General features: G+C 37.5%; 2 protein-coding genes and 2 pseudogenes across 7 annotated transcripts; 2 read left to right on the top strand and 2 right to left on the bottom strand.

Moving 5' to 3' along the window:
* Window positions 1-75,717: 75,717 nt before the first annotated feature.
* On the top strand, window positions 75,718-122,326 carry TICRR (TOPBP1 interacting checkpoint and replication regulator). 2 transcript variants are annotated; one of them, XM_074234103.1, is made up of 22 exons: window positions 75,719-76,875; window positions 84,556-84,847; window positions 85,995-86,233; window positions 86,764-86,995; window positions 89,638-89,767; window positions 92,977-93,116; window positions 95,648-95,866; window positions 97,562-97,713; window positions 98,658-98,758; window positions 99,060-99,153; window positions 99,254-99,333; window positions 99,534-99,761; window positions 100,202-100,298; window positions 102,112-102,169; window positions 108,369-108,512; window positions 110,616-110,706; window positions 111,096-111,157; window positions 112,101-112,235; window positions 112,797-112,957; window positions 117,613-119,830; window positions 120,054-120,176; window positions 121,358-122,326. In XM_074234103.1, the coding sequence occupies exons 1-22, from the start codon at window positions 76,216-76,218 to the stop codon at window positions 121,471-121,473; spliced, it is 5,772 nt and encodes a 1,923-aa protein (XP_074090204.1). In that variant the 5' UTR covers window positions 75,719-76,215; the 3' UTR covers window positions 121,474-122,326. The 2 variants fall into 2 exon arrangements, with proteins under 2 accessions (XP_074090205.1, XP_074090204.1); XM_074234104.1 differs by lacking the exon at window positions 121,358-122,326 and having other exon boundaries at window positions 75,718-76,875; window positions 119,992-120,143.
* On the bottom strand, window positions 81,180-89,475 carry LOC141521487 (UDP-N-acetylglucosamine transporter pseudogene; annotated as a pseudogene).
* LOC141521486 (Y-box-binding protein 3 pseudogene) lies at window positions 89,774-92,964 on the top strand (annotated as a pseudogene).
* Window positions 120,049-143,919, bottom strand: KIF7 (kinesin family member 7). Of its 5 annotated transcripts, none has more exons than XM_074234105.1 (19): window positions 143,767-143,919; window positions 141,892-142,241; window positions 139,917-140,117; window positions 138,999-139,404; window positions 138,056-138,596; window positions 137,028-137,162; window positions 136,102-136,326; window positions 135,259-135,380; window positions 134,247-134,371; window positions 132,745-132,897; window positions 132,252-132,454; window positions 129,840-130,037; window positions 129,419-129,544; window positions 129,045-129,221; window positions 125,801-126,016; window positions 124,537-124,743; window positions 123,975-124,173; window positions 123,721-123,867; window positions 120,049-123,326 (listed from the first exon to the last, which is right to left on the bottom strand). In XM_074234105.1, exons 2-19 carry the CDS (start codon window positions 142,217-142,219, stop codon window positions 122,950-122,952), a joined length of 4,086 nt encoding a protein of 1,361 aa, XP_074090206.1. In that variant the 5' UTR covers window positions 142,220-142,241; window positions 143,767-143,919; the 3' UTR covers window positions 120,049-122,949. The 5 variants fall into 5 exon arrangements, 4 of the variants coding, with proteins under 4 accessions (XP_074090206.1, XP_074090208.1, XP_074090209.1 ...); XR_012477951.1 differs by lacking the exon at window positions 143,767-143,919 and adding an exon at window positions 123,502-123,592 and having other exon boundaries at window positions 123,239-123,398; window positions 141,892-143,615; XM_074234107.1 differs by lacking the exon at window positions 143,767-143,919 and having other exon boundaries at window positions 132,745-132,894; window positions 141,892-143,614.
* Window positions 143,920-144,179: the final 260 nt, after the last annotated feature.

Genomic DNA, 144,179 nt, shown 5'->3' with positions numbered 1-144,179 from the left:
ATTATGATTTTTTGTGTTGTGTTTTATAACTTTAGGCCCCACCCAATTCAGATAATAAACAGTCCCCAATCCCAAAATGTAACCCAAAATCATCCAACCAAGAAAATAGTCCACTCCTGCTGCCTCTTTTATTACTAAGGACCAAGTCACCATGACCAAATAGAAAATCTTATACATTTCCATTATTGAACAGCACAAATTGTCAGCAAATTCTTCTTAATAATGAGTTCAGATCTCTTCCAATTCCATTGATTAGACGGGATGTCTTCTTCCTTTCAAATTCTAAGCTAGAATCTCTGTCATTAACTAGCCTTGTGGTCTTGGACAAACCTCTGGGTCTCAGGTTCTCTAAAGTCCCTTCCAGGTCAAATACCCCATAATTCCCAGAAGCCTGATTTCCCAATACCCCCCCTCATCTTTATCCCTTAGAGTTTCACTTCAGTTCAAATCGTCCTCTTCTGAGTAATAGAAGAAACCTCATACTTCCAACCTTCCCTCTCCCATGATCTGGGCTGCTTCTAAAGTAGCCTGAAATCAGTTCAGCTAATATTTATGAAGCACCTGCTGTGGAGAGAGCTCTGTGTGAAACTCTGGGAGAGATGAAAAATTTAGCTAAGATTCAATCTTTTTCTTTATGAAATTTACTATCTTATAGTTATGATTTTATAACTAACATTTGTATTGTGCATCACAGTTTTTGTTTGTTTAATTTTTGGACAATCAGCAGTTTCACTGATACAGGAAATTCCAAATTAAATCTCCCTACTACTGCAGAGGGTACTTATCTTGTAGAGTTGCCTGGAGGCACCAAGGGTTTAAGTGACTTGAAAGTCACTTAGTCTTCTAGATCATTCTAGTCAAGTTTAAACTTTCCTTAGGCTTTTGAAACTTTTCCATTGCAGTTCCTCAATCTCATTTTTGGAGACTATTGATAGTCTTGATTCTAACTAAGCTCCCAGTTATTTCCCTTGTAGTAAATAATAAACCATATTATTAAACATCTACTAAATGCCTCTCACTATTCTAGAATCTTTGGAAAATTCAAAGAAGTATAAGATATGGCCCCTACTGTGGAAAGAGCTCACAGTCTATCAGAGATTACCATCTTGGTTCAAACCTTTACCATCTGGACCATTATAATATAAGAGCCTCCAAATCGACCTCCTTGTCCCAAGTCTCTCCAAACAATTGCATCCTCTAAGCTAAGGTATGAGACTTCAGAAGATGCCAGTTCTTTAGGAAACTCTGCTGCTCTGATTTGTTTAACTAATTAAAGGTTTGTTGGAAGTCTTCAGCTTCTACTTCCTGCTCATTTGCTTCAAGTCTGTGATATCACTGTGGCTGAATAAATTGGACAGATGCCTGTTTATAGCAAGCAGAGAAACAAGGCAAGGCTTGTGGTTTGGCAACTTAGAGGTAGGGTTGTGAGTAGGTAGAAAATTGATCTATAGATGAATCAAACCAGGAATTGTTCACCTTTCCTGCTACCAGCACTGTGGCTGTGAAACTCGGTTTCCCCCAAACCAGCAGTCATTGCACTATTGACCCTGAGACAATCACTCTCTTCCTTCACTTTATTCTCTCTGCCTACTTCTCCAATCTACACAGTCAGAGCTAGTAAAATATGGTAAAGAGAAAGTTCACCTGACAAAGAATTCTGGGTCCTAGGGTCCCAAGTGTATTTTCTGGCTCTTTCATCTCTAAATTCCAGCAACTTAAATGAAAGTATATATGGGGATACCAACCAGACATCTCATATTTTCCAGGACAATCAAAATTTCAAGAAAAGAGATGAAGTTTTACAAATTTCAGACCATAGTTTCAGTTTTAAATTTGGTAATACAGACACCATTATTATGGAACTAAAACTTCATCCTGGGAGGGCTTCTCTTTTCCCTTTATATAATTTCCTTTGATTATTTCATCACTACCCATGGATTCAATTATCATCTCTAATCTTATGATTATCAAATCTACTTATTTAGCCCTGACTTCTCTCCCAACTATCTTCAACTGCCAGTTGAACATATTGAACTGGATGTCTCAAGCATTGTAAACTCAAGATGTCTAAAACTGAACTTAACTTTTCTCCAAATCCTCCCATCCTTCTTATTTCCCATTACTATTCTATCCCCCTCCTATCTTTCCAGTCTTCATATACTTTATTCATTTCCCCCACACTCTGAAATCCAATTAAATTGCCTCCTTGTTGTTCTCCAACTAGACATGCCCCTTCCCGCCCCCCTCAGTGTATTTCCTCTGGAAGTCTATCATGCCTGGAATTCTCTCTCTCATCACCTTTACCTCTTGGTTTTCCAGCTAAAGTCCTTCTTTCTACTAGAACCTTTTTCCTGATCTTCCTTAATGCCTGACATTATCTCTCTGACATTATCTGACATTATCTCCAGTTTATCCTATATGTATTTGGTTTCATACAAAGTTGTTTGCACACTGTCTTCCCCATTAAACTATGAGTTCCTTGAAAGCAGGATCTGTCTTTTGCTTTTCTTCATATTTCCATCCCTTAGCACATTGCCTTGGACATAATAAATGCTTATTGACTGACTGGAATTCCTGAAAAGGGACTGGTTACCTTAGTGTATCTCCCATCATTCTGGTGTTTATCTCCCAGGTAGCCTCCTCCCCTACCCCAAAGCTGATCTTACTGTAACTGTGGAGTTTATCACCCAGCCTAGCTTTAGGCTGTTATGGACTCAAAGATGGCATAAGAGGGATAAAGGAAAAGAATTAGGATATGCCTATAGCTCCTTCTCCCCAAAGTGGAATTTGGGATGGACTAAGATGGAGTTTCCTAAATAATTACTTGAAATAGAGGTCAAAGGTATATTCATTCCTATCTAACATATAAATATTGTAGGTAATACTACAATATGTTTGGCAAGATGGTGGTGTGTAATAAATGCTGAATATGTATTATAAGTGAAGAAGTAAAATATGTATGACCAATAAAATATACATAAAAACTTCTATGATAGAATTTAGCATTAGAAGGGATTTTAGACATCATTTTTTTAATGAGCAAACTGAGACCAATAGAGAAAAAGTGATGTATTCAAAAAAATAAATAGCAGAGCTAGGATCTGGACCTAGGTCTTGTGACTTCCAAACTGGGGCTTTTTCTACTATACTCTACATAATGAGATTTCATCATTTCTGCTCTTGCTGTCTTCCTTTTAACATTCAGTAGGCTGCTTATTATTCCAAAGAAAAGAAGGACAAAAATCAAGATGTGAGTTCTTGGTACTGCTCAGTCACTGTAGAACCCCCAGCAAATCATTCAGTGGACATTGTGCCTTGGTCATTTTTCCAGTCTATGAAATGGTAACACTTGTATCTACTGTCAAGGAATCCCCAAAGAATTATTAACATTGCCATTTCCTTTTGCTATCTCTTCTAAGCTCCCTGAGATCTTCAATAGCAAAGAAATTTAAGCTCTTCTTATTTTTCTTTGTCCTAACCTTCAATCTTAAAGTTTATTTTCTCCCATTTGATTTATGAGTCCAATGCTTTGGAAACACTTAACCAGTACCTCATTTGTATGCATTGAAATGGATGACAGGATGTATATATAAAAGTTAAAAGTTATCCAAAAAAGTTAGCAATCTTGTCTGGTTCTGGATGCGTCCTCCTAAGAAAATAACCTGAAGAAATGACTTCAGGGATTCAAACTTCCTCGTTATGGCACTCAGATCCTTCCCCCTGGCCTGGGTGAAAAGTCAAAGGAGTATAAACCAATGAAAAATGGGAACTACAGTCAGGAAAACATATGTTTCTTGGGTTTGAATTATATTCTTCAGATCAACTCTATTTCCAGGAGATAAAGATAGCACTTAGCATTCAAAAAATGAATTACAATAGTTGTCACACCCTTCTGAAAGGAAGAATATGTTCATAAATTTATAGCAAGGGATTAAAATTAATAGAGTACTGCTACTTTGGGTTTTTCAAGTTTCTCTTAATTATCTATATGGTTAGCACTTAATGCTTGTTGATTTTACTGACTCATTTCCCTTCCATCTGAGACTCTGCCCCCTTGGAATAACCTTGATCGTTCATCTTTTTTTGACCTTGCCCAGAACCAGGCTTCCATAACTCTTGAGCCATTTCCAAACCAAGCCTATCAGATAGTACAACTGAAACTCTGGGGCATTGGATTCTCTAGAGTGTGTTTACTTCCCTCCATTATAAAGTAAATTAAGGGTAGAGATTGTCGTGTTTTCTTGTATTTAGATCCTTGTATTTAGCATGTAGAACTGTGCCTGACAGACTGTAAGCACTTTTCTTTGTCCTGCTGACTGCAGTCTTTCGAATGTTGATATTTTAGCACTAGGATGAGATTGAGAAATCCTGGGGCACTTAAGTCCTTAATCATCTGAGAAGGAGCCTACATCTGTGTGTGGAAAGAGTCAGGACCAAGCCTCCCTCAAAGAGTAAAGAATGAATAATACTAAAAAGATATTACTCAGTTGATATATCCCCAAACTCCGCTTAATATAACTTTCCCTTATATCATGCGCGCACACACACACACACACACACACACACACACACACACACATCACTTCATTTTGCTGGTTTCCCTGACCTCAAATAAGGAATTTTAGAAGTAGAGTAACAGAGGCAAGATTGATCTTTATCAGGAATTCATAACCTAGGATCACAAATGGGGAAAAAATGGGCATCTTTATTTTCACTGACCCCTAATTGAAATTTAGTATTTCCTTCAGTAATGACTATAAATAACGAAACATTTTGAGATTCCTAGGCCTTGTCAAACTGGTAAAGCTGTTCATGACAAAAAAAAAGGTTAAAAATGCTGGTCCAGATTATGTAGGTCTCAAAAACCACAGTAGACAAGGATTAAAATTAAGCAAGTAAAGAAAGGTATAGGAAGAGTGAGCCTCAGGAAAAAAGAAAAAAAGGGAAAGAGGGAAAATAGCAAAGTGGTTACATTAACACTACAACAGTCACTAAAGTCAAAGAAATCTGGCAAGTATTGGGTTGCTAAGGAGTCACTGCCCCCGTGACTCAGGGAGCAGGCAACCCTGAAAAGCTGGGCTGCTTTGCTTAATTTCCACCTATGGGTGTGTATGTGTAAATAGAGGCCCCATTTGGGTCAAAAGCACCTTGGGGGTAGAGGGAGGAGGGGGACAAAAAAATCTTTTCCAGTTGCAGCAGGCTCCCTTCTGGGTTATACCTGCTGACCTAAACCTCTTCCCACTGACCAACTTTGAGCATGGAACACTATTATGGGATCACAAGGATCATCTAAGAGAATTCTCTGGGCTGGCAGCCCCATCAGCACTGGCTAGGCTGGTGTTACTGGTGAAGGGTTCACCTGTCCTAACCTGCAGAAAATTCTATCCTTCCTCATCTGGTTCACAGCCTCTACCCTTTCAATCTTTCAGTCTGATACCACCAACTTCCAGCGTTCTCCTCCTATGGTCCTGGGGGACTTCCTTTCTAGCTCTACTGATGTTCCCTAGTCCTGTCCTTCAGCCACTATCTCATACTTCTTTCCCTTCAGTGTCTAAAGGGCAGGAAAACAAAATGTGAATGCTAGACTTTTCACCCTACCTCCAGGAAGTCATGAGTTTTCTAAGAAATATACTTCCATGTATCTCAGGAACCAAATTCTCACTGGACCAGAGGGGAATCTCTATTCTGACTCTGAGAGGATAAAAAGGGAAGGAAATAAGCATATTATGTGCCAGTTATCTCACTAATAGTTGTGGGAAGTAGATGCTATTATTATCATCTTAAAATTGAGGATACTGAAGCAAATGAAAGGTCTCACAGCTAGTAAGAGAATAAGTGACTGAAGCTGGACTTGAATTCAAGTCTTCCTGACTCTCTTTACCATACCATCTAGCAACACCTAAGAATAAGGTTGATGACTGTCTCAGTAAGTCAATAGGCATTTATTAAACACTTGCTATTCATCTTGCACTGTGCTAACTCTAGGGACAGAAAATCATAACTAATGAGGAAGTATGCTTTTTACCTCCTGACAAAGGGAGCTCAGAGCTCAGAATGAGACATGTTTTTAGAATATGGCCAGTATAGTTGTTTTAACTTTTTTCCTTGACAATGTATATTTGTTACAAGCCTCCCACCCCCCACCCCCGAACCACTGGAGTGGAAGGAGGCAACATAGGAGAGAGAAAAATATATATTTTTTTTATTTCTTGAGAAAAATAAATGTAAAAGAAAGGCAAATATATGATCCCTGCTCCTAAGGAGCTCTCATTCTAATAAGGGAGCAAGATGCAAATTACTATATATATATATATATATATATATATATTATATATATGAATATGATATATTACAGATAAATGGGAGGTTATCTCCAAGAGATGTCTAGTTCATGCTTTCATAGGTCCTAGCCACTTTCTCAGCAACCTGCTTTACCAACCCACAATGGGACCTCCAACAAGGGACTGAAAACAAGGATCATAACTTTCCTTCTGGGTGGATAGTCTCAGCTCATTGCACTTGCCACCCCCTAACCTGTTCCAACCTTATCTTGGACTGATCAGAATCTCTCCAGCCAGGCTTTCTGTACAAGGTCACCTACATGTTCCAGTGATTTCTCTTAGCCTTGGCCTTTATTCTACCCTCTGCCCAGGAATGGAAAAAAAAGTATTTTAAAGATTCAGCTTTACTTATTTTGTCTTCCCTAACTGAAGACAGAACAGGAAAATCAAAGAATCAGACAATATCAAAGCTAAAAGATACCTAGAAATCATTGGGCCCATCCTATACCTGAACCAGAATTTCCTCTACATCCTATTTGAATGAGTGGTCATGCAGGCTTTTCCTGAAGACCTTCAGTGAAGTCAACCCCTCTGGACCTGAAGCAGGGTAGTGCTTGTGTGAATGAAGAAGACAAAAGGATTAGTACAGAAGGTATGGGAAGGTATGGTAGAAAATTTAAGACTTGACAACAGATTAGATATGTGGGGGTGAATGCAAATGAGGAGTAAAAAATAACTCTAAAGGTTTCAAGACTGGGTGACTGGGAGAATAGTGGTATCCTTGACAGTAAATTTAGAAAGAGGGAAAGGTTTGAGGAGAAAGATATTTTTGTTTTGGACATGTTGAGGTGTCTCCAGTATATCTAGTTTAATATGTCCAAGATGCAATGGGTAATATAAGACTAGAGTTCATTATTTCAGACTTTATTAATCTGTAATTTGAAATTAGATAATTTCAACTTAATCAGGGATAATCAGTTGGAGTTTTTCTTACTCTTATCTATTTTCAAATAAGTTTTCCTAAGAAAGAATAATAGAATGGCCAAACTTTGACTCTAACCTCCTGCTTCCCCTCTTGACAGGAAATAAAGCCTTCCTTAGAAGGAAAGGGATAGAAAGAGAAGGGGAAGCTAGAGATATTAATTCTGACTCCCTTCAAGTCACACAACACCCCTTTGCAACTTTTGATAAGACAACCATCACTATAGGCCCCAAATAGATGGCCTTATTCACTGAAGGAATTGTTGGAAGAATTTCCAACCCAGATAGTTTCCTCATTTGTAAAAGGGATAATATCAAGTTATCCTGAGGTCACAAATCCCTATAAGGAAAGCTCCATGTAGCTTGGAAAGCCTAGTGTGAACTGGAACTGAATTTGAGATGAGAACTATGCTAAAATAAATATTGTGTGTGTGTGTGTGTGTGTGTGTGTGTGTGTGTGTGTGTGTACACACACATGTACCCCTGCCTATTTGCCCTGGAAGAAAAATTTCAAACAAGGGGAAATATGTAATCCAGGGTTCTATCTAGATTTCCTAAAATAGAGGTATAGATCCCCTTCCACAGAGATAGGGGCAGCCTTCTTTGATTGGCAGCTTATACCTTTTAAACTTTTGAGACTAAGTCATTCTGCCTTTCGGGGTTGCTTTTTTCCCCGCCATGCTTTCTGTTACACCCAGGATGGATGCTACACCCAGGATGGATGCTATGCACTAAACTGGTGAAGGAGGAAGGACTTCCCCATCCTTACTCCCCCTCTTTTATCCTGCATACAAAGGGCCCAAGGGTGTTTGTTCCTATCCTATGTTGTTTGTACTCAGTTTCAGATGCAGGAGATCAACACCAAGGACTCAGGAGACCAAGCCAGGGTGGTTTTGGAGACAAATTGCAGATAGAGTTGTACAATCAACCAGTTCCACATAGAAGTTCTAAGAAGTCAGAGTGCCTGGGACATTAGACCTGGGGGTACTTTGAACTTGGAACTGGGATTGGGAACTTGGGAACCAAGATGAGTTATGAATCAAATCCCCTTCCCTTCCCCAGAGACTAAAGAAGTGGAGGAAAGTGGGGGAGGCAGATCCCCCAAATACTAGAGAAATAATTGGGTATATTTGTAATTATATCTTCTGAAGTAAATATTTCTGTAAAAGCTAATCTGATTGTTCATGGCTAAATGGAACTAGGGTGCAGGTGCCTTCTACAGTTGAGATGGAGCACCATCAATGGAGGCTAGAGTCAATGTCAGAAAATCTAATCTCCCCTCCCACCTCTTCAAACCTTCCCCCCAACCTCCCACCCCACCCCACCCCCACCATCACCAGTCATCTTGATTTGTTTACCACTGGACTCCAATGACTGTGGAGGAGAGAATGAGACTGATGACTTTGCACAGATCTGCCTCACTTAAATCCAATTGCAGCATAAGTTAAGACATCTTCCTTGTGCTATCGTTGGTCCTCTTCAAGAAGAAAGAACAGTAAAAGCAACCACAACACACATACACATACACAATCACACATAAGTACCTTCCCCTTAAGAGTGTTAGAGAAGGGAAAACACATGTGACTTTTCAGCGGTGAAAGCCAGAATAGTCAGTATTACAAAAATATCCAATTAGAGTACATCAGGTCGACCTAGGGTAAGAGAATGGACAAATAGCAAAATGGATGGATTTCAGAGGTATATTCATTCACCATAACAACTTTTTTTCTTCAAAGAATCCTTTGGATGGCTTTGTAGAATCCCAGGTTTCTATGGAGCACATATAAAAACTATTGTTCCAGATCATGAAAAGAAAGACTTAAATAGATTCAAGTTTTCCTAATGAAGCACATGTTTCAGAAATCCTGAACCCATTTGAATAAAATGCTGAATCTGATAAAAGCATCATTTCTCATATATATATATATATATATACACACACACATATATATACAGAGAGCTGAGTCAAATGTATGAGAAAATAAGACATTTCCCAATTGATAAATATTGAAAAGATATGAATATGATGAAGAAATCAGTTATCTACAGTCATATGAAAAAAGTCTAAATCACTATTGATTAAGGAAATACAAATTAAAAGAATTCTAAGTAACCATCTTATACCTATAAGCTTGGCTAATATGACAGAAAAGGAAAATTTAAAAAAATGTTAGAAAGATGTGAGAAAAGTGGCACACCAATACACTGTTGATGTTGAACTGATCCAACCATTCTGGAGAGCTACTTGGAACTGTGCCCAAGAGATAAAAATCTGTGCTTACCCTTTGATACAGCAATACACCAATAGGTTTGTATCTCAAAGAGATCAGAAAAGGGGGAAAGGACCTACATGTACAAAAATATTAACAGCAGCTGTTTTTATGTTGGCAAAGAATTGAAAATTGAGAATGTCCATCAGTTGGGGAATGGTTAAACAAGTTGTAGTATAAGAATGTGATGGAATACTATTGTGCTATAAGAAATGATTAGGCAGATTTCAGAAAAACCTGAAGACTTACATGAACTGATGCTGCATGAAGTGAATGGTATCAGGAGAACATTGAACACATTTACAGCAACATAATGGAATGATCAGCCATGATAGACTTAGCTCTTCTCAGCAATTCACTGATGCAAGACAATTCCAAAAGACTCATGATGGAAAATACAAAGCACATCCAGAGAAAGAATTACGGAGAATGAGTGAAGAATGAAGCATCTAATTTTCAATTTTTTTTTACTTTTTCTGTTTTTTTCCATTTTGTTCTGCTTCTAATTTCACCACATGACTAATGTGGAAGTACATTTCCATGATTGTACACACATATCTATATCATATTGCTTACTATCTTGGTGAGGAGGGGTAGGAGGAAAAAAATTTGAAAACTCAAAATCTTATTAAAAAATATTGAAACTATCTTTACATATAATTGGAAAAATATTATTTATCAAAAAAGAATAGTACAAAAAATAAAATAACCATAACAAAAATGCTAAAAATTATCTTAACATGTAATTAGTAAACTATAAAATACAGTTTTAAAAAAAAAGAATTGTCAGGCTGGATCCCCAGGGCTCCTTCTGCTACTAAATCCCCTCAGGGCTGTAGGACTCAAAAGTTCTGGGCTGTCTCTTCTACTGCTTTAGCTCACAATGTGCTTCTTCCATAATTATCAGTTAATAATAGCTAATAAAAGCTTATATTGTATCAGATACTATGCTGTGTTTTATAATTATTTATTTGATCTTCACAACAATACTAGAAAAGAAGAGACCAAGGTACTCCTTATCTCCCATAAACACTTTCTCTCCAGGGGTTTTGATCTGGAAGTTATATCTCCTCTGGCTGCCACACATTTGAATCTCTAAAATAGATTTATATAGGCCCTAGAAGATGTGTCCAAATTCCTCATCCAAAAATAGCAGATTAGGAAACTGGAACCATCCTTGTTCACCACCTACTAACAAAACTAGACTGTTCTTAATTGATAAACATAGCAGGGCTAAATGAAGTGAGGTAAGTTAGATCCTACCTTACATTTATCAACTCTGATGATAGGCAAAGATCTTCCCACATTATATAAATTGAGAGGTGTCTCAGGTGTCCCCATCTGCTTATTCCCCAGCTTACCAAGGGCACTAGAAACTGCTACCATCATCATATCTCTGATTCAAGTCATTGTCTTCAGTACTAAAATGCCCATGTGTTATTTGGCAGAAGAGAGAGTAGTGAGCTCTTTTCACTAATGCTAATGGATTAACACATCACAGTGGGAGAGGCAGCATGTCATGGTAGATAAAGGATATCCTTGAGTCAGAAACAACTAAGTTCAAGTTCCACTTTTGATATATCCTGGCTGAGTGACCTCTCACAGATACTAGATAATTCTCTGACCCTATACATTGCAGAACAGTTGCTGATATCCATAATGATGGGGGGATTTTCCTCATTAAACATTTCCTATAGCAATAAAATCACAGGTCAGAAAGAAGTCAAAAATAAAAGATAAAATAATAAATAATAATTTAACTATATATACATCAGAATATGTTATTTATTTGATAATTTATCACCTTCTAGAAGTCCTAAGAAAATGAGATTCATTGCTTCCTTTAGGATTCTACCATACCAGTTCATGCCATCATTAAACTTTAAAAAAAAATAAATTATACTTATACTTTTGGTTTTACATTGTCTAAATTTCTCCCCATATTCCTCTCCTTCCCTTTTACCAAAGAATCATCCCATGTAACGCAAAATCTTTTTTGAAAAAAGAAAAATAGGAAGAGGGGGGAAAACAATAAAATTGTTTGCAGTCATTATGTATATTGTTTTCCTGGCTGTGATTGCTTCAGTTTACATGAGTTCATAGATGTCTTTCTACATTTCTGTGTATTCACTGTTTCTTATAGTAAAGTAATTTTCCATTACATTCATTCATCACAATTTGTTTAGTCATTTCCCACTCATTGGGCATCTACTTTGTTTCCAGTTCTTTGTTACAACAAAAAGTTCTGCTTTAAAATTTTTTGGGGTCTAGCCCTCCTTATTTTTCACCTATATTTTCATAATAGCCTCCTGACTCCTAACTGATCTTCCAAACTTGTTTTTCCTCCCTTTGATACATCTTTCACCTTGCTTTTAGCAATTTTCCTAAAACACAAGATCATTCATCCAACGAATATTTTTTAAGTATACAGGAAGAGATAAAAATATTGAACAGATGTATTGTTCTCATATTTAGAGACCTTTAAAGGCTTCTCCTTATTGATCAAATAAAATCCAAATTCCTTTGTCTGGTATGTAAGACCTTCCATAGTCTAACTTCAACCTTCTTTTTTTACTGCATCAAAACATTTCCCAAACGCATCCCCGCACTTTCTAATTCTATTCCACTCACACTAGCTAGAGCCTCTTCCTAGAATTCACTCCCTTAATCCCAATACATCAGGTCCCAATTCAGATGCTACCATCTTCTCCATGAAGCCTTTTTTTTTTTAGTTTTTAAAAGGTAGTGGGGGGGCAGCTAGGTGACTTAGTGGATAAAGCACCGTCCTTGGAGTCAGGAGTACCTGGGTTCAAATCCAGTCTCAGACACTTAATAATTACCTAGCTGTGTGGCCTTGGGCAAGCCACTTAACCTCATTTGCCTTGCAAAAAAAAAGCTATGATCAAAAAAGTAACCTAGACATCATCTCTCAAGAAATTATCAAGGAAAACTACCCTAATACTTCAGAATTGAAGAGTAAAATAGAAATTTAAAAAAAAAGGCAGTGGGGTTAAGTGACTTGCCCAAGATCACACGGCTAGGCAATTATTAAAGTGTCTGAGTTCACATTTGAATTCAGGTCCTCCTGACTCCAAGGCCAGTGCTCTATCTACTGCACCACCTAGCTGCCCCAAGAGTCTTTCTTGATCTTTATTTTGCCAGTTGTAAGAAATCTCCCCCTTTTCTAAATTCCCATAGTACTCATCTACCTGTCCTTATGACACTTTATTAGTGTCTTATTTTATCTCTACCATTAGGCTGCTAGCTACTTAAGATTATCAAATGTGTCTGTTCAATATTTTTATCAATTCCTGTATACTTAAAGAATATTTGTTGGATGAATGAACAATAAGTTTTAATGGAAAAGAAGTAATACACAAATGAGGCCAAGACATGGGACGCTGACTGGCAAAAAAATCTGAATACAGTATTGCAAGCGGTGACCCTAGAAAACATTGGATCTACATAAAGTCCATGAGTACTTGGAGTAGAAACCAGGATACTATTAATGGATATAAAAGAAAAGAGGGCACTAAAAGAAGGTTGGGGTGTGGGAGGGGGAAGACTATCCAAATGACAATTTTATCTTTGGTCAATCCTGATAATCATGTTCACTGGGTACTGCTAGAATCAGATATTCATGACTTAGAATGGTTCTCCATGTCCACAGGTTGTTCTTTTTAAATTGGGCCTAGTGAGAATAACAATGATGAAAAATATCCCCCTGAAAATTTTAAACTGTCATTGTTATCTAAGAAATAATAATAGAGGGTTATCTGCGATGGAGAATACCATCTGTATCCAAAGAGGGAATTGTGGAGTTTGAACAAAGCCAAAAGACTATTACCTTTAACTTAAAAAAAAAGGTATCTCATTATGTAATTTTGCTATCCCTTATATTTTATTTTTTCCTTAAGGATATGATTTCTCTCTCATCACATTCAATTTTTATCATTGTATAGCATGGAAACAATATAAATACTATCAGACTGCCTTCTTTGGGGGTGGGGGGGAAGGAAATGAGATTGGGGGGAAAATTGTAAAATTCAAAAAACAACAAAAAGAAAGAAATAATAATAATAGAGACCTGACTGCTTGAATCAACCAAAAGTTTCTATCCCAAATCAAAACATGTTCAATAACATGCTAGCAAGAAGGATGACTTATGAATACCATACTGTGATTTATCATACTCAACTAGCTGGTTGATGTTGTAATATTGGAAGGATCAGTAACAAAGCTCTTGTTATCACCAGGGAAAATGCAAATCATTATAAGATCTCAAGAGGAATTCAGAGAAATGGAGCATACTGGCTTATTGAATGTTGAATAGAGTGGAAAGTCATTTTTTTTAAATCATCTTTTGTTAAATATCTTTAGGCAGATTCATGATTTCATTGGTATTAGTAGATATGTATACATATACGTTATATTGGGGTATAAGGCTTATTCAGGGAACTCTAGTACTTCTGGTAAGATACTAGGGAAGGCTACTTTCTACCTTTAGTGTCAACCTCATCCACCTAATTCTCACCTGTGACTCCAAGAAACTGTAGTATGCATGCCAGTCACACACAGTAAGCCATTATGGCAGATGGGTTAAATTAGATTGAGGTAACTGATGGGTCTCAAATCCATCTGTGAGTTAGGGACATGTCTACCCCAAACATTTGAAGACCTCCCCCAGTGGAATGGGCAGATAAGGGCAACTTCTAAAAACCATGAAGGCAGTTGAAGCAGGCACTGTGGAACATTAGAACATGGTTAGAAATCAAAGATGCCAAGGTCATCTATGGCATCTTGAGCCATCACAAGTTGTTTTGACTCTTTCCTGCCCCTGGATTGTGATGACTCTGGAAGAGAGAGAGAGTGAGGCTGACAATTCTGTGTATCTCTGCCTCACTTAAGTCCAATTTATGCACAAATCAAAAGACATCACCTATATCATTTTGCCATTTTTACCCATCTCAAAGTCTTGAGGCTACAGGCAAATAAAGCATCAGGTAAGAATACATTGAAAGCTCTAATCATTACCCTGCACATAGGCAACTCAGGTTAGCAGCAGTGGGATTCACAGCCTCCCCGCCCCCCAGCAGTGGGATTCACAGTGGCTGAGCAACTTCTTCAGGATCACACTGCTCACCTCCTTTTATGAAGAATGGGCTAGAAAATTTTCTGCCTAATCCTGACCTGATTAATTGCTGCAGGTGAGGATTCCATCCTGCTGTAGAAACACCTTAAAATGTACAAAAACTTTTGCAAAGATGATTCTACTTACCATTGGTACAGGAAATGTGTGAACACTTATAGATAACACAAAGTCCAGTACACCCAAAAGATGAACAGCTCTTCTTGTGAGAGAACTGAGCAGATATCACATTCAAATAGCAACCCTGAGTGAAACAAGGATGGCAAATGAAGGCCAGCTTATTGAAATTGGAGCTGAATAACCATGTGGAGTGGCAATAGTGAAAGGGAGAACTGTGAAGTTGGTGTAGATTTTGCAATCAAAACTAATCTAGTCAGCAATCTTGTATGCCTGCCAAAAAGGCACATGACAATGTGATTGCCACTTGCAGAAAAACACCAAGCCACTGTCATCAATGGTGCTCCAACCATAAAAAACCCCAATTAGGGCAAAGAAAAATTTTATGAAGACCTGGAGACCCTTATCATCAATGTGCCAAATGAGGGCAACCTTATAATTCTGGATAACTTGAATGATAGAGTAGGCACAGACTATCAGACATGGCAGGGAGTCCTTGGGAAGAATGGAGTTGGAAACAGCAACAACAATGATCACTTGTTACTGAAGACTTGGATCTTATGACCTTATTATCACCAATACTATCTTCCATTTACCTAAATGCTTGATTGTGCACTCAGTGAAACCTCTGAAGCTGAGATGCAACAAAGTATGGATTGATTCTCTACTGCTTGTATTAATTTTAGCCAATAATCATGAAGAAAACACAGGTGCTCCATCAGTCAGCATCATACAATTTATATGTGGAACCATTGATTACAGCAAATAGAGAAGTTTTGAATACCATGACTATGTTCACTTGCCTTTACAATGTACTTTCCAGAATTGTACACTGAGCTAGATCGGTGTTTGGGAGACTCTGAAGGAAAGTGTGAGAGCAAAGAGATATTAGACCAATCACTAAACTGAAAGTCTAGCGAGCTATTGCACTGACTCTATTGTTGTATGCCTGTGAAACCTGAATACAATACCAGCACAATGCCAGGAAACTGAATTGCTTCCATTTAATTTGTTTTAAGAAGATTTTTGAATATCAACTGGCAGAATAAGATATCAGACACTTCATCCTAACTGTTAAATATTCAAACTACTGCAGAGAGCACAACTCTAATGGGCTGACCACATTGTTTGAATAGAAAATGTATACTTGCCACAAAGACTATTTTATGGAGAACTCAGATATCTAAGAACTTCCTGATTTAAGAATGATAAATTCAAGAGATTTGCATCAATTTCTCAAGATACTTAGTTTTTTCCTTATTGATTCTTCTCAGAAGACCCATGGCACTTAGTAGGTCAATATAAGGTCAATTAATTCCCAAGCTTGAACACTGGAAGGAGAGAACTCATAGGAAAATCACTTAGTGCCCTAATTTATGGAGAATTCACTGAGTGGTCAGAAAAAGCAATACAAGGACATTCTCAAAGTCTCTCTTAAGAACCTTGAAATTGGAGGGGGGGAGCTAAGTGGCACATTGGATAGAGCACCAGCCCTGGAGTCAGGAGTACCTGAGTTCAAATCGGACCTCAGACACTTAATAATTACCTAGCTGTGTGGTCTTGGGCAATTCACTTAACCCCATTTGCCTTGCAAAGAACTAAAAAAAAAACTTGAAATTGATTTGGAATTGAGTCAGGAAGACTGGAGTTCAGATTTGACCTCAGACACTTACTGGCTATATACCCCTGGACAAGTCACTCAATCCTATTGGCCTCAGTTCCTCATCTGAAAAAAATGAGTTGAGAAGGAAATGACAAACCACTCTAGTATCTTTGGTAAGAAAATTCCAAATGGGGTTGCAAAGAGTCAGACAATTGAACAAAATTGTTTCATATCCATACCTTTTATCCCCAAGTGGCCAATGAAATAATGGAGATGCTATGGTGATGTCTGCTTCTCAGATATCTAAGAACTTCTTGATATAAGAATGATGAATTCAAGAGGTTTGCATCAATTTCTCAAGATAATTAGCTTTTTTTTCTTATTGATTCTTCTCAGAAGACCCATGGCATTCAGTAGGTCAGTATAAGGTCAATTAATTCCCAAGCTTGAACACTAGAGGGAGAGGACTCAGAGGAAAATCACTTGACGCCCTAAAACAGAATGAGTTCCTCCCAAGAACAATTTCACAACTCAAAATAATTCGTTAGAAGGGGCTTTAGAAGTCATCTAATCTAATCTCTCCATTTTTCAGCTGAGAAGACTAAGGCCCAAAGAGATTAAGCCTCAGGATCAATTGCTCCCAGTTTCTCAGGTACTATATTTGTTATATTTTTCCTGCTTTCCAGTACTCTGAGTGGATTGGCAAGGTTCTCTTCTTTGCTATCAGTCTGAGACCTGATCAATTGTGTTCATGCCATTCTTAGGGACCCTCTGACTAGAGACCAAGTTCTATTTAGCTACTTAACATGAGATTGGTTTTTACAAGGGATTGTTTACTTCAAAGATGACTAAATATATATGTTTATATAAGTATGTGTATATATATATATATATATATATAATTGTATTGAGTTTTGCTTTTCTTATCTTTTCAATGCATAGAGTAGGGAGATGGAAGAGAGAAACAATTTGAAACTGAAAATTATATTAAATTAAATTTTTTTAAGATTTTATTTATTTTGAGTCTTACAATTTTTCCCCTAATTTTACTTCCCTTCCCCACACCCCACAGAAGGCAATTTGTCAGTCTTTACATTGTTTCCATGGTATACATTGATCCAAATTGAGTGTGATGAGAGAGAAATCATATCCTTAAGGAAGAAACAAAGTATAAGAGATAACAAGATCAGACAATAAGATATCAGGTTTTTTTCCTAAATTTAAGGTAATAGTCCTTGGTCTTTGTTCAAACTCCACAGTTATTTCTCTGGATACAGATGGTATTCTCCATTGCAGACAGCCCAAAATTGTCCCTGATTGTTGCACCGATGGAATGAGAGAGAGTCCATCAAGGTTGATCATGGTCCCCATGTTGCTGTTAGGGTGTACAGTGTTTTTCTGGTTCTGCTCATCTCGCTTAGCATCAGTTCATGCAAATCCCTCCAGGCTTCCCTGAATTCCCATCCCTCCTGGTTTCTAATGGAACATAGTGTTCCATGACATACATATACCACAGTTTGCTAAGCAGTTCCCCAGTTGAAAGACATTTACTTGATTTCCAATTCTTTGCCACCACAAACAGGGCTGCCATGAATATTTTTGTACAAGTGATGTTTTTACCCTTTTTCATCATCTCTTCAGGGTATAGACCCAGTAGTGGTATTGCTGGATCAAAAGGTATGTACATTTTTGTTGCCCTTTGGGAGTAGTTCCAAATTTCTCTCCAGAAAGGTTGGATGAGTTCACAGCTCCACCAATAATGTAATAGTGTCCCAGATTTCCCACAACCCTTCCAACAATGATCATTATCCTTTCTGGCCATATTGGCCAGTCTGAGAGGTGTGAGGTGGTATCTCAGAAAAGCTTTAATTTGCATTTCTCTAATAAGTAATGATTTAGAGCAATTTTTCATATGAGACTGGATTGCTTTGATCTCCTCATCTGTAAATTGCCTTTGCATATCCTTTGACCATTTGTCAATTGGGAATGGCTTTTTTTAAAATATGACTCAGTTCTCTGTATATTTTAGAAATTAGTCCTTTGTCAGAAATATTAGTTGTAAAGATTGTTTCCCAATTTGCTACATTTCTTTTGATCTTGGTTACAGTGGTTTTGTCTGTGCAAAAGCTTTTTAATTTAATGTAATCAAAATCATCTAGTTTGTTTTTAATGATGTTCTCCATCTCTTTCTTAGTCATAAACTGCTCCTCTTTTCATAGATCTGACAGGTAAACTAATCCTTGATCTTCTAGTTTGCTTATAGTATTGTTTTTTATGTCAAAATCCTGTATCCATTTGGATTTTATCTTGATAAAGGGTGTGAGGTGTTGGTCTAATCTAAACTTCTTCCATACTAACTTCCAATTTTCCCAGCAGTTTTTATCTAAGAGAGACTTTATCCCAATAGCTGGACTCCTTGAGTTTATCAAACAGCAGATTACTATAATCATTTCCTGCTATTGCCTCTAGTCTATTGCACTGGTCCACCACTCTGTTTCTTAGCCAATACCAGTTTTGATGACTGATGCTTTATTATAGAATTTTAGATCACGTAGGGCTAAGCCACCTTCTTTTGTACTTTTTTCATTAAATTCCTGGAAATTCTCGACTTTTTTATTTCTCTGTATGAATTTACCTACAGCTTTTTCTAACTCATTAAAGTAATTTTTTGGAATTTTGATTGGTAGGGCACTAAACAGGTAGTTTAGTTTTGGTAGAATCATCATTTTTATTATATTAGCTCTACCTATCCATGAGCAGTTGATATTTGCCCAGTTATTTAAATCTAATTTGTGTGAGAAATGTTTTATAATTGTTTTCAAAAAGTTTCTGAGTCTACCTTGACAAATAGACTCCCAGGTATTTTATATTGTCTGAGATTACTTTGAATGGCATTTCTCTTTCTAGCTCTTCCTGCTGTATCTTGTTAGTCATATATAGAAAAGTTGAGGATTTATAAGGGTTTATTTTATATCCTGCAACTTTGCTAAAATTGCTAATTGTTTCCAGTAGTTTTTTGGATGATTTCTTGGGATTTTCTAGGTATACCATCATGTCATCTGCAAAGAGTGAGAGTTTTGTCTTTTCCTTCCCAATTCTAATTCCTTCAATTTCTTTTTCTTCTCTATTTGCTGAAGCTAACATTTCTAATACAACACTGAATGGTAGTGGTGATAATAGGCATCCTTGTTTCACCCCTGATCTCATTGGGAATGCCTCTAGCTTCTCCCCATTGAATATAATGCTTGTTGATGGTTTTAGATAGATACTGCTTACTATTCTAAGGAACAGTCCATTTATTCCTATACTCTCTAGTGTTTTTAGTAGGAATGGGTGCTGTATTTTCTCAAAAGCTTTTTTCAGCACCTGCTTATATGATCATATAATTTCTGATTGGCTTGTTGTTGATATAATTGATTATACTAACAGTTTTCCTAATATTGAACCAACCCTGAATTCCTGGGATGAATCCTACTTGGTCAAAATGTATTATCCTAGTGATAACTTGTAATCATTTTGCTAAGATTTTATTTAAGATTTTTGCATTTATATTGATCAGGGAGATAGGTCTATAATTTTCTTTCTCTGTTTTAACTCTTCCTGGTTTAGGTATCAGCACCATATTGGTTTCATAGAGAGGGTTAGGCAGAGTTCCTTCTTCACCTATTTTTCAAAAGAGTTTATATAGAATGAGAAGCAATTGTTCCTTAAATGTTTGGTAGAATTCACTTGTGAATCCATCAAGCCCTGAGATTTTTTTTCTTAGGGAGTTCAATGATGGCTTGTTGAATTTCTTTTTCTGAGATGGGGTTATTTAGGTATTTAATCTCTTCATTTAACCTGGGCAACTTATATTTTTGTAAATATTCATCCATTTCACTTAGATTGTCAAATTTATTGGTGTAGAGTTGGGCAAAATAATTCCAAATTATTACTTTAATTTTCTCCTCATTGGTGGTGAGTCTACCTTTTTTCATTTATAATGCTAACAATTTGGTTTTCTTCTTTCTTTTTGTTAATCAAATTGACCAGAGGTTTATCAATTTTATTGTTTTTTTCATAAAACCAACTCTTGGTTTTATTTATTAATTCAACAGTTTTTTTTGCTTTCAATTTTATTAATTTCTCCTTTAATTTTTAGAATTTCTAACTTGGTATTTAATTGGGGATTTTTAATTTGTTCTTTCTCTAATTTTTTAGTTGCCTATTTAGTTCATTGATTTCCCCTTTCTCTAATTTATTCATGTAAGCATTTAAAGATATAATATATCCTCTGACAGCCACTTTGAGTGAATTCCATAGGTTTTGGTATGTTGTTTCATTATTGTCATTATCTAAGATAAAATAATTAATTCTTTCTATAATTTGTTGTTTGATCCACTCATTCTTTAAAATGAGGTTATTCAGTTTCTAGTTAGTTCTGGGTCTATATCTCCCTGGCCCAATATTGCTTGTGATTTTTATTGCATTGTGATCTGAGAAAGATGTATTCACTATTTCTGCCTTTCTGCAGTTGATCATTAGGTTTTTATGCCCATGGTCAATTTTTGTACAATTGCCATGTACTACAGAGAAAAAGGTATAATCTTTTCTATTTAAATTAAATGTTAAAAAAAGAAATGGCAAGAAAAACATACTAGCATTTCCCCCCAATACTTCAGGGGCAAAAATCTCCCCCTAATACCATGATCTCAGTCTCTGGGGAGTGAAGGGAGAGTTAAGTTTACATATTAGTTCAATTTCTACATATCATTAGTCCTATCAAGTTCAAGTCAAAAGTATAAGGTTTCTCTTAACCTGGATGTAGCACTAGTCTGGACATCCAGATCCCCATGGTTTGAGTCCTGGTTCAAACCCTCCCCATTACATATAAAATCCTCTGTTTGATTTTTAAAGACCTTCAAAACCTGTCATCTTCCTACCTTTCCACTCTTCTTATACCTTACTCCTCTCCAAGTATACTACAATCCAGGGACACTGGATACTTTACTGTTTCTTTCAAACATCACACCTTCTCTCAACATCATGTATTTTTACTTGTTGTCCCCCATGCCTGGGATTCTCTTCCTCCCTGTCTTTCTCTCCTCTCTTCTCCATCTTCCTTCAAATCTTAGCTAAAATCCCACCTTCTATAAGATGTCTTTCCCAGTCATCCTTATTCTTAATGCCTTCCCTCTGAGATTATTTTTAATTTATCTTGCATATATTTTTAGCTTAACACCTTGTTTTTCAAAAAATAGTCCCTATTCTCAAGGAGACAATGAGTTCCTTGAGATTGGGGACTGTTTGTGTCTTTCTTTGTTAACTCCAGCAATTAATTGGCGCCTGACACATAATAGGTTCCTAATACATGCTTGTTGACTTGTCTTGTTAAGTAACTTACAGAAGGTCTCTCACTAAGTGGAAGAAACAGGATATAAATTCTTCAGCTTTACCTCCTGAAACTCACTGATTTCCTGGAAAGTAAGAAAGCCAAGATTCTCCTGTTGGGCAGGATTGTAAAATTCCACAAGAAGAGAAGAGACAATTACTTAATATCCGACAGAATCCAAACTTGGTCCCACCTAGCTACTAGAATGCTGAGTAGGTAGTATTAGTTTGAGCCTCAGGATACCACTCCCTTTCACAAAGAAAAAGAGGAAGCCACATCTCTGGGTATACAATATTTTAGATCTCTTTCCAGCTCCTCCCTGCTTTCAAGTAGAATCATAATTCTAGAGCCATGAAAAGAAAAATAAATATCTATCAGCTCACCTAACCTCTCAGAAAGGAAGACTTTTACAAAGTAGAATCTCTACTTCAAAAGTCATAATCCCAAATCTATAACCCTTCATTCCCTGCCCCCCAACACTGAGGAGGCATAAACTCCCTTCTCCTAGTACAATCATGGTCTCTGGGAAAGGAAAGGGGATTAGATAGTTTAGCTCCATTCCCACTAAACACAATCCCAGGTCCAAGCTCAAAATTCTCCTTGGGTTTAGGTCCCAGGCACTCTGACTCCTCAGGGCTTTCATGATGGATTGGATGGCTTCACCAACCCTTCTGAAGTCTTGATTGCAAGTCATCATGGAACAAACTTCTAGTCCTTTGAGGGGACCTGGCACCTGAAACCAAAGAGGACAAACATATTTATGTAGCTTTTGCAAAGCATTTCCTATATATTATCTCATTTGATCTTCACAATTCTGTAAAATGGGGAGTGTAGATATTTTCCAAATGTTGAGTCTTTGAATTCAATTAGACCTAATTAGACACCTAAAATGGTTGTCACCCATGTGGAAGATATCCAAAAACCTGAAAACTGTAGGACTGGAGTATGCATGAATATACTGCATTGCAGTGACTTATGGCATTGTTGACTTCCTTTTTCCTTTGAATAAATGATTAGAATTGTCCCAACTTTAAAACTGTCTGACTGAACATTGTCAGGTTTTTTTTTTTGCTGCATTCAGGGAAAAGAGCCATTCACTCCCAGATGGTAATGTCATATAGTAAGGGAGGGGCCTAAGGGCCACTTCATTTCCCCAGATGTTCTAGTCAGCCCAGTATTGAAATAAAGTCCTAAACTAGGCTAGACTTTGGATTTTACAGGATTGATTCTAATCCCCTTCCATTCCCCAGAGATTTAGATTGTGGAAAGGAGGATTATCCTTCCAAAATATAGGGAATGTTTTGCATGTTTGTTTTTGTAATATCTTTGAAGTAAATAACCCTTTGTAAAAACTGATATGATGCTAAGTGGTTGAATGGAACTGGGGTGCTAGTTATAGGGTACCTAAAACGGGGGTACAATAAGTGGAGGCCTATGCCAGTGGCAAAGAAGAAATACTCCCTAACTCTTTTAGAGTATTAGAGAACCCTAAAGGCAGTAAGATGTAAAAACCTAATGGTGGGAGATTTGGGTCAGAGTACCCATGTTACACAAGCTCTAAGAAGTAAAATTATTTGCCCTAGGTCACTCATCTGCCATACTAGAAAGTTGCCCAGCTTCCTAAAGACCCAAATTTAGAATGAAGAGATCCCACTTCTACCTCTACAATGTCTCTCACATTAGTTCCCTTCTTAAGTTTGCACTGTAATCACAATAGTTCTGGCCTTCATCTTGATCTTTAAGCATCTGAAAGACTGTCACATGGAAGAGGGCTTCTGTGTATTCTGTCTGGTCGCTTAACTAGAGGCAAAGAATAAAAAAATGCAAAGATATAAATTGAGGCTTGAAGTCAGGAAAAAATTCCTAATCAGAGGCAATGTGCTATACTATTTTGGAGGTCTTCAAGCAAATGAATCACTTGGTTGACCCCTTGACAGGTATCTTATAATGGAGATTCTTTTATCTGGTATATGTTGGACTAAATGACTTTTGAGATCTATTGCAATTCCAAAATTCTGTGATTCAGGGGCAGGTAGGTGTCGCAGTGGATAGAGCAGCGGCCCTGGAGGTAGGAGGACCTGAGTTCAAATTTGACCTCAGACAATTAATAATTACCTAGCTGTGTGACCTTGGGCAAGTCACTTAACCCCACTGCCTTGCAAAAAAAAACCACACAAAATTCTGTGATTCCCACTTAAACCAGTCTCTTTTTAAATTTTTTTTATTTATTTAAGGCAATGGGGTTTTTAAGTGACTTGCCTAAGATCACACAGCTAAGCAATTATTAAGTATCTGAGGCCATATTTGAACTCAGGTCCTCTTGATTCCAGGGCTGGTGCTCTATCCACTATGCTACTGGCTGCCACTATGATAGCCTCTTATTCAGCCTTCCTGCCTCCAGTCTATGTCCCTTCCCAGTCCATCCCCTATTCAATCCCCATCCTTCAATCATGTAAGTATGTTTTCCCATGAACTGCTCTAATCATATCACATCTCTCTTAAACTTCAGAGCTCCACATTGCTTACTGAAAAACACACATACATACATGTAAGCATATGCAATCACATTCACTCTCCTGATTCTGACATTCAAGGTCATCCTCCCTTTCCAATCCTATCTAAAATTTTAACTTTTCATATTTTCTCGGTTCCTAGCACAGCTGACCATGCCCCATCCTCCTGCTTTTCTCATTTTCATACCTTTTCTTTTTCATGCTGTCTTTCATGTCTAGAATGCTAGAATGAACCCCCCCCCCCCATCTCCATCTAACTGATGTCTTTGCTTTTCTTCAAGGCCCTGCTCAGGTCACTTTCTCCATAAAGGCTTCCGCTCCTGTAGAACATCTCAGCAAAAGTGACCTCTCCCAAATTTCTTGTCATACTTTACCTGAATCTTATCTTTGTATTGGTATCATTTTGCTTGTATCATGCTATATGCATATGTGTTTCTATCTCTATCTCCCTGTTTTCCTCCTATTCGATTATAAGTTCCTTGAGAGCAAGTTCTTCATCAATACATTTCTGTGTTTTCAAAAATCTACTATATCTTGAGACTTACTTAATATTTTTTGAGTAAATGAATGAATGAATGGTTTGATGTTACTTAGTATTCAAACATATAGCTATTACAGGATAATGCTGCCCTGTATCTAATAATTTTCCTGCTTATGGCATCTCTGAACCACTCTACTTCTTTCTACACATCCTTACTTACCCTAGGCCAGGAGAAAGATAATATGCATATATACACACATGTAAATATGTGTTTTCATCTACATATGTGTTCACATATACATGATAGTGTATATATATTTGTATCTGAGATTCTAGGGAGTTTGAGCTTACAGGTGTTAATGTGGAGAGGGCTTGCCAAAGAGTAATTGCCAGCCAATTTAGACCCACTTATTATTTCTACCTCTTTTAGTAATTTATTATCATCACCAAATTGTACTTATTAAATGCTAAATGAGAGAGGTTAGGATGACCACATTTATTATCATAAATAATAACAGGAATAATAACATTCATCATGAAGGTGAAGAAACTGCCAAAACTGCCCACTAGCTAAACATCTAGCACAGATATTCTGCTCAAAGGGACAAATACTATTTGTAAGCCTCTTGTTTGTTTTAGTGGGTCTCTGAAGATTGCCTGTCATTTTACAAGTTCTCTCCAGGGCCTGGCACCTAGCCAGCTTCCTCCCCCACCATTCCTTCATTACTGGTGAGAACAGCCTGAGCTAGACATGGGCAGTTAGTTCTTTCTTTCTGTCTCAGGTTTATAGGTCAGCCAATTAGCCCAAATCGTAAAATCCAGTAAGGTCAGGAGTCCAGGTTGTACTTTTAATTAACTATGAGGCTCCTACTTATCTTTGTCCTTGGGTTGAGTTCAGCATTCCTAGTGATATCCAAGAATCAGCCAGCCAAAGAGACTAACCCCCTCCCCAAGTCATTTGTTTTTCCCAAATTCTAACTAAATATATTGTAATATTGTGTTCTCCCTTATAAGCTTCCTTGCTTAGAAGAACTGTTCTCCCACTGTTTGCTTGAACAATTTTCTACTACTACCACCTGGGAATAAAGATATTGTTCTCTCTCAAAGATTGGGTCCATGGAATTTCTCCTTTTCCTTCTCTTGTCAGACCTCTTCGTCCTTCTCCCACATTATCCACTTTTGAAAACTGAATCATTTTCAGTAGTCTGACTCTTTATGATCCCATTTGAGATACTGAAGTGGCTTGCCATTTCCTTTTCCAACTCATTTTACAGAAAAAGAAACTGAGGCAAATAGGGTTAAGTAATTTGCCTATGGTCACATATCTAGTAAGAATCTGAGGTCAAATTTGAACTCAAGAAGATTAGTCTTTCTGATGCCAGGCCCAATATTCTAAGCATTATGTTACCTTGAAGCCCACAACACTAGAATATCAAACTATGACAGTCTTTTGAAGGTATCCAATAATAACAAATTGCATTTATATAGTACCCCACTCCCCATCAGATTCATAAGCCAGAAAGAGCAAGCATCATCATTCCAATGTATCGATGGAGACACTAAGCTCAAAGAGGTTGGATCCATGTCTAAGATGGGCCTTCGGACTTAGAATTAAGTACTCTTCCCACCATACCACAGTGGGAGAGACTTAATTGACCCCTGGCTAGATTATAGTCTCCCTGGATACTGCCCACTTTGACTCTTTCTTATCAGTGGATCACAGCTTCCTTTTCCTAGAAACTCACTAACCACCCTTTAGCAATGATGACTATGATAATAAAAGGTAACATTTATGTAGCATTTTAGCATTTACAAAGTGCAATATAAAATTTTACACAGAATTAAACTCATCAGCAATACCACCATTGAATCTATAGTCTAAGGAAGTCAAGAACAGAGCAAAGGGTTCTACACAAGCACAAATAAATTTAGTAGCACTTTTTGGGCTAGCAAAAAAATTGGGGAAAAGTAGGCACCCATCAATTGGGAAATGACTGAACAAATACTGAAATATTAATATAACAGAATGTGATTGTACCACAAGAAACCAGAAATTTGAAGAATTAAGAAGAATTTGGTAAGATTTGTATCAAATGAAGCAAAGCAAAGTAAGTAGAATCAAGGGAATCATTTACAAAATGACTACAATAATTGTGATCAATCCAGGGACTAATTTTGACTTCAGAGAACCTGTTTACTCCTAATTAGAGAAGGGTACTATATATTCATAAAGAGTCATACAACATCAGTTATAATCAATGTGTTTTGCTTAACTTGCTTGTTCTGCTAATGTTACAATATTAAAGAATAAACATTTCTCTTCCATTCTAGAAATACCATGAAAATTTGAATTCTCTTTATCATTTTGTTAGCTCCAAGTACCCAGCCACAGACAATACATTTAGTAAAACACTTAGTTGTAGCTCTATCTCTCTCCTCTTTTCAACATATATTCTCAATTGAAACAATCTCAACTAGAAATTGCTAAGGGTTCTCTCTGTAATAAAGAGAAAGTGTTTATTAAAACAAACAATGGTAAACAAATTTCCCTCCATGACTGGAGGAAAACCATCAGGCTCTCTTGAAGGAATTTAAGAAGGTAAAGGAGAAACAGAATTACAACCATAAACTCTGTACTCCAGAGGTTTCCACAACACAGCTTCTGTCTCAACACATCTAATGCCTGATTGAACCAAGCAGGCTTGTTCCCAGAGTCCTGGCTCCTTTTTCTGTAATGGTGGCCCCTCCCTATGCTTCAGATACTATGAGATCTTAAGTAAACTCTTATAGCTTCCCTTTCTCTGGTCCCATGACTATTCAGCTTGACCTGTAAGGAGTTGGGCTCCTCTTCAAATATGACTTCTGGAATCAGTGAAAAGATCACCCTAAGGTATGGCCTAATCATTTTTCATTCCCTTATCTCTAAAGGCAATTAGATGATCCAGTGGATTGAGTGTTGGACTGCAAGTAAGGGAGACAAGCTCAAATTCTGCTCAGAGAGTCACTAGCTATGGGAACTTGTGCAAATCACTTAATCTCCATCTGCCTCGGTTTCCTCAAATGGGGGACAATAATTACCCAGCTTGTGGTGAGTATCAAATGAGAAAATATTTGTTAAGCATTAGGCAGTTAGGTGACCTTGTTTCTTTCTTTCTTTCCTTTATGATTCACTCAATTGACTCATTTCATCTCAAGACCAGATCATCTCTCACATTACCACATTTTCTTTGCTTAGGTAAGTTAAAGGCCAACTCTGGCATTTAATTATATTTCTTTATAATGAAAAATAATTTGGTTAAAGGGAAAGAAGAGTTACAGAGAAAAAAAGCACATTAAAAAAGAAAAGGGCTTCAATAAAACACAGTAAAAAAATAAAAGAAGTCAAGCTCCATGGCCTAGAATTTGCAGATTCTACTCACTTTCCCTTTTGATAGCCAAGATATTTATCTATCTCTATTTCTGCAGGATTTCTCCTTTTCTCCAGAATCTTTTAATGATCCACCAAGTCCTTAGGAGTCTGGGATGTGGATTGCCTTAACCCTGGTGACTTGAGTTTATCCAGGGCAGCTCAGTGCTCTTTTACTATTTCTCTCCTTATCTTACAATTCAGTACCCTATTTGTTGTTGTCTATTTTTCCAATTCAATTGTCATTCTCCCTGACAGATAAAAGAAAAATAATTGAGCATATTTGTCTTCTCTTTTGTTTTTAATCATCATTCCCTCCACTCCAAGCAGTGATGTAACCATTCTTCTCTTTTTCTTTAATATAGTTAATAGCAAAACAAAACAAAAGCAAAGAAAACAATAGCCATCTTTGGGTTTAGCCTCCTTCTGTGGCTTAGGCCCATTTCTTTAGTCAGTATAGTGAATACATTTATAAATAGATGTGAAAGGGCAATAGCAGGAAATAAGATTGGAAAGGAAAATCTGGAAGTCTTGTAAAAACTGTTCCAAAGATCAAAGTATAATTTACAAATAGCCAAAATTCACATCCTGGAAAAATGTGCTGAATCAACAGAAGCCAGCTGCTGTTAGGATCCTATGATATATAAATTTTACACAAATTCCAGACCTCCACAGTTCCTAATCAGCAGATTATAAAAAAATTGCTAACTTTAACATGATAACTTTAAAGTTTTACTGATAACTTTGAGATAATTTGGATATGTTATTGAACTAACCGCAAGGTAGCATAAATAAAAATTAGTCTGCTTCCCCCTCCCCAAACTCTACTGAGTAGTTAAGGAGACCTCAGCCTCCTGCCCCTCCCTTGGCAGTCTTCCATCTCCAAAGGTTCATGATGCCTGTTGTTCTCAACTCTAATCCATGCTTATAAGAGTGATACTATCTGCTTCTCCCGTTTCACCATCTTCTTCCTCACACTCTCTACCTTCAACATCCCATACCACCATTCCCAGGCTGCACCATTTATACTGCTTTTGTCATTTGTCTCTCTACCCTCTGTGCCTTTTTAAAGTCTGATTGCAACCCCATTTCCCAGAGAGTGTCCAAAGAACTAGGTGTGCCTGCCCCCATTTCATAAATTAATCATAAGTTAATTTTTTATTTTTTCTTTAATATTTATTCTCATTTTGTACAATTTTTTACATTAATAAAATATTCTTGTTTAAGAGTAAACAAAATATCCCCCATAAATATAGACTTGCTTGAGCAATAAAGCAAAGGCGAGAGAAAAAAAATTAAAATTAAAAAAAATAATAGTAATATTTGTAGGTATGGCCAGGTGGCTCAATGGATGGAGCACCAGCCCTGGAGCCACGAGCACCCAAGCCCACATCTGACCCTGTACACCCAACAATCACCCAGCCGTGTGACATGCAAGCCACCCAAACCCCACTGCCCTGCAAGAACCAAAAAAAAAGAAAAAAGATCCAAAATAAAATAAAATAGTAATAATAGTAGGGGTGGCTAGGTGGCAGACAGAACATTGGCCCTTGAGCCAGAAGCACCTGGGTCCAAATCCGACCTCAGACACCCAACGATCACCCTGCTATGCGGCCCTAGGCAGGCCACCCAGCCCCATTTGCCCTGCACCCCCCAAAATAATAATAATAATAATAAATTGCTTGAGTCTTTGTTCCAACACCAACAACTCTGTCATGGGTGGATCACTTTCTTTATAAGTCCATCATAAAAGTTACTTCCATATTTTTCCACCTTTGCCATTGCTGATCGGAACTCCCTCCTTTCGTATTTCTCCACTATCATGTACTATATTTTCTCTCTCCTTTCACTCTGACTCTGATGTAGGGTAGCTGAGTGGCACAGCAGACAGACCCCTGGCTCTGGGGCCAAGAGGCCCTGAGCCCCCATGCCACCCCTTAGGCCCAGCATCCACCTGGCCCTATGGTCCCAGACAGACCATCCAATCCCAGCCCCTTGCAAGAAGTAAAAAAGAAAATGTGTTATATCTGGCCACTCTCCCCCCCCATGGTTCATCCTCTCCTCCATCACTCACATTCCCCCCTTCCCCCTGTCCCCCCCCCTTCTTACTCCAGATGTCTATACCCCATTGAGTATATATGCTGTTTCCTCTCCTAGCCACCTCTGATGAAAGCGAAGTTTCCCTCATTCCCCCTTGCCTTCCCCCCTTCCATATCATTGCAATAGCTCATTGTAATAAAGAAAAATCTTATTATATGAAATATCTTGGCCTATTCCCCCTCTCCTTTTACTTTCTCCCATTACATTTCCCTTTTTTTCTATTGACTCCATTTTTACACCATATTTTATCTTTGAATTCAGCTTTCTCCTGTGCTTCAACTATAAAAGCTCCTTCTACCTGCTCTATTAACTGAAAAGGTTCATATGAGTATTATCAGTGTCATTTTTCCATGCAGGAATACATGCAGTTCATCCTCATTAAGTCCCTCATATTTCCCCCCTTCTCCTCCAGTCTCCATGCTTCACCTGAGTCCTGTATCTGAAGATCAAACCTTCTGTTCAGCTCTGGCCATTCCAAAAGGAACCTTTGAAATTCCCCTGGTTCATTGAAAGTCCAGCTTTTTCCCTGGAAGAGGACATTCAGCCTTGCTGGGTAGTTGATTCTCGGTTGCATTCCAAGCTCTTTTGCCTTCCAGTATATTATATTACAAGCCCTATGAGCTTCTAATGTAATTGCTGCTAAGTCCTGTGTGATCCTGACTGCAGCTCCATGATATTTGAACTGTGTCCTTCTGGCTGCTTGTAATATTTTCTCTTTGACTTGGGAGTTCTGGAACTTGGCTATAATATTCCTAGGGGTTGGTTTTTTGGGATCTCTTTCTTGAGGGGATAGGTGGATTCTTTCCATTTCTATTTTGCCCTCTGCTTCAAGAATATCAGGGCAATTTTCCTGTAGTAATTCTTTGAAAATGATGTCAAGGCTCTTTTCTTTATCATAACTTTCAGGTATTCCAATAATTTTTAAATTATCTTTCCTAAGTCCGTTTTCCATATCAGTTGTTTTTTCAATGAGATATTTCACATTTCCTTCTAAGTTTTCATTTTTTTGGTTTTGAAGTATTGATTCCTGATTTCTGTTAAATTCATCAATCTCCCTGAATTCTATTCTTTGTCTGAAGGATTTGTTCTCCTCAGAGAGTTTTCTTATCTCCTTTTCCATCTGGCCAATTTTGCTTTTTAAAGCATTCTTCTCCTCAATAACTTTTTGAACTGTTTTATCCATTTGTCCTAAGCTGTTTTTTAGCATGCTGTTTTCTTCAGCATTTTTTTGGATTTCCTTGACTAAGCTGCTGACTTCATTTTCATGTTTTGCTTGCATCTCTCTCATTTCTTTTCCCAGTTTTTCTTCTAACTCCCTCATTTGTTTTTCAAAGTCTTTTTTTTTTGAGCTCTGTCATAGCCTGATCCCAATTTCTGTTTTTGTTGAAGTCTTTACATGCAGAAGCTTGTGTTTCCTCATCTTCAGACTGAGTCTTTTGATCCTTCTTGGGCTCACAGGCAAAATATTTCTCAATGGTGTTCCTCTTATTTCTCTGCTTGCTCATTTTCCCAGCATTAGCCTATTTTGGGGATGCTTCCTGAGCTTTTGGGTCACTCCCACAAGGATCTCAGTGTGTGAGGCTCTGTCCTCCCTCCTGGTCGGTGAATGACCATATGCGCCCCGCTCTGCTATGGGGCTGAGGTGGGGGGGCCCTGCTGTTCTATGGACGGGGGGGCCTAGACTGCTATCAGGATCTGAATGTGGTCAGAGCCCCCAGTCCTGTTCCAGGGGCAGAGGACAGAGCTGGGCAGTCTCTCTTCATTCCCCTCCCTGGGTTCAATGGGCTCATGCCCTGGGGGCTCCTGCTTACCGGCTCCGCCTGCTTCTGTTTCCTGGATCTGGGCTGTGCTGTGCCCTGAGGGCTGGACTCCCCATGCTAGCTCTGGCAGAGGTCCCCGCCGTTCCCCCAATTTGTGCTTGGTGCTCCCCAGAAGCGTAGCTCAGGAGACTCTCCCCACTGCTGTGAGCCATGGCTCCCAGCTCCCTGGGGCTGCCTCTGGGAGGCTGAAGTTCTTTTGCTCTGGTGGGCCACCCCTCTAGTGGACCACCCCCCAACCCTGGGGAACAGAGCCTTTCTGCTCTTTTCCAGGTTACCTTGAGTAGGAGAACTGCCTCACTGGGTCCCTCTGTGGGGTCTGTCTCTCAAAAGTTTAGAATCCTTAGCTTATCAGTTTTATGAGAGAGTGCCTAAGAGTGGCCATCTTGGCTCCCCCTCCTCATAAGTTAATTTTTGTAGCTGCTGCTATACCTAACTAATCCCTTTTCTCTCTTCTTTGGAAAAAGAAAAGGTAAATGTCTAATATGCTTTGTTAGCTTACTGAAGACTTAGCCTTGTTAAACAGCAAGAATGGATATTTGAGGAGTGGCATGACCTCCCAGAATTCTCCAGAGGATGTTGACCAATATATGACCAGAATAGGCCACTGGCTGAGAGGTTCACTGGAAAAGCAGGACAACCAGTTTAGAGGATCACAGTCTCAAAAGGTTAATCTGGTCTGAGGCATTTCATAAGATCACCTCCAATTCCACTTGCACACAATGACATTGAGAAGAATGGATTTGCATTTTTGTTGTCATTTAGATATTTTTTCAATCAACTCTTCTTCATCTCTTTTTGAGGCTTTCTATACAGAGATACTAGAATGCTTTTGTATTTCCTTTTCCAGCTCATTTTGCAGATGAGGATCTGAGGCTAATGGGATTAAGTGACTTGACCAGGGTTACATAGCTAATAAGTGTCTGAGACTAGATTTGGACTCAGGAAGATTCCAAGCCCAATGCTCTATCCATAGCAACACCTATCTGACCTGTTCCAATGCAGGACTTTTACCAGACAATTCTATTTCTATCCTTCCCCATGAAACCAAATACAACTGTTTCTTAAAGTTTTCTCTGAGAACAGGATGTCACAGGGAAAGTTTAGATCTTACTATATAAACAAATCAATGTAAATTCTTCTCTTTAACTGTTATAGCCTTCCACAATCTGGCTTTCACCTATCTTCCCAATATTATACATCAACCATACTCTATGGTCCCAACACTATTCTCATTCTTGATGGTTCAGACAAACTAGTCTTCTACCCTCTTCACCTACACTTGAAGTTTCTTCTGTGCTCCTTTGCACTGGATGCTCAGAATATCTGGAATACATTCACAAATCACCTCTTTCTTAAAATCCTTGTTTTCTTCAAAACTCTGCTCAGTCGATACCTTCTATACAAGATCTCTTTGCTGTCAATGACTTTCTACTTATTTCATATACACATGTCTTCTCCCCAGATAAACTGCAAGTTTGAAGGGAAGAACTGTTTTGTTTTTGGCTATTGGTATTATGTTAGATGCAAGAATTATCCAAACTAGACTCAAAACCTTTGAGGAGCTGACAGTGTTCAGGCCAAAGTTCTTAGATTCTAGGGACTCTGCTACCCAGATATTTCTAGGAAAAAAATTTGATCCTGTCAGCAAAGATACCACATTCTACCTACTCCACACTCACTCTGCCTGTCTGATCCCTTCATCCTATGTGTCTAATGGCTCACGGTCAGCCTAAAGAGAAAGAACCTGTACATGGATTTGGGAAAGGAAGCATGTCTACTCTTACCTGATAACTCCCTGTTGTAACCCACTATGGAATTTATTTCAATCTTAAGGTCATAACAGGGGCTCCAGAAGCCAGAATCCTAGGCCATTTCCATAGGAACAGAGTTGAACCAGGTTCAGCTTTGCATTTCTGACTCTCCCTATTCCTGATAAGGCAGGCCTCTGCCATGCCTCATTGAGTTCAGGAAAAGTGATGTTTCCTCAACACAGAAAAAGGAGGGTAAGAGGAGGGAAGCTGGGAATTTTATACCAAACTAGAGGGTACTCTTTGTCAAATGAGTAGCACTATGGATATCATAGAAGAATAGGAAAAAAAAGTAGAAATTCTTGATCTCTTTATGTCATAGAGTACTTTTGCAGTCTGGTGAAGCCTATAAGGAAAAATGCTTTTCATCTACATCTATAATTGAAGAAAATGGTAAATTTCAGTTAGAAGTCATTAAAAATAAAGATGTATTTTTTTCCTAGTCAATATATACACAGGTTACTTGGAAGTCTATGGACTGATAATTTAAGCATTCCTGATCTAAAGGCAAAAAACCTGAGGTCAGTATCTAAGTTGGAAATCACAATTCACTCCATTATAAAGTAAAGGAGCTAAATGACATCTTGTAGCTCTATATGACTTTGGACCCACAGTCACATCTCAGCAAGTAATTCATTAGGGAGAAGAAGTACTAATGAAACTTGATAATAGATGTGGACTCCACCCTCTTATCATAGCTTTCCTATGAAATCAGGAAAGAAAACAGTGGATATGGCTATAGTTTCTGAAAAATAGGTAAGATGAAAACTTTCATCAAGCTCTTGTTTTACCTGATGATTTTTTGACCAGTTCCCCCCTCGCTGCATCCTATTTCTTACTCTCTCTGCATCCTTCTTCCTAGCTGAATCATAATATAGTACTGAACAGAATCTCAGAAGTAATTTAGTTCAACTGTGCCAAATGAGAAAGCAGAGATCTAGAGGTTTAAGTGGTTAGTCCAAGATCATACAGGCAATAAGTGAAGAAGCCAGGATTCAAGACTACATCCTTTGACTCTGAATTGACTAATATGCTCCTCCATCTACTTTTTTTAGGTTTAATTGATGCCTTGTTTACAGCCAGTCACTTCTTGATACACACTCTTCCCTCCCTTGTTAGAAACTTAAGTAAAATCTTGGGGGGGGGGGGCGGGAACCTAACATGAAGATCGTATTTGACTGTGTATACAGCAGCCTACACTACTAATCTACATCTCCTCCAAGAGGATCCGTCTTCTCCCTACTTTTGTATCACTATTGTACCAAAACCACAAATAGGTAACTGTGTCATATTAGACAAGTCATTTCCATCTCTGAGCATCATTCCTCATCTACAAAATGAGACAAACTTTCATTTTGGAATCCCTTTCAGGAGGGGATCCATGCATACTTTCAATAACTATTTTGCCCTCTGTTACATGAAATCAGGGCAATTTTCCTTTACTGCATCCTGAAGTATCTGATCCAGGCTTCTTTTATCCTCAATGTTTTCAGGAAGCCCAATGATTCTTAAATTGTCTCTCTGAATCTATTCTCCAAGTCAGGTGCTTTGCCAACAAGATATTTTGCATTTTCTTCTATTTTTTTCATTTTTTGGTTTTAACAGATTCTTGTTGTCTCATGAAATCATTAGTCTCCACAGATTCCAATCTTTTTTAGAGAAGAATTTTCTTCATTTACCTTCCAATTGGTCAATTCTGGTTTTTTTTTTGTTTGTTTGTTTTTCTTTTAAATTTATTTTTTTATTCTCATTTTGTACAAATGTTTTTTTTACATTAATAAAATATTCTTGTTTACAAGTAAACAAAATACCCCCTCCTCCCCCCCATGAATATAGATAGACTTGTTTGGGCAAAAAAAGTAAAGGGGAGAGGAAAAAAATTAAAATAAAAAAAATAATAGTAATAATTGTAGGTATGGCCAGGTGGCGCAATGGACGAAACAACAGCCCTGGAGCCACGAGCACCCTAGTCCACATCCAGCCTCGTAAACCCAACAATCACCCAGCCGTGTGACATGCAAGCCACCCGATCCCCACTGCCCTGCAAAAATCAAAAAAAAAAGAAAGAAAAAAAAACCAAAATAAAATAAAATAGTAATAATAGTAGGGGTGGCTGGGTGGCAGACAGAGCATTGGCCCTTGAGCCAGGAGCACCTGGGTCCAAATCCGGCCCCAGACACCCAAAGATCACCCTGCTATGTGGCCCCAGGCAGGCCATCCAGCCCTACTTGCCCTGCACCCTCCCCCAAATAATCATAACAAAAAATGTGCTTCAGTCTTTGTTCCAACACCAACAACTCTGTCATGGGTGGATCTCATTCTTTATGATAAGTCCATCACAAAAGTTATTTCCATATTTTTCCACCTTTGCCATTGCTGATCGCAACTCCCTCCTTTCTTATTTCTCCACTACCATGTACTCTCCTTTTTCTCTCTCCTTTCACTATGACTCTGCTGTAGGGTAGATGAGTGGCGCAGCTGACAGATCCCTGGTCCCGGGGCCAAGAAGCCCTGAGCCCCCATACCACCGCTTAGGCCCAGAATCCACCTGGCCCTGTGGTCCTGGGCAGGCCTTCCATTCCCAGCCCCTTGCAAGAAGTAAGAAAGAAAATGTGTTATATCTGGCCACTCTCCCCCCATGGTCCATCCTCTCCTCCTTTATTCACATCCCCACCCCTTCCCCCTGCTCCCCCCTCCTTCTTACTCCAGATGTCTATACCCCATTGAGTATATCTGCTGCTTCCTCTCCTAGCCATCTCTGATGAGAGCAGAGTTTCCCTCATTCCCCCTTGCCTCCCCCCTTCCATATCATTGCAATAGCTCATTGTAATAAAAAAAAAATCTTATGTGAAATATCTTGGACTATTCCCCCTCTCCTTTTTCTTTCTCCCATTACATTTCTCTTTTTTTTCTATTGACTCCATTTTTACACCATATTTTATCTTCAAATTCAGCTTTCTCCTGTGCTTCAACTATAAAAGCTCTCTCTACCTGCTCTATTAACTGAAAAGGTTCATATGAGTATTATCAGTGTCATTTTTCTATGCAGGAATACATACAGTTCATCCTCATTAAGTCCCTCATATTTCCCCCCCTCTCCTCCAGTCTCCATGCTTCACCTGAGTCCTGTATCTGAAGATCAAACCTTCTGTTCAGCTCTGGCCATTCCAAAAGGAACCTTTGAAATTCCCCTGGTTCATTGAAAGTCCAGCTTTTTCCCTGGAAGAGGACATTCAGCCTTGCTGGGTAGTTCATTCTTGGCTGCATTCTAAGCTCTCTTGCCTTCCGGTATATTATATTCCAAGCCCTACGAGCTTCCAATGTAGTTGCTGCTAAGTCCTGTGTGATCCTGACTGCAGCTCCATGATATTTGAACTGTGTCCTTCTGGCTGCTTGTAATATTTTCTCTTTGACTTGGGAGTTCTGGAACTTGGCTATAATATTCCTAGGGGTTGGTTTTTTGGGATCTCTTTCTCTGGGGGATCAGTGGATTCTCTCCATTTCTATTTTGCCCTCTGCTTCTAGAATATCAGGGCAATTTTCCTGTAGTAATTCTTTGAAAATGATGTCAAGGCTCTTTTCCTGATCATGACTTTCAGGTATTCCAATAATTTTTAAATTATCTTTCCTAAGTCCGTTTTCCATATCAGTTGTTTTTTCAATGAGATATTTCACATTTCCTTCTAAGTTTTCATTTTTTTGGTTTTGAAGTATTGATTCCTGATTTCTGTTAAATTCATCAATCTCCCTGAATTCTATTCTTTGTCTGAAGGATTTGTTCTCCTCAGAGAGTTTTCTTATCTCTTTTTCCATCTGGCCAATTTTGCTTTTTAAAGCATTCTTCTCCTCAATAACTTTTTGAACTGTTCTATCCATTTGACCTAAGCTGGTTTTTAGCATGCTATTTTCTTCAGCATTTTTTTGGATTTCCTTGACTAAGCTGCTGACTTCATTTTCATGTTTTTCCTGCATCTCTCTCCTTTCTTTTCCCAGTTTTTCTTCCAACTCCCTCATTTGATTTTCAAAGTCTTTTTTGAGCTCTATCATAGCCTGAGCCCAATTTCTGTTTTTCTTAGAGTCTTTAGATGCACGAGCTTGTGCTTCCTCATCTTCAGACTGAGTATTTTGGTCCTTCTTGGGCTCATTTGCAAAATATTTCTCAATAGTCTTCTTTTTGTTTCTCTGCTTGCTCATTTTCCCAGCCTGGGCCTGGTTTGGGGTGTTTCTTGAGCTTTTGGGACACTCCCACAAGGGTCTCAGTGTGTGAGGTTCTGTCCTCCCTCCTGGTCTGTGAATGACCATAAGCACCCCCCTCTGCCAAGGGGCTGATGTGGGGGGGGGGCTGCTGTTCAATGGGGGGGCCCTAGACTGTGGTCAGGATCTGAATGCGGTCAGAGCCCCAGAGTCCTGTTTCAGGGGCAGAGGACAGAGCTCTGCAGTCTCTCTCTCTCTTCACTCCTCTCCCTCAGCTCAATGGGCTCATACCCTGGGGACTCCAGCTTACTGGCTCTGCCTGCTTCTGTTTCCTGGATCAGGGCTGGGGAACAACGATGCTGCTTGCTGTGTGCCCTGAGGGCTGAGCTCCACGTGCTCACTCTGGCAGAGGTCCCCCGCTGTTCCCCCACTTTTTGCCCGGTGCTCCTCGGGGTGCAGCTCAGGAGACTCCACCGCTGCTGTGAGCTGAGACTCCCAGCACCCTGGGGCTACCTCCGGGAGGCTGAGGTTCTTTGGCTCTGGCGGGCCACCCCTCTGGCCGGCCACCTCTCCGACCCCGGGGAGCAGAACCTTTCTGCTCTTTTTCAGGTTACCTTGAGTAGGAGAACTGCCTCATTGGCTCCCTTTGTGGGTTCTGTCTCTCAAAAGTTTAGTTAGAGTCCTTAGCTGATGAATTTTATCAGAGAGCTCCTAAGACTCGACCCCTTTTTGTCACCATCTTGGCTCCGAAACGTCAATTCTGTTTTTGAAGTTTTTCATTTTCCCAATTGTGGTTTTGAGAGAATTATTTTCTTTTTGCACTTGTCCAATTGTATTTTCATGTTCTTATTGCAAGATGATAATTTTCTCTTGCAAAGTATTAATTTTCTCTTGCATTTATTTTCCCAATTATTCCAATTGATTTTTAAACTCCTTCCTGATCTTTTTTAGAAAAAATCTTTCTGTGCTGGAGACCAATTCATAGTCTCCTCAGAAGTTCTAGATCGTTCTGAGTTAGAATCCTTGTTTTCAAGGTACTTTCAATATATGCCCTCCTTTTCATTGGCTTTTCTTCATTTTCCTAGGATCTTGTGTTGGGGGAGGGGCTGGTTCACAGACCTTTAGTGTTGAAATTCCTAGAGGCTTTGCTCACTGGGTTTTGTAACTCCAAGTGGGCATCCAGTAGGGGTGCTAGACACTTTCTCTGGAGTGTCTGTGGCCTTGATTTGTGACTCACTCCCTAGGCCTGGGGTATGGGGGAGCAACAAGTTTCCTGGTTATCCTCAAACAAAGTGGGCTGGGCCCTTGGGCTATATAGTTAATCTCCTTAATCTTCACTTAGCACTGAGAGAGATCTGCTCATACCTGAGCCTGGGGACTATTATTGTGTTTGTTCTGAGAAGAGTGACTTTCTCCAACAGGGATGGGTAAAGGAGACTCAACGGGAAGCAAGGGGCCTCTGCTGAAAACACAGGGGCTCCCTGCCCTGGTCTTCCAGACCAGCTGAGCTGACTGGATTAATATCTAACTGCTGGACTGGAGCTTTCCTGCCAGCTGCACTGGAACTCTCCTGCCTGCTGCTCACACAACCATAGCTTCTGAGGCTGTTCTCAGATTAGTCCTGGGACCTCACCCCAGTGCCCTTGCACTGACTCTCTGATCAACCCCCAGTTCAATCATTCTCCCCTAAGACAGACTTGTTTGTAGATGTTCTTTTCCTTTGTTCTCCTCTGGGTTCTAAATTTGTGGTTCTAAATTCTATTAAGGGGCTTGATTCATAATAGTTCTGAGGGGAAGCCAAGAGAGCTTAGGGCAGTGCCTGGCTTCTCTCTGCCATCTTGGCCAAAAGTCTCAGACACACTTTCAAATATATATGTATATATACACATAAATATATTTGTATATGTCTATGAATATACATATAAATGTCTGTATGTCTATGTATATACATACATAAAATACCTAGAAGACTCTCTCTCTCTCTCTCTCCATATATGTGTGTGTGTGTGTGAATATGTATGCAAGTAGTAAAGAGTTAAACATTATGCTATAATATCTAGTTTTGACATATATGCAGAAGAAAATTTGGGGCTTGTTCTGTTTATCTTTACTTTTTATTGATATACTAAAAAGAAAGGGGACTCATCTATGACAAATTTAATTTAGTAATGCTATTTATTTACTTATTTTTGTGCCCTGCAACCTGTGCTTCATTTTCAAATTTTTTATTCAATTTAATTTTATTTCAGTCCCAAATTCTTGTCTTTCCCCCTCCCCCTGCCTCTCCACACACTGGAAAGGTAGGAAAAACAAAACTATTATAATATCTATAGTCATACAAAACAAATTCCTGCATTGGTCAAGTCCAAAGGAAATAAAAGAAATAAATTTGCTTGAACCTATACTCTGAGTCCTTTGTTATCTATCTAAAGATAGATAATATGTTTAGTCATTTATCCTTTGAATTATGATTAGTTATCATGTTGACCAGCATTACTAAATCTTTAAAAGTTGATTACCTTTACAGTATTACTACCTAGATTATTCTCTTGATTCTGCTCAATTCATAAAAATCTTCCCTAGTCTTTCTGAAACCAAGCCCTTCATCATTTTTTACAACAAAATAATATTCTATTACATTAATAAACTATAACCATAACCATTTCCCAATTGGTGAATATCCATTGAGTTTCAAATTTTTTGAATGGTCCAGTAAACATATTTAACTGGGTTTCAGACCAAACTGGGGTCATTTACATGCTTTCATGTTTGCAGAGGGAGATGTGACTCCAGATTAGTAGAGACAGTTGAAGAACCTGTGTGAAAGGTAAAGTTAGTGTTACAGCTTTTTGAAATATAGATATATATGGTTCCAGACCTTCAGAAGAGAAATGTAGAGAAAATATACTCCAGGGAAGAGAAAGAGAGAGAAATACTTTGGAAGCTACAGACACAGAGGAGGAATCAAGTTTTTCTGCATATCCCTGATTTCCAGTTTGCCTCCCTAGAGAACTCAAAGAGAAAATTTCCCTTTGTATAAGGACAGGCTTCCCTCTCTCTTAGTTTGAGTCTAGATCTTATTTTTACTCCCAGCAGCAGAATTCCTTCAATTTTGTGTGTTTTCTGATATACTCTAATATGTATAATTTTTTCTATTTCTGTTTGCTATTTCTAGTGTTCTTGTCATCCTTGTTAATATTTTCCCAATTATATGTAAAAGAAATTTTTAGCATTTATTTTTTAAGATTTTGCATTTTAGGGGTGGCTAGGTGTCAGTGGATAGAGCACTGGCCCTGGAATCAGGAGTACCTGAGTTCAAATTGGGCCTCAGACACTTAATAATTACCCAGCTGTGTGGTCTTGGGTAAGCCACTTAACCCCATTTGCCTTGAAAAAAACCTAAAAAAAAAAGATTTTGCATTTTAAATTCTCTCCCTAATTCCCCTTCTCCCTACTCCCTGAGATAGTAAGCAGCTTGACATAAAATATACAGATGCAATCATCTAAAACATATTTTGATATTAGTCATATTGTAAAAGAAGACATACACACACACACACACACACACACACACACACACACACACCATGAAAAAATAAAGTGAAAAACTGAAAGCTTTAATCTGCTTTCAGACTCCATTATTTTTTTCTCTGGAAGTAGATAGCATTTTTCATCATGAGTCCTTTGGAAATTTCTTGAATCTTTGTAGTGCTGGGAATAACTAATCACTCATTGTTGAACAATGCACAATGTTACTGTAACTGTGTACAATGTTCGACTGGTTCTGCTCACTTCACTTTGCATCGTTTGGGTAAATCTTATAGTGCAATAGTATTCCATTACAATCATATACTACAACTTGTTCTGCCATTCCTCAGTTGCTGGATATCCCCTCAATTTCTAATTCTTTGCAGTGATCTTTTCTGTAATCAGTGTTTGGTGGGAAGGAATTAAGCTAGCAAATTTAAGTTAATGGCTATTCTCTGCCTTAAGAGCAACCAGAGAAAAAGAACTTTTCATATCCATAGACCAGCAATAACTGTAGAAACAGATATAATTCTAGTCCAATACACCCTTGAAATAGGTAAGGGAATAAGCAAGTGCCTAGCCATAGCCCTTCTCCTATTCCTCTCAAGGTGGAAATTGCAGATATATAGAGATAGCCATTCATATAGTTCACAAGCCACCCACAAACTCAATTGGGGAATGTTTATAGTTATGGTATATAGAACATATACAGAGATATCTATCCATGCATCCCACAAAAGCAACACATGTGAACAAAAACATCTTATTTGAAGCACACATCCTACACATATATGACCTTGTGTCAGGGAACCTGTGGCACCAAGAAACTTTATAATTGGGAGGGGGAGGGGCACATCATATTTCATTCAGAAATTTTCCACTAAACAATCCAGAATATTGGTGACAACTGCCTATTTGTAAGAACAAATGGGGGGGGGGGGGGAGATAAGGAAAGTGACCTTCTGGTATGTGATCCTCACCCAGAAGAAATTAAACTCCTGGTTAACTCAGAGCTTCTGGCTAACTCAAATTTTCTTACTTCACCTACGTTGGTTCATCTGGATAATACATTCTTTTCCCACCCATTTATTTCTTCTGCTTGCTTGACTATATATTTCAAAAGGCCCCAGGATAGCATTTCACTTAAACACTGAGTCTCTCCCCAAACTAGTGGAGTGTTTGGCACATAATAGGAATTTAATTAGTATTTGTTCAGTTGATCTAGATGAACTCTAAATTCCCCTCTAGCTCTAATATTTTATATTTCTAAAGTAGCAACTTTGCATGGTCTTGACCTGTGCTTTCTGTATTCCTGTTGAATTATGTTCCTAAATATTGGCAGCACTCATACCACTGATCCCAGACTGCTAGATGGGTTTCCATGGATGGCAGGCTATTGTCCAATACTATAAAAGTGTCCCCCCGAAATGCAGTCTAGCCCCAGACACCATCAGGGTAATGTCTGTTTGTCAATTGACATACTCTGACCAGAATGGAGATGTGGATACAAAGTTAATGGAAAGCTGCTTTAATAGGGAAAAAATAAGCCATTTGTATCTTTTCTTTACCTACATATGTCAACCAAAGACAAACTCACCTGTTTCCACTATAAAGAAGCACAACAACCTGCAAATCTAGCTCAAGAAGAGTAAAGCCAAAGTTATATTCTTCATCCTTTCAAAAATGGAACTGATTCTTTTCTTCGATATCATAAAAATCAAGGAATATTGGCCCTAGAAGGATCATAGAGTTAATGCAACTTAATTTCTTGTTTTATAGATGAGGAAAAGTCTTGAAATGACTTGCCCCACTTGTATAGCTACATAAGGAATAACCTAAGCAGAGTGTATTTATCTTCCTAGTTATCACTTGGAATTCTCCAAACCATGCTTATTGCCTTTACTATAGAAATACCTGAAAAATGTACAGATTAATTAGCTGGAGTTATCACTATAAGGGACCAGTAGCACACTTTTTCTACATTTGCCATGTTCTTCCATGGTTTTAAAGCCTGGTTCATTCTGTTCCTTCCATCTGCTTTGTCCTAACATCTCCATTTTACTCATCTAAAGATTTTAGAGCTTTGCTGAAATATCCTCTATTCCAGGAAGCCTATCTTGAACATTCCATTCCTTTCTTTTCTAATATGCCTGTATCACCCCCCCCAAATACACACACACACACACACACACACACACACACACACACACACACACACACTTCATTCTCCTATATTGGAAAGAGCATTGAATTTAGAATTAAAGGATTCAGTTTCAATGTCCAGACCTACAAGTTACTCCCTGTATGACTATGGGTAAGTAACTCAACCTCTTGAACTCTCAATTTCCTTATCTACAAATTGGGGATAATAATGCAAAGGCAATTGAACTCACAGGATTCCTGTGAGGAAAACTGATCATAAACTTAAATACTTAAGAATTACTATCATCTTTTTTGGAAAGAGTACAAAGTGTTCTGGAGAATAGGTTGGTGCTTTTTCAAAAATTGTTCTTCCCTTCCCTTTCCTTAAAGATATGATTTTTCTCTCAACACATTCAGTTTTGATCAATGTATAACATGGAAACATTGTAAAGACTATCAGACTGCCTTCTGTGGGAGGTGGGGGGAGGGAAGCAAGATTGGGCGGGAAAATTGTAAAATTCAAAAAAAATAGATTACCTCATATTCAGATGGTGGTGGTTCTTGTCCTTTGTTATCAAAGACCAAAATGACATCACTTTGTTAGAGACAAATTATAGTGTGTCTGACTGTAGTTGATCAAACCAAGATGAGATCGAGCACAAATAGCCTATGTGAACACCTGAGATGTTTAAACTTATGTTTCTCATATTTACTTTGAGCTACTTCAATTCTGCCTTGCTTCTAGAACATAGCACCCTCTCTGATGAGAGCATGCCAATTCTGAGTGGTCCTGTGTCAGTGTCATCTATGCTATACAATAATTCAAGATTCTTAAGAGAGTTCTTCAAGGTATCCCTGTATCACTTCTTCTGGCCTCATTGTAGACACTTGCCCTGTGTGAAGTCTTCATTTTTGGCACATGTATGTTTGATATTCTAACAATATCATTGTCAGAATTGTAGTTACCCTCTCTGTAGCAATGTTTGAATGCTTGGCAATTTAGCTAAAGAATACTTTAGTGTTGGGTATTTTATCCTGCCCTGATATTCAAAATCTTCCTTAGTCAATTTAAATGGAAGCAATTCTGTTTCCTGGCATGGTGCTGGTATACTACCTGGGTTTCACAGGCATGCAGCAATGGGGTTAGCACAACGGCTCTGTAGATCTTCGGTTTGGTAGTTGATGTAATACCTCTTCTCTCCCACACTTTTTTTTAGAACTTCCTAAATACTAAGCTAGCTCTGGTAATGCATGTGTCAATCTCATTATCAAAGTGTACCTTCTTGAAAAAGTACACTGCCAACTGATGAACTTCTCCAGGCAACCAAATTTTTTTAAAAAAATTTTAATTAATTTATTTTTGAATTTTACAATTTTTCCCATAATCTCGCTTCCCTCTCCCCATCCCCCACAGAAGGCAGTCTGTTAGTCTTTACATTGTTTCCATGCTATCATTGATCTAAATTGAATGTGCTGAGAGAAAAATCATATTTTAAGGAAAAATAAACTATAAGAGATAGCAAAATTACATAATAAGATAACAATTTAAAAAAAATTAAAGGTAATAGCCTTTGGTCTTTGTTCAAACTCCACAATTCTTTCTCTGGATACAGATGGTATTCTCCATCACAGATACCCCAAAATTGTCCCTGATTGTTGCACTTATGAAATGAGCAAGTTCACTAAGATTGATCATCAGCCTCATGTTGATGGTGTTATGGTGTACAATGTTCTTCTGGTTCTGCTCATCTCACTCAGCATCAGTTCATGCAAATCCCTCCAGGCTTCTCTGAATTCCCTTCCCTCCTGGTTTCTAATAGACTAATAGTATTCCAAAATGTACATATATACCACAGTTTGTTCAGCCATTCTGCAACTGATGGATATTCACTCAGGCAACCAAATTTTAACATAATTTTCCATAAGGCCTCATGATTGATGGTATCAAAGGCCTTGGTCATATCTACAAACATTGTATACAGACCTCCGTTCTGAATTTTTCCTGGAGTTATCAAGCAGAAAACACGGAATCAAGTGTTCCTCAACCCTTTCTGAAGCCACATTGGCTCTCAGGGAGATGAACATCTTCCAGGTGAAGAATCAACTTATTGAGAAGGTCTCTGGCAAGAATCTTACCAGTAATCACTAAAAGAGAAACACCCCCCCCCATGAGTGTCACAAGACAATCTGTTCCCTTTACCTTTATAGAGATGGACAACGGAGGCATCCTTGAATTTTTGGGGGGATAGTCTCTTCATACCATATAACCTGGAAAATTTCAGTCAACTTTTGGATGCGCAATGGACCCCCCCACCTTGTAGATCTCAGCTGGAATGGAATCAGCACCAAGTGCTTTGCCACAAGGAAGGAGCCTAATGACATTCAAAATTTCTTCTTCAGTTGGAACTTCAGCTAGGGACAGATTGACTTCAACTTGAGGTAATCAGTCAATGGCTTCTGAATTGATTGATGACACTGTTAAGGACACTATGGAAGAGTTCAACCCATCTCTCTAGGATCATGTCCCTATCATTAATCAATGTGTCTTCATCAGCACTGAGTGGTTGAGAAGCATCATATGTCTTTGGTCCTTAAATAGCCTTCAGGGCATCATAAAAGCAGTTGCTTTGTTATTATCCACATAATAAATTAGATTCAGATAAAGTTAACCTAGGACCCTGAATTCAAAAGTATCAAAAACGAGTATGTTTCCTCAAAACACTGACTTTGCTTCAAATCTAGCCCCCGTAGTCATCAACCTTATGGAGATGTCTTTCCTTATCCTCTTAAATGCTAATGTCTTTCCTCTGTTATCCAGTATATAGCATGTCTGTCCATAGTTGTTTACTTGTTGCTTCCTTCAGTAGAGGAGTGATAGTGCCTGATACATAGTAGACTTGTTGATTTGATTTGACATGCAACCTGGTAACTGCTTCTCTGGGTGTTATAGCACCTAGTTTCTCAGTATCTACAACTACTGAAGACCTAGAAAATAAAGCTTTTCACCACCAAAGTCCTAAGTACTGTCATATATACAACATCAGAAAATAATATACTTTATTAGAGAAAATATCATTAAAGAAAATGTATTACTATTTCCTTTGCCATTGCTTTGAGACTTGTAGTTAAAGTTTCTTAAATATGTTGGTTGCCCCTCCAAGAATATGAGATTCTTGAGAAACTACCTTTCTTCCCTATTTGTATCTCCTCTACTTTGTACATAGCAAACATTTAATGCTTTTCCATCCACTTTGAAATACTTAAACCTACATTCAGGCTTCTGATGCCTATTCTGTTTTCCACAGTTCCTCAAAGATTAGCAATAACAATTTCATAATCACATCAGTAAATTCTATCAGAATCCTGGTATCCTAGGTTTTCCAGTCCTTCAGATTTTAATTCATATAAAGTAGCTTTTAGTATTTCCTTACCTCTCTTAGGCTTCAATTCTCTCTTAACCTCAATTCCCACTATGCCCTTTGAATTTAAAGATCTTTCTCTTTAGTAGAGAAAATGAAACAAAATTGGAATTGGATAGCTTCCCAGTTCCTTTCTTTGTTTACTTATTATGTATAACTTTGGGCAAATCATTTAACCTTTCTTGGCTCAAGTTTCCTCATTTATAAATCAAGAATATTGATCTAAAATGATCTCTAATGATCCCTCCCAGCTGTTAATTCTATGGTCCTCTGACTAGATGTTCTCTGAGAGTCCTTTGAACTTGAATTTTATGATATTGTGATCTATTAACCCTAAACTAACTACTCCAACAGTATTTATAACTACATCCATTATTCTTATTCCAAATATACATAAAAAATTTTGTTCTCCTTACCATTTCTTTTTTTTAAGTTTTTGCAAGGCAAATGGGGTTAAGTGGCTTGCCCAAGGCCACACAGCTAGGTAATTATTAAGTGTTTGAGACTGGATTTGAACCCAGGTACTCCTGACTCCAGGGCTGGTGCTTTATCCACTGTACCACCTAGCCACCCTCATCTCCTTACCATTTCTTACAAGCTCTACTTCATTTTGACTTCAACTTTATTGGCAACATTTTCCTCAGTTTGCTCAATCTTGGTTACAAACATATTCTTTCATATTTAAATAGGTGTCTTGAAAAATTGGAAACTAGTTAAAGGGCTCCACTATGCTACATTAGGTGTCCTCCTTTGTTCCCTCGGCCTTCTCTTCTTTATCAGAGTAACTTGCTTTCTTCCTTTCTTCTTTTTCAGGATATTTGCCATTTTGTGTCAAAATGTCTACTTCATAACCTCTGGCCCTCTTGAGATATCTAACCTACTAAAGCCTTTGTCCATCTCTCTTGCTCCTCTTTCATTCATAATAATCCTTTCTCCATCATCTTACATTCCCTCAGATTTGGGCTATATTATGCTAATAAGCACATACATACAAGCACACACACCCATACAAGGAACCCTCCAATAACTATGATGACTTTCAACTAATATTACCATGTGGAATGTATACATTCTTTGTCTATTTGCTATTTATACCTTCTGAAGTGTCAGATGAGTGTGACAACTCACCTTCTCTGTTAATATTTTCTAAGCCCCTAAATGCCACATACATCCAAGGAGTAGCTTGAGAGAAACAAAGCCTGGAAGTCTTCCCAAGCCGTCATTGGTTTCTGAGTGTCTTGGAAAAGGGTGGTTTTTATTCCCTCTAGTGGTGATTTCATGTATCTACAGTATTTTCTTGAACTATTTCTAACTATATACAAACAATATTGTGTTATCTACTGAATATGGTGCTGAGATTTGGAAATATAAAAGGATTTTAGGAAGCCCTCAAGGGGCTTACATTTTAAGTTGAAAAAGCATACTTAATAACTAAGCAACCATGGCCAAGTCACTTAGCTACTAAGCTTCAGTTTTCTAAATTGTAATATAGTGATATTAACTTTCCTAGTATATCCCACAGATTTTATGGAAATTGAAGAATACAATATATTTAAAGCTTTTGCAAATCCTAAACTGTTAAGAAAATTGAAGAAGATAAATTATAAGTAATGGTGATATTGCTCCCTTGGAAACAGTAATAGTAATAAATTCTTGTTTTTATATAGTTCATGATCTAAGAATTCAAAATCTAAAGGTAAGTTTGAGTAAAATATAATGTGGGAGTATGATAAAGAAAAATAAATGATAAAAAACAGAGATGATAATAGATTAATTAGGAAAAGGTTGAGAGGAATTAACAAGAGTAAAAGGGTTCATGTGTAAAAAAAAATAGAGAGGAAAAGTCTCCTTTGTGGTGATAAGGAACTGAAAACTAAGGTGATTCTTATCAGTTTGGGAAATGACTAAACAAATTATGGTATACAAACTTAATAGAATACTTTTGTACCACAGAAAAAGATGCAAAAGGCAGTTTCACAGAAACCTGGAAAGATTTATTTGAACTTATCCAGAGTAAAATGATTAGAATCAGTAGAACAATTTATACAATATCAAAAACATTTTTAAAACAACATTAAATACTAAGAACAGGGGCGGCTAGGTGGCATAAGGGGCGGCTAGGTGGCGTAAGGGGAGGCTAGGTGGCGTAGTGGATAAAGCACCGGCCCTGGAGTCAGGAGTACCTGGGTTCAAATGCGGTCTCAGACACTTACTAATTACTTAGCTGTGTGGCCTTGGGCAAGCCACTTAACCCCATTTGCCTTGCAAAAAAAAAAAAACCTAAAAAAAAAGACTAAGAACTTTGATCACTGAAATGACTAACCATCATTCTAGAGGACTGATGATAAAGAGACATGATGAACTAAAAATGCAGAATGAGATACATCTTTTGGATATGATCAGTTTGGGAATTTGTTCTTCTTGACTATATATAACTGTAATTTAGATAGAGGGAAGACTAGTTAGGTGGTGCAATGGTTAAGCACCAAGCCTGGTGTCAGAAAGACTTGAGTTCAAATCTAGCCTTAGAGACTTACTAGCTATGGGACTATCACTTAATCTTGTTCAATTCAATTTTCGCAACTATAAAAAAAGAGCTAAAGAAGGAATGGCAAACTAGTGTCTTTGCCAAGAAAACCCCAAATAATGTCATAAAGAATTAGATATGACTGAAACAACTGAACAAGAATAAAATACTAAATATATGCTAACTATGAGGGTAAATATATACTTCTCTCATATATATTAAATATATATATATATAATATTGTATAATATTAATTCGGGGGTATATTTGGTCCAAGTGTTTTGTTCTCCTCTTCTCCCCCCCACCCCCAACACTGCCTCCACATACACCCCTAAAAGTGGCAGGTGGTAGAGTATGCTGGGAAAAAAGAGGGGGGGAAAAATAAGCTTTAAAAAAGAGATGTGAGTGAGAGTAGGATAAGAATTGGAGGGATAGAATAGAAAAGAGAATTTAGAAAATAGGAACAGGGCAAAGAACAGGGACTCTTCCCTGCTAATCAAGTGTTATCCATTCATAGCTGGCTAGAAGGTCCTGCCATTAGGATAGTGAAAAGAATACTGATACAATCAGGAGACCTGACTCTCTCTGGCTTAACTCACTCTCATGGAATATTGAACAAATCATATTTCCAAATGAGGTTTTAGTTTCTTCATTAAAATGAGGAAGTTGGACTAGATGACTTCTATGGTCCCCTCCAGATGAAAATCCAGTCTTCTCTTACCTTGAGTCCAAGTCTTTTTACCTGATTCTTTTCCCCAGGACATTATTAATACAATGGATAATTAATACCAGAAAACTTTGGAATCAATGAGGAAACTAAAACTGAGAGATGTTAAGTGACTGGCCAAGATCACATAGGTAGTAATGAGCAAAACTTAGATTTGAACCCAGACCCTCTTGACCAAATCTTGAATATTTCAAAAATGTTTAGTTTTTAGAATCATATAATTGCTTCTAAATTACTGATTTACTCTTAGAAAGGAAGTAATTTTGTGATATATCAATTATTTGATAAAGAAGCTCATTTTCACCCCATGTATCAATCAGTTATATTTAATGATTTATTTATAGTAGTCCATATATACATCCTCCTTCTCCCAGAAAAAAAAAACCCAGAAACTTTGAAAGGATAACTGTTAGATTGCTAGTAATTTAATTTTGGTAATTTACAAAAGACTAAAATGAACTATCTATGGGTATTCTCTGAGGACACAAAAATGGTGTTTCTAATCTTAATCCATCCAAATTTGTAGTCATGAAATCATATTGCTTGAGCTGGAAGAAACTTAAAAGACTACCTAGTCTTACCTCCTCATTTTATGAATAAGGGAGTTAAAATCCAGAAAGAGGAAGGGGCTTGTTCAAAGTTAGACAACCAGTCAATGTCAGAATATACATTCAATTTTAAATAATTCATATATAAATGTATAGGGTGGCTAGGTGGCGTAATGGATAGAGCACTGGCCCTGGAGTCAGGAGTACCTGAGTTCAAATCCGGCCTCAGATACTTAATAATTACCTAGCTGTGTGGTCTTGGGCAAGCCACTTAACCCCATTGCCTAGCAAAAACTAAAACAAAACAAAGCAAACAAACATATATAAATGTATATGTGTGTGTGTGTATATATATATACATATATATATATATATATACACACTTAATACTATACCCTTCAGTCCTTTATACTATAAACTGCAGAGCATGTACTAATGTACATTGATAGAGGGAATTTCTTTCCCTGGAGTTTCTTTATTAATGAAATCAGAGGTCTCACTGAAAAAAATGGCACAAAGATACAAAGATAAAAATAACAACCAGTCATTGCCTTCAGGGAGTTCATTATCTTATTGGAATAAACAGTACATGTTGACAAATAACTAAGCTATAAGAAAGTGCAAATAATGATAAGTGCAAATTAATTCAGACAAAATGATGTAAGAAGTCAGGTGAGAGAAGACTCAGTATCAGTTGGGTAAAATCAGGAAAGGAAAGTTTCTTTTTTCTTTTTCTTTTTAATTAACATTTTGTTTGTTTTCCAATTATATACAGTAGTAGTCTATACACCTATCAATTTTTGTAAGGTTTTGAATTTTACAATTTCCTCCCTCCCCCCCCCAAAGGCTGTCTGATAGTCTTTACATTGTTTCCATGCTATACATTGATTGAAATCAAATATTGGAAGAGTATAAGAGTATATAAGAGTAAACATTATAAGAGTATACATATAAGAGTTATAACAGTAAACATAAGAATAAACATAAACTCCCCTCCCCCAAGAAGATGAGAAACCTCAAGAATAGAGAGGAAAAAAAATGTACTTCAGTCTGTGTTCAGATTCCAATGGCTCTGTCTCTGGGGTGAGTTGCTTTCTTTATCATAACTCCACCAGAGAAGTTGCTTCAATATTTTTTCCACAGTTGCTATTATTAGCTGTACCTCCACTCTATTCCTCCCCACCTCTCATCTATTCTATTCTCTCTCTCCTTTCATCCTTCCCTGTCCAAAAGTGTGTTGAATCTGAGTACCCTCTCCCTTGATCTTCCCTCTCTTCTATCTCCTATTGTCCCTTTCCCTCCCCCCATTCCCCCCTTATCCCATCCCTTTCTTCTCATTTTTCTCTAAGGTAAGATAGATTTCCTCATCCTATTAAGTGTGTATGTTATTTCCTCTCTGAGCCATTTCTGATGAGAATGAAGGCTCACTCATTACCCCTTGCCTTCCCCCATTCCACTCCATTGAAAAAGCTTTTTCTTGACTCTTATGTGAAATTTCTTGGCTTCTTCTTCATCTCCTTTCCCCTTTCATCTTTTTACTGTATTATACCATTATATTATGCTCCTTCCTATGTCCTTTTTATATATTCTCCTTCTAATAGCTCTTATAAATGAGAAAGTTCATATGAGTTATCAATATCTTCTTCACCTGTAGGAATACAAACAGTTCAATATCATTAAGTTCCTCATAGTTAGCCCTTCTCTTCCACCCCCTCTATGGTTCACCAGAGTCCTGTACTTGGAGATCAAACTTTCTGTTCAATTCTGGTTGTTTCAATAGGAAAGTTTGAAAGTCCCCTGTTTCATTGAAAGTCCATCTTTTCCCCTGAAAGAGTATGTTAAGTTTTGCTGAGTAGTTGATTCTTGGTTGTAAACCAAGATATTTTGCCTTCTGTAATATCATATTCCAATCCCTATGAGCCCTTAATGTAGATGCTGCCAGATCCTGTGTAATCCTGACTATAGAGCCTTGGTAGTTGAATTGTTTATTTCTGGCAGCTTTTAGAATTTTCTCTTTGATTTGGAAGTTTTGGAACTTGGATATGATATTCCTGGAAGTTTTTCTTGTGGGATCCCTTTCAGGGAGTGATCAGTGAATTCTCTCCATTTCTATTTTACCCTCTGCTTCTAGGATCTCAGGGCAATTTTACTGTATTATTTCTTGAAAAATGAAGTCTAGGCTCTTCTCCTGGTTGTGGTTTTCAGATAGCCCAATAATTTTTAAATTATTTCTTCTGGATCTGTTTTCGAGGTCAGTTGTTTTTCCAATGAGATATTTCACATTTTCTTCTAATTTGGGGGGTTTTTTGGAAAAAGTTTTATTTCTTCCTGATTTCCTGCAAAGTCATCAGCTTCCTTTAGTACCACTCTGCATTTGAAGGAGTTATTTTCTTCAGAGAGTTTTTTTATCTCCTTTTCCAGTTGGTCAATTCTGCTTTTTAAGGCATTCTTCTCTTCATTTGCCTTTTATTTTGATTTTTCCATTAGACCTAAACTGGTTTTTTACCATTATTTTCTTCAGTATTTTTTTTTGTATATCTTTCATCAAGCTATTGATTTGGTTTTCATGATTTTTCTGCATCACTCTCATTTCTCCTCCCAATTTTTCCTCCATTTCCCTTAATTGCTTTGCAAAGTCTTTTTTTTTAGCTCATCCATAGTCTGAGCCCATTTTCTATTTCTCTTGGAGGCCTTGGATATGGAAGCTTCAATTTTGTCATCATCTGAATATATGTTTTGATCTTCCATGGGACTAAAGTAATTTTCTATGGTCAGATTCTTTTTTTCTGTTGTTTATTCATTTCCTCAGCCCAAGACAGCACTTCCAAGGCTTTGGGTTTGTTTTTTGGTGGGGGACACCCCATTGGGACCTTTATTCCTCCAAGGTCTTATGCTTTCTTGCCTGTGCTTTGATATGTAGATGCCCCGCCCACTTCCCTCTGCCCTGGAGCTATAAGGAGGAATCCAGCTTGGCTACTTAGTAAGCCCAAACTGCAACCTGGATCTGAGTGTAGGCTAGCAGCAGAGTCCTACACTGAGGGAGAGCAGGAAAATCTCTGCAGACTTCCCTTACAGTCTCTGGGGGTACAGGCTGTTTTCTCCAGATTCTCACTGCAGATCCTGCAGCCATTGCTCCTCACTCCACACTCATTCTGGTGTAGCAGAGTTCTCTCACTGCCCCTTGAAGCTGTTGTCAGTGATCACTGGGCTGGGCTGGGCTGCTTTGCGGCCACAGCTTTTTTCCAGCTCCCAGTCCTGGTGAAACATATCCTTCCCATGGAACTTCTAAGTTATCTTGGACTGGGAAAATGTATCACTGTCTTTCTGTGAGTTCTGCCCCTCTAAATTTTGGCTAGAGTCATAATTTGTTGGCTTTTGGGGTTTGGGGGGAAGGAGTTCCCAGGAAATGCTGCCTTCACACTGCCATTTTGGCTCCACCAAAGGAAAGTTTCTTTGAGGAAGTGGCACCTGAGTTTTGTAATGATTGAAAGGTATCTCAACAGGAAAAGATAAGGATTGGAAAGAGGAATTCATTCCATATATAAGATACAGTGAATAAAAACATGAAGACAGGACAAAAGGGAACCAACAGAAGGGACTATGAATAATTCAGGTATAATTAGGTTTTCACCCAGTCTGCTACATTTGTGTGACTGCATAAATAGAAGATGTGACTCCTGGTTAGAGGAGAGAATGCTGAGGCAACACTGTATATCTGTGTGTGGAATAGAATTGAAGCTAGAACTATTTAGGAGAGAGAGAGACTCATATGGTTGCAAGGACTCTTCAGGAAAGATACACATGGAGAGAGAAAGATTTTGGAAGCTGCAGACAGATAGAAGGTATCCCCTGAGTTCCAGCTTGTCTTCTTAGAAATTTCAAAGAGAAATTCTTTTTTGGGTGAGATTGGGCCCTCTCACTTGTTTATAACTGGTATTTCATTCACTCCAACCCCTGTGTTGCAGGCTTTCACCACTACACACCTGGACCATCTCAATAGCCTGCTGGCTGATCTCCCTGTTTCAGGTATATCTCCACTCCAATTCATCCTCCTTAAAGTTGTCAATTTGATCTTCCAGATTTGACTACATCATTACCCTATTCAATAAATTCCAGTAGAGTTCCGAATTTCCTATTGTCTCAAGTATCAAATATAAAATCCTTTGTTTGGCTTTCAAAGTCTTTTTAATGACCTGGTTCCTTCCTACTTACCCTGAATATTTTTGCTGATAATTGTCTCTCATGCTTGGAATTCTTTCTCTCTCTCTCTCTCTCTCTCTCTCTCTCTCTCTCTCTCTCTCTCAAAAACAAAAAAAAATATTGCTAAAAGTGAAATAGTGTTCTTTGGTCTGTATTCAGAATCTATAGTTCTTTATGAATGGCATTTTCCATCATAAGTCTTTTAGAAGAGTCTTTGATCACTGAGAAGAGATAAGACAATCAGTTGATCATTGCATAATGCAGATGTTACTGTACAATTTCTTCTAGTTCTGCTCATTTCACTCAGTATCAGTTCATATAAGTCTTTCCAAGTTTCTCTGAAATGCACCTGCTCATCATTTCTTTTCTTTTTTTTTAAGGTTTTTGCAAGGCAATGGGGTTAAGTGGCTTGCCTAAGGCCACATAGCTAGGTAATTATTAAGTGTCTGAGCCTGAATTTGAACTCAGGTACTCCTGACTCCAGGGCCGGTGCTCTATCCACTGTGCCACCTAGCCGCCCCCATTTCTTTTTTTTAATTGTTTTTTGAATTTTACAATTTTCCCCCAATCTCACTTCCCTCCTCCCACCCCTCACAGAAGTCAGTCTGATAGTCTTTACATTGCTTCCATGCTATACACTGATCAAAATTGAATGTGTTGAGAGAGAAATCATATCCTTAAGGAAAAAAATAAAATATAAGAGATGGCAAAATTACATAATAATATACTTTTAAAAAAATTAAAGATAATAATCTTTAGTCTTTGTTTAAACTTCACAATTCTTTCTTTGGATACAGATAGATATCACAGATACCCTAAAATTATCCCTGATTGTTGGCACTGATGAAATGAGCAAGTCCATTAAAATTGATCATTAACCCCATGATGCTGTTAGGGTGTACAATGTTCTTCTGGTTCTGCTCATCTTGCTCCTGCTCATCATTTCTTTTTTTTTTTAGGTTTTTTTTTTGTAAGGCAAATGAGGTTAAGTGGCTTGCCCAAGGCCACACAGATAGGTAATTATTAAGTGTTTGAGGCCAGATTTGAACTTAGGTACTCCTGACTCCAGGGCCAGTACTCTATTCACTGTGCCACCTAGCCACCCCTTGCTCATCATTTCTTAAAGCATAATAATATTCCATATCATTTCTATGCCACAACATGTTCATTCATTCCTCATCTGAGAGGGAATTACTCCTCATTCCCTTAATTTCCAATTCTTTGCCAATACAAAGAGTTGCTATCAATATTTTTGTTCATGAAGACCCTTTCTCCTTTTTAAATGATCTCTTTGGGGATACAGACCTAGTAGTAGTTTTGCTGGATCAGTGGGTAGGCACAATTTTATATCCCTTTGGGCATAGTTCCATATTGCTCTCCAGAATGATTGGATCAGTCTACAATTCCACCAACAATGCATTAGTGTTTCAGTTTTACCACATCCCCTCCAACATTTATCATTTTTCCTATTAGCCAATATGATAGTTGTGAGATGGTATCTTAGAGATCTTTTAATTTGCCTTTCTCTAATTAATAGTGATTTAGAGTATTTTTTCATGATTATGGATAATTTTAATTTCTTCACATAATAACTTTACAATCAATGTTTTGTGGGAACAGAATAAGTTAGTGAGTATAAATCTGGGTCTATCTTCTTCCTCAACAACCAAGGTTTGTTCTGAGTCCGAATGGCACTCCAATTTGAGGATATGTGGTCAGATAGATATAATTCCTCTCTTCCTTCCCTGAGATAGTTGAGGGAAGGAGCAATCACTCAATCAAGTATAGTCTTTTTCTTGCTACTTTTAGGATCAAAATCTTAATCCTTTGGAGAGGGGTGAGACATATTACAAAGATATCTATCCATGCCATGAAAAAACTGATATGATTAGTGCAGAAAATTAAGAATACTTAGGCAGTAATATGGAATATGTATTGGAGACAGGTAGCTAGAGGAAGAAAAATTAATTAGGCTATCACAACATTGCAAAGGGATAATGAGAGTCTGAAGAAAAGTGGCTGCTATGAAGGGGAAAGGAAGGAAAACATTAGAGTAATATTGCATTGGTGAAATAGTATGATCAGGAATTTTAGTTTTATATATATATTTTTAAACAGATACATATATATATATGCTAATTATCTCTTAGAGAAATTTAATGCAATTTTTTTGCATCATGCATTATACACATCCCTTCTTATCTTAGATGCATTTCATCTTGATTGAGCAGAAGCTTTACAGTTTCATGTAATCAAAGTTATCCTTTTTTCCTGTAACTGTCTCTATCTCTTAATTCATCAAGAATACATCTCCAACTCACAATGAGGAGTATACACGAGATCTAATTTTTTATAGTATAGCTTTAATATTAAAGTCACACTTTAGAATGTGTTATGCAATGTGGTAGAAAAGTGATGATCTAAATATAATTTCTGACAGATTGGTTTTCATTTTTCCTTACAATTTTAATCAAAGAGAAAGTTTTTCCTCTAAGTAATATACCACTGTATCAAACAATGGGATAGATACTGAATTCCATTGTTTCAGATTGTCCTTTATGTAGTGTGTTTTACTGATCTACCTCTATTTTTTAATGAATACTATATGGTTTCAATGACTACCGCTTTATCATATAGTTTCAGATCTGTATACCCAACATCTGTACACCTTTCTGTGCTACTATGTACCTTTTTTAATTATTTCCCATGATATTTCAGATCTTTTCTTTTTTCCTAATGAATTTTGTTATTATTTTATTTTCTCTAAAAGGAATATTCTTCTAACCCAGATTTGCTCTAATCTAAAATCTTGCTGAAGGCATAGTGGGTTTTGTTGCATTCTGTTGCATATTACCCTGAAAAGTTATGAAAGACAATAGTTTTCTATATAACAAATAACATAATTTTTAAAAAGGTAGAGAAAACATGACTTCATCCTAGGGAAATGAAATTTATTTTTCTTTACCCTCCATTCCACTATCCCAACTCTCTCCCTAGCCAGTGGCCTAATTAACATAGTCATTCCATACTGTCACCACACCTTTCCCCTCCTCCTTCCCCTACCTTCTCTAAAAAAATTTTTTTAGGAGGACCATTGGTTAAGACATGGAGGAATGGGTCAGGTTCTCTGGGGGGGCAGGTTTTTTCCTCCAACAAGCACAACTGAACTGAATAGGACAGATTGCTGAGTTAAGGGTAAGAAACTCTCCTATGACACAATGAGGGTGAAAAGTGGTGTTTTGGCACTCCCAGATGAACTCCTTCCCTGTCCACACTATCTTAGTGTCTCTTTTACCCCCTCAGTGATGGCCTCCCTAGTAGCTACTCTTAGTGTGGTGTCCCTGTTTTGTATTACTTGCTGTGGCAGGTGTAATTGCAATTTTGGACTCTGATAGTAATTAGCACAGTGTTACAACAATCATTTTTTTAAAATAAAGAACAAATAAGTGATGCAGTGTATACAGCACTGGCCTTGGAGTCAGGCAGACAGGAGTTGGAATCCAGCCTCAGACATTTGACTCTTACTAGTTTTGTGACCTTGGGCAAGTCACTTAACCCTTTTTTGCCTTTCATCCAGGGTCATCTCCACTTGTCCTGATTCTTATCTGGCCACTGGACCCAGGTGACTGGAGGAGAAAGTGAGGCTGGTGACAGCTCCCCTTTACTCTAATCCCATTCATCTACTTGTCATGGCATCATCTCCCTGATGGTGTGGTCTTCTTTGAAAATGAAGGACAAACATTATTGTTTTTAATATCTTTTTTAAACATAAAATATTTCAATGACCCTTCCCTCCCAAGTGATAGTAGTTATATCACTAGATATACAATATGAAATCATTGAAGGCAGGGCCTCTTCTGTTTTGTCTTTGGGTCTCCAGCAGGTAGAATTAAATTAGTATCCACTGAGAAAATACATTATGACAAAGCCTACAATGAATTCAGTATCATTTTAAATGGATTTCTATTTTATTAATGGTCTCATCTGACATATAAAAATAAGCATATAAATATATTCAAGACATCTGTCTATTGATGGTATATTTGCTTATACTGGCATGTCATATTTTGCTGGAGATAGCTAAATACAAATCAAACTGTTGGTTGGATAGTTTATAAAAGCTCTAAGACCCCCAAAGGATGGATGACCTACAAGTTGGAAATGAAGGATTTAAATGAAAATCTGATCCCCTTATTGTGGATAATTCTTCCACCTCAACTATTCAGATTGTGCCCTCTCCAGAGCTTCAGAACCAGGTAGTAGTCTTTGTCTTTTCTTAAAAACTCGGTAAAGGATTAACCCAGGCGCTAAAGATACTTTAAAGGGAATTTTGGAGGTGGAAAAGAAATGGGGGAAGAAGGGAAAGTGGTAAATTCTTGAGAGTATTTAAGAATTGATTCGGTTGGGGTGGCTAGGTGGCATAGTGGATAGAGAACTGGGCCCTGGAGTCAGGAGTACCTGAGTTCAAATCTGACCTCAGACACTTAATAATTACGTAGCTGTGTGGCCTTGGACAAGCAAAAACTAAAAAAAAATTGATTCAGTTTTATATGTAGATCACCTCATTCAGGGATGGCCACTCTAAGATCATGGGACCACAAGCTGGACTACAAAGACTTATGTTGTAATTTATAGACCTATATCAAATCTGATACCTACTGATTGTGTGACCCTGGGCAATTCACTTAACCTCTAAATGGCCCAGAACAACCAAGTAATTATCATTTTTATGAATTATAAAGTAAAATATAGCCAAGTAAATACCTAAACTCTTGATAACTGGCAAAGATAAGACTTCCATATTGTGCCAACTTGAGTAAAGAAAATCACTAGTTTCATATTCTTGCTCTTGGGAAAATCCAAATTCTTACTTCATTGCCTTCTAATTAAGTTTTATGCCTCAACAATTCCAATAATCCTTTAAAAACTTTCTTTCTCTTTCTTCTCACAAACTTTGATTAAAACCCTTCAAAACTGCACCTCTTTCTGATTCAACCTTTTTTTAAATCCCCTTTACTACTTTCTCAGTCCCTCATGTCTTTATTTCACAATGACATCTCAATTCATCTACAAAACTAACTTTCTTTACTCCACTGAAATCTCCCCTTTCCAAATTAGCATCAGTTTAATTATACAATACCAATTAACTCCAAAACATTACTTTTCCCTGATCAAAACTAAAACTTCAAATAAAACTTTCTCAATTTAGTTCCTTAAGAGCTTGCAAATGCAGTCTATTTTAATTCCTTTTAGGTGATTTTTCTTCTAATTTACCTAGGCAATTAAATTCTATAAATTCATTCACAGAAAAAGGCAGAGGCATAACAAAAACATTCTCTTAAAGTGAAATTTTGTCTTTTGATTTAAATGCCTATTTCTGGAAGAAACAATGTTTGCAATATGTGATTCATAAGCACCAGGTAAGTTTGGAAATTGCAAATGACAAAACTATTTGTTTATCCTTTTTTCTGCTTTAAGGCTCTCTCAGTATTCTCCAAATTGAGTGAAATCCTATTCTTTTCCTATTCTAAAATAATAATCTATCACTCTATAGGTAAAGAAGAGAGTAATGAAAGGATCCAGAAACCATTTGTATGAAACTTTAACAAAATTTGAAATTTTTTAAATTCTAGAGAGCAGCATTCCTCCCCCCCAAAAAAAAACTTCACAAGTATATTTTAACATTTATAAAAATATTTAAACCATATTTTGGAAATTCACAGAAAATAAGTTGAAATTTCAGTCACAAATTAAACTCTAATCAGTTTACGATGTCATAAATTTCAGCAAATAAAGGATTTCCTTCCTTCTGTGTATGTGAATTAGCATTGCCAATTTGACCAAAATAAGAAAGTAAGATATATCTTTTAGAAGCTTTGAAATTTTGCATTAGAAGAGTCTAATTCTTGTCCTTATTTCTTACTGAAAGTTTATTTAGAAATGAGACAATTTAACATTAGAAGGCTTCATAATCAAAAGTACCAAATAATAATCAAGGTCATTCAGTACAATAGGTATTTTTCAGTACTGTTTCAGTCAGCTCACTTCACAGAAGAGGAAAGCTGAGGTAACAGAGATAAGTGACTTGCCCAGGGTCATAGTTAAAGTCTAAGTTTGGATTGGAACACAGATCTTCCTAACTCCAAGCCCAGCACTTTATCCACTTAGGATGGCTATTTAGTTTGACAGAGTTTAAGAAGCATAATCTTAAACCAGTACTTCCTGCAATTTTTTTCCCCAATTTATCAACAGAAGCCTGGTGTGGGTTTTGTTCTAGAATAGATCTCATACAGATCAATGACCAAAGTCTAAGAATTATATTAACCATTGACCATAACAAACAATGAGGATTATGTCATCTACTGACCACTGCAACTAAGTATTGTCAGCCATGATTACTACAATGTTTGAGGATTACCTCAAGATTATGTCATTATTTTGGCAGGGTTAAGGAACACTAAAAGCTAAAGTCTAATGTCAGAATGAACAGAATTCAAGAATTTGGATAGAAAGGATGGTCAAGATGATAGAGTGATCATTTTTAAAAAAACAGACAATCAAACAATACAGAACAAAAAATATATAAAGCATTAACCTTCTCAAATTTGAAACACAAAATTGCAGAATTGCGACTTCATCACCCTCTCTATTCCCCCTTTCTAGAAGTTCCCAATTTGATGAACTTTCCTTTAAGCACCTGGAAAGTTCTTGAAGATGGGAATCTGTGAAGATTGGGTCAACCAATCCCAGTTAAGTCACCATAAGGGTTGCATGGATTTGTTTTATTGGTTCAACTAGTTATTGCCAATAAGATATCACAGATTAGAGAGACAGGTTTGATTATAGAGTATGGCACATCCCACCAGTAGTTGATGGAAATTTGTGTCATTCACAATTCAACTAGTAATATTTATATACAACATGAAACAAAGGGGAAAAGATGGCTTGCATTATAGTGCAAATGGTTTTTACAAATAAAAAAATATTGTAAAAGAGAATGTGTACTGATCGCTACAGGAAATAGCTAGTTTCACTAAATCAAAGGGAACTACCTGTCAGACTAGATAGAGAAGGGAACCATTCCAGACACTACAATCCTTTTCTTTAAAGCAATTAAGTCATTTTGTATCAATTAGGGGAGCAAAGAAAGGCTCTGAAGGGAACCAGCTGTTGCAGTAGTTACTATGATTCATGCAGGGGTTATACATTGTAAAATGGTGAATATAGAACAAAATGAAGCAAATTATATTCACCCAAAAATTCAATTTCAGCACCATATAAACAAGCAGTTGACAAATGTCATCTGCTCAGTCGGCACATTTCATATCTATCTATTTACACATAAATACACATATACATTAAACTCTACATATGTGCATATGTATACCCTTCTTTCCAGTTGTGTATGTATATGCGTATAATGTATGTATATATGTGTGTATCTTCTTCTTTCCAGTTAGACAGTCACCACCCTGATTCAGGCCCTCATCAATTCTCACCTGAAATACTGCAATGGCCTCCTAATTGTTTCCCTACATCAGATCTCTCCTCTTCCAATCTATCTTTCATATACCATCAAAGTGAGTTTCTTAAAACACAGGTTTGATCATGTTACATCCCTTTATTCTTTTAATAAACTCCAGTATTTTCCTACTGATTATAGGATTAAATATCATGGAGCCAAGACAATTACATTCTAGTCTCAATCCCTTCATAGTCTCTTCTTGCTTGTAGGAGGCTCTTACTGCTTGCAGGGATCTGAAAGAAAGTCAGTCTCCTAGGCAGACTTCTTCCTGCTTTCAGAAGAACCTTTCTGTCTGCAACTGATAGAGAGAGACCATTCCATCACCAGGCACTCCCTTCTCCTGGCCTCTTCCTGACTGCAACAAATGGAGAAAGAAACCTTTCAACTTCCTTTGTTTGTTATTGTCCTTCATCCTCAAGGAGGATCAAAATGTTGTCACTACGTGAAAGTTAAATTGCAGTGTGTTCAACTGTGGCTAATCAATGCAATACAAACTCAGAATGCCCTACCACAGGGTGGGCACAGATAATCTATATGAACATTGGGAGTGGATTCTCTAAATTTTCACATTGTACATTTCTTTTGAGTTACTTCAATTCTATTTTGCTCATAGAGCCCTCTGAGGAGAGCATGCAGGGTGGTCTTGTGCCAGTGTCTCCTATGTCCCACAATAAATTCCAAAGTTCTTAAGAGAGATTTTGAGAATACCCTTGTATCACTTTTTCTGACAACCATGTAAATGCATGCTCTGGGTGTGTTCTCCATAAAATAATCTTTTTGGCAAGTATATGAATGTTTAGCAGTTTAGTTTGAGAAAGGACCTTGGTATCTGATATCTTAGCCTTCCAGGTGATATTCAGAATCTTTATAAGACAATTTAAATGGAAGTAATTCAGTTTCCTGGTATGGTCCTGGTAGACTGTCCAGATTTCACAGGCATACAGCAATGAGGTCAGCACAATGGCTCTGTAGACCCTGATTCTGGTAGTTAGTCTACCACCTCTTCTTTCCCTCTCTTACCTTTCAAGACTCCCAAACACTGAGGTACTTCTAGCAATGTGTATGTCAACCTCATTATAAATGTGAACATCCCTGGAAAATTTATTGCCAAGGTAAATGAATTTATCCACAATATTCAAAACTTATTCATTTGCTGTAACCAATAGTTCCATATAAAGATGTTGTGATGCTACTAGATGGAGTACCTGTACTTTCTTGATATTGTTATAACAAAATTAAAACAAGCAGCAGAAAATCTATCCATACTTTGTTGCATCTCAGCTTCAGAGACTTCATAATAGGTCATAAGATGCACAAGTCTTCAGTAGTAAGTGGTCATTGTTGTGCTGTTTCCAACTCCATTCTTCCCAAAGACTGCCCACCATGTCTGGTAATCTATACTTCCTCTAGCCTTAAAGTCAACCAGATTTATAAGCTTATCCTCTTATGGCACATAGATGATAAGGGTCTCCAGATCTTCATAAAATTTTTCTTTGACCTCATCAGGGTTTGCCATGGTGGGAACACAGGCACTGATGATGGTGGTATGGTATTTTTCTGCAAGTGGCAAACACATTGTCATGAGCCTGTTGTTTACTCCTTTTGTCAGGTATACAAAATTGTAGACTAGATTAGTTTTGACTGCAAAAGCTACAACCAGCTTCATAGTGTTCCTTTTCACTGAAACCAGTCCAGAAAAACATGTAACTAGCTTCAAATTCAGTAAGGTGCCCTTCATTGACCATCCCTGTTTTACTCAGAGTTGCTATTTGGATGCAATATCTGCTGGGTTGTCTTACAACAAGAGCTGTTCATTTTTTCAGATTGACTGGATTTTGTATTGTCTATAAGTGTGCATACTTATGGTGAGTAAAATCATTTTTTTTAGTTTTTTTTTTTTTGCAAGGCAAATGGGGTTAAGTGGCTTGTCCAAGGCCATACAGCTAGGTAATCATTAAGTGTATGAGGGCAGATTTGAACTCAGGTACTCCTGACTCCAGGGCCGGTGCTCTATCCACTGTGCTACCTAGCCACCCCAAGTACAATACTTTTTGCAAAAGTTTTTGTAACATTTTCTGGTGTATCTACAGGAGGATGGGATTCCCACCTGCAGTGGTAATCAGACTAGGACTGGATAAGCAGACAGTCTTTAGGGTATCTTTTCTAGCCCTTTCTTCATACCAGGAGATATGTAATCCTTAAAAAGCTACTCAGTTACCCAGGGAGCTGCTGAATTCCATTCTTGCTTCTATTGAGAAGATGACCCTATGGCCTGGGCCACCTGTGTGCAGGGTTGTGACTATAGCTCCTAATATTTTGGTACCTGAAACTTTTTCACTTGCTTGTCACCACAGGAATTTGAGATAGATAAAAATGGTAAAAAAATGATATGGGTGATGTCTTTTGACTTTTGCTAAGTTGGATTTAAGTGAGGCAGAGTTACACAAAGTTATCAGTCTCACTCTCTAGGCCAGAGTCATCACAGTCCAGTAGCAGGAAAGTCAAGACAACTGATAATAGCTCAAAATGTTGTAGATGACCTTGGTATCTTTGATATCTAACCAACTTCTAAGTGTTCCACAATGCCTACTTCAGCTGCCTTCATGACTGTTGGAACAAATTGTTCTCAGGGGCAGCTAGGTGATGCAGTGGATAGAGCACCGGCCCTGGAATCAGGAGTACCTGAGTTCAAATTCGGGCTCAGACACTTAATGATTACCTAGCTGTGTGGCCTTGGGCAAGCCACTTAACCCCATTGCCTAGGAAAAAACCTAAGAAAAAGAAATCCAGCATATGTATGTGGTAGATCAGTTCAAGAAAAGTCTCTATTAAATGAACAAAAATAAAATTGGTAAGGAACAAATTGTTCTCATCTGCCCAACCTACTGGGGAAGTTTTCATATGCTTGGGATAGACATCCTCCTAACTCATTGATGAGCTGGAGATCCATTGGTTACCCTCAACCTGATTTAGCCTAACCACTGAAAGTTTACCTAGATGGAGCTGCTGTATATGCTACAGCTTTTTGGAATCACAGGTGTAAGTTGTAAAATCATTTGGAAAGTTGGAAGTGGAAAGCAGTCCTTGAAAAGGGCTCAACAGTTCTCATACCAGATACCAGTACTCCCTAAACACACTTCACACCCCAATCATTTCCTTCTTTCCCCTACCCCAGTCTCCACATGACTGAGAGGACTCTACCCTGAGGCCAACCTACCAAATTGGGAATGTTAAACTTTCTGAACTAATTTTTCAAAGATTAACAAACTCCCACCCAGGATTACTTTAATAAATGATTGGCAAACAGCTCTTTAGGGGGGAAAATGTACTCACAACACACTTTTAATTTAGTCTAAATTATTAACATTTTCTCCAACATTTTCTTTAGACAATCAACAAAACAAAGAGTCTAGAAATCAACAAAATAATAAAGCAAGCCTTGATTTGTAGTGGTTTGCAGATTTCTGAGATATAAAATTGAAAATCTAACAAACAATATTACTCTCCCATTCAAACTGTCTCTAGCAATACATACCACTGCTCTCATCTGTCATATTCTCTCCATCTTATTGATTCTGGACCTTCCCCCCCCATTATTCAAACTTTGCTCTCCATCCTCCACTGATCTCTCATTTACTCCTATCCCCTTCACCCCAGACCTCCAATAACCCACTCTAAAGCTACTCATCTCTTCTTTTGCATTCTCTTCATAGGTAACAAACTCTCCATCTTAAATCTTTTCCTTTCTGTCTCCTTTTATTTTTCTGGCTTTCACTGAGACCTGGTTCCTTCCTAATGACAGCCTCCCTGGCCACTCTTTTTCAGCACTGATTGCTCTCTCACTTATTCCTAAATCACAGGAAGAAGTAGGGAAATTCTTCCTCTGAGTTTTTCTCAGTCCCTTCTACCATCCAATTAAAATTGTCCTCTTTTTTCCCTCAATGAGGTTAGTGTCTGGCTTACAGGTTTTCTCTCCTTTTTAACTCCAGCCCTCATACTAAGAGAATTCAATACAAATATTCATATTATCTCAAACACCTTAACTTCTCACTTTCTCAATTTCCTCATTTCCTATAACCTCCATCCACCTTCATTATAAAGAAGGTCATACTCTAGTTCTTACCATCACTCATAAATGGACCACTTGCATATTCATGAACTCGGAAATTCCCCTCTCTGATTACAATATATTGTCATTTCACTTTTCCATCTGCCTTGCAATCCTAAAAGATGCTCTGTGTCCTCACTGGGGCTTCCAATCTGTCAGTCCCTCAGTTCTTTCTCCAACTATCACCTCTGTATTCATTATGCTTTCTTTCCTTCCTCACTTGACCCACTGGTGATGAATCTTTGATATCTCCTCCTCTTCCTATCTGTCTGCTCTTTCTCCCTCTCCTTTGTTGAATCATCATCCAAATAATGTTCCACTTCAATAGTTTGTTTTATCTATCATTTTCATTCTCTCATTTATCTTCAGTCTCTATCTACTGATTGCTTTTCTACTGCCTACTCCATGTCATCTACTCCATCCTCAAAAAATTCTCTCTTAAGCCATTCATCCCTCCTATCATTCCATATCTCTATTCTCTTTTGTGACTAAACTTCTTGAGAAATACATCTACAAATAATACTTCCATTTTCTTTACTTTTACTTTCTTCCTGACTCTACTTTCTATTTTCTTTCAACTGAAACTTCTCTCTCCAAAGTGACCAATGATCTCTTAACTGCCAACTCTAATAGTCTTTTCTTAATTATCATCCTTCTTGACCTCTGCAGCCTTTGACATTTTTTATTACCTTCTTTTCCTCTAAACCCTCTCCTCTCTAAGTTTCTATGATACTGGTCTCTTCTGGTTCTTCTCCTACCCATCTGACTGCTCCTCAGTCTCCTTTGCTGGATCATCTTCCAAAAATTGCTGATTAACTGTGGGTGTTCTCCAAGGTTCTGTCCTAGACCCACTACTCTTCTCCCACTATATTATATCACTTAATGATTTCATTAGCTATCATGGATTCATCTATTAGCTTTATGCGGATAATCTTCAGATTTATTGTCCAACTGTAACCTCTTTCCTGACCTCCAGGCTTACATATCCAACTACCTATTGGACATCTCAAACTAGACATCTTATAGACATCTTTTGAACATAATATGTTCAAAACTAAACTAATTATCTTCCCATTCCCCCAAGCCTCCTCTCATCCTAGATTCCTTATAACTTGTAAAGGGTACTAACATCTTCCCAAGCATGCATTTATGCAACCTACGTGTTATACCTGACTCTCACTCCCCATATTCAATCAGTAGTCAAGTCCCTATGTTTCTAACACTCATAACATGTCTCAGATATTTTACCTCTTCTCTCCTCTGATACAGCAATATGGTGCAGACCCTAATTATCTCATTCCTGTATTAGATCACTAGACTGCTGGTTGGTCTGGTTGGTCTCTTTATCTTCGAGTCTCTTCCCTCTCCAGTTCATCTTCCAGGAAGCTATCAAACTGATCTTCCTATTGTTCAGATTTGCCCATGTCACTGCAAGAGCTCCCTGTTACCTCTGGGATCAAATATAAAATCCTCTGTTTGGCATTCAAAACTCCAACCTTTCCAAACTTCTCGTACCGTACTCTCCTCCATGAACTTTGCAAACCAGTGACAATGACCTCTTTGCACACTTTTCTATTCCATGCATTTTCCCTAGCTGTCCCCCTTGCTGAGAATTCTTTTCTTCTTCATTTCTTCCTCTTAACTCTCCTGGCTTCTTTTAGGTCTCCATTAAAATCCCTTCTACAACAAACCTTTTCCAGTCCTCCTTAATCTTAGTATGTTTCCCCTGTGATTATCTCCAGTTTCTCTTGTATATAAGTTGTTTATATGTAATTGTCTGCATGTTCTCTCCCAATTAGAGGATGAGTTTCAGGAGAACATGAATTATCTTTTGCCTTTCTTTGGATGCCTAGCAGTTAGCAGGGTTCCTGGCATTTAATGAGTGTTTAAAAAAATGTTTATTGACTTTACTGAAATATAAATATCTGTTTGGCATTTAAAGTCCTTCGCAACCTGATCCCAATCTACCTTTCTAGTCTTAGAAAATACTCTTGCTTCTTGCCCTCTTTGATATAGTGGAACTAACCTTTTTGCTATTCCTCATAATCATCTAAAAACACAACTAAAATATATCAACCTAAATAAGAAATTATGGTTATAATACCATTCATTAAGCAGAACCCTGTAAAGAAGGAATAGATTTATAATGGAAACTTTCTATTGAATTGAAATTGGAAACAATTTACTTTGTTGAAAATGATGATACAACCTCAGAAAGGTTGACTGAGAAAATATTTTCTAACATATAAGAAGTCAATCAAAGGAACTGATAAACAATCAAAGAATGACATCTGGAGGATGCTCTATATATTGTCTTGTTTTTATTGCAAGATACTGACATGCACTATATCTATTCCATTACAAGATTTGTGAGAAATAAGAAACTTGACAAATTCCTTATGACATTGTTATACTACTTATTATATGGAAAACCTTTCATTGGAAAAGAAGCCCAAAAGGTATATGGAAAGTCATAGAGAAAAAAGAAGATGGAATCAAATATTGGGAAATTATAAGAGTCACAGAAATATCTTACCCCATCCTTTATTTTATGTTTCTGAATGTCTGACAACCATCATAGGGTCCGTGGGAAGGAAGATGTTTCAGATACAAAAAAACATTGAAGTCCTTTGAGGCCTTCTTCACCTTTTGTACATATGTAACTTGAGTGCTAGATTCTCCAAGAGAATTAAACATTTTCTGTTGTTCCACTCTATAATTTATTTCCAATAGAAGTAAACTATTCTGATTTCCTGACTTTAAGCATATGACTCTGATGTTGTCTCCTTATTTTTGTAATCTTTAGATTAAAAAAAAATTTTTAAACCTCACTAAGTGTCTAAGAACTATAATGCAAAAGACAGTACTTTTAAGAATGTGTTGGAGAAAGAAAACAAATTTCTGACTAGAAGAACTAGGGAAAAGTTTTGGAGGCTGATTGAGATGATTTATTTAATCCCATGTTTCAAGAATTAAAAGATATTTGTTGACTTTTGTAATTATTTTAATGCTTGTTTAGAGTAACACATTTGGAAGTTAGATAAATATAATGATAAGAGGCAGAGCCAAGATAGTAGAGTAAAGGCTTGCTGAGCTCTCCCCAAACCACTCCAAATACTTTTAAATAATGACTCTAAACAAATTCTAGAGTAGCAGAAACCACAAAAAAGACTGATTGAATCAATTTTTCAGCCCAAGACAACTTAAAAAATCCAAATGAAGGGTCTGCTGCCCAGGGTTAAAGAGAAGTGCTGGAATGAACTGACCCCAGCAATTCAAGATCAGAGAATGGGGTGGGCAGCAGGGGCAGTTTCCAGACCTCTTAGCTCTGGGTTTGCCAAGGACATCTTGAAAAGTCAGCAGTGAAAGTGGGTGTCGCACAGGAGTGAGAGTGGAACACAGTAAAGGGAAAGGAGTCATGAGGGAGTCTAAGGGAATCAGAATGAGATTAGAGAGATCTCTTTGCTCTTTCTGAGGTAAAACTCTGCGCTTTCTCCATACTCAGATTTGAGTTGCAATCTTGGGTCCCAGTCCTGGATTCCACTCCCAGGAAAAGGAGCAGAAGCATAACAGAGCTTACTGCTGCAATGGAGCAGGGACCCTCCTCACAATGTCAGGGCAGAAAAAGATGCTTATGGTCACTCACAGACCAGAGCACAAGGTAGAGCACAGGCCAAGAGAGTGATATAAAGCCCTCCTTAGATCATAAGACTTTGGAAGAATTTAAAATTTGCTGATCCCTAGAAAATCTTTGAAAACAGCTGCAAAAAAACTAAAAACCTTGGGATGGTGCATAAGTACTCCATCCTAGAAGCACAGACCCACCTTAACAAATAGTTAAAATCAAGTCATAGACTGGGGGAAACAAAAGAAGAAGAAAAAATCTGACCATAGACAGTTTCTATAGCCATAAGGAAGACAAAAATATACACTCCAAAGAAGATAACAAAGTCGAAACTTCTACATCCAAAGTCTCCAAGAAAAATGTGAATTGATCTCTGGTCATGGAAGAGCTCAAAAAGAATTTTGAAAATCAAATAAGGGAGGCAGAGAAAAATGAGAGAGATATGGGAAAATCATGAAAACTGAGCTGACATTAGTAAAGGAAACACAAAAAAATACTGAAAAAATAACATCTTAAAAATCAAACTGGGCAACTGGAAAAAGAGGTCCCCCCCAAAAAAATCAATGAGGAGAATTCTTTAAAAAGCAGAATTGGCCAAATGGAAAAGGTGATACAAAAGCTCACTGAAGAAAATAATTCCTTAAAATATAGAATTGCACAAAGGGAAGCTGATAACTTTATGAGAAATCAAGAAACAATAAAACAAAACCAAAAGAATGAAAGACTAGAAGAAAATGTGAAATATCTCCTTGGAAAAACAACTAATTAGAAAATAGATCCAGGATAGATAATTTAAAAATTATTGTACTACTTGAAAGCCATAATATAAAAAAAAAGCCTAGACATCATTTTTTTTTGGTTTTTGCAAGGCAAATGGGGTTAAGTGGCTTACCCAAGGCCACACAGCTAGTTAATTATTAAGTGTCTGAGGCCAGATTTGAACTCAGGTTCTCTGGACTCCAGGGCTGGTGCTCTATTCACTGCTCCACCTAGCCACCCCTGTAGACATCATTTTCCAAGAAATTATCAAGGAAAACTGCCTTGATATTCTAGAAGAAAAGGGTAAAATAGAAATGGAAAGACTCTACTGATCACATCCTGAAAGAGATCCTAAAATGAAAACTGACAGGAATATTATAGCCAAATTTCAGAGTTCCCAGGTCAAGGAGAAAATATTGTAAGCAGTCATGTGTGGGACAAATGCCACTCAAATAAATTTCAGAGATCTCTCAAGGTATGAAGAGAAAGTTTCATTTGTTTCTCAAGGAATGGGCCCTAGTCATGTAGAGAGAGAATGAGGCAAAAGCAAAAGACCCAAGAATCACATTTATCCTAACTTGATCCCCACCCCCCACCCCCACCACTGACTCACCCTCATTAATGAGGAATGTGGTCTTCACAATCTAGGTGCCTAAATTAATCTAAGGAAAAGAGCATATAATTCAAACCGAAACCAGAATATCCCTTCAGCCCCAGGAATTGAATGGACATCCGGACTTCAACAGATAAGGTGGGGTCAGCTGATTCTTCACCAATATCCCAGAAGTTGTTTGTCAGGGGAAGAGGGGGCACATAGTTAACTATTTTCCAATCTATGATATTATACTGAAGAAATCTTAGACTTTATCCCACTTAGTCAGAAAGAAACAATTCAAATATCATGGAGCCACAATAAGGATAACACACAACTTATGATGAAGACTACTATCCATCCCCAAAGACAGAGCTGATGGTGTCTGAGTAAAGATTTGTATGGAATAAAAATCCACTTAAAAAAAAAATGAGAGACTCCTCTGAGCAAAAAAAAACAACACGTTTATTTTGGTTTTTCTCAAGAAAAGTGCACACTCCAAGTCTCACAAAGATAGGGAAGATCAAGGAGCTGTCCCGAATTGACAGCCAAGCAAGATTATATGGCCTAATGCATTCCCCTCCTCCTTCCTATCGTCCCTCTCTGTAGCCTCATTGGTTAGTCTTCAGAGTTACATTCTATATGTGAAAATCTACCCCAGCAATAAAGAAAAGAATGAAAGGTTTTCATAAATATTACCTCACCATCCAGAAGGTGAGAATAACCTTCAGGATTATTACTACCTTACTGAAGTAATGTAACTTGTCTTGGAATGAAAGGTCTAAGAACAGTCTACCTATCATCAAACAAGCGGAGTCTAATGAGCTTCTTTGGAATGCAAGGTTTTTCTCATGGGAACAGTCTACCATTCTCCCAGTTGATAGTTTTATCATCACATAGATGACTAACTAAAAATGCAAGTTCCCTCTGGAAATAGTCCACTATTTCTCCCCCTAACAGAATCGAATGGGTACCTAGCTTGGAATGCAAGGTCTCTCTCCCTCTTTCTTCAAAGAATAGTCTAAGAGTAATAGTCTGTCTTTGTTTTAATAGTTTTTATCCCTGAGAACACTTCACTAGGAATATTAACTCTTAAGAGGGAATATTCCACTCAGATTGAAGCATACTTTTTAAACTCTATTTTTCTTGAGTTTTCTCTTTTGGGGGGGGGGGGCAGGGAAGGGACTATGTTTATTTCTACAATATAACTATTGTATGAATACACATTTTTAACCTATATCAAATAACTTGCTTTCTCAAGAGGAGGAGTGGGGTGGGAAGAAGGGAGAGAATTCAGAACTTAAAGTTTAAAAAATGAATGTTAAAACTTTTTTATATATGTAATTGGGGAAAATAAAATAAATATAATAAGAGTAGTTTGTTATGTTTCACAATAATTTCTTTTGAATGATATCATTGTTTCTTTTGAACAAAATAGTTTAATTATTAGATTAGTGAAATAGATTAATTTTAATATTAAAATAATTTCTCTAGATAATACCTTTGGTTGAAGTTTTATGGAAGAAATAAATGCCCATCAACTGAAGAATGGCTAAACAAGTTATGGTACATGAATACTATGGAATATTATTGTTCTATAAGAAATCATAAATGATTGGACTTGAAGAAGCATGAAATGTTTGTCTAGGATCTAATAGAATCTAATGCTGAAAGAAGAGAGCAGAACCAAGAGAACAATATACATATTAATAACAACATCATAAAATGGTCAATCTTGATGGAAGCAAATCCTCTCAGCAGTTCCGAGAGTTAGGACAATCATGTTAGAACAGCTATGGACAATGTTATCTCTACCCAGAGGAAGAAAAACAAAACAAAAACCCTTCAGAATCTGATGAACACTTTATAAAAATGATCTCTTATGTATCCCTTAATCCTAATTCTCATACCCAAATAGACTAATCTGTAAACATGTTTATAAAAACATGAATATATAATGCTAACCTGACTGTTCACAGCTAAGGGGAGGGGGGGTGGGAAGGGGGAGTGGAAGGAAACTTTGTAACTTAAAAATACACATCTGCATATGGATGAAATAAATAAATAAAAGAAATGTCATCCAATTTAAAGGCTTGGAATATATTTCATTGAAATATTATATATCACTGCATCCAAAAAAAAAAGTATCCAAAAATTAAATCACTTTCAACTCCAGGGAACAATATGCTTATCACTTCCCCATCTCCTTACCCCCTAGGATAGTTGATCACTTTGTGTGGGAAAAAAATCCACTTTAAAAAAATATTGAGAGACTCCTCTGAGCAAAAAGGGAAAAAAAAGGTTATTTTGGCTTTTCTCAAGAGAAGGGCAACTCCAAGTCCCACAAAGGTAGTGAAGATCAAGGAGCTGCCCCGAATTGACAGTCAAGCAAGATTTTATGGCCTAACATAATCCCCTTGTCCACCCATCCTCTCTCTCTTTCTGTCGACTCATTGGTTAGTCTTCAGAGTTACATTCCACTCCTGAAAATTTACCCCAGTAACAAACAAAAGAATGAAAAGTTTTCATAAAATATGACCTCACCATCCAGATGGTGAGAACCTTAAAAAAACTTTTAATGACTTTCTATATCTATCTAAATGAAATAATGTTCTGAATATTGAAGGTCTTCTACTATCCTAGTCAGTAAAAATAGTCTTTATCATCAAACAAGAAGCTTATGAGCTTCTTTGGCATGTAAGTTTTTTCTGATGAAAAGAAGTCTATCCTTCTAGTAGTCAGTAAAAGTAGTCTTATCAAAAGTTAGGAGAGTGAGCCACCTGGTTGGAATACAAGAGGCTTTCTTCTAGAAATACTTTAAAAATAATAGTTTGGGGGTGACTAGGTGGCACAGTGGATAAAGCACCGGCCCTGGAGTCAGGAGTAACTGGGTTCAAATCTATTTTATATATATATTATCTATTATATATATATATATATATATATATATATATATTATCTATTAGATATATATATATATATATAATCCTTTTATATATACATACCTAATATATATTAGGTGTATATATAATATAAGGTATGTAGATAGATAGATAGATAGATAGATAGATAGATATAAAGTCTATTAGGTATCTAGTTTCATGTGATCATTCCTCTTAAAATATAAGCTCCTTGTAGTTAGGAATTGTTCATGCCTTTTTTTCCCCCAAACCCTGGCACTCTGTTGACAACCACTCCTGATGTACAGTTTTTACATCACTCAGTCGACAATCATTTATTAAAACTCTTACAATAGGTTGGCCACTATGACAATACTTGTTCTCAAGGGGTTTAAGGTGGGATCTAGCATGCATTTAAATAGGTTTATCTAGAACAGAAAATAATGACATCACAGTAATTCTCTAAACATCCCCCTCTCTGCAGTCATCCTGCCATAGTAACAAAGTTAAATAAAACCAACCGACAAGGGGCAGCTAGGTGGCGCAGTGGACAGAGCACCGGCCCTGGAGTCAGGAGTACCAGGGTTCAAATCCGGCCTCAGACACTTACTAATTACCTAGCTGTGCGGCCTTGGGCAAGCCACTTAACCCCATTGCCTTGCAAAAAAACCCCTAAAAAAACCCAACAGACAGCACGCTCTGCGGTGACGTTTGAAATATTCCACAACCCCAGACCCCACTCTCCGATGATAAGAGAAAGAAGCATGTCCTCCTCTCTTCTCCTAAGACCGGTCATGTAGGGAACTTAACAACGTCCTGGTTGCGTCACTCTTTTTTCCCTTAACGTCATACAGTAACATAGTTTTAGTTACAATTTGCCTCCGACCTCATTCTTCCTACAGAAGAAACACCCTCACTCTCTCCCCGCCCACAAGGTATTACGCACGCGCGCGCGCACAATGCGCAAGCGCGCAAGCAGTCACGTCCTCAAAACTCCGCCCCTATCCCCTCCCACAAGTCTTTAAATTTTAAACTCAGAATTTTGACCAGTGAGCACACAGCTTCTTCCGGAGTGAAGTAAATGGGAGCTGCCCAATCAGAACTGGAGTTCCTCCTCAAGCTTTTCCGGTCGCCGTCAGGATGGGGCGTTGCTTATTTGATCTACTCAAGGAAGGAGCCAATAGGAATAGAGTCTGGCTCGGGGCCGAGCGGGAGCTAAGACCTTTCTCAGCCAATGGGAGCGCCTCGCAGGGAGCGCGGGAGGCATTTGATTGAGGGGAGCGGAGAATGGCGCTGGCCTGGTGGCGAGGGTGACCCGTAGCCGGGGGGAAGAGAGAAGAAAGGCCCGCCGGAGGCCCGGAGCCACCGAGGAGGCTTACGGGGCGCTGTTGGCGGGGCCGGCGGCGCCCCGGGATCCGCGCGCTGTGACCAGAGACGTAAAGCTCGAGTTCCCCGGGGCTCGGCCTCGGAGGGGAGCCCGCCCCGGGGGTCCCGCGGGCGCGCGGGCCCCTCCCCGGCGGCATGACTCGCTGTCACAACGTGCTGCTGCTGCTGGACACCGCCGGGGCCGCCAGGAAGACGCACGTCCAGCGGGTGGCCCTGCGGCTCCTCAACTACCTGAGCTGCCGGTTCGGCCTGGGCCGAGTCCGCTGGGGTTTCCAGTTCTTCGACTCCCAGGGGGCCCGGAGCCGGCCCACGCGGGTTTCCGATTTCCGTGAGTTGGGGCCCGGCAGCTGGGAAGACTTCGAGGAAGAACTGGAGGCCAGGTTCGGGGACCGGGCCCAGCGCCCCCACCTGCCGGGCCCAGCCACCAGGGCCACCCACATCCAGAACGTGCTGACGGAAACCCTGCTGGATTACCAGTGGGACCTGCCCGAGATCTCGTCGCCCGCCAAGCCCTTCCTTAGGAGCAGCAGGCGACGGTTGCTGGGGTCCCCCGATGAGCCCGGGGGCGCCGATGCTGACCTCAGGGGCGTGAAGAACGCCGTCTTCCTCTTCTCCCCGTGCCCTCATTCCCAGAGGGAGCTGCTGCAGTTTATGGCCAGGAGTGATGCCCACTCGCAGCACCTGCTGCCCACCACCCAAGGGGTCATGGAAAAGCTGCTGCCCAGGAGGGTCCAGGAAATTCTGATGGACAGAAAGATTTCTCTTTATTGGGTGGATACTACTGAGCCGGCTAAGGTAGGTTTGTTAGACTTGGAGCTTTTGTGAAGTTCCTTAAAGCCAGTTTGTAAATTGTAAACAGTTAAGTCGACTGTCTCGTTTTCTAGAATTAAGCAGATAGACCCAAAGAGATAAAGTGGCTTGCCTCAGCATTACAGAGTTAGTTTTGGAGCCCAAGTCCTCTGACTCCAATCTACCTCTTAATTCCTTAGGTGGACAGAAAGTATTCATTTGACTCGTTTATAAAGCAGAAACACACACTATAGTTTTTTGGACTTACTAAGTATTATTAGAAAGCATTCATTTGGCTTGTTTATAAAGCAGAAACATACACTATAGTTTTTTAGACTTATTAAGTATTATTAGAAAGTATTCATTTGGCTCGTTTATAAAGCAGAAACACACTATAGTTTTTTGGACTTATTAAGTATCAGTAGAAGTTCTTTTTTCTTTTCACATTTACAGTATGTTATGTTTCTTCTTAAACTCTTGCTTTACCACTAAAGTGTTGTCTGGCCTTGGGCTAGTAATGTCACTTTCTTTGGAGTCGGTTTCTTCTGTGAAATAACTTTTATTTGATATCACCTATTTAGTATTTCTCTTTGCATTTTGACTTCCCTTTACCCATATCTTCAGTCAAGGACAGTTTTCTGTCACAACAGACTTTCCTCAAATTTGTTATCATGGATGTATTCCTTCTACTAGCACACTTAATCTTTAAAATGTTTGGTCCTTCTTGAAGATCTTGACATCAGGGAGTTGATACCATGACAAGCCCATGAATTGGATTTGAGTGAGGGGGGCTGTGCTAAGTCACCAGCTTCACTTTCTCCTCCCGAACAATCTGGGTCCAGTGGCCAGATAATCAGATTTTAAACTCTGTGGTCTTTCTAACTCCTGGGGTAGCTTGTCTCTGCTTTATACATGACAAGTGCTTAATCAAACTTGAGTTGATTTTAAAATTGGAAAGATCACCATTTATATAATTGTGTTCTTCCATAGATGCCAAAAAAATGTTTACTGAGCTCAAATCTTGACATCTGATGGACTCCCAGCTCTACACTTCTTCCCAATATTCCTTTCATTTCTCCTTGAACTTTTCTCCTTTGAATGGACTCCTTCATCTCAAATTTTCATAGCTTTTTTTGTCTTTTGCATGTATTAGATTTTGTTTCTTTTAGTCATTGTATATGAATCTTATTTGGATCCTACTTTTGCCACTTAATATCTATATGATGTTGAACAAATTATTTAACTTTGCAATTTTGTAATCTGTAAAATGAGGCAATTGGAATCTTTTAAGCTTCTTTTTTGTTGATACTAAAAGAAGAGAAATTTAATTCACATTCATAGATATTGTTGAACAGGGTCACAATTAATATCAGTAATAAAACTATGTCTACATTCCAATAAAAGTCATTAAGCAATAGGTAATAATTAGATATTGAAAAAATTTTAAATATTCATCAATCAAAAACATGACATAAAAGACTAATTATACAATTTTTGAATTTTGTCCATAAAAATTTAAATATACCAAATTATATATTGTTCCCCAAACCAAAGATTTATAAGCAAATAAAACATGACAACATAACAAAACATCCAAATTGTAAAGAACAAAAAAATGCAGTATATTAAGACAAAGAATTATAATAGTAATCTGGTTTATACTCATATTTTTTAAGTTTCAGAATTCTCAATGATGAGTAATAGTATTGCACTTTACTCAAACATATATTGGTTATCAATTACCTGCACAGCACAATTTCCTGTATCTTAAAATAGATTTGAGGAATACGTTATAGATACAGAATTAAAAAAAAACAATCGAGAAATACCTATTTAAAAAATTCCTGATATCTCATTCATCCATAATTGTGAATTATAGTAACAAACTCCAAAAAAAGTCAGGTATTTGGTAAGCAAGACATACAGGACCATAATTATAAAAGGTGCTTCATTTGGTCCTATATTTATTATTAAATATGCTACATTTTGGAGATTCTTAAGATGACTTACAAACTTAGCAAAAACAACTTCTAGAAGGGTTTTCTATTGAAAAGTACATATTCATGATATAAATAAATACTGTCAGGACAATGAAAATTTAAATTGACAGATGATGTGAAGACAAAAATAAACCCTGTTTCTTAAAAACAATACCTACATTGAAAGCAAATACATTAATATTTTTAAAGTCTCAGAAAACTCCTTTGTCTGAAAGGCTCATCAGTTTTGAATCATATCCTAACCTTACTATAGCACAATTTCTTAAATAGTAGGGGCAGACTTAGGATTTACAGATTCTTTTTCCCTTGTGTTGTCCAGATCCTAACTAAACTGGCTTACAAGATTCCCCCCACTAGGATAAACTAAAAATGCTCATTTCTCTTGGTATTACAGATTTTAACATAAAAGAAACATTGAAGTATTCACATTTATGGTACTCCTAAAATAATTTAATTATTTTTGTTCTGTTGTTAAACCTAGTCTTTATATTTAAAACTTTTCATCCAATTTTAAATTGGACACAATAAACAATCATAGAGCTATCTATTGGCGCATTTCCCTTCAAAATGGTTTATTTTCAGTGAATAAAGTAGTGATGAAAAAAAGTCTAAATTTTTAAAAATACTAGAATTTTATAGGTATCATAACCTATATTAGTAATTGAATTATTAATTTTTTATATACGTGGCTAATAGACAAGACTTTGAAGGTAATACTGTTAACTGAAAAAACATTGCCATAAAATGTCATCATTAGCTGTTGGTAAAAGCCAACCTATAACTCCAATGATCCTTTTCAAATTTTGCATTCTATTATATTTCCCTATAAACCCAAAGTATAAATTATATGCTACAGTGTCCAAGAATTCTTGACAAGAATGACAATGACAAGAATTCTTAATTACTAGAAATGTAAAGCAAAAATTCTCTGTTTATAGAACAATTACTTTTGAAAATAAATGTCACTGATCACAGAATATTAGAGTTGGAAAGAATCTCCTAATCCAGTACTCTTCTTTGACAGATAACAAAACCAGTGCCTAGAGAAGTAATCTACTCAAGGTCATAAAGTGAATTAGTGGCATAGGTGGATTAAAATTCAGGTAGCCTCTTTCTGCTATATTCTACACTGCTCTGAATAATAGTATTTGTTTATTTCCAGAAACTAGCCTGTTTCAATATACTTGCTTAAATAATTTTAAAGTTTTAGTCAACTGGGATACTAATCACATACCAATATTATTTTTCTAAGCATTAAAATAAGAGACAAGTCATGCAGTATCAACTGGCTAAGTAAGTATTCTGAATTACTATTTAGATACCTAGCCAATATTTGAGAAGTAAACTTGAGCCTGGAATTTAAAGTTAAAATTCCTATGTAACACAAGGATTTGGATTTCAATTTGGTTAGAATTTTGTAACATTTCGAACATATCGCAAATTGTTAACAGTTTAACAAATCAACTCTCTAAAGGAGGCCAGTGAAAGCTATAATGTGCCCCTGAATTCTAACAAGAGCCAGTTTGTAATGTCTACTACAAAGACACCCAATTATTTTGTAACTGAAATCCATTTTCAAGGAATTGAAACCTTGGACAGAAGAGTAGGAATAGACTTCTGATTTATTGTCACAGGAGGATCCTAGGTGTTTTAGAAGAAACCTAACAGTAGATTGACTCAGTGGTGGTCTTAATGTAATAAGAAGACCATAAATTTATGCACATAGCTTCTTTTTTAAAACCCTATCCAGAATAGGTGACCACTGAATTGCATTTGAGTTTGAAACATTAGAATTTTATGTGTTGTTTTAAAGTACATTATATAGAAAGAACAAGCTAGAACATTAATACTATTCTAGCTCTCAACTGAATTAACCTAACATAATTTTAGAAAGTTTTTCACTAGTCATTTATGACATTTCAGTCTCATTAAAAATTATTAAAAGGCTTATAGCATTAAAATATTCTACTTTATTGTTCATAAGAACATATTATAGAAAGGTATTATGTTAAAGCAGATATTGTATAGTTATATGCACAATTATATATGTGTGTATATGTATATATATAAAACAATTATGCATACATATACATATACCTCTTCTATATAAAAAAGCCAATTTTTATGTGTTTGTATATGTGTATACATGTATGTGTGAGCACAAACATCGTTAAAGAAACAGATTCAACTATTTACTTCATCTTCAGTTACATTTATTAACTTTAATGAGAATTGAATCACATACAAATTAAATTTAAAGTAAAATTAATGATCAAAAATTTATAAGAAAATAAATAAAAAGAAACCAAAATTGCAAGTCCACCTCTATCTTGTATTTGTGTTGTGTGTGTGTGTGTGTGTGTGTGTGTGTGTGTGTGTGTGTGTGTATCCATATCCCTACACAGGGAATTTACATATAAATTGTCTCCTTAAATCAGATTCATAATATTATCAATTTTATAGAGCACAACAAATAACAGAATTCAGATTTGTTTAGTAATCCCTTTATAAATATAAAAATCTTGGATTATGTAAAAAAAAATTCAAATCATACTTCAATTTCTTCACAGCTTTAATAAAAATAGCTAATTATAATCTTAATTACAGAATAATGGCATATTCACTGTAGTCAATCTATACATATGTAGCAAATTAAAAACATTTGCTAAGATTAAATTAAATAGATTTGATTTGCAAAAATTTATATCTGACAAATGTCATGTGCTCTTGCAAGGAGTGCATAGGACATTTCTGTAGCAATCAAAAAATTGTAAAACCTTTTTTCATTAACTTCAGAGCTCAAGTTGTAAACATTCTTGATTTTAGTCACTGGAAACATAGTTTCTTTCAAGTTTTTACTTTTGGATGCACTAGATATTTTATTTCCACCTGTATCAACTTCTTAATGGTTTTGAAACCTTTGTGACTTCAAATAAACAATCATGATCAGACTCAGTTTGATGATCTCTCACAGAATTTATGTTAACATCCTCCATGTATGAATGATGTTTGAGGATTGTAATACTAGAAAAGTCCTGAGACCCAAGTTTCAGAAAATAACTAAGCCCTAGTAGGATTTCGTGCAGGTTTGGGATCATAGCCATATAGGAAAATAGCTGCTATTACAAGGATGGCTCTAAGAAAAAAGACACTGGTTGAAACAAAATCTTGCAGCCAAAAATAGGAGGTTAGTGTTGGTAATATTATAGACAAAGATGTTGCTAATCCTTTTAAGATATTATTTGCATACTTAATAACAGCAGCTATGACAAAGCCTCCAAATGCCTGAAGAACAATAACTATCCAGGTCAGTTTGTTATATCCCTGAAAAAATCCATTCTTTGATACTAATTCTCCATCATAAATGTAAATACTCATTAATCCGAATATGCTCTCAAAAGAACCAAGTTGAATATTTCTAATCCACACAGATTGCTTGGTTTCTTTTAAAATTTTCTCAAAATAAACTCCCTCAAAGCCACTTGAAAAACAAACTGTAAGAACTGCCTTCAGTCCTACAAACAGAAAACCTGCTGAGAGTTCCTTAGAAGTGTTTTCTTGAGAATCTGAGGGCCACTGTACAAAAGTGACACCTGCCATTAAAATCATTAGAGAGCCACTGTACAAACCTAATTTTTTACTAAGCATGGACACAGAAAACAGTGCTGTTGTAAGAATTTTTAATTGATAAGTAACCTGATAAGTAACTGCATCTAGGTTTGATAAATTATTCTGAGAGTATATATTCTTGATGGAATAGCAAACTTAATTGTTTCCATAGGTTTGTTTAGAATTTCATCATGTAATACTCTATTCAATGCTCAAAGACTGCATTTGCTATCTTTGTAGACTAATAAAATGCAGGCAATGATCTTCAAAAGTTCAGCAATGACTACTGCAGTAGATGACAAATAACGAGGCCCATCTTCTTTCAAAGTTCTCCAATAATGCATAGTAAGAACCAAGCTGATATTCTGAAAGACCAGGCTTCCCAAAGAAAGGTACTTTAAATTGGCAGACGTGGCCTTTTCTTCACATGCCTTGGTGCACCCCCAGAGCCCTGGGTGGCCAGTCCTCCCTGTCCCCCGTGCTGCAGAGCTCCCAGCCACCACCACAGCAGCTCCTATCTCACCCCTTTAAATTTCCTTCTATCTCCAAAGTCTACGATCCTTTTTGATTGTAAGCTCCTTGAGAATGGGTATCTTCTAATTCTTTATATCTCCTGAATCTAGAATTCATTAAGGGTTAAGAATACATGATCTGTAGGAACGCCCTTCAACTAGCAGATTTCAGCTGGGTTTAGCAGTTGTTTAATAGGTAGATCTTATGGAAGCAATATTGAATGGTGACTAGGAATCTGACCTAAGGAACAGGAAGACCTGAGTTCAGATTCAGCCTCTGGCATATTACTGTCAGAGGACAAATTATTTGAGAGACCCTGGGCAAGTTATTTAATTACTTAGTGGTCTAGCTAACTCTCTAAGATTATAAGTCGCAAGGAAGATCTAACTTGCATTTGTAGAGGGAATTTTCTTCATCTGTGAGTTCTCCTCTATCACTGACTTCATAGGTCTCAGTTCCTATTCCTAATTCAGAGAAGGTAAATTGGATCTTAGACATGGCAGGGGCTAATAAATGCTTGAATTGTTGAACTCTTCCTAAAATGACTCTAAGGTATGACTAATATTGGTTCTGCAGCCTATAACTTTGTTACAAAGGAGCATTCTTATGGGCATAGATCTTAGGGAAGTGGCACTGATTTTAAAAAATAACAAAGTATCAATGAAATATTTTTAAAGAACATTCAAGTGTTTCTAAACCACCTTATTTTAGAATTTTATTGTGTTTAATATTGCTTGGAAATGAATCAGTTTGGGATGTGGAAACTTTTGTGGTTATTGGAGTCTCTTGTTTTATATTTTGGTACAAATACCATTTTTTTTAACTCGATCTGTCACAAGGCCTGGCCATCACTGAATTTGAGTCAAAAGACAGGACAATTGGACATCCGATAAAACTTGTATTACTTTTATTTTTCTTATTGGGGAAATAATTATTTTCTTTACAAGAAATAGGAAAGACCTTTTATTGGTCAACTTATTATTTTAAAAACCTTCATTTTCCTTAAGCAGCTGTTAATGAGTATGCTGAAGAGCAATAAAAATTTCTTTAACTTTCTTAACGCCAAAAATGAATTTGTTTCAGACTAAGTCAATTAACTGCCCAGTAGTTTCGTTTATATATGTGGGCTTTATAATAGTTCTATTCTATGTCACAAAAGCTGCATAAAATATTTTATTCCCTATATTGTCATTAAACAAGTACCTACTGCGTTGTGTGAGGTTCTGCTTAAACAAAGTGCTAGATATATACAAAGGCAAATTTGTAATTGTTCTGCTCTCAAAGAGTTTACAATCGTGTGTGTGTGTGTGTGTGTGTGTGTGTGTACATACACATAGTATATATATAAATTAAATGCAAAGACATCTTTGAGAGGAATTGAAAAATGCACGTTCTCTTAGTGGTATGGATGCTCCATACTGTATTCTCAAAGTAGATCAAAGAGTCGGACTGACTAAATATGATAATTACATGATTTGGTTCTTTAAAGTGGGTCTGATTTTGGTTTTCCTGTAGTTTCTTTTAGCATTGCTGGTTGATGACCTAAGGACTGATTTTATTTCAGCTGCAGGAATCCCCAGACCACCTTGGTTACTGGACAATGTTTGAACTATTCCACCATGTAGGAGGGACTATTTTGCCTTCTGAAATTTTAGCCCAGTGCTTCAATCAAGATGGTGAAAAATTACCTGACTATGAAAGGGTGAATAATGACCAGGGACCTGCTCAACTCCAGTTCTTCCCATGGATTTCAAGTTTGCCATTTGAGTCTACTTTAAACTGCTTGTTGTGCCAGTCACCAAGACACCAGGCATCATTCCCACAGATAGAAGGGATGTTATTCCTACCTGTTGAAGGTAAGAAAAGGAAGCTAAGAAATATGAATGCTAACTTTACCTATTCTATGTGACCTTGAATAATCTAGTTCAGTTTCTTTATAAGATTACTATGAGAAAGACCCTGTAAATTGTAAATATTTGTAAGGCACTATTCTTTTTCTTTTATGGTAGATTTTTTTTTTTAGGTTTTTGCAAGGCAAATGGGGTTAAGTGGCTTGCCTAGGGCCACATAGCTAGGTAATTATTAAGTGTCTGAGGCCAGATTTGAACTCAGGTACTCCTGACTCCAGGGCTAGTGCTCTATCCACTGCACCACCTAGCCACCCCATCTATTGTAGGTTTTTGCTGTTCATTTTAATGTAGTAATTAAGTCTTATTATAAACTCCTTTAGGTTACAGACTATTTTTTTAAGTACATAGTGCAGTATTTAGACACCTTGGTTATTCAGGTTTGGGGGGGGCTTGGTTTTTTTACATTTTGCAAGGCAATGGGGTTAAGTGGCTTGCCCAAGGCCATACAGCTAGGTAATTAAGTGTCTGAGGCCTAATTTGAACTCAGGGGCCAGTGCTTTATCCACTGCACCACCTAGCCACCCCCAGATATTTCTTAAATGAGCCAGAAGATATAAACATATCAAAGAATCCATAGAATAATGGTGAAAATGTCTTTCACAGCATGACTGTTATGGAAATATGTTTAACATGTTTGTACATGTGTAACCTAGGTCAGATTGCTTATTACCATGGGGAAAGGGGAGGAGAGAGGGAGAAAATTTTACAAAAATAAATATTGAAAACTATCTTTATATGTAATTGGAACAAAATGGTAAATCTTAGCATAGAGGTTGTTAGCCCTTATGCTTTTTGAATTTGGGTTAAAAAGTCTTTTTTTTTTATTCTATTGTTTGAATTCTTTTCTTGTGAATTTCTAAACCATAATTTTGAAGAAATCATCTAGATACTAATTCATGCCTATTGTTAATATTTCTCTTTAACAACTTTTTTTTTCCTTTGCAGAATCAATGGCATTATTGCTGATGCTCCATAGCTGTAGTATAGAATTTGAATCAAATATTTGCTTTTGAATTACAACTTAAAAAGTCATTTATTTTTTAAATGACTATGTTTCTTAAATTGAAATTTATTGTTATTCTTTATAAAACAGGTAAAGAGCTTCAGCAAACCTGGACAGTCACCCTTGAACCTTTAGCTATGCCTCAAAGGAACTTTCAGAGCTCAGTCAGTATTTTCTTAAATGGCACTGTAACCCACTGGACTCATCCAATGAGCAATAACTTTGGCACAGAAAGCTGGATACTACAAAGCTTGGAGAATGAGAAATCAGAGCAAGGGAAGTTATTTCAGCAACTTGTTAGATGGCTGTCAGCTGAAGAATTACATTTGGTAAATATTGCTTATGTGTAGTAGTTTTATATAAGACAGAAACTATCTCTTTGTTGACATAGTGAAGTGTATCCCCCAGATTTAGTGGAGAACATAAGCTATAACCCTGATAATTATGAATGTTAGTGTGTATACTCTGGTATGTGAATATGTGTGAGTACATAACAATTTGTAATAATACACATATGGATTTAATGGAAATATGGAACTAGGACAGAAAAGTGCCCATTTGATATCATTTTAGTTTCTGTTTAGATTCATATAAGATAAAATTCATGGAGGAATTATAACAACAACCAGTGAATGCACTCGCTACCCTGGAGTATTGTAATCCAGATTTTCATTTGTTATATCAATTGGTCTGCTTTCCTCATTGATCATATTGTAAAATGAGACTTTGCTGTTTGAAACCAAGGAGCAGTAGTCTCTCTAATTTAACCATAAATGTAAAAAGAAACTTTAAACTTCTAACTTTTCACTAACCTACTTCCTGGTCTGTGGATCATTTGGATTTCCTTTTCCATATGTAGGTTGCTGATATAGTTCCTGGTGAAGGCTGGTCGTCTAGTACTGGAATTATATCTCCTCTTTCCACCACTGCTACAATTCTCACTGTGTTTCGAAATGAACACAATGAATTCCATGAAAATCTCCACAAAGATGTGATAGAGAATCCTCAAGATACAACTTACCTTCTCCCAGATGTTGTAAATAATGTATTGAATCAAATTCATAATTCAAATGAAAATTTGAGTATTTCTGGTAAGCACATGGTCTAGGGTTAAATTTGAATTCTAGTATCCTTAAAGAAGTTTTTTTGTTTTCTCAATTCATAAAGACAAAGAATCACTGAAGAATTGAATTGCATCTACCCATTCTTATGGCAGGTCTCACAGAATCATGGACTTTACCGCTAGAAAGAAATTTAGAGATGTTATAGAGATCAGCAAAGAGATGAGTTCCAGACCTTTTGTTGTGCTATAGACCTCTTCTCTACTTTTCAGTGCCTTAAATAGGCATTGATTATAAAGGAAACCATTTATATTGAAATACAAACAAAAGCAAGTAGATGGACCTCAGATTAAAAACCTTAAAAAGCTCCAGAAGTTCATACTCCCTCATTTTACAATCTGAGATAGCTGAGACCACAAAGGTTAAGTAATATTTCCCAAGATGGTATAAATATTAAATAGTAAAACCAGGAAGCAAACAACGGAAGTCCTTTGACTCTAGATGTAGAGCTTTCTGCATTACTTCATGCTCCATTTCTTAGCATTGTTAACACCAGAGTGAAAACTTTCCTGTTTATAGGAATTGAGTATGTTTGAGCATTTTCAGTGGTGATTTAGGAGCATCTTTGTTTACTCTAATTTAAATTGATCCCATGTAAAAGCAAAGTCAAATTCATCTAAACTTTTCTAAATTTTTGAATATTGTAGATCACAAGTGTACATATTGTGATTTTATGTAATTTTTAATAAGCAAGTGAAATCATTTATTTTACAAATGAATGCAACTGTTCAGCTGTTTGTTGAATAAAGGAGAAGCAGAATATTTTGCTTAATCTCCATACTCTACTTTGACTTTGTTTCAGAGTAAATTGAAGACACTGATTTTAGTCTATCTTGCAAATAATCCAAAATCATTAACCATCCTATGTATAGAGTGTCAATTTTAATTATTTTTTCTTTTTATGGGAGAATATTTCTGGTTGAAATGTGTTGGAATGGTAAGCTTTTTGATCTTTATGCAAATATAAGATTTCCTCTGCTATAAAACTATCTCAGGGGCAGCTAGGTGGCACAGTGAATAAAGCACCCGCCCTGGAGTCAGGAGTACCTGGGTTCAAATCTGGTCTCAGACACTTAATAATTACCTAGCTGTGTGGCCTTGGGCAAGCCACTTAACCCCATTGCCTTGCAAAAACCTAAAAAAAAAATACTATCTTAAATGAGATAATACTTCTTAAAACCAGAAAGTCAATAAAAAGAGATTCTAGCAGTTGTATTTTTGGAGGAGAGAGAGAGAAAGAGAGAGAGAGCATATTTTAAAATTTTTCCACCAGTACTAATCTAGTACAATTCCATTTCAGAACACAATAAAAAAATCTACAATTTTAAGGAGTGAAAATAAGAATGAGTAAACAAAAATATGATTCTTCTAATCCACTTTTCATCATATACTCAATACTATAAGCCCTTTTCTAGGCAGTAGTTTAGTACCCTGAAATTTCATTACTGTGAGTACTTCCTCTATCAATGGAAGCCCAATTCCACTAAGAAACAGAAGTTTTTCGGAGTTTCAGTGAGAAATATTCATCACTTATAACCTGTATCAGATTGCTTGTTGTCATGGGGAGGGGGGAAGAAAAGAGGGACACGGGGAGAAAAAGGAAGGAAGGGAGAAAAATTTGGAACTCAAAATTTTACAAAAATGAATATTGAAAACTTTTCATATGTAATTGGGAGGAAAGTACTATTGAGAATTAAAAGAAAAATGAATATTCATCACATTCTAACTCATCTGGCAATGAGTATCCCAGAATATCCTTGTATGACAGACATAGCCTCTGTCAGACAATGCCAGCTTGATAAAATGTGTTTAAGCTTATATATATATATATCTTTCAAGAATTCAGTGTCCCTCCACATCACAAGGCTTAGAAGTAGTACTTTATTGGAGGAATCCAAAGAATATAATTTTTAAATATGAAATACAGATACCCAGCTATAACTTTTATTACTATTTATCCAACATCTTTCAAAGATTATTAACTTTTTTTTATATCAAGGACCTCATTGACAGTCTGTTCAAGTCTGTTTTCTTTCTCCAAATATTTTTAAATATATAAAATAAAAGGAACTAATTATATTAAAAATAGGTAACTTTTTCTCATCTAAATATATAGACTTCCCCTTAAAATCTATTCACAAGTTTCTTGAGCTTCTAATGAATCCAAATTAATAATTTATAGGAAAGTATTATTAAAATGAATATCATAAATATATTTAAGTTTTGTTGGTACTGTTGTACTTTGAATATGACATTCCATATCCAATATTGGTATTTGTTGGTCAAACAGAACAAAATATTTATTTTTTATTTTATTTTTTTTTTAGGTTTTTGCAAGGCAAATGGGGTTAAGTGGCTTACCCAAGGCCACACAACTAGGTAATTATTAAGTGTCTGAGACCAGATTTGAACTCAGGTACTCCTGACTCCAGGGCCGGTGCTTTATCCACTGCGCCACCTAGCCAACCCCCAAAAATTTTTTTTAAGAATAATTATTGATTTGATCTTTGGGAAGAGAAATTGTATGGATAAGAGAAAATTGGGTTTTCTAAATTATTCAATTTTATGATATATTATTTCTTCTTGTGTATGAACCCTTTTTTTCTCAATAGATATTCCTGTTCCTGAGTGGGCCCAGCAGGAACTTGGCCGAACTCATCCTTGGAGTACTGCAGTTGTGGAAAAGTGGTTTCCTTTCTCTAATCACAGTGGTGCAAGTTCAAATTTAATGGAATCATTTTGGTAAAATATATTGTTTTTCTGTGTATTGCTTGATTGTTAATTCTCATTTATCTGCATTTGGATTATCTAATTTCTGACTTTCTCCCTGCCGTCAATATGCTTCTCCAGTTTGTACCTTCTAAAGTCTACTTGACACATGCTAAAGGAACACAAACTTATTCTAATATCAACCTAAGCAAAAAATTTTAAATATTTTTAAGGGTTTTTTTTATTTATTTAAGGCAATGGGGTTAAGTGACTTACCCAAGATCACACAGCTAGGCAATTATATATCTGAGGCCGGATTTGAACTCGGGTCCTCCTGATTCCAGGACTGGTGCTCTATCTACTGTGCCACCAAGCTGCTGCAAACTAAGCAAAATTAATTAGGAATTTGCTTCACAAAATGTTATAAAATATATCCTAAAGGCAATTAGGAATTGCTTTAAATCTGCTTTTTAGATTTTCTGAAAATAATTGTGACCATTGTAATCATTTTGATTATATATTCAGTACTTGATAAGTATTAGAAATCATATTCTACCAAGTTTCAGTTTTTCTTTTTGATGTCCTTCATTTTGAGTCATATTGGTGAAGTGAATTATTTAATTTCATTCTCCTACATTGCTTAGTTCATTTGTTTATGGTGAAATTTAGCCAATGAAATAAGCATTTGTCAAGGTGATAGGATTCATGTGCTTTGTGAAATCTGGTCTAATAAAATCTTTAGCTATTGGTTTTTTTCTAGCATATAATCTCTAGGCATACTAGAAATATGTATCAGAAAATACGTAATAATTTCACTCATATGTTTACTACTGTAGGGGGTGTTGGAGTTGGGTCTATGATGGCTATATACATTTATTATTCCTGTAGTCACCCAAGCCTGCCTGAAATTGCATCAAATAATGAAAGCTGATAAAAAAAAAACAAAAGATAGGCAAATTTTGAAAGTTGTACTATTATCAGAATTCCATAGATATTGAATTTTTATTAGAGTTCTAATTGAGTTTTCTTCCTAATTTTAAGACAGAAGTGAGTTATCAAGAAGCAAAAAATTAGAAGTAAATTAATTGGGTGGCTAGGTGGCACAGTGGATAGAGCACCAGCCCTGGAATCAGGAGGAGCTGAGTTCAAATTTGGCCTCAGACACTTAATAATTACCTAGCTATGTGATCTTGGGCAAGTCACTTAACCCCATGCCTTGCCAAAAAAAAAAAAGGAAGTAAATTAATTGCTCTCTTTGACTACTTATCAATAATTGAAAACTAACTTTTCATATCTAGTGGAATTATTTAGAACTAATTTTAAATCCATTTGGTAATGAGACACATTTAAAATCATTTACTATATTTGACCAGCTAAAAAGCTTCCAAGTAAGATATTGTCCTTTGACAAGATATTAGTAATAATTTGGATTTTGATAGACTTTTGGAAAGATTTGATTCTTGTAAAAACACTGATAGATGGGCCATCTCCGCCAGCATCTCCAGCAGCAGTGGCCATGCCAGCCCCACTGCCGACCAACTGCTGCAGTTGTCTGAGGGAAGGGTGATGGAGGGTGACATGAGTGAGGCAGGCGAGACCATCCCTCAGCCCCAGGCTTCTGCAACCACCAAAGACCCAGAAAAGAAAGTTCTTGCCACCAAAGTCCTTGGCACTGTCAAATAATTCAACATCAGAAACAGATATGGTTTTATCAATCAAAATGACACTAAAGATGTGTTTGTACATCAGACTGCCATCAAGAAAAATAATCCACAGAAATATCTCCATAGCATGGGTGATGGAGAAATTGTAGAGTTTGACATAGTTGAAGGAGAGAAGGGGCAGAAGCAGCCAAATGTCACTAGCCTAGATAGCATTCTTGTGAATGGTAGCCATTTATGCTGCAGATCGGCACCATTACCAATGTGATTATTATGGCCTGCTTCATGGGCCTCCTCAAAGTTACCCTGGGGAGGAGGAGGAAGGGACTGGCAGCAGTGAAGAATTCAATTTCCCTAACGCTGATGGGCTTGGAGTCAGCTGTTCTGTCAACAGTACTGGCAGCTGCGGTTCCTGCCATGCCACATGGGATAGATCTTTGACCGTCGTTCACAGGTCTTTCCCCATGCCAACAGTAGGCAGGGTGGTGAAATGGGGGGATGCAGGATGGATTCTCAGAAGGAACACAACTTCAGTCTTCAGCACACCAGAGTCCCAACTATTGTCCAATATATCGAAGGGGCCCTTCTCAACCATACCCTTTCCAAGCTACTGGAGAGGCAGAAGACAAGGACAACCAGCACAGAGCCAATGGCCCACAACAGCCATCAGTTCATAGGAGTTATCATTGCCAACCTTATCCTCCAAATGCTTCTTCACAAGATAGCAAAGAGGTGAATGAAGCATCAACTGAAAACCCTGCTCCAGCCACTCAGTAGAGCGTGAGGGCATAACTCTTTGTAGGCACCTTTACCATTACAGGTATACTAAAACAAAAAATGAAACCTTACAAACCCTTTACCAAAACCAAAGAATAATCCAAGCAATAAAATGGAATAATTAACCAAGATTTTTGAGAAGATCAGAACTTTTTTGTTCTTAAATTAAAAACATGGAAAAAAAATCCTTACCAGCAACCTGAGATCCCAAGAACAGCTGCACAAAAGATAATAGAAAAGGAACAACCTCTTCTTTCAGCAGCAATTGTGGTTTTTTCTGGCTTTACCATTTTGCTATTATGAATTGAAAAAGAAAATTATGGCACTAATTTTAAAGGGATGGATCCCAACCAAAGAAATTGTAAATGCTTTGTTTTATTTTTATTTTTATGCTGGTGCTAAACCTTTACAGGTGTGGTTTAATTTTTTCCTTTTGTCAATCCTGTATTTTCAGGATGTGGGGAGGAGAAATTTCCTGCTTTATATTATGTGACAACTATTGGAAAATGTGCAGTATGAATGACCTTCCTCAGAAATAAAATGATTTCACCCTCTGAGGGAACAAGGAAAACAAAAAACATTGATAGATTGACTACTGAACAAGCCTAGAAGACTTGGGCATTAGTCTTGGCTTTGTCATTTAGCTAGTGGTATAACTGTGGCCAAATCTTTCTCTTAATTTGTAAAATGAGATTATTATTACCCATCTCTTAGCATTGTTGTGAAGAAAGTTCTATGTAAATAATAAAACTTTACATAAAAGAGTGAAGTGTGAACCATAGTGTAACTTTTATTTATGTACAGGTTACTACAAGCTACCTCTACTAATAAGGAAGAATCTTCTAAGACAGAAGGAGAGCTAACACATTTTCTCTCTGAGTTCTACCAGAGAAAATCTCGAGAAGAATTTACTACAGTTGGTCAGGAAGATAACAAAAAGAAACGTATGTATAGAACAAAATTATTTTCTCTTTTTAAAATGAATATTTCCATATGCAAAGTAGAATGTACAAATTTGAATAACAGTGTATGAAAATATGAATGTCTATTCCCTACTTTCTTTTAAGCATTTAATAAATTCAACTCATTATTCAAATTTTTCTTGTTTCTATTTCCTTCTATATTCCTCTCTGCATTTTAAAAAAATGTTTGCTTCTCTCTTTTTGCTTTTTACCTTTATTTTTAAGCATTGCCATCCATCACAGCAAAAGTTATTCTTATTTGTAAGCCTTTTGAAATAATTGTATTTAAAAATATATTTTTTATAGTAGAAGCTAGTAGTTCTTGTGTGAGATCCTAACAATGGCTTCTTTTTACTTGAATTCTGGCTGCTTATAAATTTTTTTTTCTCTTTCCTATGGTAGCTCTGGATTTAGAGAATGATATTCTTGTGATTTATTTTCTTTTGAAATTTCTCTCAAATGATTGATGTATTCTTTTTAGCTTTATTTTGTCCTTGGTTCTAGTTGATAAAATGTAGTTTTGATGTAAGATTTCTTTTTTTTTTATTTAAAGCAATAGGGTTAAGTGACTTGCCCAAGGTCACACAGCTAGGCCATTAAATGTCTGAGGCTGGATTTGAACTCAGGTTCTCCTGACTCCAGGGCCACTGCTTTATCCACTGTGCACACCTACCTGCCCCTAATGTATGATTTTTGAAATAGTTTCCTGGATTTTTTTTTTAAATCATAATTTTCAGGTAGTCTTATAATTCTTAAAATTTCTTCTTATCTGTTTTCGAACTGTTGTTGACAGCAGATACCTTACGTTTTCTTCTGTTTTTTTTTTCAGTCCTTTGATTTTGTTCTAATATTTCTTACTGTCTAGTTCAGTCATTGATTTCTATTTATTTTCTTAATTTGGAGGCAGCGTGTTATTTTGGGAAGTTACTTATTCATTTTCCATTTTCTTCCAGAGGTTTTATTTAATTTTTTCTCTTCAGTTCTTCTAGGTGTTTATGTAGTCCAAGTAGAAAATCTTTTTTTTCCCTTTAAGTATCTACTTGGCATTGCTATAAGATTATTTTTTTCTTTCTAGGTTGGATTTTTGATTATCTTTAAATCTATTTATTCATCTCTCCAGTCTTAGTTCCTAAACTGAGGCTTTATACCAGGATCTTAATGCATTTTATAATTGGCCGTTTGCTTGATTTCAACATATATATATATATATATATATATATATATATATATATATATATATATATATATACTTGAGTTCCTGTGCTGACCTTCATCTCCTAGGTTTAGACCCACCCTAGATCTTTGAGTTCATAGTGCCAGATATTTAGTGCCCTCTGGCATCTCAGTACAGTGTGCTTAGGTGTCTTGGAGTCCCTGGACCTGGGGTTCTAGCACTTCAACTGGTTGATTGTGCTCTTGGGAGATTTCCATTCAAGAATAGAGGTGGAGGAGCTGGATATAAAGATTTGCAGGTTACTTATATTTCTGATCAGCCTCTGTTTACATTGATAGTTTTCTATCTAATTTCTTGGCACTGTTCCCTTTCTGTTTGATTTGTTTTTTTGCAAGGCAATGGGATTAAGTGGCTTGCCCAAGGTCACACGGCTAGGTAAATTAAGTGTCTGAGGCCGGATTTGAACTCAGGTCTTCCTGACTCCAGGACCAGTGCTCTATCCACTGTGCCACCTAGCTGCCCAGTGTTCCCTTTTCTATAGACTTTTGATTTCTGATGAGAATTATTCAATTTTTGTATGCAGTTTTGGAATAGATGAATGAAGTCAATTAACTTTATTTGCTCATTAGATTTTGTCACCACTATTGATCTGCTGTGATTTTTTTTAGGTTTTTATTAGAGTAGAGTCATGGAAACTGGACTACATTCAGACAGCCAAAAGTCAACAAAATTATTTTCCCAAGACAGTCTTCCTTGGAGCTATTGCTGTATTTTTATTAATATGTCTCTTTAAATAAATGTTGAAATAGAAAATTTCTAAGTGATGGGCAGTTTTTAGTGTCTAGAACTGGAATTAAATCTTCATTAGGGGGCAGCTAGGTGGCACAGTGGATAGAGCACTGGCCTTGGAGTCAGGAGTACCTGGGTTCAAATCCGACCTCAGACACTTAATAATTACCTAGCCGTGTGGCCTTGGGCAAGCCACTTAACCCCATTGCCTTGAAAAATCTAAAAAAACAAACAAACAAAAAATCTTCATTAGGATTGTCCTAATGTTTTAATAAAAAATGTTCAACATATGGAAACCTGAGATAATTTATATTTTCTCAAGATTTAGTAAAATCTATAAAAACTTACTAAGTTGTATCTGATCACATTGTGGTTTTTGTTGTTATTGCCATGCTTAAATGGAAGAAACTCCGTTTTTTCTCCTATTATATGACCCTTGTGTTTTTTGGTAATATTTAGATTTTATTGCAATATTTCTATAAAATGGATTAAATAAGTTTTTTATTGTCTCTAGAAATGAATTTTTCTTTCTTCCTTTGATATTTCTTAGGAGGGGTCCCTGGTACTCCAGTCAGACAAAAGATGAAGAGCATGTCACGTTCTCTAAAGATGTTGAATGTTGCAAGGCTGAATGTAAAAGCTCAGAAGCTTCAGCCAGATTGCAGCCCATCTTCTTCAACTGGGGAGAAAATAGTTCAAAAGGCAACCAGAAGGACTGAGGAAAAACTAGAAGAGAGAGGAAAAATGTTGAGAAGTTCTAAATCTAAAGGTACTTGTTATCCCCTCTACTTGGCTGAATCTGCATATAGATAGGAGCCATTGCAAAGGATTCCCTGGCATATATCTAAAAAGTGGTTTTTGTTGGTGTATCATTAAAAACAAGATAAAAGTTTAAAAAATAAAACAAAATTGTTGAGTCCTAGTGATATGCCTATTTTTGTACTGTGTGCTCTTAGTGATGAAAAAATACAGAATATTATCAAAAAGCTCAAAATTGAATTAGGTATATAGACCACCTACAAACAAATGGTCAACAGGATAAGATTGTAAATGTATAATGTAGGTTAATTTTAAAAGCAGAACTAGTAAAGCATATTAAAACAAAAAAGTCAAAGCACAAAAAAGGTTTTGTTGTTGTTGAAAGAAAATTATTATATTGGAAACTAATTTTAAAGAATGAATTTTTTTCTGTCATCTTGAACCAAATTTCCCGTTATTTATTCATTCATTCATACACATACTTATGTCTTAAATGTGCCAGTCTCCTTGACTTCTGTATACAAAACTATATGGTACCTCCCTAAGCACAAATTATAACAAAGTCTTTTTTAGTCTCTTAGTCTCTTATTCTCTAAAAAATCTGCCAAAAGTTTGAGTTTCACATGTGTCCTGAAATTAGTCATTTATAGATCTAGAGTACAAAGAGACCTTAGAGCCCATCTTGTCCACCCCCTTATTTTACAGCTTTATAAACAGGCTCAGAGAGATGCAGTGATTTATTCATTGACACCCAGGTGGTAAGTAGCAGAGCCAGTATCTGAATTTGGTCCTGTCCTTCCAAGTTCAGTGCTTTTATTTCCAGCAAGTCAGGAATCTCCAAAACAAAAGTCCTTTATAAAGAATACCCTGCTATAGAGATGGCTAGGTGGCACAGTGGATAGAGCACTGGCCCTGGAGTCAGGAGTACCTGAGTTCAAATCCAGCCTTTAATAATTACCTAGCTGTGTGGCCTTGGGCAAGCCACTTAACCCCATTGCTTTGCAAAAACTTAAAAAAAATACCCTGCTACTATTAGACTTGATTTACCTTTTACAAGTACCATTTAAAGTAGTGATCCAGCATAACTTAATGTCAAATTGATTTTTGTTCTCTTTCTGGCAACTTTTTAATCCTCCCATTTCAGATGATACAATAGGTCACACTCCCCGAGCAGAGTTGCAGCTGAGGCCTTATGCTACTTTTGTTAAGTATTAATCAGTACTTTCACAGATCAAGTTTAAGATGCATTGCCAGCTGTTTATGCTAAATATGCAAAGCATCAGTCTCAATTAGATTTTTAGATCTCAATGGTTTAGAGCTGAATATAGGGCCAGGACATCTGGTTGTTATTTGGGTCCAATGTCAATTTTTGTTTTTGATTACTGAGAGATAAAAACATTGGATAGGTGGAACTGGGAAAAACTATTATGGCAATAGCCTAAGGTTTGTAAATGAAGATAAAACTACCCTCAACCTCTCTTCAAATAAAGCTATTCAGGTGGGAAATCATTGAGCTTTCATGGGTGTGTCAGATTGATGTTGGGAAGGATTTCTAAGCAATGATCCCTTCCATGTCTTCTAAGGAGGACCTTAGTTATTTGTTAATCTGTTGCCTTGAGTTGTTTATTATCTGCCCAGAAAATAGAACTTAAAGAGTATACCTAGTGAATACTGACTGCATTTAATATAATTTTTATCTTTACAGATTTTAAAACTGAGGAGGAGCTTCTATCACACTTAGATGAAAACTACCAAAAAGCTGTGGCCACAGGAGAAATCTTAACACATACAAATGCCCAGAACATGATCTTAGCTATTAAAATGTTCCTGAAATCTAGAGGCACCAAAGACTTAGAAGTAAGGAACATCCCATGCTTCTTAAGGGTCTGAAATCAGCTCCCAAATTATGTTGTACCTGATTTAAATGCCACAAGATTGGAAAGTGAATTGATAAAAACCAGCGCCCATGTGACCCTTCTTTTGAGTCAATACCAATTATTGCTATTTTTTTCCATAGGTTTTCAGTTATGCTACTTCCTTGGAGAGCAGGTTCCAAAACTTGACACAATTGAAATAAATCTGGTTTAACCCACATAACTAATATTGTTTAGATAAATTCCTTCCTTAGACATTTTGTACTTCTTATCCAAAAAGAGGTGAAAAGATAGAAAGACCTTTCCCCAAATTAGATAATTATATCATCATTTTCTTTAGCTAAGAACTGCTTTGCTTTATTTTTTTTTCTTTTGGGTAAGTTTTCTTTGTTGTTGTTGTTGTTCATTTTTTTATTTTTTATTAGTTTTATTGATCCATTAATCCATTCTTTCCTTCCCTTCCTTCCCCCGTTAATCAATCATATTTGGAAATGTATGTCTCTTTCTGCATTTTAAGTCTATCACCTCTCTCTCTGCCAAAAGATGAATGGTATGTTTCATCATGATTCTTTTGGAATCATGTTTTATCATTGTGTTGATCTAAAGTCTTTAAAAATTGTTTTTCTCTGTAATGTTTTCATTGTATAGTTTGTTCTCCTACTTCTGCTCATTTTTTATTGCATATTTTCCCAGTTTATTCTGTATTTTCCCATTTTATCATTTTTATGGCAGTAATATTACCTTTTATTTACATTCTTCAGTCATTCCTCAAAAGGAGGATGATCCCTTGATTTCCAATTTTGGCTACCACAAAAAGAGCTGTGTTAAATTTTTTTTTAACATATAGATCCTTTTTGTCTTTGATGTCTTTGTGATTTGAAGACTGAATTGTGTGAAAAAAGCTATATAATGATTTTGTATCTACAGATGACCTGTCTAGATCGAGTGAAAAATAACCTCCTAAAGACCAGTAAAGGTCTTCGACAACAATTGAGGAAAAATCTGGACAAGGAAACCAAAGTCAGAGAGTAAGGAAATACTTTATTTACTTTACTTTAAAAAGGGAAGGAAAAAACCCATTAATGCTATTATACCATTTAAAACAGTTTGCCAGTTATTTGGGGGTATATGTGCTGGTAAATCTTGCATAGAGTTCTAACAGTATCTAAGTTACTTAGTAACTATATCCAGCTAAAGAGGAAATGTAGTAAAAAGTGTTTCTCTGAAATAGTTTTTAAGTTTTGTTTTATTTTTTAACAAAGAACTGTTTTTGCTATGGCTATTACTAGGAGTCAATTAAGAGAATAGCATGTATTTTCTCTTGCATAGGTATCAGCTTCAAGTGTTTCTTCGTTTGGAGATGTGTTTGCAGTGCCCTTCAATACAGAACAATATAGATGACATGGAGCACTTAGTAGAGGAGGCAAGTACACAGCTTAGCTTTATGTCAATAGAACTGCTGTATTAAATGCCTCCCCTTTTCTGAGTTAATTCTCTTTCCTTTCCTTTTTCTCTTTCTTCAGGTGACAGACTTGCTTCGAGCAGTTTGTTTAACTGAGGACCCAGCATACTTATCAGGGTTTTTGGAGGAAATTTTGGGATTGTAAGTTTGATAGACAATGAATTAGTTTTAAAGCTATCTTGTCAAAGTTTCTGTATGAATTCCATGGAATTCATAGACTTGAGAGTGTTAAAACTTAATGGAGAATGTTTAGCAAATTGAAGTTAATGTTGAATGGAAGAGATTTAGAGAAGAGCAGAATATTTATAATTTGTTTTGCATTTAAACAATCTATTCTACAGGTATATTGATTCCATTCCAAAGACACTTGGAAATCTTTACTATAGCCTGGGATTTGTGATTCCCCAAAAGCTGGCTGTCATCCTTCCTGCAGATTTCTTCAGTGATGATTCTATGACACAGGAGAGTGGATCACCAACCCTTTCTGTGCCACATACTCAGAGCACGGTATCAGTCAGCACTGAATCTGACCAACTGGAGGATCTGCGAAGCCGATCAGCCAAGAAAAGGTAAAAGTATTCCAATGTTTTATTAGAGCCATAGTCTTATCTTTATTTTCCCTACTAATGACTGAATAGTGTTTAGCTAATCTTGTGAATGATATACACCAATGATTCAAGATCCTTAAAGTTACCTTACAATATTCTGTATTCCACAGGGTATTCAGGAATTCTCCAATATTTTTCCATGTATATCTGAGTGCATCTAAGTTCCTTTCAGCCCAACTCTTGAACTAACTTTCTTCTCAACTTCATAATAATTTAAATGTACATTAAACTACTTCTGTAAATACTTATTTTGTTTGTCTACAAGAAGGGTCATCCTAAAGGAACACAAACTATACTGATTTTTGTTAGCTTATTTTTTATATTATTATTTGACCATAGCTAAACTGTTCTGAAACCTTTTCAGTTATTTGTCTAACTACTTCTCATTTTTTTAAAAATAGGAAACATGCATTAACAAGACATAGGAGTGTGACAGAAGCAGCACAAAATCTTCGGCAAATTGAAATTCCCATGGTTCCCAAGAGAGCTACCAAAAAAGTAAGGAATTCCCAAAGAAGAAAGAGAATAAATTAGGGAATTACACTTGTAAGATTATTCCAAACTGCTTTGAGTTAGAACATTAACTCATAATGTTTTACCTTTCATTTTCAAGAAGACCACAACATCAGGGAGGTAATGCCATGACAAGAATATGAATTGAATTTGAGTGAGGGGGTACTATGCTAAGTCATTAGCCTCACTTTCTCCTCCAAAGCCATCTAGGTCCAGTGACCAGATATGTATCAGGACAACTGGAGATTGTCCTGGATATGGGGCAATTGGGATTAAGTGACTTGCCCAAGATCACACAGCTAGAGGTAGTCAAGTGTTTGAGGCTGGATTTGAACTCTGGTCCTCCTGACTCCAAGGCCAGTGCGCCACCTAGCTGCCCTACATCATCTCATGAGTTGAAAAGGAATTAAAAGATAAGTAATGGCAAGGTCTCCAATAAGAAGGAAAGGTCTGTTGAATATTAATTTTTAGAGGGGTATATATAAAAGATAACATGAACACTAAATGATGAAAATTTGTTATCTGATTTACAACTGGCCAAAAGTACTCAAACCAGGGTTTGATATAGGGAAAATGTAACAAATTAGGATGAAAAAATCAATTTGAAAGTTCTTTTTTGGATTAGAGAAACGTAAAAGTGGCAATAACTAAAATCAGTAAATAAATTGATTAAGCTAAAGACCACATTAAATTCGAAAGATAGTATAATAGGGAGGTACAGGGAGCAAAGATTAAAGTTTTGATAATCTTTCTAAAATATACAAAAAATCATCTGGGAAATTGGATTTTATTACTACCAAAAAGCCATTTAAAAATCCAGGAGTAGGGCAGCTAGGTGGCACAGTGGATTGAGCACCGGCCCTGGAGTCAAGAGTACCTGAGTTCAAATGCGGCCTCAGGCACTTAATAATTACCTAGCTGTGTGGCCTTGGGCAAGCCAATTAATCCCATTGCCTTGAAAAATCTAAATAAATAAATAAAAATAGAAATTGGGACTCAAGATAGGTTTCCATGGAGAGAAAAAAAAAGAGCCAAACACAGATTTGACAATTTTCTCTCTTAATAAATTAATTCTTTGGATAGAGCTTAAATGAATTAAATGTGGAGAACTAACTCCAGGAAAATTAGTCTTTAAACTAGTAACCTTTTCTATGTTTTTAGATGCTTATAACTTACCACTTGAATTTAGTGTGGAATTTCTTTAAGTTAGTGTTTGGAATTGCTTAGTATAGATTCCTGAAAAGATGAGTGGTATACTTTAAATGTGAATAAGTTAAAAATTTTAAATATCCTAGCTCCTTAGTATTTATGAAATTCAGATCCAAGGGACCTCACCTGGCCTCAATTCTGGCAGATATGATCTACCTATTAATTTCAAAATTATTCATTATCATTTCAGTTGCCACTTATACAGACCTTCTGAAGAAGAAATCAAAAAGAGTCAGGGCATCAGGATTTTTCTCTCAGAATAAAAAGTGACTTCTCATGTTAACATTACTGTTATAGCGAATTAAAATGAGAGCAGTCTTTTTCAGACAATTGTTCCCTGTGAAAGGATAAATTACTATGACCATTATTTAGGGTAAATCTGGTGCTTTCAAGTGATCAATTAATGAACTCAGGAAATGATATTTGAAAAACTTGAAAACTAATAGGACTAATTAATATGAGTGATTTTGATAGAGGGAGGAAAAACCCAATGACAACAGCCCCTCCTGTTAATCCACATGGAACTTTCATACTTTTGTTAGTAATGAATTCAGAAAATTATTTTTATCAGATTTTCTATAACTTTCAGGAAAACTTTCATCCTGGTCATCAGAAACTGCCACTCCCAGTAAAAGATTTGGTTCAAGGTATGTTTCTTTGTTTCCTTTGTAGAGCACTAGCAAAGTCATGTTAATTATATATTGCAGGCAGTTGAACTATGTAGGATTTAAGATTTAACTTTTGCCTTTTGGGTAAGAGAAGTCAGATGTCTGGTACTATTTTATAATGGAGGTAAAATTTCATCATGGACCATTTGAATCTTCAGCACAAATCCATAGCATAACTTCTTTAAGATTAATGATCAGGAGTGTCAGCTTTAATCAAGAATGGGGAGCCTTCAGCTTTGATTTCATCGAATTAATGGATTAGGTATCAAAATAAAATCTTTAGCATCTATATCACAAGAGGCCACAAGAGAGCAACATCATACCATGGAAAGTTCTGTCATTCTGTCTCTGTGAGAATAGGTTCAATAAGGATTTGACTATGGCCATCCCTAACTTCTCTTCAGTTTTTTTTTTTTTGGTCCATAATGCAAAACTTTTATATATATATATATACATACATATATGTATGTATATATATAAAATTACTTTGTTGTATTTATTGAATAAAGTTTTTTATATTATTTTTATATTGTTTATTTCTAAATATATCCTTCTGCTCTTCCCTTATCCTTTGAGCCTTCCATTATAACAAAGACTAAAAAAGAAAACAAGTTCAGGAAAACCAACAAACACATCAACCATGTCTACTAGTATATGAATATTCTATACTCATAGTGAAATAAAAGGGAAGTCCTCTTTTGGTGAAAAATTGTTCACTTACTGATTTCACATAGGACATTTTATTTAGCCATTTCCCAAATGATGGATATCTTCTAGTTCTTTGCTACCAAAAAGAATGCTGCAATTCTCGAGATCAGATCTATATCAGTGATATTTGATGCAAGATTTTTTCCACTTAGTAGTTTCCCCTCTTATCCAAATTGCATTAATTTCATTAGTGCAAAAGCTCTATTTTATCTTTTGTAGTTTCCTCTATCTCTTGTTTGGTTACTGATTTTCCCCCCTAGCTGAAACTATAAAAGATAGATATCCAATCTTATCCCTTCTCTCTTGCTCTCTTTTTTTTTTAATGACGTGATCTTTTGTGTTCAGGCCATGAATCCATTTGAATTTATTTATTTATTTATTTATTTGTTTGTTTGTTTAAGTTTTTTGCAAGGCAATGGGGTTAAGTGGCTTGCCCAAGGCCACACAGCTAGGTAATTATTAAGTGTCTGAGGCTGGATTTGAACTCAGGTACTCCTGACTCCAGAGCTGGTGCTCTATCCACTGCACCACCTAGCCGCCCCCCCATTTGAATTTATTGTGATATATGTTATAAGATGTTTAATTTAAGATTAACATCTCCCAAATGACTCTCCAATTTTTATATTGTTCTTGTTCCTCAAGGAATTTTTTTCTAGTTTATTTATTGGGTTATTGAATTTGAATTATTTCTCATACTTCTTTATCTAATCTGTTCCAATGATCTACTCTTCTATTTTTTAACCAGTACCAAATAGTTTGAGTAATTACTATTTAATAATTTGAAATATATAAATGCTATTGAATATTTTTATATTCCCTATTCCTATTATAGTAAAGATGCATAAATATGTATGGTTATGTAGGAAAGAACCCAAAATTGTTCCCTAAAGGGATCTCAAACTTATAATACTTAAGTTGGGAATGCTTCTCAGATTTCTCTACAAATAGTCAAATACACAGTGATTTTGGAGTTATCACCAAGTCTTGGGGGGAAGGGGGGCTAGATACACAAATTCTTAGTGCACTTTCCTCTTATTTTGTCTCCTCCTTGTAATAAAAAAATTCATCCATGTAACTTTGTATTCTTGATTTCATTTGACATTCACATAAAAATTCTTATGCATTTACCTTAAATATTTTTTACTGACAATGCATAACTAAATCTTGTTGTCTACAGTGAATGAACATACAAATGCTCAACTATTGAACCAATAGGTTCCTGAAATATCCTTGGAGTTTATGGTAATATATTCATTCAGTTCCAGCTGAGTGCTAGTCTTAGTTGATTTTTTTTTTTTGCTTCTCATCAAAATGATTTTACCTGTGAAGAGTTTTAAAAACTACCTTATAGAGGTAGCCCAATCAGCCTTAAACTAAATAAGGTAGGCTAGACAGTGAAGAAGGATGTGATGGAGAGTAGTCAGAAAGGTGTGGTTATATTATTTTATTTACATTGAAATAAATGCTCTTTCTCATTTTACTATTTTCCCTTCCCTTTCTGCTCTTTCAAATCCTCTCAATTGTCCCCCATGCACAACTTATACAAACTCATCTTAGGGATAATTTGTGTATGGGATAAAAATTCACTTAAAAAATATAGAGACTCCTCTGAGCAAAAAGAAAAAAAGTTTATTTTGGCTTTTCTTGAGAAAAGGGCACACTCCAAGTTCCACAAAGGTGGTAGTGAAGATCAAGGAACTGTCCCAAATTGACAGTCAAGCAAGAATATATGGCCTAACTGGATCCTGAAAATCCACCCCAGCAACAAGAAAAAAATGAAAGATTTTCATAAAATATTACCTCACTATTCAGATGGTGAGAACATCAAAAAAAGACTTATAATGACCTTCTATGTCTATCTAAATGAAATAATGTCTGAATGTGCAAGGTCTTCTACTATCCTCCTAGTCAATAAAAATAGTCTTATCAAACAAGAGGTTTATGAGCTTCTTTGGAATGTAAGGTTTTTCTGATGGGGAAAAAGTCTACTATCCTTTTAGTAGTCAGTAAAAGTAGTATTGTCAAAAGTTAGGAGAGTGAGCTACCTGTTTGGAATACAAGGAGCTTTCTTCTAGAAATAGTTTAAGAATAATAGTTTGTTCTTTCTTTAATATTTCTTAATCCTGAGAGGATTTCATCCTGAAATAGTTTTATTGGGAATATTCCACTTACTTGGTATAGTGGATAGAGTACCAAACTTGAAATCGGGAAGACCTAAAATTGAATCCTGCATCAAGCTTTTATTCATTGGAATATAACTTTAGACAAATTACTTATCCTCTCTTGACCTCAGTTTCCTTATTTGTAAAATGAGAACAATAGTAGCCATACTTCAGTGTTGTCATAATGATCAAATGAAATAATATGTGTAACATATAGCTTAAAACACTATATTAATGTTAGCAATTATTAGAGAAAATGATTGGACCTGTGATTTCATTGATATGGAAAATTTCCAAATGAAGGAAAACTTTTTCTATTAATCAGATATCACTGTTCTGCTCAGAGCACTCACTGAATGGTCACAAAGCCAGTGTCAGAACCTCATGTTTTCCTGTGCCAAGTCAAACTTTCTATCAGCCATGCCAATCCAGGTGTTATTTTCATTATTATTACTATTTTTCCATGACTTTTTTCTACACAAGATCTCACAGATATACAATTAGCTTATTACTGCCACATGAAACATTACAAAATGCAAGTAACATTTATTTTTATCAGATATTAAGTGTATAGATGTGATTTTTTTTTTTAAGTGCCACTTTAGAAAAAAGCTGCTGTTTTATTCTTTGGTTTTTATATATTAGTCCTTTCTTCTTAACTGTCTCAAAGCAAGCTAGATGGCACAGTAGATAGAGCACCAGAGTGTTTTTAAACACCATGTGTTTAAATGTGAACTCAGATGCTATCTATGTGATCCTGTATAAGCCAATGAAACCTGTTTGCCTCATCTATAAAATGAACTGGAGGAGGAAATGGCAAACATGCTAGTATTTTTGCCAAGAAAACCCCAAATAGATTACAAAAAGTTGGAAACACCTGAAATAACTAAACAACAGCCTTACCCCCAATTTTGAGCTCTCCATAGTTCTAAAAACATAAACAAAGCCAACAGCAACTGTATCTGTATAATGTAGAACCTCGTTCCACATGTGTAATGCCTTTCTCTGATGAGATGTGTTGTGTTTCCTTATTAGTTCCCTAGGACTAAGATCATACATAGAATTTATCATAGTAGGTCTGTTTTTTAATAGTATCATTTAAATTAATGTAGTAAGCGGTATATATATTCTCTTGGTTCTAGTTCTATGTCACTTCATTACAAGTACTCCATTGATTCTCTAAATTACTTATAATACACAATTACTTCCACATTCCATAATTGGTTCGGCTTCTTTTTAGTTTTCCAATTTTGTGTTTGATTTTGGTTTTGGTTTTGCTTCAACAACCAAAATAATTTTTAAGAGAGCCTGAATGTCTCTCTTGCCTAAGCTAGAAGTACAGCCATCACACAAAATCCTTACAGGATTTGTGACTAATTTTGTTCAGAAAATCAGATCAGCTTTAGTTCTGTGAGAGTTCACATTCCTGAGCTCAAAAGATCTACCACTCTCCATTTCTCTAGTAGCAAGGATTAAAGGTACATGCCATCATACCAAACATTTTCTTTCAACCCATCACTGAACAATGTGGTTACAAGCTTATTTCTTCTATCCATAATATTCTTTCCCCTGAAATTACCTTACCCTCATCTGAGCTCACTGTTTCTACCATCATTTGGCACTCACATGCTGTTTTATTGTTAATTATCTTTTTAAAGTTTACACATAGGACCTTGAAGGAACCATAGACATAATCTTCTCTAGGCTCTCAGTATGCAGGTGAGGAAACCAAGGCCCAGAGAGAAAATTTGATGTGTCCAATGTTACATAGTCAATGAGTGGCAGAAGCCTCCCTGACTGTAAATCTAGTTGTTTTTCTACACACCATCTGTTTCCCATTTTGTGTATGTTTTGTCTATTTATATATAGAGAAAAATACATTTTTATTCATTGATGTGGTTTAGTCCTTGAATTGTTTAAAAGTAGAAACACCCCAGAAGATTCTCTTATGATCTCCTATCTTTAAAATTCTTTGGTGTTACATAAAAAGAAAGGACTGAGAGAACTCTTTCCTTTAGGGAAATTTTAGCCACTATCATTTCATCTCAAAAAAGATATTCCTTTCAGAATGAAACTATCATGCAATTATTAGCAAGGTAGCTTTTCATAGAGATAATTCTAATTTTTCCTTTCATAGTATTATAAATTACTAACCAAGACAAAGTTGAGATTATTATCAACTAGTCAGCAAAGTGCTGTAGTAGAAAATGTGAGGGATTTGGAGACAGGTTCAAATCCTAGCTTTGCCACTTAACAGTGTTATTTTAGGTAAGTTACTGAGCAAGACACAAATCTCTGGACCTTGGTTTCTTTATCTATAAAATGAGTATGTTGGAGTAAAGACATACACCTTTAATCTTTGTTTTAGTCCCTGCCAACTCAAAATATCTTGTCTTAATCATAGTATTCCAATTATAGATATTTTTGTCACACAGAGATAAATAATACATTGCCCTTTCCCTTAATGGATACACATCCTTATGAGACTTACTTTAGAATAGCCCATCTTCTCTCCTGTAGTAGTGAATCTCATAATCCTTGGTTTACTTGAATGACTTAGAATTGCTATTTTAATTGTGGAATCCCTATAAAATACCCAGAGATGAACAGAAGATACAAGATCCTTTTTACTCCCTTAGAATTTTCCATTCTCATGTCTTGAGATAAATATATATATTATATTTATATATATATATATATATATATATATATATATATATATATTAACTTTAGTAATTGAATGGTTTTACTGTAAGAGTGAAGTGTGACTCATCATTGATTTTGTTTACCAAAAACAAGATAATGTTAAAATTTATCTATTCCCATATATTTCTTGGTAACATTGTCATTTTAAAGATGTGTTCTGACAAACAGTGAGATAGGAATTCTTTATCTTCTTAACTAAAAGCTATTACTACCACTAGCTAAATATTCCATATAGACTGAAGAACTTTTGACTTTAAAGTATATTCAGTCTTGATATATTTCAATGTTTTTGTTTTCATCTTTTCACAGTGTTACTTTGTGTTTTGCATAACCTCAGAGTACATTTAGACTTAAATTCAGAAACAATGAAATGTTTATGAAAAATAAATATATTTAGTTTATAAATAGGCAGTAAGCATTTTAAATTATCAAAAGAAAGAAATGTTTAAAGAAATTCTTCATAATATAAATAATCCAACTTTAATATCCTTATTTTTAGGTGTGTTTTTTTTAAATAAAATACCTTTCTGCTTTGAGTATCTCTCTTGTCTCAGAAATAATATTTATTAATGGTATCATCAGCATTTTTTTGTTGGTTTCAGAAGTGACCAAGGTTAGAAGAAACCTTTTCAATCAAGAAATGCTTTCGCCTTCAAAAAGATCCTTGAAAAGATTGCCCCGAAGTCATTCAGTGTCAGCAGTTGAGGGACTCAAATACAAAGTTGAAGGCCTTAAGGAGATTCCAGGTATTGTATGTGTCAAAATAAAATAGCCCCAAGTGAGAAAGGATTAACCATCATAATTGTCCCCTCAGCCTTACCTAAAAGTTGAGAGGGTGCTCCTGACTGTTAGAAGTAGTCAATATAGGGTGAAGGTGCTGGCAACCAAAGTCACTTGGGCTTAATAGGCCAGCATAAAACATTAACATTAGGTGAAGAAAACAAGCTTTCCAAGCAAACCTTAATGATTGGCCATGGAATATGCTTCGGGCAATGTTAATGGAGGAACAGGGAAAGGGATGAAACTTCCATGGTTCAAAACCATAGGGACAATCAGAAATATTCAAATAAGCATTTGTAATCAAAAAAAGATGACTTGAAGTCCAGAAGAATCATAAGCTAGAAAGATCAGTAAATTCCTTATAGAAAGATTCTAAAAGTAACAAAAATCTCACCATTCCTAACAGCAGTATCTAACTGAAAATCAACCTTTCAAAGAACAAGAACAGCTTAGATTTTAGTGTACCTAATTTAGATAAGGCTGAAAATAAATAATAATCTCTGTTCTATAATCTTGCCTATTTCTCCACTTTTGTAATTTAATTTTCCCTTTAGTTTCTTAGCAAAATTATGCTTTCAGAATTACTAATCTTGATTCCGCTGAATTAAGAGAAAGATTGTTCCCAAGTAAGCTAAATAGTTCTTAGAATTATCCCTGGAAGCTAGACCTGGCCCTAGAGGAGCATCTCTGATCCCTTTCCCACACCACTGAGAATCAAGATTATGGGGGTGGCTGGATAAAGCACTGGCCTTGGAGTCAGGAGTACCTGGGTTCAAATCTGGTCTCAGACACTTAATAATTACCTAGCTGTGTGGCCTTGGGCAAGCCACTTAACCTCATTTGCCTTGCAAAAAAAAAATCTATCTTAATACTGATCAGTTCTTCAAGTATTTTTTACTCCATTGTATTTTAAATTTGGAATTTGATACAGTTTTAAGGAAATTAGAATGTCTTTGACTTTATCCTTGAGGTTATATATAAAATAGATTATGTGATTGAAAATACTATTTTGTAACAGTAGCAACAACTTGGCCCAATGAATACAGCAGTGAGCTTAAAGTCAGGAAATTGAGTTAGAGTCCCACCTCAGAGACAGCTGGATGACTCCAGGCAGTCATTTAACCTGGTCTGGAATAATAATCACACTTGCCTTCCAGGTGCTTGTGAGTATCACTTGAGATAACATTTATAAAGTGTTTTGTGAACCTTAAACCACTCTATAAAAGCTGGCTGCTGTTATTATTGTTGTTAAGTACTGATAACCCAGAGCCAACTATATGGATATGTGGATATATGCACATAAACAAACACACAAAGTAATAGTACAGGATGCCATGTAGTAGTACTGCCAATAAGTAAAGAAGAAAAGGACCACCTGCTAGGATAGCTCAAATAATCTCCATGGGAAAAAAAGGTGAGATTTGAGCTAGATTTGGAAAGGATGAGCCTTAAAAATATGGAAAAGAAAGGACAGCAAGAATATTGTATGAACTAAGGAGAGGTAACAATACTCTTAGGAACAGTAAAGCAGGCCATTGGGGCAAGAGTTAAAAAGTAGATGCAGAGAACTAGTAATAGCTAATCTTGAAGGGTAGATGGAGCATCACTTAAGGATCAATACAAAGCTGTGTATTTGTGCGAATCCTTCATTTTTAAACTCTAATTTATTTATCTCTTAGCTTTTCGAGTAAGTGCTTTCATTTTTGTAAATTGGAGGGAAAAAAATTTAAATACAAAATAGTTCAGAAGTCAGTGATAAATGTAACAATCCAAGATGCTTGCTTTCCCACTCATTGCTGAAACAAATACAAATTATATTTTATGTGAAAGTCTACAAAATTTTATATACATTATCTTTTTTGGAGTTGACAGACCAGACAGCCTTCTCCCATAATAATTAAATTAAAAAGAACTAGGATCCTTTTTATTCCAGTTAGTATAACAGTCATTTAGGCTAGCCATCTACCTTATCAAATCATGGGCCACTTGAAATTAGACAACTATTTTTAATGCTTATATTTGCCCATTATACAGTTTGTAAAGCTTATAATTCTTATTTCATAATTTAGATTATCATAAACTGCTAACTAAGAGGGTATCAGAAACTCCATTGCATAAGCAGGTGTCTAGAAGATTACTTCAAAGACAAATTAAGGGCAGGTAAGTAGCATTGTTACATTTATCTGCTTTATCAACTCTGTACCCTTTTTGATTTTAGTATGACCTTAACTTTACCTTCTCTTGTTTCTTAAGGTCTTGTCTGTCTAGGCTAGATCTGTATCTTTAGAGGTAGAGGCATGTTTAGATATTAGAACAGTGAGCAGAATTTGTATAATTGAGAATTATAAACCCTTGGGTTTCCAAGTGGATGACTGATTTCTAACATGTTCAGATTAGCTATTAGTACTCCTAGTTTGGAAATTGTCTGGGTCTCAAGTTTTAATAGTTTAAGGATTCTCTGGTGAGTACCAGTAGATCAATAGTAAGATAACCCCTCCATTGGTCAAATAAAATAAAAATCATATGCACTATTTTCCTTTTATTTCAAGGTCCTCTGATCCTGGCCCTGACATTGATGTTGTTGAAGAATCCCCTGTAAAAGAAGAATGTGGTGGGTATTTTTGGAGTTTGTTTTAATCTTTTTGCTTTTCCTTAGGATTAGTACACCAGCTTTCTATTTTATACTGAATTATTAAGCATTTGATAGAAAGTAATGATAGTGTCAGGCCTACAGTAGGAATTCAGACTTTTGAGATGGAAGGGCATGAATTAAAAGAATCCTTAAAGTTCATAACCTACTTAGTACAGGAATCTCCTCATGTTATAAACATGGTCTTCTGACTTCTGCTGAATACTTCCTGTGACAGAGGTTTCCTATCATGAAATGACCATTCCATTTCAGGACTGCTCTAATTATATTCATCTTAAATCTGTCCCTGCGTAACTTTTATCAGTCATATTTATGATCTCTAAAATATACAGCATAGATTTAATCTCCCTGGTAACCACCTAGCTACTTGAAAAGGACTATCTTACTTATCATGTGGTTTAATAAGAATGCTTCAGTTTATTTAATAAATGCTCTTTTGAATGAACATATACCTTACTCTAGAAAGGCAGTCACCTCTTAAGTGAAATCTTAGCCATTACATGATTGTAACAGTAGACTAAATTATTCTCTCATACCTTTAAAGTTACCAAGGCAATTTTTGGAAAAATAATGCCAAAATGGAAATAGAATCAAGATGAAAACTGATATATAACCTGCTTTTTCTGTAAAGTACTTTGGAGTTTAAAAAAAATTGATGGTTATGAAAAAAATGATGGTTATGTTGGTTTTTATGTAACTTCTTTATATCTCAATGCTACCACATTATAAGCACTATGTATATTTGTGGTAATATTTCAGAAATCTTAATACTAAATTAGCGATTAGTCTAGAATTTCCATCTTTTATTCATTGTGCACAAATATTATTTTATTCTTATGTTTAGTGTGAAAATGTCAAGGATATATTTTCCCTGAATAATTTAGCTATCATTTTGATTTTCTAGAAATGAGTCTGAGACGAAGCCCTCGCATTAAGCATCTGTCATTTGTGAGAACAAACTCTGCTTCTTTCTACCCTATCTCACAACCAAAGCCTCGAAATATACAGAAAGCAAACTTGAGACAAAAGGATGAATCAGGTCACTTACATAATTACTTAGAAAATCAGTTTTGAAGGGGGAACATTTAGTGCTTGGGGGCAAATGTTGAATTTGTCTGGAAGTTTTTTTGCCTTGGTTAGGGACATGATATGCATGTAACACACTGAACTTTACGTGTGTGTGGGAAAATTTTTGCAACTTTCTACCAAGACATTTCGAACAAATATAGCATGTGATCCATGACATCTTTCATTTATTCAAGAAAGATTCATTTGTGATAACTCAGAATTTTTACTATGCAGTCAAGTCTCATATTAGGAGTGAAATCTTATATATGTTATATTATCCACACCTTTCCTCCCTTTCATTTTCATGAAAGGCACGTTGATTGTAGAGGTTTTTTGGTTTGTTTTTTTTCCCAGTATTCATGTGGACTGAAGTTGGCAGGTCATGTAGCAGATATTTAACAAAATATATAAAAGCATCAATGTATTAGATCTTCTAATTAGCTAAATTTCATTTTTTCTATATAATTTGGATGTCTTAATGTTTGGGGAAAGAACCATAGCACTGATATGTTGTTACACTTTATTTTTTTAGGTACTAAGGAATGTCCTATAATTCAGGGGATACGATCTCCCAAGAGGCTTCTTTTTGGTGCAGTTTCTGAGATGACTACTCCCACAAAGGAACTGCGCCAAACAAAAAATAAAAAGTCTCCCAAAAACTCAGTGGATTCTGAGAATCATATTATTTGTCAGGTAAATGTCTTATAATAACCATCATAAGGTACAAAGTTGGATATTGTTCATGAAAGTGATAAATTAAGAATTAGATAAGGCCTTTATTAAGGGTTCTATAAAACAATATACAAGACATAAGCACATGCAATCAATCTATTTATAATTCAAGGTTTTATGTTTTAGAGGTTGAACTAGATACGAGATTTTATGATTGAGTTATTTTATCAGTATGGGTTCTGTTTCCACCAGTATATATCACAAACCACTCATAAGCTGCTGGAACCAAAAATATTTATTACCTTGTTGTCCACACTCTAGAAATGATCCTCTCTGATCTAAGCTGATATTTGAGGGGGAGGCAATTTAATTTCCTGGGGCGGTACTCAAAGATTGTCCAGGTTGGTAGGACCTGTCAGAAGTCAAATTCCACTGGTATAGCCACTTTTTTTCCTTTAATCTTTTCAAGGCAATGGGGTTAAGTGGCTTGCCCAAGGCCACACAGCTAGGTAATTATTATGTGTTTGAGGTCGGATTTGAACCCAGGTACTCCTGACTCCAAGGCTGGTGCTCTATCTACTGCACCACCTAGCCGCCCTTTAATCTTATTTTTTCAATATACAGAAATCTGTGTTCTCTCCCTTCTATCTCCCCAATCACTATTTTGTGAGGGAGGAAGGTATGAGAGAAACTCCCATAACAAATATGCAGTCAAATAAAACCACTTCCCTCATTGTCCATGTTCCAAAATTATGCTTCAAACTGCACCTTGGGTCCATCCATCACCTCTCTGTCAGGAATACTTCTAATTCTTCATCATGTGACCTCTGAAATCATGATTGGTCATTGAATTGATCAAGGTTCTTAAGTTTTTTAAAATGTTTATCTTTACATTATTGTTGCATAAATTATTCTCCTAATTCTGCTCACTTCATTCGTTTTCAGTTCATTCAAATCTTTCCAGGTTTTTCTGAAAATTGTTTTTATGGCATAGTAGTAATACTCTGTGACATTTATGTATAATAAGCCATTTGCCAATTGATAGATACCAGTTCTTTACCATCACATTTACCTTTTTCTTTGATTTCTAGTAATGCTGTCACTAGGTCAAAAGATGCACAACTGATTAACTTTTGAGGTTTAATTCCAAATTGCCTTCCAGATACTATGTCTTGTTTTTCCTGGGATTCCTTGAATATTTTTTTATTTTCCTTTTTGAAAGCTCTGCCAGTCTAATGGGTGTGAGGTATAACCTCAGAGTTGCTTTTAATGTTCATTTCACTAATTATTAATGGCTTGGAGCTTTTTTTCTTTATGACTTTTGATAGTTCAGATTTCTTCCTTAGAAACTACTTGTTCACATCTTTTAACCATTTATTAATTGGAGAGTGACTCTTATTCTTATAAATTTTAAACAATTATTTTTATATATATATATATGTGTATATACACACATATATATATATCAGAAATGAGATTCAACAGAGAAACTTGTAACAATTTTCCAGTTGTTTGCTTCCCTTCTAATTTTAGCTGCATTGGTTTTAATTTTTTTATGACAAAAATTTTCTATTTTGTCTTCCATGATCCCCTCTATCCTCTGTTTAGTCATGAACTAATTCTTCCTCTATCTATAAAACTGAAAGGTAATTTCTTCCATGCTTCTCTAATTTGTTTATGATTGCCCCTTTTAGGTCTTAAGTCTGTACCTTTTGGGAGTTTATGTTGGTATATAATAGGAGGTACTGGTCTCTACTTGTATTGTGTCAAACTGACTTCCAGGTTTCCTTGTAGTTTTTGTTAAAATTCCACTGCTTGTGGATCAGTCAATTTATTAAGCAAAGTGCCTACAGTGCATCAGGTACTCTACTAATTGCTGGGGGGGGGGGGGGTACAAGGAAAGGCAAGAGGCAAAGAGTTCACAAAATAAGGGGAAAAGTGAAAACAACTCTTTACCAACAAGCTATATACAAGAAAAATTGAAAATAATCCACAGGGGGAAAGGCATGATAAGTAAGGGATATCAGAGAAAGCTTTTTGTAGAAAGCAGGAGTTTAGCTGGAAATTGAAGGAAGCTAGGGAAGCCAGGAATAAAAGATGAGGAGGAAGAGCATTCCAGGCATGAGGGACAGTCAGTGAAAATATTCAGGGTTAGGAGATTGAGTGTCTTGTTTGAGGAACACAGTAAGGAGGCTAATGTCAGTGAATCAAAGTATATAAGGAAAGGGAAAGGGGGGAAGAGGCTAGGGAGGATTTGTAAGATGGAAGAATAATGGAGAAATGGTGGGGGCAGGAAGAGATAGGCTATAAAGGACTTTTATTTGGTATTTTTTATTTTATATTTGATCCCAATGATAGGGAGCCACTGGAGTTTATTGAATAGGTGAGGTCATGGTCAGACCTGCACTTTAGGAAAATTGTTTTGACTTCTGAGTGGAAGAGTACCAGCAATCTGTTGCAATATTCTGGATGTTCTGAAGGTAAAACAGGTCTTGACAACAGATTGGATGTAAGGATAAGAGAGTAAAGGAGTGTAAGGTGACATCTAGATTGCAAATCCAAATGATTGGAAGGATGGTAGTACCCTCACAATCCTCCCAGTCTTTTTCCCTAATAGGGACATTTAAAAAAAGGAAGGTTTGGGGGGGAAATTAATAGTTCAGTTTTGGATGTATTGTGTTCAAGATAACTTATGGGACATTTGAGAATACAAGACAGGCCATCAGCAGCAAGGTTATAGCTGGATTAATTAGACTTGAAAATCATCTCTATAGAGATGATAATCTGAATCCATGGGGGGAGCTGATGAGATTGTCAAGTAAAATAGCAGAGGGAGAAGAAAAGATGGTCTAAGACAGATTCCTATAGGGTTATTGAGCAGGACCTGAATGAAGATCCAGCAAAAGAGACTGAGAAGGAGCGAGTGGTCAAGAATACAGGTTTGCCTTGATACCAGGATGAGGCATCTGAATAGGATGATGAGAGAATCAATGTATTTATAATAACAGTAATAATTAGGAAATATTTTGGAGGTTGATCTTGGAAAGGCAGAGAGATAAAATGCAATTGGAGCAGAATATTGGATTGGCAGAATATGCTTGGCTAGAACAGCATGTGAGCAGAGAAATAACTGTAGGCTTGTGTATGAAATGGAGGTTTCATTTGGATAGTGGATGGTTTATAAGTAAAATGACAGAAAACAGCTGGAGAAAATTTTTAATTGCTTTACACTAATTTTTTTAAAAATTTTATTTATTTAAGGCAATGGGGATTAAGTGACTTGCCCAAGGTCACACAGCTAGGCAGTTATTAAGTGTCTGAGGTCAGATTTGAACTCAGTGCTCTATCCACTGCGCCCACCTACCTGCCCTGTTTTTAATTGCATTATACAAAATGTTTCAAAAAGATTACACATAGGGGCAGCTAGGTGGAGCAGTGGATAAAGCACCAGCCCTGGAGTCAGGAGTACCTGGGTTCAAATCTGGTCTCAGACACTTAATAATTACCTAGCTGTGTGGCCTTGGGCAAGCCACTTAACCCCATTTGCCTTGCAAAAAAAAAACTACACATGAAACTACAGGTCTACTATGTATGACATACTTAATAACTTTATTTGTATTTAAAAGATAAGGTAAGTTTTCATTTTAAAATTCTTTACCCCTTCCATAGCATTCAGTGCACACGCACATGTGTGTTTTGCGTGGGTGTAAAATCATTCTAATACATGCTTCTATTTATCAATTCTTTCTCTGGATGCAGATAGTGTCTTCCTTCATAGATCCTTTGTAGTTAATTTGGGTATTTATAATAGTTAAAATGACTTAGACGCTCAAAGTTGTTCTTTAAACAATAATGTTGCTGTATACACACTATCGTGTTTCTGCTCATTTTGCTTTTTGTTATTTTTGCCTGTCTGCCCATGTGTTTCTAAAATCAACAAATTCAGGGGCAGCTAGGTGGTTCAGTGGATAAGAGGACTGACCCTGGATCAGGAGGACCTGAGTTCAAATCCAGTATCAAACACTTAATACTTACTTAGCTGTGTGTGTGACCTTCGGCAAGGCTTTTAACCCCGTTGCCTTGCAAAAACCGAAAATAAAACTGAAATCAACAAATGCATCATTTCTTATAAACACAATAGTATTCCTTCACAATCTTATACCACAGCTTGTTCAGCCATTCCCTTATTGACAAATATCCCTGCAGTTGCCTATCACCACAAAGAAAGCTTCTGTAAATATTTTAGAATATATAGGAGGATCTTTTCCCTTTTCCCTAATCATCTTGGAAATAGACCTAGTAGTGATATTGCTGGGTCAAAGGGTGTGGACAGTTTAGTAACTCTTTAGGCCTAATTCCAGATTGCTCTCCAAAATGCTAAGTCTTACAAATACTAGACTGAAGAATTGGAGCTGAGGACAGTCAGATTTAAGAAATGTTGGGAGAAGAAAATGGTCAAAGTTGATTGTTACTGTGAAAAGAAAACTCCATAGATTTAGATTTGGATACAACCAAAGGTCAAAACCTCTACTTTCTCCAGTTTTCCTGTGTTCTTATCCTGTGACTCTCTTAAATGGGTCTTAATGGGACTGAAGGCATAAGCTTATCAGTTGCCTGGCTTAAAAACACTGGTTACAATATTTGAGTTGAAATGATCATTGTCACTTTTTTTATAGACTCCTAGGAAAAGTGACCAGGAACCTCAGACTCCCACTAACAGAATTCTAAGGAGATCGCCTCGTACACCACAGATGGCATATCACACTCCTAGAAAACAAAGAAAAACTACCTCAAAAAATACATCAACAGATCAGATAACTCTTAAGAATTCTACAGAAGACTTTTCATCTGACTTAGAAGTTACATCACTATCAGAGGCAAAAGTAATCCCTCAGAAGGAAAGCTCCCTACAAAAAGAATTCCCCTCTCCTCTTGAAAAGATGGAGTTAAGAACTCCCAAAAGGCAAAGAAGTCAGACACCTGAACTTTTAGAAACTCCTCCTTGGTCACTTCAGAGGAATTCCAGTCTAGCCAGTGTTTCATGTCCCAGAGTTCAGTTCCCATTTTCTCTCCAGATCACTAATACTAACTATTTGACTCCCAGTAAACACTCCCAGAAAACACCTCAGAAACCATCAGCCTCTACATCTCCAAGAAGATCTGACCAAGTAGTTGCAGTGACACCTCTAAGTCAGAGAAACCAAGACTCAAATGTTCTCATACAGACAGTTTCTCAGCCAGGGGAAAACATTAAGGAATTAAAAGATAAAACTACTCAAAACATAAAAGGATCAGGGAATATGGTTGCTGTATTCACACCACCTGTTTCTTCCCAGAAAAAAAAACTATTTAGTTCTCCACCACATGATGTTTCAATAAAGACTCCAACTAAGAAATCTTTTGTGGATTCTCTTTCTCCTACTGGACCTGGAGAATTTGATTGGAGTATACTACAGAAATCACCAAATATGACAGTCAGACCTCTTGCCTGTAATCTTATTTCAACTCCCAAAAAGAGCTCAAATGTAACTGAACCAAGTAATGGTCTCCCTCCAACTGCAAAAATCAGGAAACAACATATGAATAAAAACAGTTCCACCCCTGAAAGAAGTTCACCGCTTCATCAGGTCAATATCTCTGATGGTCCTACAGTTGAACAAAGAGATATGGCAACTATAGACTTATCCCCTAAAAAGGAGCAGAAAATAGTAAACCTTTCTTCTCCATTTTCCCCCAAGGAGCACTTTCATCTTTTAGGTGATGAGGAGTATGAATGGCTTAAATCCTCTCCTCTCCTCATTACCCAGAATGCAACAGAAACCCAAAGTAGTGATAATTCAGAAACTTGTATAAGACCAGTTGAAGGATTACAAATGGCTCTTACTCAGGAACAGCCTTCTTCAACCAATGAGCTGGCTTCCCCACCTGCTAAGCCCAAGTCTCCTTTGGTACCTTCTTATGCCCTGCGTCGTACTGCAGACAGAAGACAGAGACAGGCTGCAGCACGGCTAGCTGATCCAAAAGTTTTGCCTCAACTTTCAGAAGACCATATGAAAGTAATTTCTGTTAGTCCTCCCACCTATGAGGTTGAACTGGAGATGCAAGCCACTGGCCTTCCCAAACTTCGTATTAAGAGGGTAGACTCTATTTCTGTTGATCCTGAAATCCAAAAAAAGGTGGATACATCTTTGGGAGGAGAGAACTTTCCTGATTTTGGGTCCTTGTTGTACCAGAGTAAGCCCAGTCAACTTGAAGCTGCTTATGTCTCCCCTCCATGTCTTCATTCCTCCCATACTACCCCAGGCAAGAGTGGGGGGCAGATGTATATCTGTCAGTCTTATACTCCAACTCACATTCCTTCTAGCACCACCTCCCCCTCCCCAACAGATGTTTGGGTTCCCTGGACACCATCTCCAAGGCACAAAGGGAAGACCACTCCTGATACAATCAAAGACTGGCCAAGAAAAAAGAAGGCAGTGGACAGCAATATTAATTCTTGTGGGAGAAATGAAAGAGGTTCAGATCTCCTGGGAAATATATCTGGTACTGAAGAGGAGGGAAAGGAGAGAGTTTTTGAGCAGTGCATCAACAAAACTCCTGTCTTGGGGGATTTTGAACTTGAAGGAGTATCTCAACTTCCAGATCAGTCACCTTCCAGTGACTGTGAGCCTAGAGCTGAGGACAGTTTTTCAAAGGGGCAATTTGGATTATTCTCTAGAAAAAGACCACTTTCCTCTAAGGAGGAAACTGAACACCAAATGAGAAGATCTTGTGGCAGCCAGAAATTGAATCAGGTCATTTCTGCTGATGATGAAGCAAAGGAAGAAAGGAAATCTCCAAGCAGAAGTACAAGACAACCTTCCTCCATGGGGGATGATGAAGTATTTTTTTCAGGTAAATATATTCTTGAGATCTTCCTGTGTGGTTGTTGGGAATGATGCTAAGTGAACAGGTATTTGGGAAATGAATTCTTAGAAAGCAGAGCTTGCTTATATATTTTTTTGTTTTCCTGGTCCCTGGGAAATATAGCAGCTTATTAAGCAAATATTTTTCAGGTGCCTGTTACGTGTCAGGCCCTGGACCAAATGATGTTATTTGTGGTGTGGTGTCTCTTTAGGCTCCACTCCACCTAACTGTACTGTGAGGACTTGTCTCTCTGCCAGTGGTCTTCGGGCACTGACTCAATCTCCACTACTGTACCAAGGAAAAGCACCTTCCTTTCAGCGAAAGGAAGTTAGAGGTAAGCCATCTAAACTCTAATTTTATTATTGATCATCAAATCCTGGTGATGCTTGCCAAAACTATGACCTCTTTATGATAGACTGTTCAGTTCAACATTTATATTAGTTTTAACCTGCATCAGTATAGGGACCCTAGTGTAGAAATATTTGAGCATGTCACACACATATGACACTGGATTCGATTTGCCCAGAGTTGTCAAATGTTTCTTAAGGAGTTAAGAGTTGTAGAATGCATTCTAAATATTCCAAAATAGTTTTTATATAGCCTGTGATGATGAAAAAAACCTAATTTGGATTAGCAAGTATTTTTATCATAAAAATTCCTTGCACTTTTCCAAGCACTTCCTAGTCTTCTAGAAAGGTAGAAACTGACTGTTAGCCCCAAGAAAAAGCTAGAGAAAATAAGGAATACATTGAGAAAGGGGTGGATTGAGAGTGGTTAATTAATAAAGAAGAGATAGTATATTCAAAATAGTGTAATAGATAGATAACTGACTTAAGGAGTCAAAAATCTGGGTTCACATTCTAACTCTGTGACCCTGGCTAAACTCTCATTACTCCTCTCTAAATTTCAAAACAGTTACTAAATTTAGAGAGGGGAATTTCCTCATCAAGAGTTCCTTCACTAATGAAATCTTGGGTCTGAACCAAAAAAGGAGGGGAAAGGGAATCTATTTCTTGGTACTATTCTAAACAAAATTGCTTCTCTCTCATGCCATCAGAGAACATTCTACTGGTTAAGTTAGGATTTCTTTCTTTGGCCACAATGACTGGGAATGCTAGAGGTAATAAAGACTTAAAACCATTGAATTTTAATTTAGTCTATTCTTTTGCTTCTGAAAGCAGTCATTAAAATTATAAATCATGTAAATTAGCTCAAGCCCACAGTTCCCAGAAGTCAAACTGAAGGTAAAAAAGGTTTAGTAGAATTGAAAAACTGAATTTATACCATTGTTGCTTGGCTATTTGCTCTCCCTTCTCTTTGTCTTCAGGTAGAAGAAAATTTAAATAATCTTTATTCAAGATTGGAGTTGCTGATGAAAAATTTATGCTCAGTAGTTTTGATAGTCCAAACCTAACACTGTCCTATAAAAGTAACAATTCTTAAAACTTCCCTGTCCTTCCTGGTATCTACCCCCAGGACTTAATGACTTAATTCTAAATCTTTGCCTTTTTACAGATGAAGAGACAGATGTATTTCCAAGTACTGCGGACCAAGAATCTCCTTTCAACATAGCAGTCTCCCGGAGACATCCTATTAATAGAACTTATACTCGGAAAAGGCTGCTCAGCTAGTAGAAAACAGATTGTTGTTCCTCGGTTATAGCCATTACTTTGTCCAAGTCCACTCTGGCCTGGCACAACAGGGATTCTCTGTTCCTATCTCAACATCAGTTCATCAGTCCAAAGACTAACTTTCATCAGATGTATTAGACACAGATTTGTGTTATAAATGAATTTGTGAAATGATACCAACTTATTTTCCATGGGAGTGAGCTGAGATTGCTGCATTGTTTGTGGCCCTTTTCAGAGCTGCTCAAAGGGCTTTTTAAATTATTTGAGAGAGTACAGGGCATTAGGGCAGAGAAAGCCAGGCATAACATTGCTAGGAACCTGGCTTTAAGCCTCTTCTGTGGTTTCTCAGGCTTGAGTCTGGCTGGAAAGTGAAGGGGTTATTATTTATTCCCTGCATTTAATTCCTCTGTCTTCCTTTGCTCCACACCTCATCCAATACAGAGCAAGTAATATCTCGAAATCATGAAGATAATGTCTAATATGGCAGAAGAAATTATCCGTATTTCCTCTGTGTAATGTAATAAATTGTTACTTGAATCACTGAGTTCAATTTGTAACTGCACTATCTCCAGCACTTATCTTGGTGACTTCAAACAAATCACAAAACATGGGCATTTGTTTCCACATCATAAAAATTAGAAATTTATCAAACAGGGCTAAGATCATCAAATGAAAGAACTATAAAATACCATATAAATATAATGTCATCTCTACCAGGTTTCTAATCCTCACCATGACTAGACAGGATGGTTGTGACCATCATCCAAATCTAATCATTTTTACTTGCCATTAAGGCTATGATTTTCCAGAGTAATGCTTTTTGAAAGTCACATTTTCAGTTTTTGAAACATTTTACTACTTTCTTTCTCCCTTTCATTAAAATGTCTTTTCAAATCAGTTTACCTCAGAGGTAAGAAAACATTACTTTTTCTCATTTTTATAGATAGATTTGCTATTAAATCAGTGTTGTGGGTTGAAAGAGAAAACTAACCTAGACCTTAAATTTAGCTCTCAATTATCTTGCTTATACATGACTATATTTATCTAGACTGAAAGTGTCAATTAAGAATGTAGTTGTTTCTTGTTTTTTTCCTAAATAATTTCTTTTGTGCTGGTCATCTAATTAGAACAAAGGTACTCAACTCCCCCTCACCCACCACTACTCCCCTTCATTGCTTTAGACATACTGATAACAATACAAACTGCAATTTACTTGCAAACACATTTCTTGTTTCTTAAACCTTATTTATTACAAACTCTTTTACAATACATTTACAAAGTCTTCAATCACAGCTGCATATATTGCAAATCACTAAAATCACACATGCTAGTACCATCTTCCAGTAGACATGTACCTTTGAGCAACTTTCAGTAGACCAAAAATTCAGTGATCATTAAATAGCTTAGTTCTGTCCACTGGGGCAACATCATTCACGTTCATATCTCAACTTCTGAGGCAGGCCTTGGGATTTCTGCCTATATTGGGTTTTTCCTAACATCAATCATTCCTTGGCTGGCTCTTCGTAACTCTCGTCTTGATTTGGGCAAGGGGCCCAGGGTCCGAGGCAAAAGTGGTTCACCCATAGGCATCACCCTTCCAAGTAGAGGCTCGGGGACTTCTCGCTGCTGCCTAAGCTCCTCTAAGCAACCCTGTTCATCACTAGATAAGGATGAGCGCTTCCACATCAATGGTAATGGTGCATGCACCAAGTCTCTAATCTCTTCCCTGGCCTTAGGAGTTCCCTCACCAAGTAATGGCTGCCAGAGCTGTTCAGAAGCTGCCCCAGTCTCCTCTTCCATTCCAGCTGCAAAGGATGTTCTGTTGTCAATGCATACAGTCCGCTTCTCCCCTCCTGTCACACAATTTTGTCAAGAGTTGATATCAGAATATTCAGTTGCATATTTTTAGCATAGAAGTAATATCCCTGCCAAGAAGGTAAGGAAAATGGCTCCCTCAGCCTTGATGTCCCAAGGTGTAGAAAATGAGCAAAATTAGAAACAGCTCAACCTTACTGGTGAGGTACTCACATTATTCGAAAGTTGGAAAAGGACCTTAGTAGCCGTCTAGTCCATAAAGGAATTCCCACTCAAAGATATCCAATAGTCATCCAGTTTTTGCCTGGAGTTCAACATTTCTTTATCACTTCGGAATTTAAGTTAGGCTGGCAACTGAGCTAACGAGTTAGGGTTTAACATCCCAAAGGAAAATTAAGATGATCTAGGTTAGCAATCAACTATAAACTTTACCTTTGCTCTGTCCTGTGGAATTCAAATTATTAAGCCTCTGCTTCAGTTCCTGATTTGTCCACATGTATCGGCCTAGTTCTTTCTCCAGTGCTTGGATCCTATTTTCATATTGCCTCTTGCTGCCCGCAAGTCCTTCACCCAGGTGCTCTGGATATAAGAGGCAAGGTGTGTAGAGTTAGGAACCATGGGAGAAGATGCAGAGATAATAAAAAAAAAGAATCATACTAACTTGTAATGAATGAAATGAATTTTACCTCGACTTTGCTGGAGCAAGAGTTGAATATTTTGCTCATGCTCTTTCTGCTGCAGGGTCAGCTGGCGGTCCATTTCTAGTCGCTGCCGTTCCACTGCTACCTCCAGCCAGTACACCAATCTCTGCTGTTCCTCTAATTGCATTTCAAGTTCTGAGAAGGCGATTTGCTGCTGATGTTGTTCCTCCCGAAGTGTTACCACCTGTCCCAAATCCCAGACTTGGCCTTACCTGCTGATCAAATCCTTGTACACTTTTGTGACTTATAGCTTTGTTCTTTGGAGACCCAGAATCTAAATGAAAACTTCTACGCAGGGACCATCTCATAATGGCCAGAAAATCAGAACAAAGTATAGCAGTAAAGACATGGCACTCGACTTCAGCCTATGGACAACACTGGATTTAGGTGAAAAGGGGTTTCATGGAGAGGGAAGAATTAAGAATTCCCTGAAGATTGTAGTTAGTCCTAAATTCAGACCCAATTAGCTATTCTTTGTGCCCCTTTTTAGTGTCCTATGTAATGATACGTCAGATAAAAAACAGTAGAGTTTGAGATAATTACCTACCTTGTCAAAGTACTTGCACAGCAAAGCTCGGGTCTCTGAGGAAGAAAGATAGCTGAGTTTGGCCATGAGGTTCATCTCACATTGAGACAACATGGTGGCTGAGGCTCGTAGCACCCGCTGACGACATGTGATGGCTTCATTCTTATATTCAATGGCAGCATCCAGAGCTTCAATAGCTTCATCCAGCTGGAACAGGGTCCTTTCCTCCTGTGGGGGCACAACAAACACTAACTCTTGGGGAAGTAATACACATTAAGCTTATGCCAGGTACTGCCACATACAATGTAGGACCTGTTTTGGGATGGACAATAGTAAATATTCAATCATTTTTTAAAAATCAATATATAGTCTCTGATCTGGTTTATATGCTCCACATTCAAGAAAGCAAGAGCTGGGTAATCAACAACCCCTACATAACCGTCCTTACATGATTAGTGTGTAAAAAAAAAAAGCTGAAACCTATTTCCTTCAAACTGAATATTTCAGTCGACTCCAGTCCAAAAGCAGGAACCCCAAGTACTGTTTGAGAAGTTTATACTATTGGAACCACTACAATCAATAATCCAAAATGATAAATAAAGTTCAGATGGACTTAGAAATGCATTGTATTCATTTTTATGACTGATTTAAGAGCCTGGTTTTATTTAAGATGATGGACTACAATTAAGTGATCTTCCTGAGTAAACAATGACTGAGTTTCAAGGAAAGAAACCTTGTCAACAGGAAAAATCTGGTGTGATACTTTAAATGTACCATTAATGACTTTATTAGACTAATCCGTGTTCAAAATCAAGTAGGAATTCATAGAATCCTTTAATTTCCAAACTTGAATGAATTTCTGAGATCTCATTCATCTCCCAATTCTGTTTTTTGTAGAAAATAAAAGACTCAGAAAGGTGAACCAACAAAAACTATAACACAGGTTGCTGACATCTCATCTAGGGTTCTTTCCATTCCATCTTCCTGTACTCTTAAATTCTCTATTCCCTCTAACCAAAAACAATGATGCTCAAAATATACCTTGAGCTTATCTTAGAATCAAGCTGATTTGGAAGGAAGGCATCTTCTACTATAACACTTCTGACAAGTGGTCATCCAGCCTCCACTCGAAAATTTCCATAAAAGTCTGATGTGATTATTCTCATCTAGTTTTGCATCAAAATAGAAGGGGAAGGTGCAGCAACTGATAGAATATACTTGGGGTATTTCATTCTAAAAGGGATTCATGGACTTGAGGGAGGCTCACATGCAAGCAGAACAATACCTCTGGGGATAGCAGGTTACCCTGCCTCAGTTTACTATCAATCTCTAGTCGCTGTTTGAGTAAAAGGTCCTTTTCTTGTCGCAAGTTATCAATCTCTATACGTATCTGTTGCTGGCTGTGGGCACTGCCCTGCCGGAGCTGCCCACTTTTCTCAGACAGTTCCTTTTCCAAATGCTCTAATCGACTTGATACTCGCTCAATGTCCTCATTGAGTGCCTACAAAAAGAGAATAATGATAAATACATAGCACTTACTAGAACAGACATTGCCCCTGTTCCTGGGAAACTAATAATTTAGTTAAGTCATAAAGGACATGCATACAACACTGGCAAACAATAAATGACAATATAAAGATTAAGTGGTGTGCTTAAGACTAAGTTCAGAAAAGGGGAACAGTTAGAGAAATTAAGACAGACTTAATGGAGAAAGTAGAATTAGAGCTGGCCTTGCAGAATGATTAGCATTTAAACAAGGGAAGAACATAACAAGGTAATATGAACATGGACACCAAAGTTCATGGGACATAAAAAAGTTTTATTAAACTAGACAGTTCACATTGTGGAGCAAGAAGACATGGTTTGGCTAGGTAAGGTGAGGCCAGACTGTGGAAAGTACAATAAAAGTCGGATGATTTCCTGATATAAGAAGTAGGGATATACTGATGTTTTTACCAGGGGAACAGTGATGAGTAACTGTCACTCTATCAGTCTTTTAAGAAACAGCTCAATAGGGCAAAGTCAAAATGGTGGAGTGGTAAAAGCCAGTGTGATGAGCTCCCCACCACAGACTCCAAAAAGATCTAGAAAATATGCATGACAAAATTCTGATGAAGAAATCCTAAAAGTCTCTGTAAGTCAGTCCTTCGGCACAAAGAGAACAGAAGGTCTGCACACACAGAGAACTGGATTGGGCTAGGAACAAACAGTACCCAGAGCACTGTGTCCAGGACCCAAGAATTGCCAAGGCAAGAGGAAGTCTCAGACACAGACATGGGGTTCACACTGGGGCACTGCACAGGGGACAGGAGACAACTGATAGCTTTGTTACCCTTTACTCAGTTCCAGTGACAAATCCAGGGTATCATTTAGCAAAAATAATTGACTTGGAAAACATATCAAGGTGGGGAAAATTAAGAATTTTCACATTATGTAAACACTACAACACCCCCCCCAAAAAAAGAGCTTAGATATATTTCTTTGTTTTTTTGTTTGTTTGTTTTAGGTTTTTGCCAGGCAAATGGGGTTAAGTGGCTTGCCCAAGGCCACACAGCTAGGTAATTATTAAGTGTCTGAGACCGGATTTGAACCCAGGTACTCCTGACTCCAGGGCCAGTGCTTTATCCACTGCACCACCTAGCCGCCCCAGCCTAGATATATTTCAAGAAATCTTTTTCTTTTAGAAAACTACCCTAGCTCTCTTAGAACAAGACGACAAAGTAGAAGTAGAAACCACCAGTCACCTCCTGAAAGAAACTCCAAAATGAAAACTCCTAGCAATATCACTGCTAAAATCCAGACCTTTCAGGTCTAAGAAAAAAGTACTGTAAGCCACCAGAAATAATTCAAGTACTGAGAAGTCAGTTAGGATCACAATTTAACAGCCACCACTACAAAGGAACAGAGAACTTGGAATAAAATATTACACAAAGCAAAGGATATGGGCTATATAGCCAAGGATAACTTAGCTAGTAAAACTGGTTATAATAAAACAAAGTGAATTTTTAGTGAAATAGGAATATCCAAGCATTTCTGATGGAAAAAAACCAAAGACACAAAGAAACTTTGAAGTTCAAACACAGAGGCAAAAATAAAAACAAAAAAGTAAACCTGAATGAACAATGATATAGAACTAAACAAGGATAAACTGCTTATATCCAAATAAGGGGAAATGATACATGTAATCAATCCCCTCTATATATACTATCATCATCAGGGTACATAAAAGGAGAAATAGATAAAACCTGGGAGTGGTTCTACTATTTCTTGATGTTCTTAAGAAAAGAATGGAAAGAGAAGGGAAGAGGATACACTGGGAGGAAAGGAAAAGGAAGATTGGAAAGTAGACCTTGAAAATTCTTGGAAAGTAGAAATTTAAACAAACGAGGAGGGGATAAGGGGGAACAGTTAGTACTCAAACCTCTCTCATTTGAACTGGTCAAAAGAAGGCAGAGTTCACATAAGCATATGCAAACACAGTTGTATACAGATGTGTATTTTTTCAATGGGGAAACAGGAAAACAGAAGAGCAGAAAGGGGGAATTAGAGGAAGGATAGATTGAGGAAGAAATTAAGCATAAGCAAAACCAACCCTAAGTATGGACAAAACTATTTATAAGTTCTTTTTAAGGTAGCAAAGAAGGAGAATCTAAGGAGGTATCCATAAATTGGGGAATGAATAATATGATATCCAAATGTGATGGATACTATTGTGCAGAACTTTTATCAGTATAATGATCAACTCAGACTCCAGAGGACTAATGATAAAACCTTCTACTCATTTCCTGATAGAAAGGTGAAGAATTCACAATGCAGAATAAGATAAATATATTTGGGGGCATGGCCAATCTGGTCACAACCATACATATTTGTTTTTCTTGTATTCTCAACTGAGGAAGAGGGGGAATGGAGTGGGAGGGCAAGAAGGTGGATCTTGGTTGATTAGCACAAATAAACTTTTTAAAATAATTCCATAATAGATTCTGTCCTCTAAATTGAGAACAATTACCTCCATTTATATAGCCACTGATTATTACTAAGCATTTTACATTCACTATCTCATTTGATTTTCACAACTTGGTGATGTAGTATTTGATCCCTATTTTACAGAGAAATTGGTACACAAAGTGTTTTTGAATTCATATTTTCTAATTCCAAATCCAGTACTTATATATCATAGTTGCTTATAAGGACCTATTGTCTATACATTTTTTAACATTTGATCTCAAATACTGCCTGATTCTTGTATTTGATTATCTGTTGGGCATTTCTTCAACAATACTATAAATTTCCTGGGGAAAGGGATCACATTTTCTACTTATCCTATGGAACTCAGATCAATGTACACAAAAGGTATCAAATAAATATTTTAATTGCACTTGAGGATGAAAACTTAGGTCCCTTTAAAAATCTGGTCCTTGAGCATCTTCCTGAAATCCCAATTAACAAGACTTCTCTAATTTCTTTCCCCCAGGACATAATTTTTCCTGCCTTCTTCCTGATCCTGAAGTTCCTGACCTGATGCTTACCTGACTAGATCGGAGTCTCTTGCTCTCCAGCCCAGTTTTCTCCAGCATCAGAGCTTCCTTCTTAGCCAGAATAGTCTCCCGCTTACGAAGTTCTTCTCCCAGATCTTCCAGAGCCCTCCGTTGCTCCAGGACCTTCTCCATTTCCAAGTCCAGCCATTTTTTTTGTTCCTCAATCTTCTAAGGGAAGAGATATTAGACCATAGCAATCCAAACTTCTGTTTCAATCCAACTGTCTATCATTTCTCATTAATCTCTTTTGGATCACAATTCCAAAGAATTCTGAAATGAAATTCAAGGTCTCTTGAGCCTCAGGACATGACTTTCTCAGTATAAGGATCAATGAAGACCTCCCTAGCAACTCTTAACCACAGTACCTGCTGCTGCTCCAGACTGACCACAGAGCCATTGCTGCCACTCCTCCTCTTCCTCTGGAAGGCTGCAATCTCCTCTGTCTTGATCTTCAAGATCTTTTGCTGTTGTTCATGCTTGAGTTCCAGCTCCTAAAGGAAGGATCAGAGTCAGGAAGTCATGAGAAAGGGAATGGAACAGATGAGTAGGTGGGGTACAACCTGGTCCAGGTATGTCATATCAAACAACCTCCATCACTCATGTCCTTTTCAACTGCTTTGCCTCTTCCCATTTGCCCACTCTGACTCCATGTCTTACTTTACTTCCCAGAAATACAACCCTGGAAGCTTTCTAAGTCTTCATAGATCATCCCCAACTTCACTACTTCAGCCTTGTCTCCAGCTTCTACCTTCCAGATTCATGGGACAAAACCCCAAAGACCCTGACCTTGACCCGGTGCTGCCTCTTATGCATCTCTGTCTCCAGACGCCTCTTCTGCTCTGTCTCCTCCCGAAGCCGCCTTTGCAGCTGCCCTTGCTGTTGACGCATGAGTTGTACATTCCTCTCCAGTTCCTGTACTCGCTTCTCACTCTGTGCTGACAGTGATACCAGACGCTCTGTGGCCTGTTTTTTCTCTTTCAGGACCTATGTCAATAGATAGATTGGTCAGCAGCCTCAAAACTCTGGCTGATCGCAATGGCAATGGTGGAAAAATATGGAAGTAACTTTTGTGATGAACTTATCATAAAGAATGTGATCCACCCATGACAGAGTTGTTCGTGTTGGAACAAAGACTGAAGCACATTTTTTATTATTATTATTTGGGGGGGGGGGTGCAGGGCAAATGGGGCTGTATGGCCTACCTGGAGCCACATAGCAGGGTGATCTTTGGGTGTCTGAGGCCGGATTTGGACCCAGGTGCTCCTGGCTCAAGGGCCAATGCTCTGTCTGCCACTCTGCCACCCCTACTATTATTACTATTTTATTTTGGGTCTTTTTTTTTCTTTTTTCAGTTTTTGCAGGGCATTAGGGTTGGGGTGGCTTGCATGTCACACGGCTGGGTGATTGTTGGGTGCATGAGGCCAGATATGGGTTCAGGTGCTCCTGGCTCCAGGACTGGGGCTCTGTCCACTGTGCCACCTGGACATACCTACAATTATTACTATTATTTTTTTTAATTTTAATTTTTTCTCTCCCCTGTATCACTCAAGCAAGTCTATATTTTGGGGGAAGGGAGTATTCTGTTTACTCTTAAACAAGAATATTTTATTAATGTATAAAAAATTATTTGTACAAAAAGAGAATAAATATTTGAAAAAAAAGAAAAAATTAAAAAAAATTAAAACTCTGGCTGATCACCTTATTACAGTGGTGCCAGCAAGTCCATGGAGATGCTACATTTATGGAGAAAGAGGCAGAGTGCAGTAGAAATAGCATGAACATGGAAACAGGGAACTGCCCTATTGAATCTTGGTTCTGCTAGGACAATTAAGCAGTGGGCAGCTAGGTGGCACAGTAGACAGAGTGCTAGGATAGGAGTCAGGAAGATCTGAGTTCAAATCCAGCCTCAGATACTTACTAGCTATATGACCACTGGACAAGCCACTGAATCCTGTTTACCTCAATTTCCTCATCTATAAAATGAGCTAGATAAGAAAATGGCAAACCACTCCAGTATCTTTGCCAAGAAAATCCCAGATGGGGTCAGAGAGAGTCAGACACAACTGAACAAGAAATACTGCTACTGAATTAGTCATGTACCATACATAAGATTTTGAGGCAACTAAGTAGTTCAGTGGTTAGAATGCTGGGCCTGGAGTCAGGAAGAACTGAGTTCAAAGGCTTCAAACTCTGACTAGTTGTGTAATCCTAGGCAAGTCATTTAATCTCTGTTGGCCTTAAACCACTAGAGAAAGAAATGGCGAACTACTCCAGTATTTTTGCCACTATAAACAGGGTCAGAAAGAGTCAGACATGATTGAATGACTAAATAACAATAACAATTATATATACACTTGTACACACACACACACACACACACACACACACACACATAAAATTTAGATCTGTTGCTGTTGCTAAGCTCCCCCAAAATTACCATTTAATTACATTCCCTGAGATATATTGAAGCCACAATGGAAAAAATTGTGATGTAGAAGGGATAACTGTATCTAAAAAAGTGTTACAGACAAAGGCACAATAGTATAAGTGACTTTTTTGAGGGTCACTGTAACCCATGAAAGGGCAAATAAAAACTCCTAATCATATAGGACTGTTTTAGGGAAAATGCTTACTTTGTATGATGAACTACGTTAGACTTAGCTCTTCTCAGCAATACAATGATCAAAGACTATTCTAAAAGATCTGTGATGGAAAATGTCATCTACATCCAGAGAAAGAACTAGGGAGTTGGAATACAGATCAAAGCATACTATTTTCACTTTTTAAAATTTGTTGCTTTCTTTCTTTCTTGTGATTTTTCCCTTTTGTTCTGATTCTTTTTTCATAACATGACTAATAAGGAAATTTGTTTAATACAATTGTACATATATAAACTATATCAGATTGCTTGCTGTCTTGGGAAGGGGGAAGGAAAGAAGGAAGGAGAAAAATTTGGAACTCAAAACTGCACAAAAATGAATATTTGAAACTACCGTTACAGGTAATTGTAAAAAAAAATACCGTAAGCTGAAAAGTTAAGACAAGAACAAGCAGTGTTTCCAAAGTATCATCCATGATCAGAGACCAGGTTTCCAGACTCCAAATAATCTCTTACTTGGGAACCCAAAGGTAATTAGCAAAGAGTTCCCTTCTTACTGTTGCTTCATAGGATTTACTACTATCCCTCAGGGCACCAACCTGTACTTGACTTTGGGCAGCAGCCACCCTCTTGCGGAATTCTTGCAGCCTGGATCTCTCCCCAGGGTCCTGAGGTTCCTTTCCCTCCAGCTCTCGAAGTTGCCTTTGGCCCTCATTCAGCTCCGCTCGCACACGGTCAGCTTCTCGCTCCAGTTCCCCAATCCGCTGACAATGCTGCCGATTCATAGCCTGGGCTGCCTTCCCTAGAAACCCATAGTGTGGATAATCATGGCTTGATGTGGGAGGACCTAGGTTTGACTATTTCTATTCCCCATCAACTCAGTGCCTTGGGAAGTACATGTTTTCTCCAATCCCTACAGGAAACTCCTAGGGCTAAGTAAATCCACAGGAAGGTTTTCCCTTGGGACCAGAGACTAAACAAAAAGGAAAATGAGGACCAAACATGTCAGGAAATTATATTTTTGTGAGGGTCTACTTGGGTTGCCCTGTACTCAGGAGGAATGAGAGAAGGGTACCAAACCACCCTCTTTACCTGTTCGGATTAGCTCTCCAATTAGTTCTTCCTTCATACGAATGTTAATAGCCAGCTCTCGGATCTTCTGCTGGGCCTGTGCCAAACGCCACTCTGAGGCCTTGACAGAGGGGCCTTGTCCACAACCAGCTGGTTCCTTTCTCCCACCAGCTACTGTAACAACCCAAGAGGACAGATACTCAGAGTCGCCTCCAAGGTTTCTTGAGGGGAATGGGAGAGAGTGAATGGGACAGGTCCTCATGAGTTTCACAGCTCAAAGTCAGAGGTTGTATATGGAAGACATGAGAGGACCAAGAGAGGGAGAAGAACAGATTTGTGGCAGTTTCTGATCCCAACAACCACTCTTGCCTTTTCCCCAAGGGATTAATGACTTTGGGGCAAAATGTGAGAATATTTCCTGGCATCTGAAAAAGCTCTCTGAGTCACTTTGCCTTCCTTCCAAGGGTCTCCCTTCATCTAGGTAAGGGGTTCTTAAACCTATGTTTCATAATTTCAGAGGGGACCTAAACTTAGATCTTTATTTCAGTATAATTTATTTCCTTTGAAATCCTATATATTTGAGCTTATATATTAAAAGCATTATTCTGGCTAAGTGAAGTGAGCAGAATCAAGAGAGTCTTACACATTAACAGCAATATTGTGCAATGATCAACTATGATGAACTTAGCTCTTCTCAGTAATACAGTGATCAAAGACAATTCTAAAAGACCTGTGATGGAAAAATGCCATCCATAGCCAGAGAAAGAATTATGGAATCTGAATGCAGACCAAAGTATATTATCTTCACCTTTTTAATTTTGTTTTTGCTTCTCCCTTCCCTTTTTATTCTGATTCTTTTTTCACGGTGTGATTGATATAGAAATATATGTGACACAATTGTACGTGTTTAACCCATATCAGATTATTTGCTATCCTTAGGTGGGAAGAAAAGATGGGAGAGAAAAATTTTTACAAAAATGAATATTGAAAAACTATCTCTACATATAACTGGAAATTTTAATTTTTTAAAAAGCATTGTTCTAAGAAGGGGTCCACAAGCTTCCCAAGGCTGCCAAAGATCTATGACACAAAAAAACATTAAGACACAAAAAACATTAAGAAACCCTAAGGAGGAAGAGTATAGTGTACAAAACCCTGGATTTGAAGTTAAGAAGACTTGAATTTGAATCCTATCCCTCCCCCTTTCCCATTTTACAACTAAAGAAAAAAGAGACCCAGGGAGCAGAAGTGATATGTCCTTCATTTCCTTGTGAATTTAAACAGCACATTCCAGAAATGGACAGTGGGTGTTTACTTGGTAGAGATGAAGGGGGGGAGGAGGGTGAAAGGTAGCTCACTGCTCAAAAGAATCAGTTGAGTATACTGTTGTTCAGTATAAGAAGTCTTATCCATAAAAAAAAAAAGTTAGAAGACCTCTGCCCAAGATGTTCCTGGTAGGATGAGGAAGTTGGGCAGGAAAATGAGCTAGTATTGCCAAATGAAAGGCTGATAGCTCCACCCACCTCTGTCCATGTGGGCAGCAGTCTCTAGCTCCTCTAAGTGAAGTTCCAAGTCTTTATTCTCTCCATGAGGATCTCCATGCCACTGAACAGCAGCTTCTTTCTTGCTCCAGCTTCCAATGCCATTTCTAGAGGGCAGGACCCATAAAAGTGTACACCTTTTCTACCCACAACTGGACCATTTGAGGGAATAATAACAAGGGTTAGAGTCAAAGCCTCTAAAGGTACTGAGACCACCATCAGAGAGTCAACTTAAGGCATCATTCAGCAATGGAAGCTGATAAAAAGGACAGGGAAAAGGCAATGGCAGATTAGAGCAGGAACAAAATAGAGTTCTGGTGTGGAACTCTAAGAAGAACCAAGGAGTTACCAGAAGAAAGAGAAGACAAAAATGGAAGAACAAAAGAACAACAGATTGACTTTTTTGGGTTGGCAAAGAACTGGGAACTGAGGGGTTGTCTATCAACTGAGAAATGGTAGAGTAATTCTAGTATATGAATGTAATGGAATGCTACTACACTATAACAAGCAATGAAGTAGGCAGTTTCAGAGAAGTCTTAGAAGACATGAACTGATGCAGAGTGACATGAATAGAACCTGGGGAACAATTTATCAATGTCAGTAACACTGTAAAAATGAAAAACTTTGAAAGACTTAAGAATTCTGGTCATTCGTGATTCCAGAGAATCAACAATGAAAGATGTTTCCCACCTCCCAGGAAGAGAGAGATGGACTCAATATGCATAATGAGACATGTTATTTTGGATCTGGTCAATATAAGAATATATTTGACTTGACTAATGTTTATTTATTATAGGGTTTTGTCTTTTTTTCTTTATTTCTTTCTTTTTTGCATGGGGGTATGGAGAGAGGGAGGAAAAATAAATGCTAGTTAAATTTTTTAAATTTAATAAAAAAAATACAGGAAGGCTCTTTTGACCTCATACTGCCTGGGGGAAGGTTTTCAGCTTCCTACAAAAAAAGGTTAACCTTCAGCAAAGATTGTATGGTTTACCTTCGAAGATGCAAAGACCTTTTGGGTTCTTCCTCTTCTTCTTCCTCTGAGGGTGAAGGGGACCGATCTCCAGGCTTTGTTGCTTCCAGTCCCTCATCCCTGTTTTCCTTTATGTTAATCAGCTGTTCCAAGGAGAAGTAAGATATAAAGACTGTCCCTAAGGTTTTCTGACTATCCCATTCCCATCTCTTCATCCTATAATCCTTCAATACAAAAATATTTCAAAGTTTCCATTACTTAACTCCTGAGAAGAAGGTTTCAAGGCTGGGTATACTGGACAGACCCAGTTCATCCTTTACTGAAGAAAAAAACCCACTCATAATGGTAAGGGAAGATGAGAGAATTTCCATATAGTATTCAGCCCCATACTAGTCAAATAATACCCCTTTCTCTGGGTCACTCCAAAGAAGAATCATTAGCATTTCATAGCTGGAAAAATACTTATGTGGATCAGGTGTCATACAGCAGTCTCCACTGAATCTTCCCTATTGAATTTGGAATATAATAAAATCCTTGAGGATTTAAAGAATTTTTTTTTTCCCATATGATAATTTTCTTCAGTTCTCTTGTTTGAAAAGAAACACCTGGCCCCACTCAAAGTGAGGCCACCCTGCATGCCAGGGCAAAGAGCTCTTGACAAAAAAAAAATAGCTAAGGGGGGGAAGTAAGGTGGCACAGTGGATAGAGCACTGACCCTGAAATCAGGAGGATCTGGGTTCAAATCCAGCTTCAGACACTTGATACTTCTAGTTCTGTGATCCTAAGGAAGTCACTTAACCTCACTGCCCCAACCCCTACCCCCCCAAAAAAAGATAGCTCTTTTTGACCATCCCTGTCTCTTACCTCTCCCTTTTGGGTTCTCCCAATTTCATTTTCAAGACATAAGGGAGTTGGAGACATGCCAAGAGCATGAGAGCGAGCTGCCTCCAGAGGAGCTGTATGGGGCCGAAGGGTGTGGTCCCCCAAAGGAAGCCCCTGCAGCAGTTCTGTAGGTCCCCAGCCCCTGGTCATTTCCAGTCGCAACTGAAGTTGCACTATCTCTTCTTGCTGTTCTCGAAGTCGATCACTCTAGAAGTAAACCCCACAAAACCTATTTATAAGTAAGAAGTGCAAGTATGACTATCCTAATTTTAAAGATAAAGAAATAGGTTGTTGAGGATAAGAAACTTTGCCTAGGTTCACAAAATTAATAAATACCAAAACAAGTATTTGAAGACAAGTCTCTCCTGACTCCCAAATCCATGTTCTTTTCAGACTATGGGGTAACAGAAAGCAACTTACTAAGACTCTAGAAAACTCATAATGCCATCTTATCCATGCTGGATATTCAACGGTCAATAATCCTAATGCTCATTATCTTTAATCATATGTGTGCATTGAGTTTATAGGGGATAGCTTTTCTGACCCATGACTTTCAGCATCCAAAATATAGGCTAACTGCCCCAGAACAGGAAGGATTCATAGAATGAGTACAAAAAAAATTCCTCCAGGGGTGGCTAGGTGGCGCAGTGGATAGAGCACCAGCCTTGTTCAAATGAGACCTCAGAAACTTAATAATTACCTAGCCATGTGGCCTCGGGCAAGTCACTTAACCCCATGGCCTTGAAAAATCTAAAAAAAAAAAAAAAATTCCTCCAAAATAAACTGAGCTTTAGTTATGACGGGGGATCAACTGCCTGAAGAATTGGGAGAAGCAGACATTCACTTTGCATTGAGCAGCCAGACAATGAATATTAAGTATCTGTTATGAAATCTGTAAGGAGCCTTACCTGTAGCTTGTACTGTTCCATGGCATCTTCCAAGGCAGCCAGAAAATCTTTGTTCTCCTCCTCCAGACGGGCTACTTGGTTCTGCAGACTTAGCAGCTGTTGCTCCCCATCTCCTTCATATCCCTTGAAGAAAAACTGAAAAGGTGTTATGAAAGGAGGGCCTTGCATGCATCTCTTTCCCTTGTGTACCACAAAAAGGAGGGTAATTCCTAGAGATTCCTCTGCCCTCTTACTCTATCTACACACAACCCACCCTTTTCTCTATCCTGTCCTCTTAAAGTCTGGATTCTTCTGTTAATTCTCTCTCTCTCTCTCTCTCTCTCCTGTCTTTCTCTCTCTTCTCTGTGTCTGTCACTCCCTCTCTCTCCTCTCTCTTGCTTTGTCTGTCTGTCTGTCTGTCTCTCTCTCTCTTCCTCGTTCTATGTCACATTCTTTGCCTCTTCCTTAGCCATAAAAGGAACCTGTGCCATCTCTAATGTCTTTTTCTCTTTCTTTCTCTAAGTACTTCAACCCAATTTCAGTTAATTCTTCCCTGATGTTATGTTTTAGAATTTAGTGTGAAGGAATCTTAAAAATCATCCAGTCTTAGAGGTTCTTAAATGTTTTGTGTTATGGACCCCTCAGGCACATTAGTGAAGTTTGTGAACTCCTCAGAATGATGTTTTTAAATACATAAAATAAATGCATTGGATTTTCAAGGAAACCAATTATGCTAAAATATAGTTATCAAAAAGATTTTTTTTTAAAAAACAAGTTCACAGACTCCAGTTTAAGAACCCCTGATGTACTCCAATTCTTTCATTTTACAGATAAGGAAACTGAAGACCAAAAAAATGAAATGACATGCCCAAAGTCACAGAGGCAATAAATAGCAGCGCTAGGATTCAACCCCAGGTCCACTGACTCCAAATCTAATATCCTTTTCAAAATACCATGGTACCCTCCTTTATCCCTGAAAAAGGGATCCTCAGTAAATGATCAAGGGGCCATCCACCATACTTCCATGTGTTTACTCTCCTACTCCATACCTGAGCCTTGGATGCTGTTGCCACAGGTGCCCGGGGACCCTGGTCATTGGTTGAGGCACTCTCAATGCCACTGTCAGGTCCTGAGGCAGAGCTCAGGGCGCTGCGTTCACTCTCCACAGCACAAAGCCATTCTCGAACTTTCTGGGTCATCTCTTCAGGCAACCCTGCTTCTCCCTGCAGCTCAAGCAAGAGGTGGTAGGCTGCATCAGTGCAAGCCCGGTAGCGGGCACACTCTGCCACAAGGCGGGAAGATAGTTCTGGAGCACGATGCTGGCGGGGTACAGGTTCAGGCCTGTGGATGATGCGAGTTTCTGAACGATGCCGCTGCTCTAGGGCCCTCTGGAGACTTCGGATCTGCAGCTGCAGCTCCTCCACATGCTCTGGTTCCCGTCGGCAGTTGACCCTGGCACAATTGCGAATGTTCTGGGCACGGCTGGCATAGTTGAGGGTATTGAGTGTCTCATCGAAATCTGAAGAAGAAGGGCTAATGCAGGCAATCATCACTGTCTTGGCGTTTCCACCCAAAGAATCTTTCAAGATCCTATGGAGAACCAGACAGAGGAGTGTTGGGGCTACAATTATAATGAATCAGACTGCCCCCAGTGGTCCTCTTCCAAAGCATACAGATACCTTCTTTGCAACTTACACTCTCAAAAGAGACTTTCCAAGACCACCGAAACAATAAGTGACATGCCCAGGGTCAGATGGTCAACCCACTGTGTCTGAGTCAGGACTTAAAGGCAAATCTTCCTGGCTACCTTTTTATTATATTGCAATGCCCATTACCCATTGCTAATACTGCTTCTAAAAGTGGATTCTGATTCCCTGGCTCTCACAGGTCTGCCCCCCCAGAGTTCAGAAGAGAATTCAGGCTGCCTCTCCCATGCCAGATCACCTGGACCAACTGGAGATGACAAAGATGAGGAGACACAGTCACACATACCTGGTGATCTTAGAGTCCCGATATGGGATATGGCTGCCCTTGCGATGAGGGTCACCAAGGGCACTGATGACATTGCCAAGTGCCAAAAGGCTGCTATTGATCTGAATACTCTCCTTCAGCCTCTCACCAGTGTTGCCTGTTTTCAGTACCCTCTCAGAACCTGCTAGGTCCACAAAATGGAACTTGGAGGAGAGAAGCTGGCCAGAGATGGGACCCATGGAGGGAAGGCGAGGCAAGCGACCAACACCCCTGCGCTGCTCCATAGTTACTGTGAAGATGGTGTGGGAACGGCTGGACAACCGGTTGATGTGAGTGGCCCCCGTGTGGCGAGCTGCATTGCCCACCTCTAACAGACTCAGCACTTCATCCAGACCCTCCACTTCCACTTCCTTGACTCCACAAAGCACTGAAAAGAGAAACATTCCACTGGCACTCCAAAGCCCCCCCACAGGAGTCAAATGAAGAAAGAGGATCATTAAATAGTGGACTTGGAAAGGACCTCAGAGATCATCTGGTCCATCTCCCCTCTTCTCCCATGAGCTTCAGAGAACTACGTCATTTGCTCATAACAGCATTTCCACGACACTGCATTATTTGCATAAGCCAAGAGAAGGAGAATGGATATACATGGATTCAGTCCATAGGAACAGAAGTTAAGGAAAAACCCCAAAGCAGGAAGTATCTGAGTTGCTCTTTGTATTCTGTTGTTCCTAAAGCTACTCTCTGTTGCTTACCTCTCCATAGCAAAGAGGCTGGTACTATAATAAACCCAAGGAGAGATATAGTAGGGCTTCAAGGACCATGGAGGCAGAGATTTATGCAGCAGAAAAACTAGGGAAGGTTCTACCAATCATTACAAAGCTTTTGTAGAGTCCGTAGGAAGATCACTCTCAAGGAGAATTCCAGAGGGCTTCTTACCAACATTTCCTTTGTCATCCTCTCGTAGCTGGATGTCTCTACTGGCTGTCCCCACCTCCAGCAGGTCTCGGAACTCCTCCTTGTACACCTCCAGATAAGACACCCGTACAGTGTAGTCCAGCAAGTCATTCTCATCAATGAGCTTGAAGGCTTCTGCCATGGCCCGTGGAATGATACCCTGTTCATCCTCATGGAGGGAAGCTGGAAGAGAATACAAGGGACTAAGGGGCTTCAAGAAGGAAGAATCTCAGAACTTAACTAGATACCTCATATCCAGATGTGAAAAGTCTGGGGGGGGGGGGGAAGCTAAGTGGTGCAGTGGATAGAGTACCAGCCCTTGAGTTAGGAGAACCTGAGTCCAAATCTGACCTTATACACTTAATACTTATTTAGCTGAGAGACCTTGGGCAATTGACCCCATTACCTTGCAAAAAAAAAAAAAAAAGTCTTTAAAACAGTCAATTAGGCATTCCCTTCACCTGCAACAGAAATTTAACCAAAAAACTCTGACATATGCCTCCATCACACTCAAAAAAAGGGCATAAAGCAAGAAATCAGTTAAAAAAGGGACAGTCACAAATGACTGCCCTTAAAGCTGCAAACAGTAGTAACCCAGAGTTAGAAAAGGAACTGATAGTGATCTAAGGGTACAGGGCAAGAGTGGAACCATAGACTATTTGGTAACAAATTTTTATGGATACATTTTGTTTTTTACAACATCTAGATTTCTCCCCATAACCCTTTCCCTATCTGCTTTCAGTTAGTCATCTTTTATTAAAAAAAAAATTTTTTTAAAGAAATGAGAAAAATTCTGTAAAATCAATCAAAGAAATCTAATATTATATATAGGCAATGGAATGATAAAATATTAATAACTAGGAGATATCTTAGAGGTCACCTTATCCCACCTCCTCCTCTATGTAGGAATTCCTTCAAAGTCCTGACAGAAATGTACACAGTCTGTTTGAATACTTCTAGTAATAAGAAACTCACAACCTCATGAGTCAGTTTATTCTGTCTTAGCTTTAGTTGCTACTGTTTGAATTACTCAGTATAGTCAGCTCTATCCAATTTTTAACTGGATTATGATTTTTCTACCCTTTTCCTGGATGCTAGAAACATATGAATATTTCAGTACTTCATCAATGCCAGGGGCTCAATGGAGAAATTTCCATTGTGTGTGTTAAAGGAGTTACAATTTGGCTTATCCTTCTTAAACAAAGTTCTTCCTCTCTGTAACTTACATTTATTAGTCCTAATTCTGTCCAAGCTCTTGAATATTTGAAGACATCAGTTATGTCTCCATTTCCTCAACTTCATTTTCCCCTTTCCTGGTTAACTATCCCTAATGGTTTCTATACTTTTCACCATGCTTGTCACAGTTGTAAACCTAGTTTGTCTCTGTCCCTAAATGTGATCCCAAGGACCAAAGTACATTTTTCTGGATATGTTCTGAACAGTGTTAGGGAGCTGGCCATTTGTCCCACCTTCCCTCTGTGGGTCCCAACTATAGATGGCTCCTCTCCTTCAGTACAGTGACTGTTGCCTTCCGTGATCTGTGTGCTAGACTCTTACTAATGTAATTAAGACTGTTAGTGGTATTGTATTTCTAGCACCTGGTGCAAAGCAGCGACTTAAAACTTGTTGACTGATAATTATTTTTAGCAACTACATCATATAGTTGGTTCACAAAAACCCTAGCACTAGGAAGTGGATAGGAAGATGATAGAGACTTTGAAATATATATCCAAATTTCATTTTTTAACCAATATTCAATTAGTCAACTGAAAGCATCCTTGAATGACCACCATCCTCTTCTCCACTGGAATTAAGATAGGAGAGTTAAATAAAGATAATTAAGTAAAAGTATAGAAAAAGAATGGGGAAGGTAGTACAGTAATTTTGAAATGCAGTGCTTCCAAGTCTTAGGACTGGTATATATAGGCAATATTTCTTGCTCGACAAGAACACTCACCAACACTAGCCTCTCCTATGGTATAAGTCTTCCCTGAGCCAGTCTGACCATAGGCAAATACAGTTACATTGAAACCCTCGAAGAAAGCCTCTAGAAGTGGCTGCACACAAGTCTGGTACACCATTTCCTGACCAGACATTTCTGCAAACACCACATCAAAATCAAAGGACCGGTTTCGGCCCAGGATGACCCGACATTCCTCTGGTTCCACCTGCAGGCAGCTCTGATGTCCATGAAGCAACTCTTTGGGCAAAAGGGGCCTGACACGCAGGGCTACTCTCACAGGCGTCTCCTCTGCCTTAGGGGGAACTGGGGCTTCCAGTCCCATGGTTAGGGCTTTGCTTGGCTCACTGTTGAAGAGAAAAGAAAAGTGCTTCTTACCATGACCCAACAATGCAGTGAGTACCTGCCCAAAGCAAATTAACAAATGAACTAATGCATTAATGCAAAGAAGCAGCACTAAAGGAGAAACAGTTTTTAGGAATGATTCTTCCTTTGATTGAATATTAGGAAAGTCATATAACTTCTCTAGAATAAACTGAAGAACTTTTTTTTTAGTTTGTTTGTTTTTTTGTTTTTGTTTTTTTTTGAGTTTTTTCAAGGCAACAGGGTTAAGTGGTTTGCCCAAGGCCGCACAGCTAGGTCATTATTAAGTGTCTGAGGCCTGATTTGAACTCAGATCCTCCTGACTCCAAGGCTGGTGCTCTATCCACTGCACCACCTAGCTGCCCCTTAAGCTGAAGAACTTCAATCAATTCCATGACCACGATTCCAAAGGACCAATGATGAAGGATTCTTCCCACGAAAAGTAAAATTTAGTTTAAAACTTCTTGAGAGTTCAGTTTCTCTTCTATAAAGGGTTAAGATAGCAAGACAAGAATTCCTCCAGGGGCAGCTAGGTGGTGTAGTGGATAGGCCCTGAGTTCAAATCCAGCCTCAGACACTTAATAATCACCTAGCTGTGTGACTTTGGGCAAGGCACTTAACCCCCATTGCCCTGCAAAAAAAAAAAAAAAATTCCTGCAGTACACATAATGGAAATTTCTCCAAAGAGAACTAAATCCCAGAATATTCCTATGCATCAGGACACAGGAAAAGAGTAGAAAGTATGAAATCAATTAAAAAAGGATAAAGCTGACTGCACCTAGATCAGCAAACTATCAATGAGATTAAAAATAATTATTTTTCTGGGGTGGCTAAGTGATACAGTAGACGGAGCACCCGCCCTGGAGTCAGGAGTACCTGAGTTCAAATCCAGCCTCAGACACTTCATAATGACCTAGCTGTGCGGCCTTGGGCAAGCCACTTAACCCCATTTGCCTTAAAAAAAAAAACCTAAAAAAAATTATAATCATTCTTCAAAGAAGCCCATGACACCATCAGGGAGGTGATGCCGCGGGACGCTCGGGTGGCGGATCTGAATGGGGGCCGCTGCTGCCCGGGTCCCAGCCTCCCTCTCTCCTCCGAGGCCTCGGGGTCCAGTGGCCAGATGCCAATCAGCACGACTGGAGATGGCCCCGATGGGAGGCGGTCAGGGTCGCGGGGCTGGGAGGGGTCAGGGGTCTGGGCAGAGCCGGCACGGGCATCCTCCGGACTCCGTGCCCGCCTCTGCTCTCCACGCCTCATTCAGATACAGCGGGCAGCCACTCCGCCTCCACCGAATGCCCTCCCGGTGGGGGAGCGCTCTTTGCCAACTCTTGCTTGTTCAGGGGCTCGTGGGCGCCTCTTGGGGGTCCCTGCTGCGGCCGCGGCCTCCCGCCTGCCCGGCCGGGGCCGCGGGCCCCCCGGCTGGCCCCGCGGCCCTTCCTCCCTGCCGAGCCTCGCCCGTGCACACGGTGCCCGGGTCGGGGCCGCGGCGGGCCCGGCGCCACTCACCCGGCCGGCCTGGGGCTCGCTCCGGCCCTGCCTCCCCGCCGAGCGCTTCCGGGGCCTCCCGGCGCCCACCGAGCGGCGGCGAGGGCCCGGCCCGGGGGGAAGAGCCGCTCCCCCTTCTCGGCCAGCGTGTCCCCCGCGGGGCCGGGGCGGCCCCGGCGTCCGGGCCCCGGGGCCCGCTCGAGCCCGGCCCGGCCCAGGGGCGCAGCAGCCGCCGCCCCGCTCCCGGGCCCTCAGTCCGGGCTGCCCAGCTCGGGGCCCGGGGTCGCCTCGGCGCGGCCTGATGCCGTCATGTCGCCCCCTCGCCCCACTCCCTGCAGCCTCGGCCCCACCCCCAGCGGCGGGGCGGGGCCTCCTGGGTGGGGCGGGACCTTCTGGGCGGGGCGGGGCCTCCGGGGCGGGGCTGTGGAGGAGGA

This window comes from Macrotis lagotis, chromosome 4 (assembly GCF_037893015.1).
Source record: "Macrotis lagotis isolate mMagLag1 chromosome 4, bilby.v1.9.chrom.fasta, whole genome shotgun sequence".
NCBI lineage: Eukaryota > Metazoa > Chordata > Mammalia > Peramelemorphia > Peramelidae > Macrotis > Macrotis lagotis.
Note: the sequence above shows the minus strand (reverse complement) of the source record. Positions and strands in the feature narration are given on the sequence as shown.

What these genes read in the sequence shown, in the direction of transcription:
- TICRR (XM_074234103.1), top strand. Translation starts at nt 76,216, where the DNA reads ATGACTCGCTGTCACAACGTGCTGCTGCTGCTGGACACCGCCGGGGCC. An exon ending in AATTTAATGGAATCATTTTG is followed by an intron (nt 89,768 to 92,976) that starts GTAAAATATATT and finishes ATTTATGTACAG; the next exon opens with GTTACTACAAGCTACCTCTA. An exon ending in CAAAGACAAATTAAGGGCAG is followed by an intron (nt 110,707 to 111,095) that starts GTAAGTAGCATT and finishes TTTTATTTCAAG; the next exon opens with GTCCTCTGATCCTGGCCCTG.
- KIF7 (XM_074234105.1), bottom strand. Translation starts at nt 142,219, where the DNA reads ATGGGACTGGAAGCCCCAGTTCCCCCTAAGGCAGAGGAGACGCCTGTG. An exon ending in GGAGAACCCAAAAGGGAGAG is followed by an intron (nt 135,381 to 136,101) that starts GTAAGAGACAGG and finishes TCCTTGGAACAG; the next exon opens with CTGATTAACATAAAGGAAAA. An exon ending in CTTGCTCCAGCAAAGTCGAG is followed by an intron (nt 123,868 to 123,974) that starts GTAAAATTCATT and finishes TCTTATATCCAG; the next exon opens with AGCACCTGGGTGAAGGACTT.